General features: G+C 40.0%; 4 protein-coding genes across 5 annotated transcripts; 3 read left to right on the top strand and 1 right to left on the bottom strand.

Annotated features, from left to right (window-relative positions):
- Positions 1–14,990: 14,990 nt before the first annotated feature.
- hmgb1b (high mobility group box 1b) lies at positions 14,991–17,583 on the bottom strand. Of its 2 annotated transcripts, none has more exons than XM_030744607.1 (5): positions 17,423–17,583; positions 16,172–16,332; positions 15,927–16,072; positions 15,662–15,836; positions 14,991–15,560 (listed from the first exon to the last, which is right to left on the bottom strand). In XM_030744607.1, exons 2-5 carry the CDS (start codon positions 16,316–16,318, stop codon positions 15,429–15,431), a joined length of 600 nt encoding a protein of 199 aa, XP_030600467.1. In that variant the 5' UTR covers positions 16,319–16,332; positions 17,423–17,583; the 3' UTR covers positions 14,991–15,428. The 2 variants fall into 2 exon arrangements, with proteins under 2 accessions (XP_030600467.1, XP_030600468.1); XM_030744608.1 differs by lacking the exon at positions 17,423–17,583 and adding an exon at positions 17,212–17,307.
- A 2,757-nt stretch (positions 17,584–20,340) lies between these two features.
- tex26 (testis expressed 26) lies at positions 20,341–24,509 on the top strand. The gene is made up of 8 exons (XM_030744606.1): positions 20,341–20,528; positions 21,294–21,407; positions 23,061–23,145; positions 23,242–23,404; positions 23,511–23,667; positions 23,830–24,015; positions 24,089–24,250; positions 24,360–24,509. Exons 2-8 carry the CDS (start codon positions 21,332–21,334, stop codon positions 24,491–24,493), a joined length of 963 nt encoding a protein of 320 aa, XP_030600466.1. The 5' UTR covers positions 20,341–20,528; positions 21,294–21,331; the 3' UTR covers positions 24,494–24,509.
- Positions 24,510–24,936: 427 nt separating this feature from the next.
- On the top strand, positions 24,937–40,488 carry wdr95 (WD40 repeat domain 95). Its single transcript, XM_030744571.1, has 29 exons — positions 24,937–25,185; positions 25,560–25,812; positions 27,048–27,101; positions 27,182–27,265; positions 27,421–27,486; positions 27,837–28,067; positions 28,410–28,495; positions 28,576–28,668; positions 28,750–28,795; positions 28,873–28,919; positions 29,829–29,946; positions 30,099–30,168; positions 30,657–30,897; positions 30,975–31,080; positions 32,136–32,287; positions 32,481–32,583; positions 32,706–32,812; positions 32,921–33,000; positions 33,089–33,143; positions 33,230–33,275; positions 33,633–33,692; positions 36,848–36,992; positions 37,071–37,148; positions 37,249–37,307; positions 38,036–38,168; positions 38,270–38,309; positions 38,994–39,082; positions 39,766–39,950; positions 40,158–40,488. Exons 1-29 carry the CDS (start codon positions 25,118–25,120, stop codon positions 40,164–40,166), a joined length of 2,904 nt encoding a protein of 967 aa, XP_030600431.1. The 5' UTR covers positions 24,937–25,117; the 3' UTR covers positions 40,167–40,488.
- A 7,477-nt stretch (positions 40,489–47,965) lies between these two features.
- b3glcta (beta 3-glucosyltransferase a) lies at positions 47,966–124,193 on the top strand. Its single transcript, XM_030744592.1, has 15 exons — positions 47,966–48,219; positions 58,768–58,811; positions 78,225–78,264; positions 89,357–89,466; positions 98,131–98,207; positions 98,845–98,956; positions 103,070–103,206; positions 103,327–103,390; positions 104,296–104,427; positions 106,967–107,036; positions 110,129–110,242; positions 119,701–119,800; positions 120,231–120,350; positions 121,206–121,350; positions 123,685–124,193. The coding sequence occupies exons 1-15, from the start codon at positions 48,156–48,158 to the stop codon at positions 123,844–123,846; spliced, it is 1,491 nt and encodes a 496-aa protein (XP_030600452.1). The 5' UTR covers positions 47,966–48,155; the 3' UTR covers positions 123,847–124,193.
- The last annotated feature ends 4,228 nt before the right edge of the window (positions 124,194–128,421 follow it).

Raw genomic sequence — 128,421 nt, 5'->3', positions numbered from 1 at the left:
TTCGCATGGGCTCACCAAAATTGGACAATAGATGGTTTGATTAGTCTTGATTTCTACTACAACACTTGGATGGTAGGGCCATAGGTTAGCACAAACAACATGAAAGCATTGGATCCATTTGCCTCATATCAAGTGTCCGGCTGCTGCTGGTGGTGGGGAAACTGTGTGGGGGGGATATTTTCTTGACACATTTTGTATCCATTAGCACCAACTGAGCATTGTTTGAAATGCCACAGCCCTCCTGGGTATTGCTGCTGACCTTGTCCTTTCCTTTATGACTAAAGTGTACCTATCATTTGATGGCTGCTTCCAACAGGAAAACACACCTTATAAAAGCTCAGATGAGCTAAAACTGGTTTCTTGAACATGATATTGAGTTCACTGTACTCAAATGGCCTCCACAGTCACCACATCTCAGTTCAAAAGAACACCTTTTGGAGTTGGTGGAATTGAAGATTTACATCATGCCGACTGCAGAGCAACTGTGTGATGTCAGTGTCGGCATGGACCAAAATCAAAATGTTTCCAGCACTTTGTTAAATCTTTGCCATAAAGAATTAAAGCAGTTCTAAAGACTAAAGGGGGTCCAACACAATGTACCTAATAAAGTGGGCAAACAAGGGAAGTATTTGTTTTGTTTAAACTTTAGGTTTAATTCAGGAAGAAATTATCAAGCTTTATGCAATTTTATGCAATGAGGTAATGTCCGTATACTAAATGCAAAAGGCTGTTTATTTTTGGTGATGAGTTAACTTTTCTCAGTAGGTAACCCTGTAACATAACAGATAACTTTTTATTGGCAGTAATCCTGTAATGTAATATAAAGTTATTTTCTTTAAAAGTAAATTTACAGAACAAAGACAATTAACCTCTAATACTGACATATTTAAAACTCACATTGCCAATCCTCCTGGCAGTGACACTGTGGAAATATCCATCTGCAACTTGCTTATATGTCTGCAACTTCACAGGTCCTGAGCCCAGGTCATAAGACAGTTGCATTGCTCCATCCAGTATCTCCAGTGCAAAGAACTCTCTGCTGTTTGAGCCTCCTGGATTGTAGAGGAGGAGGGAGTTCCTCTGCACTGTGGCAAACTCCAAAGAGATTAAATTAGTCCTACGATCCAATGGGGGAAACTCCATGAAGGACAGCTCCTCAAAGCCATAACTGTGATCCTCACAGCGGACTCCACTGACTCCTAACATAAAGATGAGTTCAAACATTTTTTTTTCCATATATTACTTAAAAAAAAAAAACTCACAAAAACCAAGGAAATGGCTTTTCCATCCTTAAAACTGCATTTGCATTTTTTTTTTGTAATGGTCAGCAGAGGTCAACTCTTTTGGTCACCAACATAAACTACATATAAACATGTACCACACATAGCCACTGTGAGATCACCCATTGATTAACAAAGTCTGGTGTGAAGCCTTAAGCTGGGCATTTTTGTTGTTGCCATGTTGCTGTTCTGAAACTGTACGTGACAAGCAAAGGGGGAATCTTGATGATAATCCGAGGGATTCTTTACACACTAATAGGATCATAATTTACAAAATGAAAATGACATGAAACTGGCAGCTGAGCCTCGTCAGGAAAGTTTTTATAGGCACTTCAGCACTGGTTTAATTTTTCAAACCTGGAAACTATGTCCATCTTTTATATACAGTTATTTATATACATGCAAATGGCAACCTGTGTGACAGGTGTGCTGACAAAGGCAGTTGTAGACCTGTGCTCTCTCCAGTCAAGCTGATACAAGCCATAAAGCTAAAGGGGAGACCCTCTGGAGCCAGCAGGTGATGCCATGGTTCCTAGTCTAGGTACTTTCAGCTGTTCCTTTATTTTGCAAGGAGTTGCACAGTGGATGAATCCACACATATTTGACTGGGCACAGTTTTTACACTGAAGTGACCCGCCCATTCATGGGCGTATGTTTGCTTGTGACCCTCTGGGTTTGTGTCATCTAACCTTAATCCAGTCTTGAACCAGGTATCTTTTGTGTACAAGATACACGTTTTTTTTTAATATAGAACAAAAACGGTTGCAAAAAAGGTTGGATATGTTGTATGACAGGAAACATTTTTGTGTGATTTTATGGCCTCACTTGCTAGTTTCAAGTCCTGAGTACACCCTAATATTTATTTTGTAAACTGGGGTCCTCGTTAGAGTTGAGAAGGAGAATAAAGCAGGGCATGCCTTAGGGTGGGTCTACCTTGTGACTGACAAGTTACTCCTCTAGCTGGATTAAAAATGGCAAGATAGCAATGGTCAAAATGGCCAGCTTAAAGCTTCACGGTGGAACTTAGTGACATCACTTTTGTTATGCCCATCTTTTGTATACAGTCTGTTGTTACAAGCACTTTTTCATCTAAGTATGTGCAAGAACATGTGTCTTTTCTAAGATGTTACACTTTTGCTAGAAAGATACATTTTGTGCATTGCTCTCACCGAAGGGGCAATTACAGGTGAATCCTGACTGTAAACTGGCGCAAGTACCAAGAACACAGGGTGCTGATTTACAGTGGTCTATGAACTCCTCACATATTTCTCCTGAAAAGGTTAATTAAAACAGAAGTTTTATTTAAAGAGACATCTAACCCTTTGTTCACACATATTAATCTTTTCTTCTTTCTATACATGACAAAACGTACCTTCAAATCCAGGCGTACAGTGACACTGGAATCCATCTGCAGAGGGAACACAAGTCCCGCCATTTTGGCACTTCACCTTCAGGCATCCATCAACACCAGCAGCGCAGTCAGAATCAGAGAAGCTGACCTGACAGTGACAGTAGAAACTTCCCGCTGTATTCACACATGTGCCTTTATTCTCACAGGGACTCAGCTCACATTCATCAACGTCTTCTTCGCACAGTGAACCAGTAAATCCGGCTGGACAGGCACAGTTAAAAATCTCTGTCTTTGGTGACACAAAGATGACCCCAACACTTTCAAGGACAGCAACATCCTGGTTGATGTAAATGTTTTTCTGGCATGATGCTCTATTTTGACAAGGGCTGGTAAGACATGGATCACTGATGATGTGAGTAATTGTCACATTGCTCTGAGCCTCCAGTAATTTCTTGTGTCCTGCTGAGATACCGCTCGCCACCTCTCTGCTAAGATACTGACCATTGTAATTTTTGACTGCAGCCAGCAGAAGGATTTCACTGCCAATATGTTTGATTCCAAATACATGAGTCTTAGAGGCTTGCAGGTTAAACAGACTGTCCAGAGCTTTTACAAACCTCAAATAGTTATTAGACAAGAACTGCTCCATTGAGGACGATGAGACGTAGAATAATATACAACTGTCTATAGAAGCATTTGTAAAACCTTTGTAGTTTACGTAGATGCTGTTGTTTACTGGAAAGTGCAGCTGGTCTGTAGCTTCGACGGAGATGTTAAATGTAGCTTCGCCTTGAAAGGGAGAAGACCATAGCTCACATGTGCCATTAGGGATTGTGAACATGTTAACTGGCCCACTTTTGATGGCGCAGTTGAATGTATCAGACACATCCCGATCCTCAGGATGGACGTTACCAATCATGCCTCCTCGGAAAGAACTTCCAAAGTATTTCACCTCAATAAAGATGTTTCTCGGCAGCGAAGGGTTATCGTTTTCATCCATGACCCTGATGTGGAACGTTGATGTTGATGATAGTGCCAAAGGAATTCCTGCATCCCTGATGGCCACAAGGATTCGATATGAAGAGATTTGTTCCCGATCGATTGGGCGTGTGGTGAGCAAAACTCCATCAGGGGTGAGTGAAAAAGCACTACCCACTGAGGAGTCTAATAACCAGAACGTAAAAGGACCTTGGTTTGGTGGTAAATCAGAATCATATGCAGTTAATCTGGTGACTATGGTGCCTTCAGGCTGATTTTCCTTCACCTGAGCCTCGGTTGATGTGAGTTTGGGGGCATTGTCATTAATATCGCCAACAGTAACAATGACATGAGTTGTCCCAGTGGCTGGTGGAAAGCCATTATCAGTGGCTGTAACAGTGAGATTATAAACTGGCCAGACTTCCCTGTCCAGTGGAGAGTTTACAGAAATGACCCCACTAGATGGATCAATGGAGAAAGAGAAGTTTGTATTTCCATGCTCAAAGCTGAAGAAGAAATGATTCCAGTCAGCGATGGAGTCCTGATCCACGGCGCTCACCGTTACCACGGATGTCCCAGCTGGGCTGTCCTCTGTAACGTTTGCCGCATACCATGCAGAGGCGAACATGGGGGCTTCATTTGTGTCAATCACACTAATGTGGACAAAAGTCTCATCTATGTCCATTCCAGTGATAACACCAGAGTTTTTAACCAGCACTTTTAAAACTACATGGCTGTTGCCACGTTTCCTCAAACTGCTGGTTGTAAATACGTCTCCAGAACGTTCATGAATTTCAAAGCCCAGATTTTTTTTCTGGCCAAACAGAAGGTAAAACATCTCACCTTCAGAGCCTCGGTCACCATCTGTAGCCGTCACTTTTCCAATCACAGTTCCAACACGCACATTTTTAAGTGCCAAGAAGTTAAATTCCTTTTTAGTGAATGTAGGTGTGAACTCGTTGACATCTGAGATTTGGATGACAACATGTGCGATACTAAATAAAGCATGTCCTCCAGTATTTGAAGCTTTGATTGTTAACTCAAACATCTGCTCTTGCTCATAATCAAAGATAGCCAAAGTGGTGATGGAGCCATTTCCTGAATCAACTGCAAATTTATCTACATGGCCACCAACAAGAGAGTAGAATATTTGGGCATTTGCAGCTGAGTCCATATCAGTAGCCATCACTTCAAGAACATTTGTTCCAACAGCTGAGTTTTCGGGAACTGATGTTACATACTCCGAGGATGAAAAAACTGGAGGATTGTCATCCCCATCCATGACTATCACAGTAACATTTAATGTTCCGGTTTTAGGGACCCAGGCTCCATCTTTAGCTTTGATTTGGAAATGATAAATACTCTGTTCTTCAAAGTCAAGCTCTCTGATCAATGTTAGCAGTCCAGAGAATTCTCCTACAGATAAATATGGATTTTCTGGGGTAATGCTGTATGTGATCGCACCATTGGGACCATAATCCCCATCTTCTGCTTGAATTTTCCCAATTGCAGATCCCACAGGCAGGTCCTCAGGGACAGAGAGAGTAACATCAGATTTGCTGAAGCTCGGAGAAAAATGATTCCTCCCAGTAATGTGAAAAGTGATTTCAGTCTGTGATGTTAAAGGGGGGGTGCCCTGATCTGTGGCCATAACTAATAAAGTAATCGACTGATTTTCATTCTCTGCTAAATTCTGATTTAAGATTAGTTTTCCAGTATCAGCTTGAATCCAGAATAAATCAGATGCATTTCCTCCATTCAAAGCATACTCAATGCTACCACTGCCATTGACATCCCGATCTATTGCTGTAAACTGGACCACCTCACTTCCCACAGTCAGCTGATGAGGAATAGCCATCACTGACTGTAAAGTCAGAAACATGGGTGGGTGGTGGTTGTACTGGTCTAATCTCACTCTGATAGTGGCATTACTGTACAGGGGGGTGCTGCCGCTGTCAGAAGCAATAACTGTAAACTGATAGATTTCAAAATTAGAATCATGTAACATCATGGGTTGCTTTGTATAGATTTCACCAGTGGTAGCGTTTACCCAGAAGTCCTCATGTGGAGGTTCAATAACATAGAAAATCGCGCTGTTTTTCCCGATGTCTGCATCCGTAGCAAGAATCTGCACAACAAACACCTCTTTATCTTTTGTTTCAGGGAGGATAATGCTGTACAGATGCTCAGAAAATACTGGCCTATTGTCGTTGACATCTAAAATGACTATAGTCACCTCAGTGCCTATGCTCCATGCTGAATCATTGGCACTCACTTTCAAGATATAACAATCCTGCACCTCCCTGTCCAAAACTCCTTCAACAGTGATATAGCCAGTGTTGAAATCAATATTAAAAAGCATATCATCACTTTGGTCAACTATGGAGTAATTAATAACTGTATTGGCATCAGTATCATCATCTGTTGCGGTGATTTGTATAATTGTCTGTCCAACAGGAGCATCTTCAGGCACCTCTGTGAGAAAAATCCGAGAGAAACGAGGTGCGTTGTCATTTCTGTCTAAAACGGTGATGCGAACAGTTGCTCTGTCTTTACGAAGAGGGTTTTCTAGCTCTTCTGCTTCAACTGTTAAATTAAATTCAGGAAAATGTTCTCTATCTAAACTTACAGTAGAGCTCAATGAACCGTTTTCAGGGTCGATTGTGAAAAAGCTGCCGTGGTTTCCGTCTGTTATGTTGTACCGCACTGCGCCGTAATTACCAGAATCTGCATCAATTGCAAGAACATCACAAACCACACCTGGTGGGGAGTTCTCAAAAACCTCACACTTGTATTCAGCTTGAGTGAACTGTGGAAAATTGTCATTGACATCAGTGATGTTAATGTGAATTTCAGAAAAAGAGGAGAAAGGAGGTGAGCCCGAGTCTCTGGCTTCTATCAACAGAGAAAACTCCCTTTTGCTTTCAAAATCCAACGGTTTCTCTACTATCAGGGCTCCGCTTAAGTGTTCGAGATGCAACATGTCCTCAAAGTTTCCAGCAGCGAGATAAAAAGAGACAGGTTCAGCTCTGATGCTGACTGCAGACACCACCACCACTAGTGTTTCCAGTTGCTCATCCTCTGAGAGGGAAGCACTCAGAACATCCACATTCATCTTTGGGAAATCAGAGATGCTCTGAAACCTGACACTGATGGTGGTGGTGTCAGATTTGGGATATTCGCCAGCATCTTCCACAAGCACGCTGACGGTAATATCATCCATTGACTGGAGATCTCTTGAAGTGAATACAGTCCCACTGTAAGGATCAATGGAAAACATGTCAGAACTTTCTCCATGTAATGAATAATGTAGTTCTGCATTCATGTCAGTGTCTCCATCTGACGCTGTCACTGCACAAACAACAGACCCTGCAAAAAAAAAACACTTGGTTTTAGCAATATTGCCCAGAATGGAACAGCTGTCAAGTAGAAAGGTACCGTATTTTCCGGACTATAGAGCGCACCATACTATAAGCCGCACCTACAAATTTTTTGGAAAAAACTGGAAACGTACATATATAAGCCGCACCGGGCTATAAGCCGCTGGTATCTCCGCCGCTCTCGGTTTTCCACAATTACTCGGCACTCAGCAGAGGGGGACAGACAACCCCAAATTTGAGTTATAACAAGTCAATTCACCATTGATTCGTTCACGCCGAGCTTACGTGCAGCGGCTCTATTTCCCTCCTGTAGTGCCAGGTCGATAGCCCTCAACTTAAAAGCGGCATCATAGGAAGTTCTTTTTGTGGTTTCCATTATGAGGGAGTTTGAAAAAAATCTCTTTTGTGCCTGCTGCTAGCACTTGTTGGCGCTTTCTTCTTTGATTTCCAACTTTGACGTCCCATGATTCATATCCTGCTAAAGAGCCCCCTGGTGGTTAAAGAAAAATCCACAGAAACGCCGCACCGGGCTATAAGCCGCATGGTTCAAAACGTGGGAAAAAAGTAGCGGCTTATAGTCCGAAAAATACGGTAATCTCTCACCTGGAGCTAACTCGGTGGGCACGTAGGCCACATAAGGGGCGTTCATAAACTGGGGCCAGTGGTCATTAATATCTCCAATGTGTACAGTAACAAGCACAGAGCTGGACAGAGGCTGATTTGGATGCTTATCACTCGCAGTCACTTCCAATATGTAAATGGACACTGCCTCCCTGTCCAGGACGTTTGTTGTAAATAGTTCTCCAGATGTTTCATCAATGGCAAAAGGTACATCGAGGTTTTCCATTGAATAGCTAAATAAAACAAATAACCCTCCATCAGTGCAACAAAATAGAAAGAAGCCTGAAAGTTACTCTGATGTAACAAGTCAGTAAATTCAGGAGAAAGACTATAAATCTATAAAAGTGACTCTCAAAGTTTAAAGTGCCATTTTATTAGGACATTTACCTTATTTTCCCACTGACGCCTTCATCAACATCAGAAGCAATTATCACAGCAAACACGGTGCCAACAGGACTGTCCTCAGGCACTATGGTGTTGTAGACTTCCTCAGTGAACTCTGGCTGGTTGTCATTGACATCGTCGACTATGATGTGCACAGTCAGAGTGCCTGTTAGAGGTGGCAGTCCTTCAGATGACACAGAGGCACTCGTTATCAAACAGTCTGATGAAGCAGATTCTTATTTCCATATTGAATGATGAGTCTTGCACTTTTATTTGGATAAAAATTACCTGAATCAGCAGCAGTGATGGTGACCATATACAGTGATTCCTTCTCTTTGTCTAGGCTATGCAAAATGTGAAATGTGCCACTGGGAGTGACAGAGAACAAACCATCTCCATTTCCTTTCTCTATAAAATAAGTAAGCTGACTGTTGACTCCTAAATCTTCATCCAAAGCCGAGACCTTGCAAAATAATTAAAAAAAAAAAAAGGAGAAGAAAATAAATTAATTAAAAGACAAGCATCAAAACAACATATTTTTTAATCAATCTTTACTGCACCTGGTGTGTCAGCTGAGTCAGGTCCTCCTCATTCTCCTTTACATGTATGATCAGAGTTTCTGGGAAAAACTGGGGTGCAAAGTCATTGACATCCACCACTGTGATATGGACAGCAGCAGTAGCAGATCTGGGAGTGTTTCCTCGATCTACAGCGGTCATGATTAACGCGTAGTTCGAGTCCTTCTCTCGGTCTAATTCATCCATGACTGTGACGACTCCTCGAACCGCATCCACCACAAATGGACCGGCCTGGGCCAACGAATACCGCACGTGCCCGTTTGGCCCAATATCACGATCATGAGCCTGAACCCACAACAGGCTCGTTCCCCTGGCGATATCCTCTGCGACCGTCAGGCTGTAGCTACTTTGTGAAAACTCTGGGTCGTTATCATTCACATCCTCAACGTGCACTGTGAGATTCATAGTGGTTGCCATGAGGGGTGAGCCTTCATCAGTAGCTATTATAGTAACAATCAGGGTATCCACTTCTTCTCTGTCCAATAGCTCCTCCAGGTATACCTTTCCACTTCTGTTATCAATGCTGAATATCCCACCAGAAGTATTTAAGTAATACAAAACCTTCCCGTTGGATCCAGCGTCTTCATCCTGAGCATGAGCAGTCATTACAACAGAATGCAGCGCAGTGTCCTCTGGTATACTAACACTTTTGGCTGACACAAACACTGGAGCATTGTCATTGACATCTTCAATAATCACAATAATACACGCTGTGCTGGTGAACTGCAAGGACGCAGGCTGGGCGCAGTCGCTGGCTGTCACAGTCAAATTGTAGGAGGACCGTCTCTCCCTATCCAAGGGTTTGTTAAGGCATAAACTACCAGTTGAGTCTGTGACAAACACTTCCTCTTCATCACCACCGACCACTCTCATCTTCACTTCTCCATTGTCACCTTGCAGAGATGTGTATTAAAAAGGAGGAAATGGCTTTAGAAGACTTGGTGTAAGGTAAGACCTCAATTAGAGACATAGACATCAATTATGGCCTCTCTCGGAAGCTTAATGCGCTATACTATACCTTCTGAAATCATGTTTGTAACGTAAAACATTTTTTCACAGGCTTTAGCCTGAATAAATTAAGGAGCGATGTGGGGCTTGAATATGACTAATCCCCAGACAATGAAAATCTATTTTCTTAACTTTTTACCCCCCCCCAAGACAAAAGAAATACAAAGATCGACTGTTATGTTACGGCTGTGTGCAGGCAGACTTTAGATCCAAAGGCAGGCCTACGGAGGCAAAAAATTAGCAGAATACGGCTTTAATATGGATTATTCACAGGAAAAACAAAACTCTAAACTAAACTAAACTAGGAAACTGAGTAAAAGGCACACATGCAGGACAGGGAGACACACAGCAATGTGGGATCTGAGGAGAACTGAGGGTTTAAATACACACATGGGATAATTAGGGAAAGAGGACAACTTGGAAGAACAGGTGATCCAAATCCAACTAACAAGAAAAGGGAAATAAAAACAGGAAATGCAGTAACTAACCGTTTTTTATGCTTGCTACATGAAGCAGTGTCTTGCAACAATATATATAGTTTAACCAACACTGCTGAGATGTTTTGTGTAGAGCAGCAGAGAAACTTTCACACTGGGTGCAAGAAGGCCATGACTGTTATTCAGCTACAGCCACTGGACGAAGCAGTTCACACAAAATAGAAATGCACCACTGATATTGTCACCTAATAACAGGAAACCGAGGCTATAATTCTCATGGGACCACCAAAATTGAACAATAGAAAATCAGAAACACTTTTTCTGGTCCGATGAGTCTCAGTTTCTGCTGCAACACTCAGAATCCATTCAGAATTTGGCATAAACAATATGAAAGCACGGATCCATCCTGATCCATATCAACAGTTCAAGCGGCTGGTGGTGTAATGAAGGTGGGGATATTTTCTTTGCACACTTTTGACCTCTTCATGCCAACTGAGCATTGTTTAAACACCACAGCCTGTGTTAGTATTACTGCTGACCATGTCCATACCTTTATGACCACAATGCACTTTTATTCAGGATAACAAACCATCTCACAAAGTTCAGATTATCTCAAACTGAATTCTTGAACTCAAATGTCCTTCATAGTCACCAGATCTCAATCTGAAAGACCACCTTTGGGATTAGGAGGAACATCGTGAACGTGTGGCCGACAAATCTGCAGCGACTGTGTGAGGAATGCTCCCAGCACCTTGTTGAATCTGTGATACAGGGAAGGCAGTTCCAAAGACAAAAGGGGGTCCAACCCAATACTAGCAAGATGTACCCAACCTAATGTGTCCAGTGTGTGTGTGTGGGTGTGTGTGTGTATACTTTCTTGTAGTTTAGTCTTCTTTCAGTTCCAACTTCATTCAGTATGTTTCTACATTAATTTAAACTTTATTTCTGATTTACATGCAGTGATCTTTTTAACCCCAAAATGTTCCCTTCCTTTAAATGCTGCAGGTAAAATCTGCTGAATGTGCGGCAGAGGTGATGCTTCATTTTCACTTTGCAAACTTACCTTCATCTTTATCGGACACATTCAGTGACAGGAAACAGTTTCCGATGTTCGTGTCCTCCAGCAACACTGCAGAAAAGGTATCCCGACTGAAAACAGGGGGGTTGTCGTTCACATCTAACAAATTAAAATACACCCTGACACCGGACACCTGCAGACCCCCCTGCTGCACCTCCACTGTGAGAACATAGAATCTTTGTGTTTCAAAATCCAGGCTGCGGGTTAACAGAAACTCCCCTGAGACAGGGCTGAGGAGGAACAGGTTGTCGCCATCATCCTCCTGAACTGAGTATGTGATAGGTGTGAGACTCTCAAAGTGTGTTTCCACTTTTCCCACAACTGTTCCTGTCAACACAGTGAAAAATAATCTAAAAACAGTGAGGTGAAAAGAAAACTTGTGGTAAAAATTACTGTAAAAATGGAGTAATCTGAAGTATACCAGGTATTGAAATGGGAATCCAAAGTTACATGTTAGTATTTCAGGAAATGATCTCTCAGCTAACATGCACGTGTGCTTACACGAGGAAAGATGACTAACCTGGTACTGTGTCTTCTTTCACTTGAAAGGAGTAAACAGTTTTGGAGAAAGCCATCTGCGTTCGCCATCTGTTGTGAGGGTGTAAGCTTGCTTCGCCATGCTTCAGCACAGCATCAACAGATGTATGATACCAGGAGGGGAGCGTATGCCGCCCTAATACGATATCTGCCAGCTCCCTCACACTACTTACATTTATGGGCTTATGAGATGATGTAGCATTAAACAGCTGAGGAAGGAAAGGAGTCACTGTTTCTTTGAAGTGAAGTACACATAAATTTCCAGCTTTTGAAGCAATGAAATGATTGGAAATATGCAAAAATGCACTGTAGCCTCGTTAATTAGATAAAAGAATCAAACACAATCAGATCCATAAATTACATTTTTGGCTAGTTATCAAAACTTATCAACTAACAGGCCAACTTACCATAAACTGAAACAGTATAATTATATATTTCCTTCTCTGTCCGATAGACTCCATTATAAAGTTTACTTCTTAAGTGCCTCTTTCTTGATCATAATTACAAAATCAAGTAAGCGAATGGTAACAAGCAACAGACACGGCATTAAAAAGTGAAGTCCTGGAAACTGCACAGCAAACTGCAAAGCAAGCCCAACAAATGGGAAACTATTAAAGCTGTATCCATAGTGATTACTCAATCTGTTCAGCTTGTAATCCTGACTGACACGCCTCTTTGACATCACTCTATGCAAATCCTGCATCTGGGGAGGGGAAAAAAGTTCTCTTGAGACTCCAAAATGAAGCAGATTTAGTTTGTTATTGAATTTCAAAAGAAAAACATCCCATTATCTTCATGAAGTAAACAGAAGGTTAGGATTTTTTTTTTATTAAAATAATGCACTTTTTGCCAAGTAACACTAGCACAATATCCTGCTATGGTGTACTGAATCAGTATGTTTTATATTCTCTCCCTTGATTCTGCGATTGAGGTTATTCAATGTAGACATGAAATGGACTCTCTGAACAGCTACCTGCAGGAAGGTGGCCTGGAGGGAGACTTTGTTGTTGCGTATCAAATGGAGGAGTTTCATTCAAAGACCGCATGAAATTCATTCAGCGGGTAAAGAGAGAGGAAAAAAAACTATTCTGAATCACAGATTTAAAAAGAGACTTGACATGATGCTGTAACACAATGTAAAACAGAAACTGAATGCCAACTAAAAGGCAGCATTCTTTTGGAGCAAATGTAATGAATTAATTAGTTTAGTTTTTATGAATGATTTTTGTTTTTCTTTGATATTCCAAATTACTGCTGCTGCGTTTACTGAATTCTTCTTTTCTCTGGCACATAAAGTAACTGCTACAAAAGGAAACAGGGCTGCTACCATCTCTGTGCTTGCCTCCTATAAAAAAAAAAAAAAAAAAAAAAACACTGCTGTGACCCTAATGTTAACTACATGCAGGAACACTGAGCTTGTTTGTGTGTCAGACCCAGTGAAAGGAGAGCACACTGGTTTCATTCATATTTGCTAACACTGCTAAGAAGAGAACAGTTACCGCAGCAGACAACGCTGCTGAGAACAGCCCAGTGAATGGACATGTGAACCCCCTCTAAGTGACTGTGAGGCCACCGTGTCTGTGAGATTGCCTCCAGTTACAGGGAACTGCAACTCAATAACCACCAGGGGATAACAAAAGGTCCGTGCCTTGGGAAAGAGAGCGCTCACAAAAAGTGCTTTTCTTCTGTCCATTTGATGCTTTGCTAGGGCTGAGATAAATCCATAATATATTTTAGGATCTATCAGTGTGTCGGGACATCATGCAGTGGAGCCCCTTCACTGCCTCCAGGCCCCGGGAATGTTCCTGGTGGAAAACAGCACCATTCCTCCAAAAAATACTCCCTAATTGTGGTGTTTTGTTTTTCAGTGAGTCCTAAGAGCTGTAGGTATTTAACTTGTTTCACTATGAAGGGAATAGCATATAATTTACATCTCTGCCACACACACAGTTCAGTGATCCCTCATACCCAACAGATGGTGGTATCACCATCCGTGGAAAAGAAACAAGCAGTGCAGAACCCATATAGGGTGGCTGCTTGTATGCATATACATAGTGGTTTTACTATATCATGGCGCCACCTTCTGGATTTAGGCTGTTCAAACTACTGTAGCATGATCAAGATTATTCTTACTATTCAAAGCAGTTTATAATAAAATACTGCTGAGGGTGTGGATCCATTAGCACGTACCAAATCAAAGCCATTGGCCAAGATCTTTTTGAAACTGTCAGGAGGTACAACTGCTAGAACAATTTAGATAACTTCATTCTTCAACAAAAGTGACTTTTCCAATAAGACAATCTGATATCCCTCATTGTCTTCATATTGTTGCCGTCTCTAGTGTTTGTCAGTAATCGTTACTCAGTTGTGCCATTAGCTATATGATCAGCCAAACTCTAGTGTCTGAACTATTTATAGATGCACTATTATATAGTATGTCTGTGTAGATTCTCAGTCATCCAGGTCATAATAGTCTCTGGAGCTTGAAAAAAGGCAACTGGACTGGACTGGACAGTCGCCTTTTTTCAAGCTCCAGAGACTATTATATAGTAGTGCATCTAAAACAAATATTGTGAATTTAATTTAAAAAATGTAAGCTTTCATAAATTATAAATATTTCAGGCTTTTTTGACTAAAGACTTCATAGTTGTCCAGATAAAGATGGACACCGTCCACAAGGGTAAGCTTGTAACAGTTGACTGGAAGGAAAAAGTGCAGTAAGAAAAGGTGCATAAGGGACCGGTCTTGAGAGGACTGTCAAGTGGTGGCACCAAAGGATTAAGAACCACCACACAGGTGTCTTCAGGAAAGGAGGTACAACTGCCAGAACAATTTAGTTAACTTCATTCTTTCATCTGCTGACAGGTTCTACTCACAGAACCAGGGTTATATACATAACCTTAAGTTTTATGGAGATCCTCATGTCCTTCTGCAGCAGGATTGGGTACCACCCCTCAACTAGCAAATATTTTGCTGACCACGATTGGCCAGCTAATTCAACTGGCCTGAACCCTGAACCTAAGAGGAAAATTTGAAACACCAAATGGAAGTGAAGATCACTATCAAAGCACCCTGGACACCTCAGAAGTGCCACACTGCACTTCACATATTTATGAACATACTTTTCAGATGCTGGACATTTTTATAGTGTACATTATAATAATGTGAGACACTGGATTTCTAACCTTTATGAGTTGTAAGCCATAATCACTGAAATGAAAACAAAGATCGAAATATTTAACTTTACATGTAACAAATATAGAACAAATGCAAATTTGCTAGTTTTAAAGATCTGTTGAGATCACTGATATTAGAGGGAAGAAAAAAAAACCCTGCTAAAAAAACAAACAAAAAAAACAAAAAAAAAAAAAACCCTTTATTGAAGACATTCTTGAATGTCGACAGCTGCATTTGATATTAGAGTGGTATTCAAAGAACAATAAAAAGACGTTGGGACAGCACATAAAAAAATATTTTTCAAAATAAAGAAAAATACACTAGCAACTCAGAAATCTCATTTTTGAGTTGTAACACCTAAAGACTAGTTACTTTCATACTTATTTGTAGTCCTCCTAGACTGTTACATAATATGGCAGGGATAAAGTACTACCACTAGAAAATTCCAAACTTAAGATATGTAGTGTTAACTTTACAAAAAAGGAGAATAACACTGTACATCTTAAAAACATTAAATATACACATGATCTTGGTCAATCTGACTTCTGTTTCAAGATGGTGAATTGAGATATTAGGATATATGGCATAAACAAAACTGCAGGTCCCGTCCCCAAGTGAGCTACTCATCATCCTCATCCTCATCCTCTTCTTCCTCTTCCTCCTCTCCCTCCTCCTCTTCTTCTTCGTCATCTTCAGCTGCAGCAGCTGATCCTGAATCCACTTTTCCCTTTGTGCGGTATGCGACAATATCCTACAACAGAGAGAGACGTGCTCTTTTCCATGCTTCATAAAAAAATAAACTTCCTCTATCAAATTGACCAGTCTAGCTTCTGTGTCATTATGGATTATTACCTTGTCGTATTTCTCCTTCAACTTGGCAGCCTTCTTCTCATATGGCTGCTTTTCTTCTGCAGACGAGCTGTTCCACAGCTCTCCCAACTTCTTTGCCGTGTCCCCAATGGAAAGTCCAGGATTTTCACTTTTTATTTTGGGGCGAAAATCTGCACAGAAGAGGAAGAATGCAGACCTGTGGGGGGGGGGGGAATGTTTAATCCGCTGAAGTACACTTACTGTCTGACAGAAAAACAAAGGGGAAAATGCAGATTATGGCACATACGGTGGTCTCTTGGGGGCATTGGGGTCCTTGAATCGCTTCTTCTTCTGGCCCTTGGGAGGAATATAATTCTTCATTTCCCGCTCATAACGCAACTTGTCTTGCTTGGCCATGTCTTCGAACTTGCCTTTCTCTTTTGGCGACATTGTCTTTGGAGAAACACAGCCAGTTTTAAACAATCTAAAAGATAAAATACTTAATTTAGAAAACGTAAAATAAAATCAGATACTGAGAAGAATTCATTTTACCTTCCATCGCTCAGAGCATTTCTTGGAGAACTCTGAAAAGTTGACAGTGGCATCAGGGTGTTTCTTCTTATGCTCCTCTCTGCACGTCTGCACAAAGTAGGCATATGAGGACATTTTGCCCCTCGGCTTCTTTGGATCCTTCACCATTTTGGCTTACTAAACTGTAAGGAGCAAAAAAAAAATAAATAAAAAAATTTTTTTTTTAATTCAAATTATTCCAACACTTTCATTCAATATAAGTGACAACATCTGAATGCCCCTGGCTAATTGTCTGCCTCCTACTCCATCAGTTTCCCAGATCTATTGTTTAAATTGGGTGGTGGGAGGAGGGTGCCTGGGGTGACTGATGATCCATTGTATGAAGAGGCCAGCAGCTATTAAAACTACAATCAGCTACACGTTTCTGTACTGCCACTCTGGATCTACCATTTATACACACGAGCTAGTGAAAACTGTGCAGCGCTCAATAACGTTAGCCTCCCGATGATATAACGTGAAGTTAGCCGGCTTGAGGTTCTCCGTGAATATATTAGCTTCCACCTCATCTGATTGTTCATTAGCTTTTAGCCATCTTGCTTTGTGTCCTTTTGCTATCAGCGTTAGCCTTCGAGCTAGGCTAGCCTGTCACGGTGCTCATCTCAGGAGACGATTATGAAAATGGCTGATTAGACTGCTAACAAAGGCTAGCTGCCCGTTTTCAAACAGCCCCATGTCCTTCAAGACAAATGTAGCTGCTGCATGCGTAACCTCTCTGGACACTACAGATTAGTCGACTTAAAGTTCAGTGAAAGTGGCAGTATTGCCGGAGAATGATGCACCGCCTGCATCACCGCGCTCCGGCTGCCTCAGCACCAGTCAGCGGCGGTATTAACCTACATTCAACCAGCTAGCGTTAGCCTTTAGTGGTAGCATCCAGCCGCCGTTAGCACGCACCGCATTAGCGGACGTTACGTTAACTTGAGTGCGGCAAGATAGTTAACTGGGTCATCGGTGATGTTATACTTTAACCCGCGGTGCACTTTATTTCGGTTATTACTCACGGTGGCTGTTAGATAACTACTTAGCCAAGTTAGCAAGATAACGTTAAACACCAGGAGCTTGACACTGCGTTAGCATCCCATTCAGCTCAGCCATGCAGCCAACTACGTACAACGGTAACGCATACTGTGCAAAACATAACCCAGAGTATTGTTTCATTCATAAGAGCCGCGCACTGTTCGCTTTGTTTAAGATTACGTTCACGGTGCTTACCCCTACAGCGCTATACGAGGCCAGCCACACGTCGGTACGTCTCAAACAATGGGACGAAAAGCACCGTCAGTGCGCGGTCTTTTGGCTGCGAGGATTCGTCTGTGTTTATCCTGTGTGTTGGGCACCGGCTGTCGGACATTGGCTACCGCCAACTCCTTGGAGTATCTTATTGGACACGCGCTGTCAGCACTGCTTGTTGTACGGTTGGTTGTTGAAAACACGGCGGAGCGATGGCGCTCGGCTTGAATGACGGTGAATTTAACTGAAAGGAAAGAAATTCACAGCTCAGTAGTGAAAACTATATACTAAGAGCCTCCATTATTGTGAAGTTACTCCTTCAGTAGTTAAACACACCGTGTCGGTTACAGTATTGTTGTTAGAGAATAGGCCTGTTATACAGTGCTGTTAAAAAGTATTTGTCCCCTTCCTGATTTCTTTCTTTTTTTGGCATATTTATCTAAAACACTTACATGTTTTAGATCATCAAACAAATTTTAAATAGAACCTGTTTAAAGTAGGCTAAAAAATAAAGCAACACATCATGCCACAATCTAAAGAAACTCCAAAAGAGCTGAGAAACAAAGTCTGGAAAGGGTCACAAAACCATTGGGATTCCAGCAACCCACAGTGAGCGCCATCATCCACAAATGGAGAAAACCTGGAACAGTTGTGAACCTTCCCATGAGTGGCCGGCCTTCCAAAATTAATCCAAGAGCACATCGACGACTCATCCAGGAGGTCACAAAAGAGCCCAGAACAACATCTAAAGAACTGCAGGCCTCACTTGCCTCAGTTAAATAAGAACAATAACATAGAGACTGGGTAAAAATGGCATCCATGGGTGAGTTCCAAGGAGAAAACCACTGCTGACCAAAAAGAACACACATTTGCCAATAAACATCCTGATGATCCCCAAGAATTTTGGGAAAATATTCTGTGGACTGATAAAACTAAATCTGAACTTTTTGGAAGGTTTGAGTCCAGTTACATCTGGCATAAAAACAACAGCATTTCATAAAAAGAACATAACAGCAGTCAAACATGGTGGTGGTAGCGTGATGGTCTGGGGCTGCTTTGCTGCATCGGGGCCTAGGTAAGTGATAGAACCATGAATTCTGCTCTCTAAAAGAAAAAGCTGAAGGAGAATGTCTGGTCACCAGTTCGTACCCTGAAGCTCAAGAGCACTGGGGTTATGCAGCAGGACGATTTTTTGAAACACACCAGCCACCTCTGAATGGCTCAAAAAAATAAATAAAAGAGAGAAAAAACAGGAATTTGGAGCGGGCTTGTTAAAGTCCAGTCTCATTGGCGTGACCTTAAACAGGTAGGTTTGGATAGCTTTTTTCCTTTAATAAATTAAATCATCATTTAAAAACCGCCTTTTGTATTTACTCAGGATATCTTTGTCTAAAATTAAAATTTGTTTGATGATCTGAAAGATGTCATTGTGACAAATATGAAAAAAACAAAAAGAAACCATGAAGGGGGCAAATACTTTTTCACATTACTGCATTACTGAATTACTGTTTGTGTATTAATAAAGAACATTTTAATACTGTAATCCTTTAGCTTGAAGCTAAGCCTCAGATGAACAATGGTTACAGAATAACAATGACAGAAGTAAATAAATAGGTTAAATATAAAAGTTTAGGGAAATGTAAAGATATTATATACTTTTAGCAGCAACAAATACATAATAGCACAGTTTTTAATTGACTTCTCATAGTAAAAACCTCTGAAGTTCAATTTATTGTGTGGATGGAGATGAATAAAGCCCAAATGTTTAAATATTTGCCTTTTAGCAGCTATAAAAATGCACAATCAAATATTTTATGGCATGGTTTTGTGGCGGTGGGGTGTGGTTTGTGGCTCATCTGCAGGGGAGGGGTGGTACAGTGGATTCAGGGCAGTGCCAGGGGAGGCTGGCTGGCACAGCTGTCAGCCATCATCCAATTATGCCTCTCCTATTTTACACAGTAGTGTAGTATAGAAGAGGCGTGTGTGTGTGTGTGTGTGTGTGTGTGTGTGTGTGTGTGTGTGTGTGTGTGTGTGTGTGTGTGTGTGTGTGTGTGTGTGAGTGTGAGAGAGAGAGAGAGAGATGAAAGAAGTGCCGGCTGACAGCTGAGACGCTGCAGTGTACTGGTGGTTGCAACAGCCAGAGCAACATTGGCATGAGCCAAAAAAGCAAAGAGTGTGAAGTGTGTGTGTGAACTGCAACAAGCTGTGTCAGACTGTGTGTGTTGGGCATCCTCAGTAGCTGTCGTGGTACAGTGAAAGGCATGATATTATGAAGTGGCCTGTTTCTTTTTCTGAATTATTAAAATCAAAGTCAACTTTATTGTCATCTCAGCCGTATGCAAGTATACAGAGACGTATTGTGAAGCACATTGCAGACCACAGTGTATACATATACATAATGCAAATAAGACGTGCCTTGGCATAGAGAACAGTGGAAATACAGAATACAAGCAAGTAGGCAAATATGAGTTAAACTATATGGTTTATATTTGTAGAGAATATGGGAAAATGCTTGAATTGACCAAACACGTCCAGAGTGTATGGACAGTATTGTGCAGGATATGCACTGGTATATACAATCATATCAGTTCTTTCATCCTCCAGGAACTGCCTGCGTACTCTCGTCACATGAGTCTGGACATTGTCCTGAACCAGGAGGAACCCTGAACCCTCTGCACCAGTGTAGGTCAGTGGATCCAAGGATTTCATCCCAAAACCTAATGGCAGTCAGGGTGCTGTTGCCTAGTCTGAGTGTCCCTCCGTGGATATGCCTCCTGAGACCATCAGTGATGCACCATCAAACCAGTCATTCCAGACATTCACACCAGTGGCTGCTGGAGTTCATTATGTAACTCTGCCAGTGCTCATCCTGTTCCTCCTTGCACAAAGGAGCAGATACCAGTCCTGCTGATAGGTTCAGGACCTTCTACGGCCCTGTCCAGCTCTACCAGAGTAACTCTGTCTCCTGGAATCTCCTCCATGCTGTTGAGACTGTGCTGGGAGACACAGTAAACTTTCAGGCAATCACACGTATTGATGCGCCATCCTGGAAGAGTTGGACGACCTGTGCAACCTCCGTGGGGTCCAGGTATCGCCTCATGTTACCAGTAGTGACACTGACTGCAAAAACAGTCACAAAACATGAGGAGGTGTCATGGCTCAGCAAGCGAGTGGACTCGCAACGCAGACTCGTACTGAAAGTTCAAATGTTTATTTACAAGTTTCAACAGTCCAGGATCAATAGTTCCGTCTCCATTGAATGATAAGTCCACAAAGAGCTGCTCTCTCTCACAGACAGGCAGGGGTCCGAATCACACAGACAGGCCAGACAGATCTCTATCCCAGAAGTTTAATTAACTTGATGCTATACTCTAATTAACCTTTTTGTTAAAAGTGTAAATTACATGTTATCCAGTTGAAAGATGTGCAATAGAGAAGAATCACATATTTCCAAGTGAATAGGGTGCAATAATTTGAGATTATTTCTATTCTAATTTATTTTATTTATAAAAGGTTTAGGAACTATTAACTGCAGTGGAGTAAAAAAGTTGGCTGTACATTATTTCTCTTTGAATTGGTGTTGAGTTGAATATTAATTAGTACAAAATAAACCCAGATGTACTTAGTTACTACCCACTATCAGTAGTAACAGACACATAAGACATCTCTAGCAATGCTAAATTTTTAATGCAACATCTCCCCTGCTGTGCTGCCATTTAAATGTTGTAGGTCTCCATAACTGCAGTGCATAGACACGTCCTGCTCGGACCAGCTTTGCCTCTGTATAGAAGAAGCTGAAAGTATAATTTTGGAATTTTAATACTCACAGGCATTGTCTGTATATGCGTTTCAGCAAGATACCAACGAAGTGAATATTCATCTGGATATTAAATGGATTTAAGTACACTGAAAGCAGCTATAACAGAGGGTGCCAAAGCAAAGCAGTGGTCACCAATGGCAGCCAAAGGTAACGTTAAACCAAGGATAAGTAAACATGTCTCTTTGTATTTGTATCAGACTTTGTTTTTATTTATTTGTAGATTTGTTTTGTTTTCCGGTTCAGTTTATTTTCCACTTAGTTATCTGTTTGTTTGTTTATTTTGTTGTTGTGATGTGGATTTTTGCCAAATTATGAGACTTAAGAAGTTCAGAACTGTACATTTATTGCTCATAATAATACAAGCAGGTCACAAGGAACTACTGCAGCAAAGTTTCTTTGGGGATTCATTTTTGAGCGCATTATTATGTGTGGCATGCTGCTATAGTAGTATTGACACTACTCAAATGTTTTCTCATATTTGTGATTTTATTTACCCAGAGACTGTGAGTGCCAATACATAAAATTAATTAATATTGTAAGAAAAATCAGTATAATATTACTATAAAAATATTAACAAGCAACTGAATAGGCGATACAATGAGAAACAAACATTGTTAAAGCACCAGACACGAGCAATAATATTAGAAGCAAGTAAATAAAGTTTGTTTATGTAGTAATTTTCTAGAACAAAAGTCACAAATCCCTTTGCAGTATAAACTAAGATTCAGCAACTAAAACTGTATAAATAAATAAAACTAAATAAAAGCAAGCATGCAGGGGGGGGGGGGGGGGGGTGTCTTAAGCTTCTTTTTAAAGGTATCAAGTGTGTCCACAGATCTTAAGAACAATGGAAGCAAGATTCACAACCTGGGAGCCACAACCTCAAAACCAGCATCAACTTACCCCAAAGACCTTGCAGTTATATGTGGATGTAGTAGTTCACTGTTATTGTGAGGTAGTTTGTGGTCTTACTTGCAATTGTGAGTGACTGTAAACTGCCACATCCCACTGCCCCTTTACTGTTTTAGGTCCAGTATTTTAGAATTTACAGTCATGTTTACAATTCAATAATAATGCCATATGTTGTGTATGTTACTAGTTTGACATCAACATAAATAAATTGTGATACACGGCACTATACTTTTGTTAGGCAATTGTCATGATTATCATTTCAATGTTCGTTAAAATTAAATAACTTAACTTACATTTAATTAAATATTAATTAACCACTTATTAACAATAGTTATTATTATACAGTGTTGCCAAAGTATTACAGTGAGCTACAGTTTTTTTTTTAGTCCAGTGCTAGAGTAGCAGCACAAATGTCCAAAGGACGTTTATCTTAAGCACGGTTACATTAAACACATTGAGGCATCTGATTACGATGCCTCCTGGCCGCCTCTTGGGTGAGGTGTTCCAGGCATGTCGCACCAGGAGGAGGCCCAGTGGTAGACCCAGGACATGCTGGGGAGATTATATCTCTCGGCTGGCCTGGGAATGCCTTGGAGTCCCTCTGGATGAGCTGGAGGAGCTGGCTGGGGAGAGAGAAGCCTAGGCTCCTGCCCCAGCGACCCGGCCCCGGATAAGCGGAAGAGGATGGATGGATGGATGGATGGATGAATGGATGAATGGATGGATGGTTACATTAAAGCATAGCATTTCTAGTCTTTTTTTCTTTTTACTATCTCTACAATATAGATCAGAAAGTCTCATTTGAACCCTGATTTAGATGTTTACTTTTTGTCATGCCTGCACTGATTAAATAAGATTATTTTTATAGTATAATAGCATTTTTTCTAGGGGGCAAACAGTGGTGGGATCCATATGAAACATCTCACAAAAGGCTGTTCGTCCACCAGCCGAGTTCAGCTGCAGATATTTTCCTGTAAGTACATTTATAGGACTATGAGGCTTTAAATAAGCAAACACATTATGTGTGGTTGTGTGTGTAATTGTGTATTTGGTGCTGGTATTTATGTAGGAAGCCACCATCAACATCATTGATAGACTCCTATTCACAGTCTGGACCTTTTGGTTCAAGTGTATACAGTAAGGACTTCAGCTGGAAGCCTGCCTGTAAACCTGAATGCATTCGCACAGGAACAGCCTCGGGGCAGAGGAGGAATAACCCACATCCCAGCAAGGTTGGTACTGAGGCTGTGTTAGCCTCAGTTTTACATTTATAGTGAAATGCCATGCTTGACCTTTCACAGTGTATTGTAACCTTCAAATCAAGCTATTTCCCCCAAGTCTTTCATGATGTGGAGGCTGCCAAGGGATGCTGCAAGAAGCTCGGAGTACATTTCATTCCCTTTGAAACGTCTCCCTTCTGAGGGGGAGATCCGCGAGGCTCTAACTGCACAGTACCGCTCCACCTACCAATGTGACTTCATGGGTGCACCTCCAGGTACCTCATTTTGGCTGAGTCAGTCTAATGTTTATGAGAGCTTGTCAGAATAGCTGAAGACACCCGTGTATTCAGGCGTATCCAGGCGTCATAAAATTTGTTACATCTCATTTTCCTTTTGCCACTCATTTTCTTTTTGTCACGGTATTTTCTTTTTGACAGAGTACAATGACACTGAAAAAGCAGCAGGGCGGCTTGCACCTCTGCACGACGGGCATCGCGTATCACTGTCTACTGACACTGAGATGAGAGCCAGCTACCGCCGGCCAAACCAAAAACCTGAACTGCTGGCAAATCCTTCTCACTATAGCTGCAAAACAGGTCCAAATGTGGCCTGCCGTGGTATAGGTACTGCCTACTCAAAAACCACTGAAGCTCCAGTGATTTGCAGTGCATCAGATGATCATCCTCTTTGTTACAGTTCCAGCTGTTGTATCAAGAAACTTGCACGTTCAGCAGAAAGGAGCTAATGTGACAACCTATGACCAGTTTTTTGGAAAGCGAGTCAATAATATGACATCTGTGATAAAGTCTCTGATGCCCCAGGAGCTGCAGCAGTTACACAGAATTTTACCTAAAAAGGGTTAGCATTAGTTTGTGTCTTTGGAGGTTTTTTGGCATTGTAACAGGCTGCACTGTGATTTTGGCTTAACATACATGCTCATGTTGGTTTTTGTCTTCTGGCTTTACAGAACAGGAGGCTTTAAAAGCAGTTGTGAGGGAAGATGTCTGTCCAAACAATGAGGAGAAAGTCGATAAACTTCCAGAAACTGTGCGTGATTCAGGCTTGCCAGAATGGAGCTCAAGCTGGCCGGGACCTCGATGAACTTTATCACTTTATATTTGCTGCTTGTGTTTTTTATGGAATCTCATTTCACTCTACGAAATGAGCAGAATAGTATTATACATTATATGTGAAATAATTAATTTGCTGTTTCATTTGTTTGTGTGGGATAATTGTGATAAACCTCTACGCCCAATAATTAAATGTTCTCCTGCTCCTCTTAATTTTATATCCCATATATTTTATGCATTTATTCTTTATGCAACTTGGTAACAATAAAAAAAAAAATGCACATTTTGGCAACAGCAGTTTTGGAATCTAAATGTCACACATTAACAGTAATTTAATGAAACAAAAGGAAAAATGCGGCACAGTAGTTTAAAGTACAGTCCTATATATTTTAATTAGTTTGAAACAATGTTTGCATGGTCGCAGCCCCATCTGGTTTTGAACTGTGTAGTCTCAGTTGTCATTCTTGGTGTCTTAGTTACCATGGGGCCACCTGCTCTGCTCAGGTGTAATGCACGAGTGAGTATCAGGTGAGCTGGCGTGTGATATCTGACTGATTAACGTCTGTTTGGAGGTCTATTTGAAGAATTGTCCAACAACTAAAATGTGCTTTTTTTTTCCATCAAGCTAAAGTTTAAGATACAGGAATGAAAAAGAATGCCTTCGGGGAAAAAGGTTCGCTCTTCTTCAGCTTCGGGAAGATTAGAAACTCAACATGTGCGCAGGTAATCTGCTCTTTTGTTGTTTACCCGGACACCACTGGAAATCATGTTGCATTTAAATGTCAGCTCCGAGAGAGTTTAAATGTCTAGACAAGTGATAAAAGTGGAAGCCTTGCTTTGTTCTCTGTCTTGGTTGTAAAATGTTTGCTGTAGTCATGGGGCTTGCGTTGCCATCTGTGGCAGCTCTGAGTAGTTATCCTGTAATGCAGGAAGTCTGGTCACCTGGGAATCATAATCACATTCCTAGGATTAAGTAGATCGTGTGCAACATCCGCTGATGCTTCTTTCTCAAACATGTAAGAGTCCTGATTTCTCTAATAAGTCCCTTCTTGTCTAACTGAAGGCCAAACATTTTTTACCCACATCAAATCTTCCAGCATCCTCGCTGAACTGAGTGGTTTAGGGGAGAGGACAAGAAGCACCTCTGGGCCGGGAAGGCTGGCGGAGAAAGGAGATGATTTTTCAGTATCCAGACGACTGAGTGACAGCGAGGACAGAAAAGAACAGCCTCAATGGTTGGTGCAAGAGCTCCTCAAAAAGAAGAGAAGAAGACACTCAGTCACACTTGGAGATAAGGAGCAAATCATAAGACAGCAACATCACCGAATCAATTCAACTTGCAGCCTCAAGGTAAAAATCTAAATATCTATCCAAATCTGAAATCTGATGAGTGAATCAATTTTAACCTCTCCATCTCTCCATTTAAAAAGTCCAGGTGATTTAACATCATTATGGATGTTCATCGAGGATGAGTTACTACTTTCAGCCTGAAGATGTCACTAGAGTGCTGCCCTGCTAAAAGTTGACTTTACAGACCCTGTTACAGATCCCAAAGAGCTTAAATTTAACTACAGCTGAAGCACATCCTACCAGCAGCAGCACGAATGCGAGCTAATGCCAGAGATGCCATTTTAAATCAAGTTGATGATCAATTTACTTGCACCCTGACAGCACATCGGGCAGGACAATCCATCCCAGAGCCCGCGATGGCTGTGTTTCAGGCCAAAGTAAAACAAACACTGTGGTTGAGCCAACTACTTAAGAGGTCCCCAGTAGATTCAAATTCAAGCTTTCAAGCTGACAGAAATGATAGAATTATGTGGGAGGCTGGTGCAAATGCAGCAGCTCAACTTTGTGGGTTTCAGTTGCAGATGTCAGTCACACTCCCAGCTAATGTAATGAGCAGTGTGCCTTAACAGATTAGGCGGAAAAGGCTCAGGAGTTCAAAGTTATGCATCTCTAATAAAGGGATCTGGAAAGCAGTCGAGGTTATGCGAACACTTTTAGCGCTTCCATCACTCTGACTGATTAAACAATTATCTCCCCAGTTCAGGAGACACCTCGGGAAACCTCGACCCCAGTTTCATCCTCGAGGAATTAGGCTGTTTATCCCTGTTATTTATTAATGATAGATCAAAGAGCTTCATGGATCAACGACCAGTTGCTAGGAAACGGTGGAAAATTTGAAGATAGGCCATTAACACAGAGAGCATGGCCTGTCATCCAGCCTTGTGGAAGCATCTTAGAGACATGACATAGCTGGTGATGCCTGTGGTGACCATTAACAGAGAGTCATTATACTCTGAGGTTGAGCACTAATTATATGTGTTGATAATGATTCAGAGTTCTGCTTTAAACAAACACACTGTTAATATCTTCTCTCTAATCTTAATTTGTATTTTTAGCACTCAGTCTTTAAGAACTGTCTGGTGAGTGGATTTAAATGGACGAAGCATGAATGGAAGAAGCATATTTGCCAATTAAACTTAATTACTTTATTTTATTTTTCACTGTGCTGATTTATAGTAATATTCCAAACTGCCTTGCAGAATAGTAACTGTCACAATTCCCTCCTTCCCATTAAGATTGATGAGAAGATATCACTCGAGAGCCTCCAGAAACTGAAACTAGCATTTGAGGTATCGTGTTTTCTCTTCTTTTAAAAACACGCTGTCTGGTTATTCATTTCTCAGATTTATTTATTTTTTTCTCTGGAAAGGAATTTGAATCGGTTGGCTCGAGATTCATTGATGGGAGGAAATTTGGATGTATCGTGAGGAAGTGTCTGGGTTTGCCTAACACAGTAAGAGTGCGTGACGCTTCTTTGAGATTCAGAGAATCTCAGATTCTCTAAATTCGGTCTCCTCTGTATTTCACAATTTTTTTGCAGTTAAGGCAATCGCCTGATTAATTTATCAAAAAGTGTCTAATAATTCTTCTACTCTCTAAATTTCACAGACCTACGCAGAGATTCAAGGATTATTTAAGAAGATTGATTATTCAGGCAAAGGAGCAATTTCATGGGTGAGATATGTTTTTTATGGAGCCTTTCAAAACACTTTCCCATGCATGCAAACCGGGATTTTGCAATTTTAAAAAGCTGGACTGCTATGAATGACTTTTACTAGTAGGGATTTGTGAAGCAAGTATAACTGTAACCAATCTAAAGACTAATTTTGGTACTTTTGGTCCTCCTATTCGACTTGTGCAGACTCAAAGGTGCAGTAATAGTATCATTCTTGGACATTGGATTATGATTTGTAATTTAATTGCAGCATTTTAGAAAAATACAAATGATGTGATTATAAACTAATGGCAGGAGAGTACACAGCATGAACATTGGCATTTCTAACACATAAAATGATGTGATACAGGGTGAGTTCTGCTCACACGTGCTGCAGCAGTATAAAGAGAAGGAGGAAACTGCAAGACGCAACAAGCAGGTGGCTTTCACTCTGCCAGCCACCATTAATGCCTTGGGTCACGGGATTCCTATTGTCAACATTCATTCCACCCATGATGGCACCATAGTAACAGTGCGAGAAGACGGGCGTGCCTGCTGCTGGAGCCCTGAACTTAAATCCCAGAAGACCAAACACCTGTTTGTATGTTCCAGCTGCAGTGGTTACTTTGTGACTAGTGTTCAAAGTCTGCAGCACATTCTTTTGAAATAGTTTTCTGATATATATTCTTAAAAAGAGACCAGTGATATCCTGAAAGACGCAGGTATTGTGATGCCGTCCATCCAGCACATTCAGCAGGAGTGCATTTCATATCTATGACATGTAGACAAAGTGCATCCTTAGAAAGTTAAATCAGCAAACTCAGGACAGAAATTATGACATGATGCTTTGAGTATCTATTGTAGTTCAACTGGACCCTGAAATTTAACCTTTAAACCTTGACTTTTGCATGCATATAAGTTTTTCATGTGTATGTTCTCACAGAATGAAGGTCCTACTAATATAAAGTCCAAATGGGCGAGTGATTTCGCTCTGATGACAGAGTACAACAAGCTGATCATCGGGACGGGGTAATGAGAAATGGTGAAATAGAATTGACTCCCATTAACTTGTTAAGTTTGTTTATGTGGATATCTTTGCTGCGGTGCAGAGACAGAGAGCTCAAGCTTTATGAGCTTTCCTCTCTGGAGCCTTATTGTCAGATCAGTGCACTGGAAACAATACCTCTGACATTAGATTACAGGTGAGCAACAAATCTTCTTGTTAGTATCATCTTATAAAAGCCAGATCCATTCTTTACATGCTGATATTTGTTTTTCCGCAGCTACACTGGCCCAGATAAATGCTGCGTTCTGTATGGAGACTCTGAAGTAGGTGCTGTTGTTAAAATCTGATTGAATGATCAAACAAAAAAATCTGGCAGTGATTTAACTGCTTTGTCTCATAGGGATGTGTGACTGTCATTTTAATATCCTCTGCTGAAGATACCTTCAGGTAATGTTTATTTTTCAAAGACCTACTCTCACTTATATTTTACTTGTTCAATGAATTTTTTTTTCACATTTGTGCAAGGTATTAAGCATGCATTTTAAAACTATTACCATTATATTCATGTTAGATCACTTTGAGCAGCATTTACAACAACGTTAAATATTGCCAGGTGATCAAAGAAAAGCCTGAGAGACACATGAACCATTTATAGCAAATCAGATTTCAGCACTTTTTGTTTCTCTCCCAGGTTAGTTAAAAAAAAGGAGTATGTTTCAGAAGATAAGATATATTTGCAGTGTGTTTGGTGGGTCTTGAGCGGAACATACAGCAATTAAAAGTTCTGGATGCTCTACAGAGTAGTAACACCAGCTTTACGACAACTATCACATCACTTTAGTTGCATAGTAACTGCAATACTGAGGCTATTACAAGATGGTAACACCCCCACCCCCCCAGTTTATCCTTCACTGAGAACCCTCAGTGGAGGATCGTACACTGATAATATGTTTTAATGAAACACTGAGCCATAACAGTCATATATTTATAAAATTCCAAGTGAGGGAATTTCATTGTCAGTCACATTTGGTGCCACCTGGTTTTCAGCTCACTTTTGGGAGTCTGTTTGTACCATACAGTATTTTTGACACTTTCCGATGAGGATGAAAACATCTGTGTCTGAGTATGACTCATGGTTTGTGTTTGAGTTGCAGATCATGCAGTTACATTCAGGTTTTAAAGGAACAGTAGAAACTGAAAAAAAAAAAAAAAAAGAGTGCATGAGTCACATCAGCCACTTCATGCAGTTATGGTGTATGAAGTTATACCTTTGTTTCCAGATGTCCCCTAAATTATAGGTGGCCTAGATACGTGAAGCTGCATCTCTGAATTTTTTTGATTATTTTCTTTTTATAGGTTGTGGAGTAAACTACCAAAGACCGAAACTATAGCTAACATAGCAGTTGACAATGCAGCGCTTTCTCCAAATGTGGCATTTGTTAGATGGAAGGTTCATCATGACTGGGTGACACAGGTGACCTTTTACCTTTCCATGGTTTTATACACTTTCCATGCAAAGACAAATATTTAGGTTCAGTCAAGTGATAAGTTATACTTGTATTATTATTCCATGATGTGGCATTTTACCTTTATTATCAAATGATAACCTTTTCTCCCCTAATTTAGGTTAAATATTTTCACAGTCTTCAAGCTGTTGTCTCCTCATCGAATGAAGAATCTTCTTCTCTTGTTGTAGGTAATTTCTGTTCAGCTATGTCTCTGTGTCTTTATGGTATAGTATTATCAATACAATACCAGAAAATCATCCCTTTATTGTTGTTACCTGGACTTAAAATACATATTTACTCATCTGCGTTACAGACACACACATGGTCTCTATAATGAAAGAGCTGAGCCAAAAATGACGCATCCTTAAGACGGTGGTTCTTATCCCACAGTGTTCAGTAATTAAACTCGGTGTTGAACGTTAGGTAGCCTGGATGGATAGCTGTGAGAAATGGCTCATGATGACTCATCTATCACAAATTCACCAATCAATTGCAGCCTGTGTGTGTGCGTGATCGCCTTGTAAGTGGGCATGTCCACTTGCAGACTCGGTCATTTATTCTGATAATGACTTACCCTTGCTTCAAAAGGCATGTTTTGATTGATGCTTGTACACACAGACTTTTACTAAAATGTGTATTGTTTATGTTTTTTATTTTTTTGTCCTTCCTTTTGGAGGCTGCATGTTGCCTTTAACAGATGCTCAGCTACAGCTGAACGAGATTAAAGAGTTCTGCTACGAAGGTAAAAGCAAAAAGACCCAACTGAGCTGGACACCGCAGGTCCGTGCGTCATGTGATCAGACCGTCTTCACAATCTACAAAGGTGTCAAGACCTTTGACCTCTGTCAGAAGCACAGTTTGCTGGTTACTGGAGGTTTGGACAAACTCATACGCCTGTGGAACCCACGTTATTCCAGGTGAGGAACCTGAAGTCAGTGGGATTTCTTTGTGTTTACAAAGCTGCAATGTTTTTTTCTCCTGATTTTCATTTTAGGAAACCAACTGGCATTTTGAAGGGCCACTCTGCTCCCATCGTCTCCATCTGCATCTCCTCAGAAGACAGTCAGATCTTCTCTGTCTCCACAGACTGCACTGTGAAAGTGAATGATGACTTATTTTTATGTTTTCCATGTGATTTTGTGTTTTCCAAATTATCCAAATGAATTATGATTGAGATTATTATACAGTCATCAAGCCCTGTGGGCATTTCTCCAGCAGTGTTAGAAAACCAGACAAAACATTAACTTTGCATTTACAGCTCAAATCTGTCCTAGTTTGCTGCCCACTTTTCTGTTTAGTGCCACCATATTCCAGATATTTGTATTTTTCTTTTTAGTCCACTACATTTTAAATTACTCCACAGATGATTAAAAATGAATCATAATGATAATGATCCAGTGGTAAAATATGACAGGAGCCAGGGGACTGTATGTACAGACAAAGTACACCCTTAGTGTGTTAAAGTCATGACAGTACAATGAGAAAAAGACTGATCTTTCGGTCAGTAGCTTGTTTGTCCAAAGTGGAGATGTTTGGTCATAATGCATATAAGTACTTCATAAGGCCTCATAAAACTGTCAAGCACAGTGGTGGAGGGGTGATGATTTGGGCCACAGGACCTTGGCACCTTGCCGTGAGTCGACCATGAGCTCCTCTGCACACCAAATTATTCTAGAGTCAAACGTGAGGCCATCTGTCTGGCAGCTAAAGCTTGAGTCATGCAACAGGCCAATGAGCCCAAGCACAGCAGCAAATCTTCATCAGAATGGCTGAAAAAGAAAAGAATCTGGCTGTTCCAATGGTGCAAAGTCCAGACCTCAACCTGAAACATCGTGGGGGGGGGCCTCAACGAACTGCAGCAATGCTGTAAAGAAGAGTGGGCCAAAATTCATCCACAATGGTGTGAGAGGCTGATAAAGTCACACAGAAAACAATTACTTCAAGTCTATGAGCCACTGAACTCGTGGTCTTCAGGTTTTTTACAGGACTGCAGAGAGACCTGTTAAAATTTTTTATTTTACTTTATTTTTCACTTTATAATTCTAGTATAGTCTAGTTTATTCTCATACTTGGCATAATTTATAGTGTGGCATTGCTACTCTTCATCAGGTAAACAGTGTGAGGTCTTTCATTGCTTTTCGCCTGTTTACTTCAGATTTGGCATCTTCAGGATCAGTGCTGCCTGTTTACAGCAGACCCCAAAGCAAGCGGGATTCATGGTGATATATCTGCATGCGCGTACTCCCCTTCAATGAAGTGTCTGTATATTGCAGCGGACTGCATGACTATGCTTCCTCTGAAGTTAAGGTAGGATGTCATGCCTTTGAGCTCAGTTAGTGAGGGGATCTAATATGCTCTGAAGTTAAATACAGCTGTTGAGTTTAAACTAAGACCCTGCTTTCATTCTGAACACGGGGATTTATTTTTGCAGAGATGACTGCAGCTCCTTAATGCTAATCTCCCTCTTATTATTCATTTTCTTATCTTTTTCCTCTGTCAGGCAAAGGCTTCACCGTCGTTTCACTGTTTCTCATAATGAGCCTGTTTTGTGCTGCGGCTACAGTGAGGAGTTTCGTCAGGTAGTCACCTGCACTGAGGGATCTGTGAGTAAATTACTGCTTTGCAACACAATAACCAGCTTAAGAGTTCTGCTGAAAACGTATACATCATATTAGATATTCTGAAAATCAAACATGTCATGAACCTGAGCTGTTCCTGGTTTTAGGTGGTGAGAGTCTGGGATTTAGACACCGGGCGTCAGGTTTTTGAGTTTGGTGGCACACATGAACTGTCCTCCATCACATGCATGGCATTGGATCCCAAAGGGAGGAGGTATGATACAATAAGTAGTTTTATATACTATACAGAGCCACTACTTTATCACACTTATGTTACATTATCATAAGGTGCCATCCTCACAGTATGTTCTCGAGTCTGCAGACTTGTCACCGCTGGAAGAGATGGGTGTTTAAAGATCTGGAACTTCAGCAGTGGTCTGTGCCTGAAGACATTAAAGAAGGGTAAGCCTTTCTCTTTCTTTCATTTTTACTCTCTCAGAATAAAAGGTTTGAAACGATCTGGTAATTGAAGTTACTCTTCCTCCTGTAGATGGTGAATGTCACGAGGTGTGTGACTGCATCTTTCTCCAAGTCCACGGGAATTTGTGAGTAATGATGTGATATTTGGCAAGTGTTCTCGGCTTAGAATAAATTTGAATCCACGCTGAGCTTGTGCAATTTATGTTTGAAGCTATGTGATGTCAGTCGGAAGGGACCGGAAGATTGACATTTACCCGGTGAGTACAAAAGAAATGAGAGAATTCAAGGTATTATTTGTCAGTTGTATTTCAGAAATCCCGTTCCAATTATTTCTTCGCTCCCCCATCCTTCCATCAAGTTGCATCCTATTTGCATTTGTTTACGCCATCATTACCAGCTAAGCTCCACTTCGGAATAGAAAAAACAGAGAGTTCACACCCTTTTTAAAACTGTATTATAAAACCAGACAAGGTGCAAATTTTCAATTCCGTGGCTGATGACACTTCTTGTCCTAAAAGAAGGTTTCATTTCAAAGATTAAAAAACAAAAATGTATATCTATGGGGATATAAAAACGCATCCCTGTTTGCTGATTCAAAGTCTGTATTTTTCCAGGACACACCCGAGGACCTTCATCATGTCCAGAGGCCACAGCCGTTGTGGCAGGATGATCTGGTAATTACAAACACTCCCACACAAACAAGTGTATCATCAGAAGCTCAGAAAGGCTTAAAAAAAAAGGTGGTTTAGTGTCTTCTGACAGGATTTGTGTTCTTCTTATTTTAGGTGAAGTTGATGACAGAAACACTAGAACACAATCCAAAGCAATAGTTGTAGTCTCTAGCTGGATTACTACTTTATTTCTCTATTTATAATGTGATTTAAAGTGTAATCAATGTGTTTTTTTAATATGCACTGCAGGTTATCTAACAGTGCCCGTGATCATAGCGTGAAAGACAATCTTATAATAACTGTTGCAGCCTGATTTATACAAAATATTTAATCAAATTTCCCTTTAATAATTGTAATCCAGTCTTATAAGGTCCCACTCTGCAGACTGAGTGCTGCTGGAACCTTTTGCTGGTCATACTTTTGTGTGAAATTTAAAATGTGCAAAAATTCCCATGAGACAGTGTAGTGTTGCTACTTTTAAGTAAAGAAAATAGCTACTCCCACCTCTTGTAGTTTTAAACAAGCTGAAGCCTGCATCTGATTTTTCAGTATCTGCATAGGTCTGCCATGTAATCACAATGCCACATACAGCACCATGGTGCATTTTATCCTCGCTGTCACAGAACAAATCATCTTTGTGCATTATTTAGTAGAGCTGCCGGGCCAGTCCTGACCATGCTTTGCCTCGGTCACTGTTGCACCTACAAGCACTGAAGATAAAGCTTCCCTGCTGGTGCTGTATTCACATTACGCAGACACATAAAGGACGCTGTAGTCTCAAGAAAGTCCAAAGAATCATTTCTGCTGACTGGTTGGAAAGCTCAGAGGGAGAGATGAGTAACAAAGCCTCCCCTGATCTCTGCCCTACTGCGCAGCATTGCCTGCAGATACATTTTAAACTCAAGCAGTGAAATATCCCCTCTCGCTGCACTCGCTTCTCCTAACCTCAGTTTTACCCCTTTTCTCCTTTCATAAAATTTCCCTCCAATAAATGTCCTTCAGTACTCAATTATGCTGACATTTTGTAGATTTTATTCCATACACATCAGTGTCCTCACATCACTTCTTTGTGTCTTTGTTCCGGTGCAGCCGAGCTTTAACCTGCCGCCTGTACTGTAGTTCATGACGGGCTCAGCTCCGCAGAATGGGAGCGTCTGCTGAAATGAGGATGGTTTTATCACTGATTTAGTCCAGAACACTCAGATTACAGTGTCTTATAAAGTAGCTCATTAGCCACATATTCTTGCTGTTTTGTGTGCACAGAAAATTAGGAGTAGTTTCTAAAGAAAAAGAAAAAGATTTAGACACATTTTGGTGGATATCTTATTAAGAATGAACATTTTGATTAAATCTTATTGCAAGAACTTTAAAGTACAATATTTTATTGTTTTAACACCCTCCAGTGTGTTCATAAACAAGACTCAGGTTATGTTGCTTGGAGCTGAATATTACTGGCGTATGTGTAATTTTTAGATTCACAAGGATGATTTGTTCTATTTTAAAGTAATGGACAAATTAACATTTTGACGTGATGGTGGAAAAACTCAGCATAATCACCTTTGTCTGACCATCGTATCTGGATAACAGATATTTTCTTGAGGCATTTCTGCCAAAACAGCTCCGAGTAGTAACAAATTATTCTGCTTCAGACGCTAAACATTTAATCGCCCTCGCAGATCAAGCGAATCCTCACTTCATTAGCAGGCAAAATTGCCAAGTGCTCTGATTTCTGTTTCTTTGAAGGTGACTAGTGCTCTCAAAGCTGTGTAATCACCCCCCAACCCCCCCACCCCCCCCAAATATCAGCTCATAAATTACAGTTTTTGTTTCATCTGATCCTACCTGAGTTACCTCTGATAGGGGGACACAGTTCTGCATACACGAGCTGCAGGAGGAAAACTGATTCTCATTAACGCCACATGATTCATCGGATGAGGCGACTTCCGTGCCCTTCCATCTCCTCCATTATGCCTGGTGGTTCCTATCACCCTCAAAGATGCCCATTAACAGAACAGAAGGGCTACTTTACAGTGGCCAAGAAGAAAAGTGACCCCTTTGATTATCTACAGCGGGCTCTCTTGAAATAGTTTTTCATTAATGGCCTGCAGGAGGAAGATCAATGGGTTGTTTTATATGTACTGCTCTCCTCCCCATTAGCCACGGAGCCTCCAGTTCAGTGTGAATTTTTCAGTTCCTCCAGATGGTCAGTGTTGTGTTGCATCTCATTAAACTTTAAAAACATGACCCAGTTCCGCTAAATATTTCACTTTGGCACAGAATATAATCTAAGTTCAAAATGCCATCTGCTTCCCCCGGGTTCACGGTGTGTGCAGTTTCACGTCGGCAGCATCACTCCGAGCAGGATCCTCCTGTTGAGTGCGGTGAAAAATAAGCGCACGAAGAACGAGATGAATCACTTTGTATCAGTGTGAAGTACAGCAGCAGGAGTAATGTTTGGCTTGTCTGCTTGCTCAGGGGTTTGACATCAAATGAGCTGCTAATCCATGTGTGACACATTTGGCTCGAATATTTTAAGCAAAATCAAGACTTCGGTGAAAACTCTTTGACATTCATGTGAGGCTTGAAATGACTCTAAATATTTTTCATCCTGAGTCCTCTCAGCTGTTTAATGAGTGTGCTTAGCGCCTTTGATTTTTCATTTCCTGGAGATTATTCGTTAACAGACGTTGACCTTTCGGGCATTTACTTAGTCCGTGAGGTGCGCGGACTTCTTGATCATTTCTAAAATGATGAGATTGAGGAATTATTGTAACAATATTTAACAATATATTCACATTCTTGCCAAGTTACAGAGAAGACTGATGTGCTGTTAAAATTGTGCTGGTTCTTTTTAATGGGTGAAAGAACAGAGAAAATCCTGATACAGATCTTGCATGATTCCTGATGTGTATCAGGAATTTTTCTACTTTTTAGATGACATGATCTGTCCTTTCAAGCGTCAGAGATAAATCTGAAGCTTTACCACATTTCCATGATTAGATAAAACAAACTTAGTTGATACAGAAAGATATGCACTTTATCTCATGTGAACATGGATAGAAATGACTCACAATAACTCACACTCGACTGCAGTTTGTGATTAAGAATTTCCTAATTTCGCAGTCACACTGAGAGTCTGACAGTTTGTCTGTCCTCAGAAAAATGGCCATAAGGATGACATACTCTGCGTGGCGCAGTGTCCCCCGTCTCTTGTGGCCACTGGCGGCTACGATGGCGAGATTATAGTGTGGAACGTGGTTTCTGGACGAGTGCAGTGTCGATTTGTCAGTCCCCTTGTTAAAGGTGATTTTGGAGCTTCTAAGTGAAATTTAATGCGATCAAATCACCGCGTTTGTCTCACACTTTTTCTTCCTCGATTAGGTCTGGACACCAGTGTTCCAAGCATAATTTTCCTCAACGACTCCTCGACTACAGCTCTCCTGTCATCTGGAGCCGAAGGTCAGTGCTGCGAACAGGTCTAATAAGCAAGACTGCACTTTTGCAACCTTACACGGTGTCTTCCATTGCAGTGTTAATTATGTATTTTCTCTTCTTAAAGGCTGTGTAAATCTCTGGAATGTGCTCGGCGGAGGAAAGTTTGTGAGCAGCTTCAAAGCTGTAAGATCTTTTTCTCTGCAATGTTTCCCCCTTTTGGCAATCAATGAATACTTATTTTCTTTCTCTTATCCTTAAAACAGCTGAATAAAAAGCAAGATAATATATCCACTCGGCAGGTTCTTTGCTTAGCTCTAGATTTTAAGAAACCACCAGGTACATTCCTTGCAGCTAAGTAATGTAAAGTAGGGCCTCTTGCTTTGGGAGATGGGTGAACATGAGGGCATCCAAAAAGTTTCCGTAACCCACCCCCTCAAAGCTGAAATAAAACATACTGTATGCCTAAGAAATTCTGCTTAAGTTAGCACAAATAACACAAAAAGCAGCACAAAAAAGTTAGCACAAATGACCCGCAAAAACTCTTTGATATCAAAATAATTGCTGCCTCCCTTTCATAGTTCATCTGTGCTTATTTACCAACCATCAATGGCTCACAGACTTGCATTTTTTCATTAATAGTTGACACAGTTGTTATTATATTATGTACATATTGGATTATTTGAAGAAGAATGTTCTTCATTGAAACATAGGCTATTAAGCCTCTCGGCAGGGTAGGTAACATTTGGTCTCCACAGGGGAGAAAACTGTTACTGTTTGATTTTGTTCCTTTGATTTTGTTCATTTCAGCCATAGGGAGCCATTACCGAATAATGAATCTGAATAATCAGCGATATGTCTGTACAGAAGTATTCATGTGAGTTCTCATTCTTATCTGCATCTGCACACTTCAGTCTAAATTTCAACAAAAGATAACGAAACTGGCCAAAACAGAGGAGGATGTGCTGCTGTACACGGCTGACAGAACTGGTTACATCTATGTTTACAGCACGGAGAAGCTCGACCCTGAGAGGAGATCACTGAGAGGTTTGCTTAATCTTTTTTCCTTGCTTTTTAATTCGATTAGACAAACAGCAAAATTATGATGTTCTCTTGATCAGAACATCTTTTTCTTATTTATTCTTTAGCTGAAACCTTTTGGCGTGCCCACACCAACACAGTTACTGGGTATGTAAAACACAGAAATAAAGCAGAGCATTAGTTCAGGCAGGTCACAAAGTCAAACTCAGTCTCAATCCAAGCAGCTGATCTCAGTGCCAGGCACATCAGAACCCTTCTAGGCATCTAATTCACAAATTTCATGTAGGGCATGGGATTTAAGCTGCTTTGTTGTGCATTTGCAAACTGCTTTGCAACCCACCTCCAGCCTAGCTTAATCAGTGTCATATATGTTATCACTGATACCTGCTGTTTTCTGCCCAGGAGCCTTGCTGCTGCTCTACCCACTACTGGCTTTTCATGCATGCACTTGAAAGAGTGCATGCATTTTTGACAGTAGTGGACCCGACTGAATTAGACTCTTTGTGTGCTTAACTTTTAGTTAGTTCCGTGCTTAAAATTCCTCATGGGTACATCCTTAGTGAATCCACTCATTCTCAGTCTGAGGTGTCAGCAGCAGCTGCAGCAGCAGCAACAGAAACAGCTTACCGGTAACTTCCTCCTGGTGCAGAACACAAACAAAGTATAGAAGAGACTATGTGTGTGGGAAGGCCTTAAACAGACGATCAGTATAGGTGAGAAGCTGCCCGGGGTGCCTCTGCCATCTGATGCACCAACAGGGTAGATGATTTAGTGTGTTCTGCCAGAAATGCCGTCTCCCATTTCATCTCATGTCTCTTTATTCTGGTCCAGCCTGCACCTTGTTGACAATGATCAAGTGGTGCTTACCTCATCCACTGACCACACGGTGCGTCTTTGGAGTGCACAAGGAGAATTCATAGGTAGGTGACATTTTGCACATGTCAACCCCCCCCCCCCCCCCCCCCCCTTCCTGTTGTAGACTTAATAATTAAACAAAACAACATTAATGTTAACAAATTCATTGTGTGAGACATGGCTCTACTCATCCACTGGTGGTTGAAGGTTAGGTGGGCCCTTCTGGTCCCACCTTACCCATCTGGTTCAATTTAAACTAACAATTATCTGACAAATTAATTAATAACTCCTACACTACCTGCCGTTTGGTTTGCTCCTGGTTTGTGTGGCAGTGAAAGTGGGAAAGTGAAGTGGGATCTTCCTGAAGCCGGAGTCCTAAAAAAACCATCAAATTTCCATCACAAAGACACATAAAGCTCCTGTAAAAACTCAGTTTGAGCCTCCACTGTTTAATAAGCATGCAATAACAAGAGTATAATAATTGAAAGCAGATGTAAAAGTGAACGTAAAATTCACACTTATCATAAAGCAAAACAGATGTTTGTTTTTTTTTATTTACTGGGCAGCAAACCTCTAAAGAGGCTCTGCTGCCCAGTTGGATACTGCTGCAGAAAAAAAATATTTTAAATGGATTCAGACATTGTGACATTTCAAGAAGCCAAAGTTTTGGCCATGTCACATTTGGTCAGTGCCATGCTGTGCAAACTGGTAAAACATGAAAACTGATAACTTTGTTCCCTCCCCACAGGGACCTTTGGGCAGCCCGAGAGCTGGAGCGTTCACATCCCTTCGTCCTGGATCCATCCTGGTGTCCCCTTTGAGGTTCTCATTGATCCCCTGAGTATGCCACATCATGAAATTCTGAATGCAAAAACAGGTCTATCTGAAGCAATCAATCCCGGCACGACTGAGGAGGAAAGAGGGGAACTAAAGGTGAACTGCATTTTTTCACAAATCTGAACTGTGCAGGATACAGTCTCTTCCCCTGCAACAAAAAAATAAAAATAATTGAGTGAGGCAGGGTTATAACAGTTTTTACAGCAAAGACTGCTGTACATATGCAATGCAAGTCTTGCAGCAGTCTCAGCTGAAAAAGTGGCAGATTTAAATTTAGAGCGTGTGTCTTCTTTTGCATTTCAGACTTTGTGATGAAATCGTCAGGCATACTAACAAGCTATCGAGCTGCTCCGCTCTGAAATGCTTTGATGCTGTGGCGCCACCAACCACCGGCAAACCACCTGACCCCTCCCTCACCTCTATTGATCCTATCATAAGCAGCGCTGAGGAACTGAGTCAACTGGGAAAAAAAAAAAAAGATGAAACTGTATTGATCATTATTGGGAAACTGGGTCATCGCAGCATCCAATACTTTTAAAGATAAAGCATGGAAAAATGCCAGAGAATGAAATAACAGCTAGAATTTAAGCTGTATGTAATCACACACAGTCGGCTTTCTCATCAGGGAAATAAAATTCATTAAACCAACAAAGACTCCCCCCCAAAAAAAAGGTTCATATAATTCATGAAAGATGTAAAACTGTTCATGTTCAGGAGGACACCGGGTCACCTGCTGCTCCAAAAATTAGTTCTGCTCTCGTTTTCTATTTTGAAACACTTTTGATCTCACGCCGGTCTGAACTTCAGACTGTTCAGATGAGGTTTACTTCAGTGTCACCGAGTAAACAAACACACCTTAGTGTGGAAAGAAACAGAAGAAAAACAAAAAAAAGGAAAATCCTAAATGATATTTTTATACCCAGTATTTAATTCAGAAGATGATTATTTTTGAACCCGTCTTCTATAAGTGGCTGTAATCAATATTTTAGTCCATAAAAACACGCCTGCATTTATCTGAGAAGTCACTTATTTCATGGTGACAGTGAATAATCACCTGGCACTGCTCTTTATCACTATTATTACTGTTATATCATGAATCAGCTATTCAGAGTCACCAAAATAAAACTGGCTTATGGAAGTTTTCTGCTTTGAACACTTTACTAGACTTTTAACTTCATATATGTATATGTAGATTTATATGTGCATTATTCACGACATTGTTATGGTGCACTGACATGCAGCGCTGTGCAAAAGTCTTGAGCCAGCACTCATTTCTTTCTACATTTGCTTCTAAGGAGCCAGACTTTTCCATCATTTATTAAAGTGGTCTTGAGCAGAAGTTCTCCAGGGTTTCTGAAGGTCTTTCACAGTTTCTCTCTGGACAGTTAAGCCACTTAACACTGACATATGAACCATTCAACCATAAAGAGGCATCTAATTGAAGGGAAGAACCAGTGTTGTGTCCACACATAACAGACAACTTAGGAAAGATCCAGTTTTACATTTTATCTTTAGGTGCTTTGTTACCAGCAGCTTGTTGCAAAAACACATCATTTGTTCCCATTTCTTTAGTTGACGCTACCAAAAGAAATGTCAACGATAACACAGTTTGACAGGCGTAAAATAGTATTTTTTGTACCAACGTGGTGAGTCCCAAAGACCTATTAGCTGAAAAACTTAGCTGTGTCCTTAAAAAATTGAGGAAACTGGACAAGTGGAAGACAAATAAGTGACAAGCTTGATAGGCTATCCATATAAGATGATCAGTATCTGAAAGTCATGTCCTAAAGAAATAGGAAAATATCTAGACCTGATACAGGACCTGAGAGATGCACCTGGCCCTTCATCTGCTGTTCACTGAAGCCTCGTCGGACACAGAAGCCATTCTTAAGGAAAAGAAAGAGGGAGAAAAGGTTTTATTGAGTGATGAATCCAAATTTGAACTTTTTGGTTCAAATCATCTTCAGTATGTGCGGAGGAGGTCAGGAGAGACCTGTGCGCTGGCACTACCATCAGCTGATTTCACTTTGTGTGCACGGGGAGGAAAATGGTGGCGCGTTGTACAGCTTTTAACATTTATTTATCACACAAAACAACAAGAACGCGATGGTGAAATGCAAACTGCATCCAGAACAGCTGCATTACACTCCTAACACAACTTTGACTCTTTGCACAGACGGCATGCTAATGCAGAGCTAGCTAAGAAGCCAGAATGATGTTAAATGATGCCGACCCCAGCCCCAGCAGTCAGACCCTGAATTTCAAAAGGTAACAAAGTCAGCGATAAGCAGTCAGGCTTGTATCACTGTATCAATCACTCTGACGTCTCTCTGGGCCGGAGTTCAACTTTGCTTTGTGTGGTCGGTTTTGTCCTTGTTAGGGTAGGGATTTGTGTTGGTGTGTGGAACTATAGCCTAAGGCTTATGTTGTTCACTGTAATCATGTGACAATCTGTTTCAGGTCATTTAGTAACGCAAAAGTAATGTAATGAGTGGTGCGGTAAATTACTTTCGCTGGTAAGTAATTAAGTAACGTACTGCATTAGTTTTAAGAAAAATAAGCCATGTACAATACATTGCTTTTATTGACTAATGACCCAACACTGTACAATAGTGAGAGTCTGCATTCAGCTTTCACAGTTTGGGGATATATTTCAGCATGTGGTGTTGGGGATCTTGTCAATATTGACAGAATTAAGAACAAAGGAAAGTAAAATCAGATTTTGAGCCACTGTGCAATACTATCTGGAAAACATCTGATTGGCAGTGGCTTCATTTTTCTGCATGATAATTTTCACAAACACAATGCAGTAAAAAACATACCTGGATAGAAGAACACACAATGGAACACTGTCAGTCGTAGACTGGACCTCAGCATTACTGAAGCAGGGTGGGATCATCCTGACAGAGAGGGGAACAAAAGGCAGCAACACCCAAAGAAGAGCTTTGAATGTCCTTCAGTTAGCCTGGAGAACTGTTCCTGAAGACTACTTAACAAAATTAGAAGAAAGCTGCCTAAGAGAGTTCAGGCTGTGTTGAATGTCTGCATGTTCCAATAAACTGCTGCTCCAATTTCCTGTTTTTGTAGCAAAATGTAAAGAAATTAGGGTGGCTCAAGACTTTTGCACAGTACTGTAGAAGCCTTCGTGCTTTCACATTTGTCAAGCTTATCATTTCTAAATAAAACATTACAGTTTGTTTCTCTGATTTGAGGACATGAATTAAAAAGCTGATGCTTGAGTCTGCACAGCAGACTTCTTAAAGTACAGCAGAGACGTTCATCAACGTAAAGACGACCACAAATCAAGGGAAAAAAATAGAAATTGTTTACGTTTTAGTGAAGAGCCACGTCTAACACAGTCGAAACCTGCTCTGTGATTCATATCATTTTCATACTTATTAAACCATTTAGTGACCCCCTATAGATTGGAGCCTTGTCATCCTGGAAGAGACCACTGATCGGGATAGAAATGCTTCATCACAGGATAAAAGGCTAATCTCTCACAACAATTTTGTATTGATTTCCCTCTGAGAGGAAAAGTGGATCCAGATTATGTCAGTAAAATGGCTCCAAGAGCTGCCAGATGGCTTCACTGTAGGGGTCAATGTTTTAATATGTCACCTGTCTGCATATACTAAGGAGTATCTGCAGACAGCAATATTTTAGATAGATTTTATATATATGTATTTCAGGCATAAGTAAGGTGAACGTGGTGCATATCAGTACAGATGCAGACATGTTTATGAAAGCAAAATGAAATGTGACATAAAATGAAAAATGAGGGAATGAGATAGTGTGCATAGTGTGCAGTTCATCAAGTAAATTGTCACCATAGTATTTTTTTCCCTGCTGGACCTCAGTAGAAACAATATCCATGGAGAACTTTAAAACCTGCAATCCATCATCCTTTGTCCTAAACACACACACACACACACACACACACACACACACACACACACACACACACACACACACACACACACACACACACACACCTGAACAATCCCCAGGCCTTTTGTTACTGGGAAAGTACGAGGGTTTGCAATATAATGTTAACAAACAATAATTACTAGAGTAACCCAGGGGAGGTTATATGCATCACATTTGTTTTTTGATTACAGTAACTATTAACACTTGGCCCTAGCCTAAAACCTAATTACCGACATGCATTCAAAGCAGTCGGAGCTCTAAATTATTCAGAAATGTTTGGTGAATACAAGCGTCTACAGAGGGAAGGAAAACAGGGTGATGTAGAAATTAGAAGGCATAAATATTCAGGTATATTATAATTACAAGTTAAAGCTATCCACAAATCTTCTGTTTTAGCTTCACACGGATGTTTTTAAAATTGTCTGATTAGGATACAAAAACATGTTGATGTTATTATCAGTGTGTTTAATAGAGACACAAAGTAACCGCTTCAGTGACAGTGAACTGGGGATGAGTTGCTTCCCGTGGCAGTGCTTAGAAACCAGTCAGGCTGACTTTGTCTCTGTAAAATTAGCCGTCACTGTTCACAAATTTGTGCTTTCATTTACTGTCACTGGAGAAAAAATCCGGTATGACACCGTCTTGATTTTCTTGTTTCTAGTTGTGTTCATAGTCACGAATCTGGACAGATCTGTCAAAGTGCATCTGAATGAATGCTGCCTTCATGGCATACTGGAAAAAGTGTTTCTGGTGTCATGTGTGAAAGAAGAATAACAGAAAGCAGTGACTCTGATCCATCCCGGTTCACAAAATGCAGCATTTATGGAGCTCAGAGCACAAGTTCAAAGTCAGTTAGGCCTATTTTCTGTATATTTCCATTATTTATTTAAACTTTTAACAGCTAAACATCATATTGATTTCTCTCCGTTAAATTACAGTAAAGAAACCTTGAAAAATAAGCAAAACTGAGCTACTGTTGATTTTATATTTGAGGCTCGTATCTACTGGATCATTAAACTCTAAGCTACATTACAGCCCTCAGAAAAACATTCCTCTCCCAATGATGGATTTCATGACTAAAAAATATGAAAAGCAAATACAAGAAGCCCCGAAATCCCTAAATGCAATACAGTTAACATGTTAATGCGCAGTTAAGCTTCTGTTTCAGATGTAAAAACGCCCACTCTATTCCTAGATGCGCTCCCATCACATCGCATGGCCACAGAAAGACGTTGATTTGAATGTTCATAGCATAACAGAAGAAGCTCAATATTACCATATTCTGAAGGGAACAGAGTAGTACAGTTATGCAACTGGTAACGGTTCTGTTACGATTTAACACAGTTTCAGATCCAGCACATAGGGGTTTTAAGTTATTGTGCTAATTAAGCCCCTGCTCACATTTTGCTGGGGAATTAATGACGTAACTAATCCACGGTCTACTAATTATAATGATAAAGGTGTAAGCTGTCCCACTCTCACATGTTCAAATTAACTCCAGATACCAAGGAACCAGAGTCTGTTCAGAAGAAGTCTAAACAGGCGAAATAAGTGCACAATAACTTTGCAGGGGTTTCACTAAGTATACATTTCTTATCACAGCAGGAAACAGTACGCCAGATGCACCTGGACTCTGAAATAGCTAAAGAAGGCAATTTTTTTTTTTTTTCTGCTGTGATATGCCGTATTTTTTATGAATTTACGAACACTCACTGGCTACTTCACTGGGAAACCAAAGCTGCTCTATTGGATTGAGATCATGGATGGAGGCCATTTGAGTGCAGTTTGAGATCATTTGAGCTTTATGACATGACACATTATTCCGTTAGAAGCAGACATCGTGATCCATGTTTTCATGTTGTTCACGCCACATTCCGACCCTTCTATCTGAGTGATGTAACAGAAATCAGCCTCGTCAGAGCAGGCAACGTTTTTCCAGTCTCCTACACAATATTGCTAAAAGTATTCACTCATCTGCCTTCAAATGCAGTAACATCCCATTCTTGATCCGTACAGTTTAATATGATGTCAACCAACCTTTGCAGCTATAACAGTTTCAATTCTTCTGGGAAAGATTCACGAGTGTTTATGGGAATTTCTGACCATTCTGCCAGAAACACATCTCTGAGGTCAGACACTGATGTTGGAGAGAAGGCCTGGCTCACAGTCTCCGCTCTAAACCATCCCAAAGGTGTTCTAGCAGGCTGAGGTCAGGACTCTGTGCAGGCCAGTCAAGTTCTTCCACACCAAACTGGCTCATCCATGTCTTTATGGAACTGCTTTGTGCACTGGTGTTCAGTCATGTTGGAACAGGAAGGGGCCATCCCCAAACTGTTCCCACAAAGTTGGGAGCATCAAATTGTCCCAAATGTCTTGGTATGCTGAAGGATTAAGAGTTCTTTTCAGTGGAACTAAGGGGCCGAGCCCAACCCCTGAAAAACACCCCCCCCTCCACCAAACTTTACACGTGGCACAGTGCAGTCAGACAGGCACCGTTCTCCTGGTAACCGCCAAACCCACTAACACTAACTGTGGAATATTTAGTAGCGAGGAAATTTAGTAGCGACTGGGCTTGTTGCACAGGTGGTATCCTATCACGGTACCACACTGGAATTCATTGAGCTCCAGAGAGCGAGCCGTTCTTTCACAAATGTTTGTAAGAGCAGTTTGCATGCCTAGGTTCTTGGTTTATGGTCATGGAAGTGATTGGAACACCTGAATTCAATGATTTGGATGGATGAGTGAATACTTTTGACAATATAGTGTATTTGTCCAATTTTGGTGAGGCTGCGCAAACTGTATCCTCAGTTTCCTGTTCTTAGCTGGCAGGAGTGGTGCTCAGTGTGGTCTTCCGCTGCTATAACCCATCTCCTTTAAGGTTCTGTGATGCTCTTCTGCATACCTTGGTTATAAAGAGTGGTTATTTGAATTAGTATTGCCTTCCTATCAGCTCAAAGCATTCTTGCCACTCTCCTCTGACCGCTGGCATCAACATGGCATTATCACCCAGACACCCAAAGAAACACCACTCACTGGAAATTTTCTCTTTTTTAGATGATTCTCTGTAAACCCTAGAGATGGCTGTGTGGGAAATTCCCAGCATTTACTGAAATACTCAGCCCAGCCTGCCTGGTACCAACAACCAGACACTCAGAGTCACTTAAAACCTTCTGATGCTCAGGTTGAACTTCAGCAGCTTAGTTCAACCATGGCTACATGTCTAAATGACTGATAAGATATTTGTGTTAATGAACAGGAGAACATGTGCACTAAAACAATAATAGCGTGTATAAATATACAATGTAAAAAAAAAACATGGAGGCTTTGGAAAATATGAATCAGAAACATGGAGCCAGCTACTTTATGGGGGTCTATAAAAATCTACAAAGAAGTGTTGGGTGGGTGGGGAGAGGGGAGAGTTTTTGCTACGCCTCTCCGTATGTGCAAAACCAACAGCCTGCAGTGCTGTATATAGCAGATCTGCACATCATTATTCAAGGGCATAAGCTGTGACCTCTGATTGACTTTTTCCACAAATGCATTATAACACAGAGGAAGGAAACCAACTGTCGACATTTTAACAATGGCTGCATCTTATTTAGGCGTCTCAGTTCCAGGATCCTCCAATTATCTAAGCTGACCTAGTGGTACGGTTTATGAGAAGGCATAAATGGAACCAATTAGTTTGTGTCATTATTCTGGTATGACACGACAAATGTTTACTGTGTGTGTGTGTGTGTGGGGGGGGGGGGGGGGGGGGGGGGGGGGTGACAAAACTGTACAGAAAATTAAACAGTTATATGTGAAACTCTTCACAAATCTCCAGAACAACTACACATCCGATTAGTTACTCAGTTAAACAGAAAATGTCTATTAGGCTAAATAACATTTCTCGGGTCCAGCTTCTTAACTGTGTGGATTTGGTGCTCCGCTCCAGCAATTAAATATTTGTGTTGACTTTTACCTTTTTAAATAATAATGAATTATTAGCCAAACCTTTACACTGTTAGGAAGCTGACTTTCACGGGAGCACTTGAAGGCAGCATCTGTAAGTCTCCTGTACGAACCACCCCCCCCCCCCCCCCCCCCCCCCACACACACACACACATACACACACACACACACACACACACACACACCGTCTGCTCGGGCAGCCTGTCAGCTGAGCTCAGTGAATTCATCCCGCCAGCAGAGCGCGTCCCTGCGCCTTCTACAGACAGCGGGGATGCCTCCTACCGGAGCACACATCTACTCCCCGTTTTCAGTGAAACTGTGAAAAGGAAAAGCCCTGTTTGTTTTTGAACAGTCAGAAAGCCCGTGCACCGCGAGCTTTCTCCGCCACCCACACCGCTCAAACGGGACTCTCCCAGGATGCTGTCGAACAGCCCACACATCGGACACAAAGTGGCAGGCTGTTTGCTTTTCGTCTCCTTCTGTAAGTACTCACTTTACTTTCTAATCTTCCAGTCAGGGGACGGGGGCTCGGACCAGGAAGCGAAGCTGATTTTGTTTTGGGTTGTTTTGGGAAGAAGGGACAGTGTTGCGCTTTAAACAGCTTCGCCAGAGGCGCGAAGAGACGAGCTGTGAGTGGATTTTCTTAAGTGTAAAGTGCGGAACCACGATCCGCCTCAACTTCCTGAGGAGTTCAAAGGCGATTTGCACTTACCGGCTGCCATGTGGCTTTATGTAGAGCCGTGAGTTTATATTAGAGTTAATGGCAGCTGAGACGGTTTAGAAGCTGTCTCAAGGCATTTCTGTTGAAGTCTATCCCCCCCTTCGCGACAAGCGGGGCTGCTTTTTCCTGACATATCGACGTTGCACCGGCAGGAGTCAAGCCCGAGGATCAATGCACCTCAGGCTAGAGCTCCCAAAAGCTCCAAGTTAGGGGTTTCTTTGTTGCTCTGGATGCACGCTTGGAATTTAGAAGCAAACGCAGAAGATTAAAAACCCACGATTAATACCATAGTTTAGTCCTAAGACGGAAATTATATCCACAGACTGACAAATGAAATGATATCTTTGCACTTTGAGTAATTTTTAGTCCAGTTTGTTGCAGAAATGTTGGCTACATTATGTGACGCTTCCCTCCATGAAGTTGATTGGATGAATGTTTAATTGATTTAATGTTAAATCTTTTAGGTGAATTGATTTAACACGAATGAATGTGTGTTTTAAGCACTCTCCACTGATACTTGCATTTGCATATTTGTGCCTGTTCTCCTGTGTGTGCCTATTTCATGCACATACAGTCATATAGTCAGTGATGTGACGGGTCTATTGCAGCACACAATTTGTGGCTGCAGCTGGGAAGAGGATTGCACTGAGTGACCAATATTATATTTGCCCAGTGTACCATGGTGAAGGTCCACCTGAACAAGATGAGATAAATGCTGAGCTGCCTGCCTTGCTGGGTCTGAAAATTGTCACGGTGACAAAAGTTAAATAGCTAAATACACAAGGATCTGCAAATGCGTTCCATTACCACAGGTCATCCCCAGTACTACAGATTTATTATTAATTGGATTCGACCTGAGATAATTAAGATTTTAACCTACACTTAGCTACTAGTTTACATTCCCCTCTTTGCTTCCTCCACACCTGAATGTGCTCACGACATATAAAAGCATTCATTTTGTAGACTTCATTTGTGTTTGATCGGAATTCAAGAAAAAAAAAATCATGTTATTAATGATCATCTTCCTTCCTCGGGTTCTAATTGCTAGTCAAAATAAATAAATAAAAATCAAGCCTTGTCTCGGTTTAATTCATTCTTAATAACAAGAAGAGGATTAAATATTGCTTTAAAGCTTACCTGAGGATGTTGCACATTAAATAAAAACCGATTGGTTTGAACAACTTTACAAGTCTGTGCATGTGTGATGTGAAAAATGCAGTACATTCCAGGCAGTACGAGCAGCCATGGTGTCTGCTGCAATCGACTCTGTGCCCGGGTGAAAGCTCTGTTTGTGTATTTGGCCCTGAGTCAAGCACATTTAGCTGGGCATCACACTCAGACAAGGCTGCTTGTCTGCTCCCCCCCCTGTATGTAATATTCATGGACCTAACATTGAAGTACAGCCGAGGTCTGGAGAATGGCCAGTGTGGTGACATTAGGGTGCCACCTCTGCTGTTTTTCAATGATGTTGTCCATGAAGCCTCAACCAACTGTCATTTCAGATGTGCACTCGAGTGGTTTGAGGCTGAGTGCGGTGCAGTCGAGACCGCCAGTTTGAGACCACAGCACATTTTCTGGATCCACATGGGGCGCATTTCAATTGTGGAACATGTGGCAGCTCCACAGAGTGTTGCTTGTTGACATACTGATAGTGTAGTGATGTACAATATTTGGGGTTAGGGTGCTATATACAAACTGTGGATTCAGCTTTTCGTGCTATTGGTGAACCGGACACATTTATCACTCGTGGCTGGAGAAGTTCTTTGAACTGTGCTGTTAATTTAGAGCAATTCAATCTGAAACTCCAGTTATTTATTCAGAACAAAACATGAACAGTTGGTTTGCTGGTTGCTGACATATTCATTGCAAACAGGTTATTGTCTTTTTTTTTTTTTTTCGTTACCATATGTCTAAGTGACAGATTGCCAATTTATCTTCAGAAAGCTTTCCCCAATTCCTCTATCCTAGGATGACTCAGTTCAGTGACAGTAAAAAGGATTGTGAGATTGAAGTGGGTGATGATGGAGAGAAGGGAGAGCTGAGCCAGCCCTTAAACAATAGTCTTTGTCCTGACCTTCAGCTGTGGTCACTTTTGGGTTTTTAGAAGTGACTGAAGGAATACGGCCGACATGGTGAGGTGCTTTGAGATTCAAGATTACTTTGGGGGTCTGACTGCTGGTCTTGGAGCAGAAAGATGACTATATTGACTACTCTGAATGAGCAGCTTTTGGCTGCTCAGAAGTTCGTTAACTGTTTAGAGTGTTGATTTTAAAAACATCAATTTAGCTTCATGAAAAGGCAGAGGGCTGGTTTTAAGAACAATCTGCACCACTGCGAAATTCTCTCGGCATTTACTGCAAGTCTGTGACAGAAAGGCGAGGACGCTGTTATGTTTGCAGCTGGGTGTTAGTGCATACGGATTTGTAGGTGTTTCCCTGGTATGGTGCGCAGCTTAGGTTCAGTGAATTATAAAATCTACTAGGGCCGCAGCCAGCAGTTTACTACAAACTGCTGAAAGAACACAATAAAAGCATCTTTTTTTTGTTTTTTTGCTGTTGTTGTGAGAGTGATCATGTGAAGCATTAATTTATTTGGCGTAACGGTGAGAGATGTTATCAGAGCAAAGGCATAAATGGGGCTCAGTGCCAAGGCTTTGGCTCTGTCTTGCAGCTCTTCATCGTGTCCTCGCCCTGAATGCTTGGAGCTGGTACATTTCTGGTCCTTAATGCTGGTACTGCTGGTATTTTAGTGTCACAGAGCAGAATTGAATGCAGAGTGTCAGAGAGAGGAGGGAGAATAGTTAGCAAATACAAGCATAGGTGCCATGGCTCTAGTGCAGGCAGCAGAGCTCCTTTTTGCAGCGTTTCATATACAGACATCGGTGCACAATGAAAACTGCTGCAGAGCACACTGTCTTCATTCACGAGTGCACACACAGTTCTGCAACTCACAAATTGCTTTCTTGAGTTTAATATTTATTTGTCTTTACTCCTCTCTAGTATGAAATCTCACTGTAAAAATACAGCCATTAATGTTTCTTTTTTGCCCACAGGTGGCTGTGAATCTGATTAATTCCTTTGACTTTAATAAGTAGCTGCAGCCTCTCACGGCAGTCGGAACAAACAGCGATGCGCGCGTTTATGCACATGGCATGGCAGCCTTATTAACTTGCAGATTGGCCAGGATCTGAAGTTAAGTAATGCTTGGTGTTTTTCTTCTGCATATCCTGCTGCTGGTCACCTGTTATATGCAGATCTAAGACCTGCACATAACAGCAATCCATTCGAGCTGTGAGATTTGAACCACTTCTCAAAACCTCCAAGAGCTAACACGGTCTCCATCAGTTTTCTCATATAAGATTATTATAACATATCGATTGCCATGCTGTTGAAACACAGCTTAAACGATCCTACCACACCAATGTTTTTGTTGTTCTGTTGGCCGATTACTTGCTCCCTCATCAGGTCTGCTTGTTTTGACCACACAGTTTGCTCTCATCTTGGCAGACAGCATTGATCATTACTGAAATGAACTGGCTATGTATGTGCCTGTAAATTTGCATATTGTTAGAAGATTACCTCCACACCTTCCCGCTCCCGCTGGCAACATTTTTGATGTTTACCATATTGTTTTTTTTGTTTTTTGAAGTCGATTAAGTTGTGGAACTGTCTAACATGGTACCTTCATATGGTAATGTCATATCAGTCCAAAATTATCCATACTTTAAAGTATACTCTGCTTTAGTTACTATTTATTTACCATTTACTATGGGACCATAATTTAGAATATGAGCATTAAGTTGTATAAAATAAGACTTTAAAGTAGCAATTGAAAGCATCCATTAATTTGGAAAGTGTAGACTGAGGTTATAGATCATTTTCTCATAAAAATCACATTGGCTTCACTGTTAAGACTGGGAGGCTGCAGCCATCTTTATATACAGTTTATGCTGGCATCATTACAAAACATGCTCCTGGATGCACCCAGTTTCTGTAGAAGAAACTGTGGCAAAGAAAGTTTCTTGTACTTTGGTTATGTCTCTCTGTCCGAGAGTCTGCAGCCGACCTAACAGATCTGTTTCTGAGAACAAAATGAGGTCACGTTAAAGAATGGATGCGGTCCGACTTGTGTGTACTGAGAGTAGCATTGTCCTTGTCCTTTACTTTTTAATATATTTCTAACATGCTGCATCCTCATCTGCTGTATGAGCCCTCTGCAGCTGCCAGGTTGTTGTTTTCACCTTGTGTGTGTGTGTGTGTGTGTGTGTGTGTGCGTGTGTGTGTGTGTGTGTGTGTGTGTGTGTGTGTGTGTGTGTGTGTGTGTGTGTGTGTGTGTGTGTGTGTGAGCGAGTGTGTTTGTGTGTCATTCTGGCAAAATCTAATCCTGGAGACACCCACTGTAGCAGAAACACCCACAATGGCAGCTTTGAGTACTTTGGCATCTTTGTATGTTTTTCTGTTTGTGGAGTAGAGATGAAACAGTATGAAAAATTAATTTCATGATTACAGTGACCAAAATTATCTTAAAACTATGATAACATTTATTTATTTAATGTAATTAGCATTTAAATAATAATAATTTAAAAAAGCCGTGAGAGTAAGCTCCCTAGCTCTAACTGGATTAGGTGTTGCTAGTATGAATCCTAGATGGCTGCTGGGAATGTTTGAGCTGGAAGAGAAAGTTTAAATTTAATATGACACAATCCCAGACGAAGCCTCTGCATCTTGCATGCCTAACAGTTTGCAGAGCAGTTGTCAAAAAATATAAACCCAATGAATTATTACAACTGTGTGTGAAACTGTGTGCCATCTGTGCCAACCCTTTGAGGAGCTTTATTTATAATAGCTTTTACTGTCTTTGTTGCTGCGATGTGGGTGCGATTTTTTTTTTCAGTGGAAGAATTGCTGGCATCCTGAAATCATCTTCACACACTTAAGTTATGGTAGGTTTTCTTCAGCCTGGAGTTATTGTTTATCATCACAGACCAAAGCTCATCATGACATGATACACAGCGTTGATATACAGCTGCATTCAGTCAAGACTGAACAGTGACAGAGTTTTATTCATATGTAAGACCCCAGTCGAACAGGCCTAGAGACTCATTGGTAACCATCAGTCGCTAGAGATCAAAGCTGGTGAAATCAGTCGCGAAGAGGGTGCTGCATCAAAAACCTCACTGTGATTGGTTTGGTTGCTAGCAGATTGACTTGTGCCTAAACCCTTGTCAACAACTTGCTATGTGGTGGTGAAACCTGTGATGCAAACCAGAAACAGAGTGTACACCATCACAATAAATTCTGCACTGTTTGAAACGTGTTGGTTGCAGAGGTACGACTTTAAAAGTGAATGTTTTCCTTTACCGGTTTGTGCCACACTTTTCAGGTTTCACTCTGCGAGTAATTGGAAAGCGTTTGCAGACAAGTTGGCGTCTTCTATGCAAAATACGGCAATTTGCCAGTGACTGAAGGGACGCAAAGAGGTTCTCGATGCAGCAGCATATACCTCTGTGTGACTGATTTCACCTGACAGCTGCCAGCAACCACTCGCCAACTGGGCAGAGAATACACATTTCTCCCCACCGACAGGTGGTTGCCAGATGGTTGCCAACTGCTCTCTAGGCGTGTGGCTTAGGTATCGTTGCAGCGGGTTGAGAAGTTCACAGGTTCGCTATCTGAACTGATTGCTACAATCACTACAATTAGCAAGCAGTTGTCCGATACCCAGGGGAGACCCATCTGATCGCGGGGCTGTGAATTTTTTTTCTGGCTAGAACCCTGGGGTTCTCCTGATGTACTTTTCTTTTTTTTTTAACATTAATAATGCAAACATAATTAAGTGCAACCCAACCCCAACCATTTAACTAGATAAGAATGCAGATAGATCAGCCATCCTAGCACACACTCCACTTACCGACACAGTCACATTGGTGCATCTGGATGTTGGTTGTGGACATAAATGATGGGATATGGATGTAGATTCCAGGTACTGAGCTGCAGTCACACAGCTGTTGGCAGTGGTGGTGGGACCTGCTATGATGTGTGATTTGGAGATGTTTCACTGTCAAAAGGACAGGAGGCAGAGCTGGAGGTGGCAGAGTTGAAGATGCTGACATCTTCATTGGCAGTGACCAGGATGGACAGGATTAGAAATGAGTATATCAGAGGGACAGCTCAGGTTGAGCATTTTGGAGACAAAGTTAGAGAGGCAAGGTTGAGACAGTTTGGACAAAAGGAAAAGGAGGGACCATGGGTTAAGCAAAGGATGCTGAATCCTAGCTGCCAGGCAGGAGGAAAAGATGAAAACCACAGAGGAGGTTAATGTAATGAGGAAGGACATGCAGAAGGCTGGTCTGACAGAGGAAGATGCAAGTGATAGGGTGAAAAGGAAGCAGATGATCCAATGTTGCGAGCGAGGCAGCGGCTGAAAGGTGAAGAAGATGAAGAACCTACAGCCTACAGAATGTTATTTTAAAAAAACATTTAATATTAATAAAGCAGGACGAAAATTCACTTTGCGTTCAACTTGAAGATACTTTAATGATTGAAACAGAGCAACGTGAGAATCCAAAGCAGTACCTCTTTCACCTCTTGTGTAATTCAAGTCAAATATTCGCTCAGCTTTTCTCTCGTTTCATGTTTGGTTCTTTTACCAGCCACTTTACACCATATTGTACCAGAAAGTGTTGTTGTGTAAACAGGAGGGCTATGGATGCCCTTTTAGAAGAGGTTGGTAAGAGCTGAATCCATGTTTAATGGCCCTCAGCTTGGCAATGTTTGTGCGCTGGTCACAGAAGTGGTTTCTGGATGGCAGCCCTGCCACATATATCAGCACTGTGAAGCTAACACAATTTTAGATTTTATTGTTTTTGCCAAATTAAATAACTTCTGTTTTTTGAACCACTGCAGCTGCAGCTCAGGGCCTTCACTATTCAGTCTATCTGGAAGCTCTTAACTGTCTCATGTTGCTTTGAATACCCCACATGGACACGGTGATTATCAGAGCTCTTTTAAAGCAGACACTGATTGCTAATTTGCATTCAAGTTAATATAATACACCTGAATAACTGCCTTTGTTAATGCGATTTAGTTACTTCAAAGCACTTTTCATGTGGTGTGTCTGTGTTTCCCAGCTCCCTCTGTGCCCATTAAATGCTGGAAGTAATTAAACATTAAGTCAGACACTGACCAATTGTCAAACAAGCAAACCATTGTTTAATTACTATGAATCCATTTTTCATTAGCAGGAAATGGCTCTCGGTAGAACCCTTCAACTTGCTTGAATTTCATAAAGTATCTAGCCACTCTGCATATTTTCACTGTCAGACTCTTTGAGTTCTCCTAAGATGTGACCTGAGTACGCCGTTTCTCAGCTAATTGCTCCGGACATCTGCTGTTATTACGACAGCAGTGTAAATTGAGCAGCTTGTTTAAAAGCCAAACCATTCCGAGCTTTCCTCGTGTAAAGGGATTTCGAGGCTTTCTGAAATCGAAGCCACTCCACCTCAGTGTGGCTCGACTGAAAACATGGTTGGAGACAACAGACTTGATTATGTGTGCTGAGGAGGCATCGAGACGGAGGCGCTCCCGTCACACCTCCCGATGTTATGTATGGAGTTATTCCCCCTCTCGCTTTCTGTGCGTCTCTGCCTCTCCTCTCCAGGGTAAGCCATGAAAAGACGGGAATGTTGAGCAGATGTAGGAGAATGCATTGTGAACTTGTATGTATTCCTGTAGGAAGCCCAGTTCCATGCCAAATGTTGCATTTTTAATACTGACAGACACCAGAATACCGTATGATGATGTAGTCTGCTTGCTCTACATACTTTAAGCTTTGCTGGTTCTCTCTTTATGTTTGTGAACACCACATGGCCATTAGGATATACAGGTATTAGAAAATAATGTGTTTTTTGGACAAAATTGAGTTTTGCCGGTTTCATGTGTCTAATGGACAAAAAAAGGAGGCAGTGTAATCCATGTTGTGATTCCTGCAATGCACAATTTGTCATCTTTAGCTTCTCATTTTATGAGTAAGCTCAGGATTATTTTTTGTTCTTTCTTTTCCATTCTCTCGGCACCAAATGCTCTGTAAGATGCAGACTTGTTTGTGGGAAATGTCTGAAGCGAGTTACCTTTAAAATGTAATGGCCTAAAAAAAAAAAAATCAAAGAATTTGCCAGTGGTGCCGGTCGATGCATTGTGTTCTTTGAGCAGGGACAATATCACAAAACTGCCAGAAACACGCTGAAAATTCATCTTATTTACACACAGTATGGTTTCACACTCCAAAGGGAAATATTTGACCCTGTTCAGAAAACATGTCTGAAATAACTGCATTTCTTTATTCAGAGGGAAGTTACTATCCAGGATTTGGGATTGATGTTAGCAGTGTAACTAATGACAGAGGAACAACATAACTACAGTATATAGCTAATGTGCGATGCCTCTATACTTGTTCTTCTACCGCTTGTATCAAAAAACAATGTTTTTTTTAAAGTTCCATTTATATTCCTGTGATCTGACGTTTTCATCCAGAAATGAAGCACTTGATGCTCAGTTGCCATCGTTGTGCCAGCTTTTTGCTAAATTTGCTAATCCGCCATCATTTTCACTAGAAATCTTCTGAAACTTGGCACAAATACTCTGTTAAGGCTCTACAACATAGGAGAGACGGATTTTCCATTTTTCTCTTTATTTTTCAAAGTTTTCCCGCAATACTTTACATTAGTGTTTACCCTTAATCCCTATGCCTCCCTTATTCCTAGGCCGACTCTTTTGGTACGAGGATTCAATGTGCAAAGCTCTACAAAATTCTTCAGACAAATTTTTCATTTTCACTTTTTTTTTTTTTTACCCATTTTTTTATTTTTAAATGTTTCACTTAATTAACTACTTCTTCGTTATTCATTGGCTGAATTTTTTAAAACTTAGTACAAGGATTCATTGGGCAAATCTATACAAAATGCTGCAGATGAATTTCAGATTTTTCACTTCATTATTTGTTTTTTTTACAACATATTATTATTATTATTATTATTATTATTATTATTATTATTATTATTATTTAGGTGGCTTCCATATTGGCTTAAATGTTGAGCCTGGCAGCTCTTTTGATAGTATTATATAATAATATTAATGCTATTTTTAATTAGCAAAGTCACTGCAGAGTCATTCTTTTAAGATACTGCGTGCTGTGGAAAGATTGTTTTGTTCTTCTGTTAATTATCTGAATGCGATTCGTATTTGGCTGATTTAACGGCTCATCGGCATCGTTTGTGTTTTCTTCCCATTTGTCTCATTTTGTCCGCATCACCAAAAAAGCACTCAAAACTAACTGCAAACCTCTGTGAATAGTAGCAACAAACAGGATGGGTTTTTTTTAATGCGAGAAAACCTTAAAAATGTTAGTGAAGAGCAGAAAATCAGCTTCTTATGTCTTCTTTTTTGAAATAAGAAAAATTCCTTCAGTTCCGTTAAACTGAAAACTATCAGCATCCACTGTTAATTTTCGGTGCTTTAATTACTAGAATAATAAGGGTAATTTATTCCAGGCTTTGCACACAGAAGTGTTTAAATTCACTCTTTGAGCTCTCGTAATAATTTTAGTAAGTGTTCCCTTACAATGGATTGACTCGATATGTGACCAAATTTGTGCAGACTGGTCACAAAGATTTTATCAGTCTTATGAAATATATGAAATATAGGTGAAGATCCTTTACTTTGGATATTAGAACCTCACAAACGTATCTGCTGCCTTTAGATTTTAATCTGAACTCTCTGCTGACCTCTTTGATGGCCGCAGTGCAGTGAGCCAGGAGAGGAAATTTAACTATTTTTATGTTATATCATCTAATTAAAGTCAGATTTAAAGCTGAGTGCTGCGGGAGTGAAGGCAGTGTAATTTAATATAAATTGCTTTATTAATTCATTCTCAGCAACTCTGCTGTTTTTGATGTATTGATTTGAAATCCTGGGAATCTTTCGGAGAAGATTTTCTTGTCTCAGAATCGATGGCAACGTAATTGGATAGAAGCTCTCCGGGCTCTAATTACAATCTCGGATGGATGAATGGTGCTGTACGCTTTCAGAAATCCAACAGCAACTCAGAATGGAAGAAGGCCCTGAAATACCTTTTTAAAACATATTTTTTTCCTACAAATAATAGCATAAACAAGTTGTTTTTTACTTTGCATGTTTACAACTGCTTTTAGACGATGAAGACTGAACTCCAGAGGAGACTGTTTCACTTTGGAATATTTTGTTGCTTTTTTGAAGGATTATTTTAAATAACAATCTCTTTCCATTGTTTCAGTTTATATCGACCTCGCTGCTGGCAGCTCAGAAAAAGACACACAGGTAAGAGAAACAGTTGATCCCGTTATTCTGTATTTGCTATGTGAAAATGATAACTGATACCCTGCACTGTTCTGGTGTCACTCCTTTCTTTCTTGCTTTCAGCTGGTCAGCAGGCGTCCACTTTCTGACCAACTGCAATAATTAGCCACATTGTTTTTTTTGTTGTTCTTTAATTGATTGGTTATTGGCCTCTAGATCAGAAGTTTGATTTGCTCAGCGAAAAGTCGATTCCCTCTTTCTGTGAGTTCAGCCTCGTTTTCTCGCTCTTGCATTTTCTGTAGTCTGCTGTTGCTGCTTGATAAATAATTAACATGTTCAGTTGCTCCACTTCTCATTGGTGTGAGAAGATGTTGACAGTAAGCCTCCTGGCAGAGGTGCTTAGCATCACAAAAATGGGAAATTACTGTCTTACTTTTTTACTGATGTCAACTAATTCTTTTCCTGCTCAGGAAGTTTTGCCCTTTCGCTTTGACACTTTTTCACCCCCCCCCCCCCCCCCCCCTCCATGTTCTTATAAATGATGCAGAATTTGTTTTTAACTAAACCTGCAGTATGATCCAGCAGAATATAAATATCCTAAAACATTTGGTTCTTTGTTAGATTGTATTCATGAGAACTGCAGAAGCTATTGGGATCTAATATAAACCAACAAGTAAGTCAGTTTCCTAATAAAATAACCAAATCTATCAGAAAGAAAGGATACTCATTCAAATCACGACACTACCCCCCCCCCCCCCCCCCCCTTTTTTTTTTTTTTAACTAAGGGACCATTTGACACAACTGCCTATCAAACAATACAGCAAAGATTTATATGACATCCACTCAGGAGAAGAAACCCATTAGGGGAACTGAAAAGAGCTGAGTTTTTACAACAATGGGAAGATAATCAGGAATAAAATTGCTAATGTGCTGAAAAAAAAGACATGATAAAAGCAGAGAAACCAGTTTCTGCAGTTCCTTTATATCTAAACTGCTGCAATGCATCTATTCATACACTTAAATGTCTGCAAAAAGCACCAGAAAACAGCTCTACATTTTATTTCTGTCTTTTCCTACATTTACCCTTACATGAGGTTGCTAATGGTTTTGAGAGCTCATGTTCTCTATATACTGCCATCATACTATGAGTTTCCTAATGCACTTACTGCCCACTGCATAAGCTGTGGCTGAAGGGACAGTGTAGGTCACCCAGTGCACAGAAGGTTGGTGGTTCAATAACTCCTACTCCAGTCTGCACGTTCAGAGTGTCCTTGGGCCATGTTTACAATGAAGAGTGCTGCACTCATGAGTGTGTGTGCATAGATGAATGTGTGTTTTAATAGAAAGCACTTTGAGTGGACAATGACTGGAAAAACACTATATAAAGTCAATTTATCATTGAGTAAATATTAGCAGGTTTCTCAGGAATAAAGACACTTTGCTTTCTGTATGTGTGACATTTTTTATATTTAGAGTCATTTGTGTGTTTTGCGCAACTCAGGTGAACTGCAAAGTGTGAGCCGGGTTATTCATTGTGTTTTTAGATCTTCTGAGCTGAGAAACAACATTAACAAATTAGAACGGAATACGAATATTTAGGTCATGGAAGCGCTCCAGTTTAGTTCTGGAAAGTCATGGAATATACATCAGGGCCACGGCAGGAGGCTCGAAGGTCATATATGCTTATAAATTAGTTAAACATTAGTTTGTTTGAAATTCTAAGCGTTTCATGAATAAAGCAATTACTAAATGCTTATTCCGCAGATAATTATTGACATTTTACAAAATTGTTTTTGAAAGACGTTCTGCTTCCTGCCTCTCCTGCCCAAACTCATAAAGACATTATTCATTTCAATTTTGTTGAGATTTCTCTTTTTATTGACCAATGAATGTCAGTGATCTTTAACAGGGCCTCATCAGTAGGAAAAAGCGGAAGCAAATTGAATGTGTGTATGTAAACACCATTGCATGGATATTTAGTAGATCAATCCACCAACTTAAGCCTTTAGTCTAAATTGCTGCTTCTTCAGAGCTTATTTCTCATGATTTTCAGACCGAACGGTCAGCACGGAAGATCTGGTGCTACATGAAAGATGATTCCCCGTCTGACATCAAACAGCTGCGCTCATCAGATCCAAATAAATCCGCTCATGCAGTGTGTGATATGGGACATGCTGATATCAGAATGCAAAGAAGCAACAACCAGTTTGCTTACTGTTTGCTCCCTTCCAATGGAAGAAGTAGTTTTGCTTCATACTCCGCTTTAATTGGCTTTTTGATTATAGCGTTGCAACAAGAGGCTCATCATATGTAATTCAGGAAACACAGTTGCAGCTGTAAATATCGGTGTAATCAGTCGTCATCTTTCAACACAGTCGGTGGCTTGCATATGGACCCCCACCTCCCCACCTCCTTCTCCTTTGAAGATGGCCTGAAGCCTCTGATGACTGGCAGCAGTTTGAACTGAAAATGAATTGGAGAAATTGGCAAAGGCAAGCACAGGTGCTGTGATTATCTGCCGCTTCAGGGCTTCATAAACAACAAGAATACTACAGATTTGCTTATGTAAGCATAAGTACCTTGATCTTGTGTGCTTAGAGGACTCGCGAGGAAGGATGCAAGAGAGCTACATAATGTGAGAACAAACCGCCTGCCGATGGTCCTGCAAAGCCAGTGAAAAACATTTCTCTGACGCTTGACCGTGAGGCTTTGGAAGTTATGAATACACTTTTAAAATGAAATACATGACCCAGCCTGAAAGCTGTCTACTCTGAAAGGGTCAGCTTCACCTTCTGGTGGTGTTAATGTATGTGGGGGGGCAGACCAGTCATCCACCATATACACGAGGACAAGCAGAGGAGATGTAACTGAAAGTGTCATGAGGACGAGGTGGGTGGACTCAACAACGCAGACTCCGGAGGAAGGTAAAAGGTGGTTTATTTGGCAACGATAGTAACACCGGAATAATGCAAGGAATCTGGGGCTAGGGGCGGCGGGGCTTCCAGTGGGGGTCCGAATGTCTTCCTCGGGTCTGATCTCCTTGACATGGGTCTCTCCCTCTGCTCACAGTTTCTGAGGCACAAGACAAGAAAAAACAGGTTAGCGCATAGCCAGTACGTGAGACGTTTTGCAGGCGAGAATCTGAGACAGCCAAACTAACGCTTGTTCAGTCAACGATCCAGCGAAGACTAGATGCCATCCACCAGCTTAAGAAGGGGTCCTGATGGCCACATCAGGAACAGGTGTGCGACAGCCTCCTGCAGCAGCTGGTTTGGTGGGAGGAGACTCAGGCTGGCCGAGCCCAGTCAGCAACGAGAGAGAGCGAGAGAGGGACAGAGAGACAAAGAGAGGCAGAGAGAAAGATCCCCCACAGAACCACCCCAGGACTACCAGGGACCATGACAGAAAGTGCAGCTTTGTGAGTCAATGAGTTATTTTGTGTGAGATTAAGTGGTGTAGTTCCACAAAGTTATATAATATAAATATTTTCTTGAGTTTACCTGCAGCCTGTGCAGGAGGGGACCCGCTGTTCTCTGAAGCCTGGGACAGCCGTTCCAGTTACTCCAAAATTATATAGTTTGTTATCTAGACGGCAAATATAACAACCGACTTTTTTCTACTGTGACTGGCTACCTAAAAGTAGAGAAGAGTACCTTTTGTCTTTTATCCTAAGTTTTAAGCACATTTCAGTGTTTGACATAATGATTAGTCTTGAAATTACCAAAAAAAAAGTGATTCCTTAAAAACACCATGTCTGATTGAACAATAACACCTTCCCTGTAATTTGCAGGTTGTCGTTTTTCTGCCGAATGTCATCTGTAGAGCCTAAACGGCTGTCACTAGGAGCAAAGAGAGCTTTTCTTATTACTACCCATCTCTTCACCTCCGGCAGTTGCTTTGCAAAAATCAAACTCAAGAAGAGACGTCTGATGTCTGAATCATTGCTACAACCCGTCTGCAGTGACCTCAGCTCAGGAAAAAAGATGATTTTTTTCTGAGATAGGAAAACTCCGTGAATGCTGTCAATATTCATCCAAAGATCCGAGTACCAGCAGTTCCCAGGCGTTACACGCTAATCTGCATTGATTAAACTCCAACGTTATCTATTATATCTGGAAACATATTGTTTGGAGAAAACCTGTGTACACATAAGCAATGCTAGATTAGCCAAAAGCATTTCATCTTTACTCTTAGTAACCTAGTTTGTCTTTGTCTAAATTACATCAAGTCATGCCTTTTCACAGTCAAAAATAATGTCACTTTTAAATTGTTATTATTAAGAGTTTTTATTAAAACAGAGAAAAAAGGACATGTACTTAATTCCATAAATCAAATGGCATCATTACTGGATCAAACTTAGTGGGGAAAAAAAATATCACTTTCAGTCTATCACAAGTCTGAACTGCGAGTGACGGCAGATTAGCACAGAGATTACAACATGACAATTTCTGCTGTCTGTGCAGTAAAAGAAAAATAATTTGATGAATTATCTAATCTCATGCAGAACAGCAATATCCTCTCTGTCACAATCGAGGTAATGTCTGAACGAAACCGTGAGGAACGTTAACCTAAAAAAGTGACCTGTGCTTGAAAGAGAAAAGCATCACTTCAGCGGACTGATGGACCCGGCCGTGCTGTGGATCACGTGGATGAACAAGGCTTAGCCTAGCTTGAGGGGTTTGTCACTGTCTATGTTTAACTGACAGCAGCTACCAGGCCGGTAGGAAAAGAGACTAAATAAACAAACCACCCCTGTCTCCTTAAAATGACTTTCCTACACAGATAAAGTGCATTCACGATTACAGTCGTGTAAAAAAAAAAAAAGGTTTCAAAGGACTCTGTGTGGTCCCATAAAAAAACCAAAGTACCACAAATTCAATAGCTCTAGCTTGGCAGCAATAACATGAAGTTTTCTGTATGACTTTATCAGTCTCTCACATCATTGTGGAGGGAATTTGTTCCTGTCTTCTTTATAACGTTGCTTCAGTTAATTGAAGTTTGCATACATTTATTTATGCACAGCTCTCTTAAGATCAAACCACAGCATTTCAATCAGGTTTGGATTTTAACACCTTGATTTTTTTTCTTCTTCTTCTAGCCATTCTGTTGTAGATTTGGATCATTTTCCTGTTGCATGACCCAGTTTCAGCCAAGCTTTAGCTGTCGAACAGATGGCCTCACATTTGACACAAGAGTGCTTTAGTTTACAGAGGAGCTCACGGTCGACTCGATGACAGCAAGGTGCCCAGGTCCTGTGGCTGCAAAACAAGGCCATCACCCCTCCACCACTGTGCTTGATGGTTGGTATGAGCCGTTTGTGCTGATGTTTTTGCCAAACGTGGCGTTGTGCATTATGTCGTGATCCTGGATCTGTTGACCCAGCATTTTAGGTTGGACTTAGATTTGAGTTTTGTTGTTCTTTTAAGTGGTTCCTTTGTTACATTTTCTGGTCATGTTCTTAGTTTAGTTCATTTGTAGCTTAAGCCCTTCTTAGTTTAGCTACCATAGTCTTGCGTACGGTTTAGTTATGTGTTGAGTCCCTCAGTATGCTTGCCTCCTCATGTGTCAAGTCTGCGTTTCTGTCTTGTTTATGTCACTTCCTGTTTTGTTTGGTTTCCTGTGCATTATGTTCAGTTTTGCTTCCCTTGTCCACCTGTTCTCCCCAGTTGTGTCCACCTGGTGTGTATTTAAGGCCTCAGTTTTCCTTAGTTCATTGTCGCGTTGTCCCTCACTGTAGTGACTTTCTCTGCTGTGTCTCCACTGTCTGAGTAAACATGTTCTTTAAGCTTAGTTCATTCCCTGTTTCCTGCCAGCAATAAAAGCTGTGTTTTGAGCTTACGTCTGTCTCTGAGTTCTGCATTTTGGGTCCACATCCTGCCTGCCTCACTACCGTATTATGACACATTATAGTCAAGCATCTTCACTTTGGTCTGGTCTGTCCAAAGGATATTGTTCCACTGCCCTCATAGTTTGTTCAGATGCAGCTTTGTAAAGCTGTGCTGCCATATTCTTCTTAGAGCGTGGAGGCCTTCTCATTTTTCTGATTGTACTTGCCTGAGCATTTAGCATGCAAACGGAGGCCTGCAGAGTCTTGAGCTGTAGCTCTTGTATTTTTTGCAATTCTTCGAGCCTTGTGCAGTCTGACCTTGAGTGCAATTTGCTGGGATGTCCACTCCTAGGAAGACTGCGTTAACATACACTCGAATGCTCCAGAATTCTAAAACTTCTGCTTTTACAAAGGCGGTCACACTTGCTGATGATCAGTTGATCAAGTGCATCTGATTAGCAGCACTTGGCTGTTATTTACCCTCTTAACCTTTATGGAAATAGCAAGGGTGTATTTAGTCCTGTGAGTATTTTTTTTTTTCCCATTTGACTGGAAGTATTTTCTCCCAGAATGTTTGTTGGGGGGATCCACTTAGTGGGGGAAAAAAATGATAGTCCCATCCAGGATTTAAAAAAAACAAACTAAGGTACCTGCTGTGGCGACCACTCGTGAGTAAGAGAGTAGCTGAAAATAGCTTTAATGCTCCATCATTCAGGAAAGCCATGTCAGTTTATCTAAAAAATAATTAATCAGTAAAATACAATACTTCTGCTGTTAAATGGGAGCTCACCTATCTTCATCAAGTTAGTCTTCAGATCAAGTGGAAAGTGTTGTCAGATGGTCCCCTGGGGAAGGGGGGGGGGGTGTCTTTCTTTTTTCAAACAGCATGCATGCTTTTACACGAGAGGTACGCGCTGGGGCTAAGATAAGTAGTATTCTTGTTTGTAAGTAAGATAAGAAGGCGAGTTTAGTGTGAAAGTTAATGTGGGTTGTTGTCTGAAGTCTGTGCCTCTCGTGTAGCCGGCTGCTGTCTGGTTGTTACTGTGACCATCTGCCTTTGATCAAACGGTGTCGTTATTGCTTTATCCAAACATGTCTTAAAATGAAGTGTTTTAATTAGGTGCGCAGAAACAAGGTCTCCATCAAAGTCACCAGAGAACTAATGATATTCTGATGAATTTATGCAAAGATTTAGGGCCATCGTTAGGTCTGCAGTGGTTCCAAAACCAAGTCTTAATCAGCGACACAAACATCCAGAGTCTCATACAAAGCTGTGCCGCCCACTACCTTTCTCACCCAGCCTGACCAGCTGTCACCACTCTCACTGCTGGTAATGAATGGATGTTAAAGAGAGAAATGTTGCAGAAGTGTATCAGCTCATTGAATGAATGTAAACACAGACGCAGGGGGAGGATAATGTGTGGCAGCTATGGCGGAAAACAGAAATATGTGATGAAATATACACTTTAACGGGATGTCTGTTTAACCATTTTTCTTCTTGGAGGACAGTTAACCTTGGTGTAAATGGCATGTGTGTAATATATCTTTATGTAGGCCTGCTGGTGCACTAATTAGACATGTAGGGCCTGAGTAAAAATTCAGATTTTTATTTTTAAGGCACTAAATTAATCATTTATAAAGGCTGGTGGAAACAACTAATTGAGCTAAATTTATTTCTGTGAGGGTTTGCTAGTTTGATTCTTGACAGTTATACTTATCATAAGTTAGTTTCCTTTTATAGTCCTTTCTCCTCCCTTAGAGCCACATTTAGAGTAACATGCAGTATCTTGATGAACAATTCTGGTAAATACAGACATATGATCCAGAAAGCTGCGGCGCTGGAGCGTGAATATTGTGTTCCTGTGTGACTAATCTCTTTTTCTCAATATTGATGGGTAAAATTTGGGCAAAAACTTCTATCATCCATCTCATGAAGAGGCCACGGAGCATACTGTGACCCTAAATAACTTGCACGGCGGGGCTCGACAGTAACGGCTGCCCGTTGCCCCAGGCAACCAGATTTGGACCGCTGTCAACAATTTTGTGCTGTCTGGTCGCCTGCGTTGGCAACAGTTCTCCAGTGCTTAGAAAAGCAAAGCTCAATCCCTCGGAGTACAGTCTTCTAACTAAGCGAGAGTGCCCCCGTTGAACTATTTCACTGCGTGAGAAATGGAAGGAAAACTGAATGAGAACACAATAGAGTGGAATTCATCCCAAATAAAAACAAGCCAGATCTCCTGCAAAGTTTGGAAGATAAATACTGTGAAAAATGTACCTGAAACTCTGCAACACGAAACGCAATTTTACTCATACCTGTAAACTCAACGATAGGTGCCAGAGGGCGACTAACCAACACTGTACTTTCAAATATGAGCTCAGCAAATCAGGACCCCTTTCCAGGCTCGTCTGGTGTCTCTGGCTCAGAAAACTGATGTGACTGAATCCTGAAGCTGTGAATTAAACCGGGCTCGCAGGAGTTAAACATTTATCCCTTTGTAATTTCACATCCTAAACTCATTACCTTGCAAATGTGAAATTTAAATGCAGTGGCATCATTCTTACTTTTCCTTTGGATTATTGATAAAGCTGAGCCTATTGTTCTTAATCAAATCCAAGATGCTTGTTGTTATGGATACAGCTATAACTTTATGCCAAGTTAATTACATTTTAGAGTTACTTGATTGGATGCATATAATTACCTACTGTCATTTGTTTTGGTTAGCTGAATTGTAAAAAATGATTAAGATTACCTGCAGTGAGATAGCCCAAGTATTAGCTAACAATAGCCTGCTTTAAATCTTCCTGTGCTCTTTACTTCTGCCTTCTTAAGTACCGGGCCTTTCAGAACAAATATACATCAAGTGAATCTGTCACGGTGGGCCTGATGGTCTGACTGCTTCTATCTGATGCAGAAGCAGAGTGCTGCTGCTTAGAGCTTACCGTCATCATATTATTATGAATATCATCATATTTGAAGGATGGGCTGGTCCACACGACAGATGACCGTCATAATGGTCCTACACTGCACTGTGAGAGAGGTTCCAAATTTGCTGTTATAACAGGGTTTCTACCAAATATCACCTCAGGAAAAATTCTTATGATTTTAGGAATTTAGGATGACCATCTAGACCAGGGTTCTCAAATCTGGGGGTGGGGCTATAAGTAATTCTTTACATTCTCCGATTATAAATTAGGTGCATGTATTTGGTTATGGATTCCAAATCCAAGGAACACAACATCACTGCAGAAAAAGGAGAGTTTAGCATAGCATGGACAGATTTGTGTGTTTTCACCACCACTGCTGCTCACTGGTGTGCTTGATCTGTGCCTTTAGCCAAAATTAAAGTGAAACTCTTTAACTCTTCTTATTTTAAAACTTTTTTTTTGTTTGTTTGTTTTTGTTTTTAAAGTAGGCTATTTAATTTGCATAAACACAGGTAGAACTAGGGCACTCAGTGGAGTGCATACCCCCCCCAAATTTTCTATGTGCCAAGACTATGCTGCAATAGATACCACCCAATGTTGTCATACTCCATTATTCTGGTTCATCCTCCTTCAGTCATGAACAAACCTCACTATATGACAGAACTTAGGGTCATGTTGCATCTTAATTCTTTTTAGAGGATTCTGAAATGTCTTCATAAGGTTTCACTGAAATCCATTAATAATTCATTACTGTGAGTATTTTAATGGTGGTGGTGGTGGTTAGCACTGCTGCCTCACAGCAAGAAGGTCCTAGGTGCGATTCCACCTTGGCCCGCGCCTCTCTGTGTGGAGTTCGCATGTTCTTCCCGCGTTTGCGTAGGTTTTCTCCTCCCACAGTCCAAAGACATGCAGTTAGTGGGGTTAGGTTAATTGGGGACTCTAAATTGCTCATAGGTGTGAATGTGAGTGTGAACGGTTGTCTGTCTCCCTGCGACGGGCTGGCGACCTGTCCAGGGTGTACCCTGCCTCTCATCCTATGACAGCTGGGATAGGCTCCCACCCCCTCACCCCACCCGCGTGGCCTTGAACAGGATAAGCGGAAGAGAATGGATGGAAGGATGGATGAAAGATTTTTGAAAAAATTTGATGACTTTGACCTTTGACCTTGAAAATGAAATCAGACAAACATAAAAACATACAGGAACTTACCTCCATCTATCGCTGGTAATAATGCTGAAATGTTCTCCAGCTGACAGATTGTGTCCAAAGTCGGCTTATACATGCTAACACATCATTTTTTCCCCCAGTTTAATACAGTCCCCCCTTTTATAATAATAAAAATAATTCACAAAGTTCAAAAGCAATATTTTTAGCCCTATAATTTCACAAATGCAGCAAAAATACACAATTATTGTGATAAAAATGCAGGTAAAGTACCAAATAATCATAAATAGCACACTGCACGGTAGTCACAAGTAGGGATACGCCAATCCGATATTCAGTATCGGTATCGGTCCGATACTGGCCTAAATTACTGGATTGGATATCGGAAAGAAATAAAAAAATGTAATCCGATACATTAAATAACATTTCGCTCACATTAGGTGCATTACAGGGCTCGGTCGTCTTCTTCTTCTTGTGGGTTTGCGGTTGACCAAACCAGCTTAGAGCTGCATTACCACCACCTACTGGAATGGAGTGGGGGATCAGGAGTTAGAAAACAACCCCCTCAGATCCTCCGTCGCTGCGACGGATTCCCTTGGACACTGAGCGATCATCGCTGACATGTTTTTCCGCCTCCACCGCTCTCTGCCTTGTTTGTGTGTTGTGCTCGCTGTGCTGAGAATTAGCTGTTATTTTTTTTCTCTACTTCAGCTCCCGGACATACTGCTAGCGAGCGCAGCTATTAGCACTAGTGACCGTCCGGTACCGGAAGAACCCCTTCCCCGTCAAAATATTTTTGATACTTTAATCCCTGATTTGTGACTAAATATAGACCTGCAGTAGAAACGTATTTAGGAGAATGCTTGTAAATATAAAGCATTACAAGATTGCGCTCACGCAGCCCTTAGTTTTTCACGTGAACACTGATGACGCAACAGCAGCAGTCAGCTGATTTACGTGCAGGCTGTCTGCACAAGCGGAAAGAGGCAGAGCCGGCGCGCTCAGATGGAGCAGAAGGAAATGTTTTTCTAGTGTCCAAAAGAAGCCTTTTCGTCCCTGTAACCTCCATTAAACCTTTACTGGGAAACAGCTGGAGATCCTTCATCAACCACCTGATCAGTAAGTGAAGAAAAGAGAACTTTGTAGCTGCTCCATCCACCCTGTTTGTTTCACACAGGGAAAAACTGCAGTACAGAAGTTAAAATATGCAGATGAACTGTTAATATGAAAAAAAGTATTTCTTATCCAGTTACTTGAGTAATCAATATAAATAGAATACACAATTGCTAAAATAATCGATAATTGCAGCCCTAATGAAATTTGCAACATGCCATAAGCATCACCTTCTCACACAGAAGCAACAGGATTCAGGTGATAGTTATTGTTGTAAGTAAGTAAAGTTTATTTATATAGCATTTTTCACAGACAGAAAAGCACTGTACAATAATTAAAACCCAATATCACCCCCCCACCCCCAGAAAACACTATGTTAAAAACATAACATTACCATATTAAAAGTTTTCAACTATTTTTTAAATGACACCACAGAGTCAGCTAAATGGAGATGGAGTGGTAAACAGTTTCAGAGCTTTGGTGCCACTGCCTAAAAAGCTCTGCCCGCCCTGGTCCTTAGTCTTGTATGTGGGACAACTAAAAGACTTTGATTTTGTTGTGTGAGAGACTGTTGACTTCTTTTTTTTTTTTTTTTTTTTATGTTTTTAAATGCCTGGATCAATTTTAAATATCGGATTTATATCGGTATCGGCCGATAGCCAAATGTAAAATATCGGTATCGGTATCGGACATAAAAAAGTGGTATCGTGCCATCCCTAGTCACAAGTAACAAGATTCATTATAATGCTCTATTTTGATAATAAAGATTGCCAGCTTTTGGTCTACACACTGTGACAGTTGCTGCAACTTATGTTTTGCAACACAGCAGTACGAATGGAGCATGAAAGGAAGCACTTATCAACCTGACAATGGTGCCATTGTGGGAGGAAAGAAGAAACGCAGCAGAAGGCCTATTTTTGAGCTATATCCTCCAACTATTATTGAGTTTATTACTTTCATTTTACACAGTGTTGTTTGCAATAAATGTAGAACTGCTGAAATCTTACGGTCTGCCTTTGGTGTCTCAGTACTTGGACTACTTCTCTGCTCCGAACCCAGTGATTCTCACTAAGCACAAACACAGTAAACATTAAAACAAGTCACGAGTAATTAAACTATCATTTTTCATGAAGGCTGAGTAATTTCATCAAACAGCTGGGCACTTGTTGCAAATGTTGCTCAGATGGGAATATGAAACGCTCGTGTTTGTGTTGAGGTCTGTTTTCATTTGCATTTGGTGCGCTATTTAGAATGTATAGCAGAAGGATGCTGCACGTGGGACCAACTCAAAATAAACCAGCGTGTTTATCGTAAGCACAGAACATGTCAGCCCGTGCAAGCGGATCACTGGTGACTCACTGACATGTTTAATATTTTTTGGACGATGACAGAGCTGTGGCTCAGAGGAGAAAGCTTTATTTTGCTTTGGCTGCACAGGCAATATTTGTTGCATAAATTTATTGTTGTGTTTAGACTTTCTTGAGCTCAAACAATTTGTTGATTAGCCGCCTCGGCCATTATAAAAGAAAAACAGAGAATAAATAAATATCAAGCGTCATCTGAAATGTGAAAATTTGTTGCTTTTATGCTTTTATGTTAGTGTAAACTGAATACTGAATTGGTTGATTAGTGCCAGACATATTAAAGAAGTCACCTTGCTGTCTGTTGAAACGTGATGGGTTTTATTCATTTATTAATCAACATTGTTTCCATGGGATTTGTTGATCATTACATTTTTCTTTCCTGCTTTTTTCAAAACGCCTGTATCGCACATCACCAACATGCATGTGCTTGGCAATTTTTGGCATCAGTAACAGCAAATTAATGTCTATAAGCAGATATCAACAAGTCAACAAAATGCTGAAAAGGGCCACAAAGAAATCCTGACAAGAATCACTTGCTGGTGTTCAGATAGTCACTGCACATTAGCAGTTTTGCTTATGTGAAAAATTGGCAAGGAATAAAATTTTAATCTGTCAGTTTTCTGGACACCCTGAAATCAAGGAGGGACATAAAAGGCGTTTTGATTCTTAAAGCACTCAATAATCTAAAAGCATCCACAAAATGAAGCTGACAATTTGGAATCGTCTTAATTTATAGTTAAAGCTGCATTTTTAAAATAGACAGCCGCTCTCCTCCTGGAGCTCCATCTACCCTCCTCACTGACCTAAACCACTCCAACCACACAACCACAGCCATATGCACACTAAGATTTTGCATACAGATTTTTGGCTTGCACGGAATTTGAACCCCACTTTCCTAAGTGTCACTATGTCTATGTCAGACCACTTTACTAATAATTTACTGAAACGTTTTTACAGATTTTATGTAAAAGTGCACAAAAACATGCTGCCTGCTCCAGCTTTAACTCTAATGCAGACCAAAAGAGTCCTTCTAGAGACCAGCTTCTCTGAACATCACACATTTTCATCATGTCAGAATTCAGAAAATCCTGCAACCTTGAAACATGCTTGACATCAAATCTAATGTGACCTGACGGGTCACTCGTGTCAGTGAAGCATCTGTGCCCTCGGGGGGGCAGGAGCTCTTCTTTGCATGTATGTGGAGAGCATCCAAATCAAAGGCAGGGATCAAAAGGTTGCCATTGCGGTGTCCTTGATTGCATAACAATGGCATTAGGTAGGCTGAGCATAGTTCTCCAGTTTACACATGTGCACCTCTGAGAGTATCTTCACTGCGGTGCTGCCTTTGTTCTAAGGTTACACTACACGAGGCGCAATCTTTCTGTCTGCATCAGTGTTGTGGTGCCTCAGATCAAAAGCGCTCAAGGGATGGTGAAACTAACCCCTTCAGATGGACAGTGTAGATTCTCAGCAATTTCTTTTTAACACCAATGGGTGTCTGATTCCCGCTGCAAATGGCTGACAGCCTGCTGTCAGATGGGATTAAGGAGAGCCTTACCTGCACGCAGAACTATAGAAGGCCAAGAAGAGCTGGATTCTGTGAGCTGAGACTAATTAATCTCTCAGTAATAGTAAAAATGATATGAGACCTGATGTGAGTTCACTCTGGCATGGAATATGAGATCGTTTACCAAAGAAAGATTTGTAGCCCTTGTGTCATCCAATTGCAGGGATTTTATGAAGCGAAACCAAAGAGATGGGTTTAAAAGGAATTTTAGGCAAAATCCAATGACTCATTTACTGGCCAAATCAATTTAGTGTTCAAGCAGATTTTATTTCAATGTTGTTTACATGCAAGTAATAGATCATGCTTGTAAAGAGGTCAGAATATGCTCTTTTCTAGGTTCATAAATATATTCTGGAATTTGTTTATATGGTTTCCTGTTTTGTTTTGTTTATATATATATATATATATATATATATATATATATATATATATTAGGGGTGGGACTTTAACGCGTTAATTTCGATTAATTAATTACGGGGAAATTAACAAATTAAAAATTTATACGCATTTAATCGCACTTTGCACTGTGGAACGTTTCTCGAGTGCACGAGTTCCCAGCACACAGATTATATCGACGCACAATGTCCAAATTCAGGGGCCGCATCCTGTGAAGGACCCGGCTCACGTAGACTGGGTCCTTCGCAGCCCACGAAGCCCACAAAGATTGGAAGTGAGCAGCTAGCCTTCATATCAGCGTGCCTGCCCTCACCTCTGCGTAGCTCATGTCGCCTAGCAAACGTGAGTGCGAAGCACAGCTGTGGAAAAGCAGCTGGTTAAACGAAGAACGAACTTTTGCTCCTTTTTGTGGTTTAATTTTAAGTCTTTATTCAAAATAATCTGTTAAAACAAGCACAACAACATCGAGGAATACAGCTGAGCGAATGATTAATTTCCAATTATATTAAGTGAGACATTAATGTTGACTAAAACTATCCAGTTATGAAGCTTAACTTTAATTTCAGGAGTTTGCTTATCACAGGAGCACTTCCGCCCTTCGTTGGTCTGTGTAGTAGACTGGTGGGAAAATAAAATTTTGAAGTTTAAGCTTATGTATATTGATTCATTCATCAACCAAACTTAAATTAATATTTCTCATGTTAAATATTAAAATGTGATTAAAATGCGATTAATTTCGATTAATTGATTACAAAGCTTGTAATTAATTCGATTAATTTTTTTAACCGAGTCCCACCCCTAATATATATATATATATATATATTCTTCCTCTCTAAGGCCCCCAAATGAAACCTGTCTGTTCTGATTGGTCAGCCAGCTAACCATTATGTAGGCCCTTCGTTGCTGGAAGGAACTGCTGCAAAAATCCAGCATCGAACTGTAAAAATGCAGATGGTGAGAATTAATTTTAACCGCTGATTCTTCACTTCCCATAAATCAGGAATTTCTGTTGGAGAAAACTGGGCTTGTCCTTCCCGGCCTCTGTTCTGACTGGCTTTATTAAAGGCCATGACCGAGTAGTTCATTTGACAATGAATCAGGAGTTTAGCAACCAAACTTGGTACACAGGTATGTCTCAGGTCCCTGAAGGTTCTCATCTATATCAGATGTCAGAATGTTGCCTAGCAACCACCCAGCAACAGGCTAAAATGATCTATTTTTTGCATTTATGCACCTATAATATCTTTAAACTAGAAGCTCTCAGAGAGCGCAAACCTCCGCCAAGGCCATAGGGTCACTGATGCTCAAATACATGTATCTAAATACTGTGAAATCTTTCATCTTTCCCAGACAACAATAACCCTCTATCCCGCAATAGTGAAGAATCCTTAAAAAAATTCCTGGATCCAGATCGTGATCCGGATCACCGCCAAAATGTAATCACTTCTTCCTCTTGTCATTTCCAACCACTCCACAAAATTTCATCGAAATTCGTTCATAACTTTTGGAGTAATCCTGCTGACAAACAAACAAAGACAAACAAACCAACACGACCGAAAACATAACCTCCTTGGCGGAGGTAAAAAGCATCATATCATTTTAATTTCATGACAATAACATCTGATTTATAGCCACAAAACTTGAATTATGCACGATATGTTATAATGACATCATCATGTTGCCTGGTAACCACCTGCCAAAATTTTCCGTTTTGACCATTTATGGACCTGTAACACTTTATAAAACCATTGTATCATTTTAATATCATGACTATAACGTCTAATTTATAAGCACCAACTTGAATATTATGATATATAATATATTATTAAACTATCACATTGCCTGGCACCCACCTAACAATGGACAAAGATTGCATTTATGTAGCAGAGCAGGACCTGAGTGTTACAGGAGACTCACAAAAATGGGCTGATTACTGGACTTCATCACGTTTTCTTAATATGATTAAGCATATCACTTTGTGAGCAGCATGAATACACCAATACTGTCGCATGGACATGTGCTAGTTATGCAAACAGAGGACAAAGAAGAACTGATGAGACATTTCAAGATGTTCAGGAGTGAAATTTTCTATGGATGAAAGAAGTCCTCTGTGTCATGGACTTCTATGAAGGCACAAAAAATATATAAAACACATTAATTAAAGAATAATATGACTTCTTTGAAAGAAAGAGTCCAGTTGAACATCAGCATGACCTAGGATTTCATCCATCTGAACAAACTTGAAAGAGATATTGAAACTCTGCACATTTCATCCGTGTGGTGCCATTAGACCTTCATAGTAGAAGTAATTAAAAGAGGGACAGTCAGACCTCATATACAAAACATTATGGAAATGTGGCATTTTATGTTTTTCATATTTTTTACATTCCCCTTCCCTGTCCTTCACAGATTTGATGTTTTTATCTGCACAGATTTATCTGCCTCTATTTATTGTTTTGTTTTGTTCTGTTTTTCCAGTGGAGCTGAAGCTTCGTTGAGGTTTTCGTTCTCATTTCATTTTCACTTATTTATTTTTTAATGCATCAAATGATAAGAGAAAAACCAGGGGAATGGCAATGCACCTATAAACATGAAAGGGGGGAAAAAATGGAAAAGGGTTCTGGATTTTAACGCCTGATGTTGTTTTCTCATTCTCCTCAGTGTTTTGGGGGTTTTTACTTCTAAGCTAAATGTCAATAATATGACATAATTTCAGGGTGTTTTTCTTTTTCTTTTTTAAATTCACAGCGCGCTGGAGGTTAATAGATACTCTTTGTAAAACATACCATGTTAAAGCAAAGCCACGCTGAAGTAGGAGAATAAGGCGAGAATAAGCACATCAGGTAGCTTAAGCAGGTGTTCAGAGCTGAAAATAGCATTGCATGAATAAGCACAAAGAGTTTACAGCAGCACAGGTGAGAAGATGAAATGCGATCCAAAAAGTCCAGGTTGAGTAATGGAACCGAGTTTGAAGGCTAAACAGAGGGTAAAACACAGCTGTTTCATAGCACATGATTCTGGGAAGCAACAATTTGATCCTGTCACTGAAAGAGCTCAGTAACTGAAAAAAGGAACATGCCAAGAATGTGCTCTTGCATGTGATTGAACAGTGAAAGCAGTCCCTTGCTGATGATGGTGTTAGAAATGTTCAGCTTGTGTTGCCAGATGACCCAGTGAATTTTTTTTTCTTTCTTTCTTTTATTTTATTTGGCCAGAGGCGGCTGTGTCACGAGTCCCACTGTGCCAAAATAGTGGTCTAGATGAAATGAATGAGGAGGCCCCTTATTTCTTTTGACTCAACACAGACTGTATTACAAGTGTTTGTAACAAAATAACAGACATTAAAAAATGATTTATAAGAGTATAGAAAATTTGAAATTTCTCATTAAAATGTGTCACAAAGCATTAGGCCTTGCTAGGAGTTGTGTACAATCTTTTCATGTGCACTTTAGGGACACACAAACAGCATACACACAATCAATGTAATTGGTAATATTTGACAGAGCAGGTAATTTGTCATAATAGATGTCTTGATTTATTTTTCCTGGTAGTCACAGTGCAGTGATTTACTGTCTCCTCTCTGCCCCACAGTGCAGTTGTGCTGGAAGAGACAGAATGAAAAACATGTGGCACTCATCTGTCACAACTACCACATATATATATATAGCAACTTCTACACCCTTTGATTCATTTTATGATGCCTCCACTTTTTGAGCAGTTCCTCTTCTATAATAACCTGCTATATTTTCAAGTTGAAGAGATTTTTATAAGACTAATTATCTGATAACAAGTCAGATTCTCCTGGCTTATGAGATGTTTCTTTTTTTTGTTCCTTAGGTGCCTTCTCTCTTCAGCTAATGAAATGATTTCAAACGAGTAATGTCTGATAAGATGAGACAGAAGCCTTGTGGGCATGACTAATGCTACTGAGTCCAATTAAGCTGATGTACCCACTGAATCAAATCACCCTGATATGATCTTGTCTTCCTGTGCATATATTGCCTCCAACTCTGATCACCTGAAAAAGCAGGAAAGACAGAGAGCATCACACGTGCACAAATCACTGCCATGTTAATGGCTTTATGGATGCCAGGAGTTTTAGTTTACTGCACCTCATGTCAAATGAGATTTAAAAGAGGGGAAGTGCGGGAAACACGCACGCCACAAAAATAAATGATGTGCGCTCACGACAGCTATAGGAAGGTGTTCGGGAGGAAATTGGGTAAATTAATCGGCTGCTCTCTAATCTAAAAATTGGTAGTTTGTAAATGTGCTGAGATAGCATAGTTTTTTATATATATATATATATATATATATATATATATATATATATATATATATATATATATATATATATATATATATATATAGGCTGCTTCTTCCAAATGCCACCAAAACTACTGTGATTCTCTGTAACTGCTGCACCACACCCACTAAGAGCGAATTTATGACTTAGTTAAGCTATCTGAAAGCTGCAACAGCTTGCCAGTGAAATGATTGTTAGTCTAGAGGAAGTCATAAATCAAAACAGGGTTTGGTTTGTCATTATCTATTAATACTCTGCAGCTCTCGGTCTAGAGTTCTGGAAACAGGCAGAACTCACACATCCTTGCCATCTTCCCCAAGACTGAAAAATTTCCTCTGAAAGATGGAGGTGAAAGACAGCTCTTCAAAGTTTCCCTGGCTTATGATTGATTTACTCATCCTTCCATGGTCTGCAGCCAGTGCTGACAGCTCTGAAGGTGGAACAGTGCAGAATGCCTTAATTGAGCCTCGTGCTCAGAGCTTTAATGCTGCAGGCACAAAAACCCACACAATTAGGAAGGGCTAATGACGTGGGGTGTCGCCCATTATTTTTCCAAATATCCCAAAGGGGATTCCATATTTAGCATCACTAAGTCTTAATTAGTGATTAGGGAGAGGAAATGGAGTATTTTGCAAAAAAAGAAAATTTGCATCTTCACACAATCCATATTTTGACAGTTTTTACATAATGTTAAAACAAAGAAGTGAATGTATGTAGGTCATTATTTGAAGACTGCTATTTGAATTATTAAAAATGCTCTCTGTCTTTTCAGAGCCAGGATGATTTGCACGTCATCCACAAGAATCAGCTGGGTAAGTCTTTTCTTTTTGTCTAATTAGTAGTCAAAATAGAAGGCAATAATGTATGTTTGTGGAGGGTGTATAATTTTCAGTATTCCGTGCATGTGGGTTGCTAATAAAATACTTACAAGCAGAAGCAAACAGGGCAATAACAAATTACTGTTTAGGAGGGAAACTGAAGACCTGAATCACATTATCCTCTTGTACTTGCAGTGCTCAGACAACAGACCACAGGCTTTAAACTTTATGTTCCTATCTGTAGCAGCTACAGCTAAGGGCACAAAGAAAAGGAGTCAACATATACTGTGTGTACCACTTTAAAGAAATTACAGAAGTTTATATATCACTTTTGCTCCTTCAGTATCCACCATACTGCATGCTGTCCATAAAGCCATTACCGGGTCGTCCAGATTCTTGATGCTAGATCAGACTGGAACTTGTTTTGGATGCTAAAACTCATGTTACAAGTTGTAAACTGTCAAAGATATTCTCAATTTTATAGCCACAACTGCAGAATTATATCTTTATTGACTTCCTTAGCCTGATGGGGTTTTTTTCTTTATTCATCCATTTTTTCTCTTAACCACTTATCCAAGGCCTGGGTCCTGGTTGTAGAGGCTATGCAGGGTATTCCAGACGTCCTTCTTTGCAGGAACATTGGGATGAGATGAGATATATAAAATCCTTCCGGTAAAGTCTGGGTATAGCAACAGATTTACTCTGAGCTCTATCTGCATGTGCAAGCTCCTCACACGATCTCTAAGCCTTAGCCCAGCTAGCACTAATTTTGTCTGCGTGATCTCATTGTATCAGAAACTACCTCGAGCTCATGACTACAGGTTAGGATTGGAACATACACTCAGTGGGCACTTTGTTAGATACAACTGTTCAACTGCTCGTTAACACAAATATCTAATCAGCCAATCCCTCGGTGGGGACTCAGTGTATTTAGGCATGCAGACATGATCAAAAAGACCTGCTGAAGTTCAAACCGAGCATAAACTGAACACCACAGCCTACCCGAGTATTGTTACTGACCATGTTAATCTCTCTGTGACCACAGTGTGTCCATCTGCTGATGGCTTCTTCCAGCAGGATAATGCACCCTGTCACAAAACTCAGATAATTTCAAACTGTTTTCTTGAATATGGCAGTGAGTTCACTGTACTCAAATGGCCTCCAGTCACCAGATCTCAATCCAGTAGCATCTTTGGGAAGTGGTGAAACAGGAGGCTCATATCATGGTTGTGCAGCCAAGAAATCTGCAGCAGCTGTTTGATGCTATCAGGTCAATATGAACCAAAATCTCTGAGGAGTGTTTCCAGCACCTTGTTGGATGTATGCCATGAAAAATTAAGGCAGTTCTCAAGGCAAAAGATGCGGTACTAGCACGGTGTATGTGGCCAGTGAGTGAAAAACCAAAAGCTTTCTTGCTAACCTCTACAATGCCTGCATTGCTGCTGACTACACAGCAGGGTTATAATAGTTTTGGATTTTACATTATAGTTTAGTTTTAGTTAGTTTTTACTTTTTTTTCTCTAATTCAGTTAGTTTTAATTAGTTTTCAGAGTGGTTTTGCTCGTTTTTATTAGTTTTTATTTTTGGTTTCATGCTTAGTTTTAGTTAGTTTCAGTTAGTTTCAGTATTAGTTTTAGTATTTTCATACCTAATCAGGTGCAAGATTCAAGGCGCAAAAGTGACTATTGTGTAATGAAAACTTGACAAAAGATACAGTTTAAAGAAATATAGTCAACAACCAACTGTTCACAAGACATGCTAAATTTGTGTAATATTAAGGACACACATGAACATCAACAGGGAGAAACAAAGAAAAACATGAACTCCCAAACTCAATAAATTCTACAATAAACTCCACAATAAACTTCAGCATCAGTGCAGCAGATTAATAACGCCTACACGTGGTGTTAAACAAAAACAAACTCTTTGAAGGAGTCAAAGCTCAAATCCATCTGCATCCTGATGTTCTCACCACCTGATGCTGCTTCTGTTTTGGAGCTAGCTTGGTTAGATGCTCGCTAATTAAACCTGCAGGGTCTTTGCGGCCTCTGTACACAACCTACAGAAGTTGCCGACCTCATGTCCGCATTTATGCTTGTGTAGCTGGATTGTGTGTGTTAATTACCTTGTGGTCGTGTGCAGGTGTTTGTACTCAAAGAACCTCCATACGGGACTCGGCAGACCGCAGCCATTACTTTGCGGACCAGCGCGGTGAGCGCACGCACATGCGCACTCACACAGTTGTCCTGTGGCGCTCCCAGCTTAAACTCGGAGAGCGGAAACAATGATTTCATATCAATCCACAAGGCTTAAAAAACCCCCCAAAAAAACAAGTAAATGAAAGTAAGTTTATCGATTATTTCAGTTAGTTTTAGTTAGTTTTGTAAACTCACAATTCAGTTTTAATTAGTTATCGTTTTTTCCTTTTAATTATAGTTTTTATTTATTTCAGTTAACGACAATGTTTTTTCAATTTCAGTTTTCGTTATTTCGTTCGTTTTCGTTAACTATAATAACCCTGCTACACAGCAATATCCCTGTCCAGCTCACGCTCCGAGAACAAGATGTACTAAAGCTTCTTCAATCCAAAGGCAGCAATCAGCTGTTTGGAGGTGTTGACTCTCATTGTTGCCTCTTCAAAACTGTCTCAAAACAGTCCCAGTGTACACCAAAGGTCTCACTCTGATGAACATTCTCTGCAATAATGTACCTCATATTCATAATGACAAAAAAAGTCCTTACAGTGTGCTTTAAGCACTACAATAGAATCCATATATATTATTTTATATAAATATATATTTACATAAAGTATTTTGAACTGGCTGCATTTGATATTTCAGATCAGACTAACTCAGTGGAACTCATAATCCTAGATGACATCCAAAAGGGATGAACTACTGCTTAATATGTTTCCATTTTTAAGAGAGCGTGTCGTGAAAGAATTGAATTGACATTATTGCTTGATATATTCATAAATAATATATCCTGAATGGAATAATATTGGACAGTGTGAAATTTAAATGACAAATACTACAAAATCAAAATAGTAAAATGGGTTTTGCTGACACCTACCTTGAAAATTTAATCTTGAGACTTTCTCAGACTTCATAAATATAGTCCCATCTCTTCAAAGATTTGACAGCAACCAGGAATTTCATAAGTAGAGCAAATAAAAAGATCTCATGCATGCTTTTCATGCTTCGGGGCACTTGCACAATCACCATCTGAGAGTGATTTTCGGGAGACTGCAGAGGAGTTTGGAGCCCGTTTTCTGGACCTCTGCCTGTTCATTCAACTGGGTCACCACAGACGCAAAAGCACACAAAAGCAACTTCATAATGCTGTCATTTGGCACCTCAGCACAGAAAGGAAATACAAACAGACAGTGATCTGAAAAATGGAGCTACACTATCTGGCACTGCCATAGTAATTCCCTTTGTCACACCAGAAAGCTGTGCTTGCCTGCAGAGAATGTTGTTTGTGGGCAGGAATGTAAAAGATGAATCAAGGAGAGGCATACTCCCTTTTCTTCTAACAATGCAGCAAACTTCAGAAGGTCCGACTGGCATGTTTATTTTAAAAGACCCAGTGACCTTTGATGGGGATTAGAAGCAATTAATCAAGCAATCTTTCTTCAGAAGGAGTAGAGGGTGCCCAATCTAAATGCAGACATGTCTTATGTAAGTAAAATGAGGCATTGTATGCAGTATGTACACTATAATACCAAAAATATTCACTCATCTTAATATGATGTCGGCCCACCCTTTGCAACTATAACAGCTTCAGCTCTTCTGGGAAGGCTTTCCAAAAGGTTTAGGAGTGTTTATGGGAATTTTTGACCATTCTTCCAGAAGAGCATTTGTGAGATCAGACACTGATGTTGGATGAGAAGGCCTGGCTCACAGCCTCCTCTCTAATTCATCCCATCACACTTTTCCACTGCTCTTGAGTCCAGTGATGGTGTGCTTTACACACCATCACTGCATTGCATTGTGCTTGGTGATGTAGGGCTTGGATGCAGCTGCTCGACCATGGAAACCCATTCCATGAAGCTTTCTACAAACTGTTCTTGAACTAATCTGAAGGCCACGTGAAGTTTGGAGGTCGGTAGCAACTGACTCTGCAGAAAGTTGGTGACCTCTGCGTGCTAGGTGCCTCGGCATCCACTGATCCCGCTCTGTGATTTTATGTGGCCTACCACTTTGTGCTGTCGTTCCCAATCGCTTCCGCTTTGCTATAATACCAATAACAGCTTATTCAGCAGTGAGGAAAGTTCAAGACTGAACTTGGTGCACAGGTGGCATCCTATCATGCTACCACTCTTTCACAAATGTTTGTAGAAGCAGGCTGCATGCCTAGGTGCTTGGTTTATACACCTGTGGCCATGAGTTCAATGATTTGGTGGACCAGTGAATACTTTTGGCAATGTAGTGTATCTATATGAATATATTCATAGAGTAAACAGTGGCCATATTATGCAGTAAGTAGTGCTGTTAAAAATGCAGCACGCAACATCTTAACAACACAGATCTTGGGAACATGAGCTAACTAAATGCCTTTGGTAAAGAACTATTCAAATACAGATACATGCTTAGATGTACATGTTCCCCATCAGTTTCCAAGGCTGCAGGTCTCTATCCCACTGCACTGTCAAGCAGTGGAATCTGATTCTATTCATTTTACTCAGTTAAATCTGTTCTGCACATTCATTTCCAGGGTTTTGTTTGGGCTTTCACTGAAGCTCCAAAGCACCAACATAAATTGAAGCTGACGGGTTCATGTTCCTTCAATTTGTCAAAAAGTTCTGTGAGCAAATTTCCAAACGATACAATTGTATTACATTACACTAACACTGCGTTTCTCATCTTATCCATCTTCTCTGAATCAGTTTGTAATAAAGACACAGAAATAATATTGTTCAGCAAGACGAAAAAAAAGCTAAACATCAAATTAATCCAAAACTTGTAAGGCCTTTATCTGTCTAGCTCAATCAATTCAGTCATTTCAGTTCATTATCAGAGTGCTGGTCCAAAGAAGAAAAAGATCAAATAGATAAAAGTGTGTTTTATATGCACAGAGGCACAGTAGAGAAGTCACAGTAATGAATAACAAAAAGTATCCTATTAAAACAACTTGAATAGAAGATCATGTACACTGTTCTGACTTACCGTGTGGCCTTTGTTTAGAAATCATGTGTCCAAAGTCAGGAGGTAAAACATTTGACCAAGAATAAATCTGATGATTCAGTCTTTTCTGCCAAGCCCAGTAATTTTTATTAGGTAGATCCAAGGCATTATTCATAGCTTACATACATGGCTAAATGTGGCAGTTTTGATTGAAATTCAAGCAGCTGTTTGCTTGAAGCTTAATTAGAAGTATCACAGCTGGCTCCGTCTATAGGATTTCAACATTTATTATTATAACTTGTTACTAAAGGATACTAAGAGTAAGAAAAGTAAGAAAAGCACATCTGACTGCATAAAAAAAGTCATAAGAGTTTAACTGCTCCTACCTAAAAAGATTATGTAGGCAGAAGATAATTTTTTTCAACCAAAATTCCTGTATCGTGTCTGAAGGGATTATTTTGGTCTTCATAAGTATCTTTTTAAAAATTATTATTATTATTTCAAACACATTCATTAAAATATTTGACTTGAGAGAAATAATACATACCAGATTTTTCAAGTTGATGGAATAAATAAATAACCTTTACATTAATCTTGCAGGGAATGTACCAGGACTGGGCAGAAATCTGGATTTAAATGTATTCTGTTATGAAGTTGAGGATATAAACTAACTGTATTCTACATCTCCTGCTTCAGAACAAAGCCCAAATGCCAGAATTTAAATCAGATTATCACTATAGGAGTAGTTAATCCTAGGGGAGCTGTGCTACTGTCCCGTCTGCAGCTATATTATATTTATTCAGTGGCTCAGAGCCAGGCTCTCCAGGCCAGGAGGACATGCAAGAAGATAGAATGCATATCAGTGTTCACAAGATGTTGACTGAACTCCTCTGGATTTTGTTTTATTTATTTATTTTTGTTTTCCTTGTCTTTTCTCCCTATGAGTGGTGCCTTTCTGCGTGCCTGTGACGATGCTCTATTGTGCTTTTCTTTATTCAAATGGTAAATGGCTGCACTTACCGGCCTTTTCTTCTCAGGAGTACTCAAACTGCATTGCTTCACTGCTTTGTTTCACATTCACTTTTTCACATGCATGCAGTGGAGGTGCAGTTGCCATGCAGGGTGCTTGCCAGCCACCGGGAGCAACCTGTTTAGTAATTTGCCCAAGGACATGCTGGGGATCCAATCCCTAACCGTGCTATTAGTGTAAAACCCGCTCTACCACCTGAACACAGCTGATGGCTTTATTTCATTTCATTTAAAAATCAATCAACCATCCTGAGAAATGCAATCAGTTGCGGTCTAGACCGCCAAATAACATATGAAAGCAAACATCTTCCCAAAAGCTTTTTAGAAATGAGGAAAAAAAAAAACATTTATCTTTAAGTGGCATCAAATCCATTTTCATCTCATCTGATCCTATTATGGGTAAAGAATGGGATTCATAAGCAAAACCTGGAATCTGTTAAGTGTTAATTGCCTGAGCTTCCTGAATTATTGATTCTAAGTGAGGTTTAAGGACTGAGTTCAGCACTCATTAGTCTTCAGCAGAGTTGTCCATGGAGTCGGGAACTCTAGAGAACCTCTAATCAGTGTGATTATCACAGGTTGGAGGCAGCTGCACCGCCCTCCATCCTTTTACATGTTGTATTTGCTGTGCGTTTCTGTGTTACTACTTGAAGAGGATGTTTACAAAAAGATGACTTTTTCCTCTGAAGGCTTTTCCCATCATGTACACCACCCTTCCTCACGCATGGTCTCTTCTTTCATTTTTTTTTCTTCAATTCAAGCGACTCCTTATCTCTCTCTGCTGGTTTGCTTTCTTATTTCACTCCCTTTCTGTCTTTCTCCCCTCTTTGGCATTTACCTCTCTGTGTTTTATTGAGAGATATTTATGATACTGACCTTTTCAGCAGTAAGCTAAAAGTTAAACACACCATGCTCTCTATTGATCTTGTGCAGGGCAATTAAAAATCTGTATTATAGAGGAAGAAGGCTGATAGAAAATCATTTTTACTTACAGCAGGGGTCTTTGCCACACTAGATTATTGCCTTTAGAGAAGGTAAATTATTTTTATTTCTAAAAGTCACCAGAATAAAAAAAAGAGGGCTATATTCATCTTGAACTTCCAGATTAAATATTAAATCTTGGCAATGGTTGATGTGATGGTCGTGGTTAGTTTGGTCAGAAAGCTGCAACACAGTTTGCACCGTTGCATCCTGTCTCTTGCATGCACCATTTTGGACATGAGAAAGGGAAAGATGGAGAGGATTTTTTTAGGAGACAGATGATTCTGGGCCATCTTGTCTTGGGGAGTCCAATGATGTGAGTCACTGGAGTGTAGCAGGTTTTACACCAGCACAATCAGCTACTGGATGGGGAGTTTGGCCTGCTGAGTATGGAAATGAGCTATTGACATCCTCTTTCATTTCTCACTATGTGCTGGCAATGAAGAGCTCTGAATCTGTCATGGCAGTGGTATTGTTCCCACAACAGCCTAATGGCCACCTCCACAGAAGCCCATCCCTCTAGATTTTAGCAGACTTTTGTCATTGAAATCACACTATGGATCTGATTTCCATCCTCTCCCAAACATATACAGGTATTTGTGCATGCTCACTGCCCCTCACCATGAATGTGTGTATATTTAACTGTGGTGGGGACAGAAATACTCGGAGCTGAGATGAAATGTTTCTGTGACAGTTCCAGTGACTACACACACCTGCTCTGTGACACTGATGGAAATGACAGAGCTGCAGGAGTGCCTAGAGGTCAGTGTGCTCTCAGCTCCGCTGCCACTTGGCAACATCTGCAATCCTGCTCTAAGGAAGTGTCACTATTGATTTGTGTCAGCGAGGTGACAACACAGCACGGCCAGGCCACTACAAGAGCACACAATCTATACACAGCTGTGTGTATATATATTTTACTCCCTCCTTTCCGTGTGCACACCTAGAAATACAAACACTTCGGCCTTGATTCTTTAATCAGCCTGATCATGCGCGCGTATATGCAGAGATATGCTGCGGAGTGAGTACACACGAGGCTCAAAGCCTCCCCGGGGAGTTTTCCACAGATCAGCTGGTGATGGCCTTTAAAGAGTGGTTTCATGAATTGAGAAAAGCATCAGATCAGAGAGCGAGAAGGAGGCAGAATTCTCCAGTGTTTCATTTCATCCAATATATTTCAAGGCTGATACAGTCTTTTTTTTTTTTTCTATGGACTGGCCTCTGTGGAATGCTGAACGAGGGGAGATAAACGAACGCTGCTTTCTAGTTCCATCGACCTGGCAAAATAAAATCATCTGCACTGAGGGGACCAGGGCTTTGGCTTCATCTCCTCAGGAACCTTCAATCTCTTTCATTCAAGGCATATTATTTTCAGCCAAGAGGGATCCTTTGATAATTTAATTTAACTGCAGGGAAAAAAGTACCGTTGTGTGTTTCGCACCAGGGTGCAACTTCACATCTTTGGCCTGTTATTAAATGGATTAAGTGATTTCATACCTTCACCTCTGGAAATACTGCCATTAATACATCTACTGCTACTAGCATTAGTAACACTTTCTTTATGACAGCTGTGAAAGCAGAACATTCAAACAGATATTAAATACACCTTATCAAACTCAAACTCCCACAGTCGCTCTAAAACCTACGACCATGACCAAAAATGTGACATCCTATATAAATAAACTAGCAACTGTTGGGGGGAGAAAAAAAACTTGATACTTAATTTACACAGTGCGAAAGGGCATTGCATGTAAAGGAAAGGAAAAAGAGAGAAGCTGGTCTGCTTGGAAGCTTTTGTAACTTTTCAGGGCCCTCTGAAGGAGTAAGCATGGCAAAAGCATGCCAAGATTTTTCTCTTATTTTGCCCTTGAAACAGTCAGAGACTTCTGCTGTAATAGGACCTAAAAATACCTCCCATTTGTCAGATAGCACAACAACTAACAACCATCTACAGCACTTACTCTCCTGCCACAATTGCCCAGCAACAATACAGCAATCAATTAGCAATCTTATATTCTAGCAACCACACCATCCACCTCAGCCTAGCCACAAGGCTCCAAACACTATAAACCACACAGAATGCATTTATAAAACACGTGTCTGTATCTGTACAGGTCAGCCGAGAGGCATCACTGCATAATCTCACCTACACACTGAAAAATGCTGGCATTGAAGTAATTGTTTTAAATCTTGGTCCTATAATTAAGTAAAGGTAGATGTATCGATTCTATCAAGAGAGTATACAAAGGTGATTATTTATTTTTTTTTACCTGAAAGGAGAAGGACGGGAATAGAGGTGAAGGAAGAAGGGTACTATAACAGGATTTTTCTTCTTCCCCTTTTCCCCATTGTTTGATGATTAATCGAAAACCATTAGTGTGGACTCGAGAGCAGTGAATTCAGTTTTAATTAGTTTCTTTTTTTACCCCTCATTCTCCTTTGCTTTGACGTCGGGTCCGTGTTATCTACACGGCGAGGGATTGGCAAACTGCTTATCTGATTTTGCTGTTAGTCTCTTGCAGCCGGTGTTATTGCTGTACTGTGCAGTATCAAGAGGCCGGTGCCTCACCTGGGGCTTTAAAATGTACTGCTTTATGTGAAACCATATGCGCACACACGTACGTGCACATTCATTTAGCAAACTCAGCAGAAGGACATTTGGAGGTGGCGTAGGGGTGTAAGCTCGGCTCAGCGGAGGTTAGATCTGCTGGGAGATGGACATGCTGAGATTTAGCAAGTAATCTCCCCCCCATTACCAGGGCTCCAGGATGAATGGGATCTTTGTCATGAGCTGAGCAAAGGAGCGACACACCCACCAACACTTAATTAAAAAGATTTGACACAGATACTGTACTCTGACATAGTGTCTGCCCCTGACCCCAGTGCTAATATCTGAACTCAGTATGGGAATAGGTTCAAGTAGTGTAATTGAGGTGGAGGCGATCCATCTAATCCAGCCATTGTCAGCACTCCACTTTCCCATTTTTCCTTGCAGAGCTGTTCCAAAGGGAAGACTGTAGACCTGTCAGCAGTGAGTGCTGCTTATTTGTTTTGAGAGAATATGATGGCATAGACCGTGTTGTTTGTTTGAGCTCATAATAAGGAAAAGTGCACACAAAAACCCCCCACAGCCAAAGTTTCTGAACTCTGTTTCTTCCTCTGAGCTTTAAATCCTTGAAGCTTTTCAGTTGTAACGGTCATTCCAGCCAGGTGCTGCAGACTTTATTTGATGTGATGGACAGCTTACAGGATTTAGGAGTTGTCAGATGTAATTGTACAGAGCTGGACAAAATGACAGATTTTTTTTTTTATTCCCTGCCCCTGGTCCTTTGGTCTCATTTTGATTGTAGTGGTCGTGAGAGCCACGGGGCTTTATGTGGACTTGTTTGTGTAGCCAATGTCATTCTTCACTGAGCTGTGTCACTATTACTGCCCTGTAAATAGATTTCACATGAAGAGGAACGGCAGCTAGCTGGGTCAATGACAAAGGTGGAATCTAAACCTGTTGCCAGCATTGAGGCAGCCTCGATTTGCAGATTTTAAACAGACGTCATTGATCTAATCACTCTCTGCTAACCTTGGCCTTAACAGTGCTGGAACAATACTGGGTTCTACTGATATTGCAGTTGTGTAACCCAGCTAGAAGTGAACAGCTGGGCTGTGTCAACCTTTGGGTGTTACTGCACCTCAGAGAAAGACTTCTGACTGCTAATCTTTTATTAACTAAAACAGTCTGGGATGTGACATTTACATACTCTCTCCCCAAGCCAATTAAGCTCTTGATGTTCTAGTTATTATCACCAGGCCAGTAATGGATATTAGCAAAAGTCACCTCTGTAATTCAGACTGTGGCTCTTATCTTGTCTTCCTCGCAGAAGGTCATCAATTGCCATGATCCTTTTTCACAGTATGTGAGCGGTCTCACATCTTTGTCCTTTGTGTTCCTCCAGACCTGCGGGAGATAGTCTTCATCATCCAGAGTCAAAGCAACTCCTTCCACGTGAGGCAGGCGGAAAGACGGAGAGCAGATTTGCTCGAGCAGGCACTCAGTTTCACAGAGGTAAGACTGGAGCCATTTTTCATGCCCATGTGTATTTCCTGTGGATCATGATCTCCACTACCAGCAATACAGTCTCATCTGAATAGGAGTTCTTTCTGTTTATGTTGCCACATGGTGTCAGCACTGGTTTTATGATTAAATTCAAATCACATTTCTGACATATAACTCAGATATTTCCATTCATTTTTTCCCTCCATAAAATAGAATTCATGTCACAGGGAGAAAGAGAGCCCAGGTCAAAATACCTTTTTTTTTAGCTTCAAATCTATTCAGAGCAGATGTAATGTACTGCAATGCATGATATAATCTGATTAGTTAAATAGTCACTGAAGTGTTGCTAATAACAATATTACATTCAATTAGAGGAAGCTACTGCTCACCGTGTTCACTCTATTAAAAGACATTTTTTTAAATTATTCTTGGATTTGTCACTGAGTTGGAAACATTAGGAGCTGCTTTTGTCTCATTCTCCTGCTCAATGCTACATATATTTTATCCATAGTAGGGATGCAACTATTGATTATTTTAGTAATCGAGTATTCCATCGATTATTCCTTTGATTAATCAAGTAATCAGCTAAGAAATACTTTTGTCTTATTAACAGTTCATCTGCATATTTTAACTTCTGTAGCTTAACTGCAGATTTTTTGCTGTGTGAAACAAACAGCGGTGGATGGAGCAGCTACAAAGTTCTCTGTTCTTCATGTTGCTGATCAGGTGGTTGATGAAGGACCTCCAGCTGTTTCCCAGTAAAGGTTTTAATGGTGCTTACAGGAAAAAGCGCTGCTGCTTTGGACGCTAGAAAAACGTTTCCTTTCGGTCTGCCTGAGCTCACCGTCTCGATAGCTGCTTCGCCTCTTTGCACTTGCCGCTCGTTTGCGGACAGACTGCACATAAAACAACTGCTGCTGTTGTGTTATCAGTGTTTTTGTTGAAAAACTGGGGGCAGCATGAGCTTGATGACGGAATGCTTTGTATTCCTAAAAATGTTTCTTTTGCAGGTCTATTGAATTACTCGAAGGAATCTCTGCAGCCTTAATCAACAGTATTGATTAACTGTGCCAAATTCAAGGCAGATCACTTTGTCTATTTCATTTAATCACAATACTAATAATAAACTTAAACTAAATAATAATAATAAACTAACAAACAAGCCAAGATGTATTTAAATAATAAAACATTTGAGAACAAAGTTATATGGCATTGGGAGGGGAAAACTAGAAGCAAAAAAAAAAGGAGAAATTTTAAATTAAAGGAGCAATAAGCAGATAAGTAGAAGAAAATGGATGGATGGGTGCCCCTTCTGCACAAGCTGTAGTTTATGTAGTTTTTGTTGGCTCAGATGTGTGGATAAGGAGTTACTGAACTGAAGTAGTCTTGGTGAGTCTCCTGAGCTCCATAACTAGACAACTGATTGGACATGCCTGTTCAAAGTGAGCTGGTTGTCATAAGTGAAAATACAGTTTTTATAATACCAGGCCAGATTTATGAGCAAAAACAGCAGGTGTTTTGTGGTACATAATTTAGCTGCATCAGGGTCGATAAAGATTACTTTGGTCTTATCCATATTTGGTAACAGGAAGTTCTGTGCCATCCAGCATTTGATCATGGATGTAGTCATTCAGGGTAGTCGTTGAGTTGATGAATGTCGTTGGGGTTAAAAGAGATGTCCCACTGGAGTGGAAATTCACACTATGCTAGCAGATTGCTATCTCTCTGTTCATATTACCCCAGGGTAACATGTACAGAGAGAACAAAAGAGGTCCAAGGACAGACCCCTGAGATACCCCATGGGTCATTTTCATCACGGATGATTGTGAATTTCCAGTGACTGTACTAAAAAACCAAAAAAACTTGTAAATACAAATAAAATCACTTTAATGTGAACCATAAATGCCAGCCCAATGTTAGAGACATTTTAATAAAACTCAGGATTTTCCAGCACCAGGGGCACCACTGCTGTGGTTTTGCTGTGAAATGTTTCAGAGAGTCAATTTCCATTTTAAAAAGCCATCAATTGTTCAGCAACAACCTTTTCAAAAACCTTAAAACAATGGTTTGAATCTAAGTGTGGCATGCTATTTTAATATCTTCCTTTGACAATTACTGGAGTCAGTGTTGTGGGGATTTTTTGTCTCCTCTTTGTATGAGAATAACCCCAAAGGCCTGTACTACACCACATGAATCACAAAGTCCAAAATAAGAATATTATAATAAATTTCTTATTATATTTTTACAGGTCAGATGTTATATTGCAGACTTTAATTGCTGGTACGGTTTGGAAATATGATTCCATGTTTCCTGTAATAAATAGTGGCCTCAAGTTTGTGCACAGCAACAAGATTTGTCATGATGAGATTTAGTTACACTAATCCCCATCACGTTTTATGAGATGAGACAGACTTGCCACATCATGTTCTGTTTGCATTTGTGATCTCCAAGATGTCTGGCATTTTAGCATCTGTTGCATGCAGTTACACAACCTAATTTCAGAGTCAGCAGCTTCTTAAAGAGGTGTCAGTAAAGGCTTAACAGCTTTTCAAAGAGTTCTAAGCTTTGTGGTTAATTTGAATCAAACCTATTGACTGATATTACCAAAAAAAAAAGCCCACAAAGAGTGAATGCTGCGGCTACACAAAGGCTGCATAATCATAAAAATGTTCTTTTTAATGTCAGAAATGTTAACACATTAAGATCTAATCTGGGTCTGCATGGTGTTACCCAAAATTAAAATTAAAAAGTAGAATTTATGCAGCATGAAATGCCAGATCGAAAAACTGCAAATGCAAAAGGGAAGAAGGGATACTGGGAAGATACGGAGTTTAATTTCCCGTTATGTCTATTTTTTTAATTAAAAAAATGTTTTTATTTAATTTTACAATTAAATGAATTTACAATGTTGAGTTTTCCATTTCAAGACTTAATCATTTGTTCTAGCCTTTTACTTTTACTTGTAGTTTTAATTGTAATAAACAAAATAATTGTCATTTAATGAGACAACCACATGGGTGAGCAGAAAAACAACTATCTGTAATGGGATGACTTTTTACTTGGATCCTAGAATTGACAAAACAAAGTTCAGTTCACTGCAACAAATCTCTTATTTTTAATGGAAAACACATTTTCTTATCTGAAAATTAAGATTGTCTAGGTCTGGATAAATCCAGGCACAAAAACATTTTGGTTGTGGAACAATCATTTTTTAAAGTATTTGGCTAATGTGAGAGAGTGGTAGTGGCAATGATGAAGGCAACTACCAATAACTATTGTCAGGAGTAAGGAAAGGAAGGAGCAGTGGTTTGCCCCGTGATAAAACCCGGCAAAGTGTGGAGCCTTCTGTCCACCAGGACCTCACGAAACGAAACTGAAATAACCATTGCTTCTGAAAGGTATTAATTCAGTTTTAAAAATACTGCTCAACAAAGTTAAAGGAATACTTTGAAAACACATTAAATTTTAATTGGAAAAAATGGTGCTTGGTAGTTTGTATGGCCCCCACGTGCTTGTATGCATGCCTGACAACGTCAAGGCTCCTAATGGGACGACAGATGGTGTCCTGGAGAAGGTCAGCGATGCCCTGGTCCACACCAGGGCTTCTTGACAGTCTGAGGTGCAACTTTGCAGTGTTGGATGAACCAAAACATAATGTTCAAGAGGTGCTCTATTGGATCTAGGTCAGGTGAGTGTGGGTGTCAGTCAATAGTATCAATTCTTTTATTGTCCAGGAACTTCAATTTCAATTTTAATTTTTATTTATATACCACCAAATCACAACAAACAGCTGCCTCAAGGCGCTTTGTATTGTGGGTAAAGACCCTACAATAATACAGAGAAAACCCAACAGTCAGACCCTTTCATGTCTGTCACATGTGCTCAGGGTGAACCTGCTCTCATCTGTGAAACGCACAGTCGGGCGCCACGGTGCTGGGCAGTGAGCACAGGGCCCACAAGAAGACGTCGAGACCTCTGGTCACCCTCGTACAGTCTGTTTCTGATTGTTTGGTCAGAGACATTCACACACCTCCAGTGGCCTGCTGGAGGTCACTTTGTTTGGCTTTGGCAGTGCTCATCCTGTTCCTTCTTGAACAAAGGAGAAAATGCCGGTCTTGCTGATGGGTTAAGGACTTTAAGCCCTGTCCAGCTTTCCTAGAGTAACTGCCTATCTCCTGGAATCTCGTGCACACTCTTGAGACTGTGCTGGAAGAAATAGCAAACATTCTGACAACAGTACTTATTGATGCATCATCCTGGAGGATGGGAAGATGAGTTATTATGTTAACGTACTTTCAGTTAGAATACCTTTTAAAGTCATCAGGTGCCAGTTATTGTGAAAACGGCTTCTGTTTTATGCCATTCTGTTTTACTGGTTTACTGTCAGAATAAAAATATGCCAAAACAAAGGCAAAAAAAGGGTTGAAAGTACATAGATGAAATATAAACTCTAATTGATATTACTGTCTATCACCCTAGCATCCAAAGCTGAACATAAGTTATAACCAGCTGTCTGTTTCTGCACTCACACCTCTGAAGCACATCACACAAAATCTTATATTTCTAGCAGCCTTAGAGGGAGTTCTAGAAGTACTGAAGGAAAGCCATCAAAGCCAAACAGAATTGCTAAGATTGTACTTTTGCTGTTTATTGTTCTTGCAGATGTATACAGTACTGTGGAACAAAAAAACTATATGTCATGAAAATATCTCTAAATCTTTTTTGAGATGCAAAAACACAGCGGTGATACTGCAGAAATGAGATAACCTTGGATTGTTTGGGGAAACAATGGAAGAAAATTCAGCTCTTAGCAAAATATTGATTTAAAGCCCCTTAAGTAATTAAAGGCTGACACTGTTTCACTAATTATGTGAAGTTTCGGGGTCAGGTATCTTTTATCCTCATTGGACTCCCGAAGGTTTTGTGACACAGAAACTTGTGCATTCTGTGTCGGTTCACAGCCCATGTTCCTGCAGTCTGACATTCTGCCTTCTGGGAAAATTCACATTACATTTATAGTGTTTTTGTCACTTAGCCAATGCTTATATCTACAGAGACACACTGAGACTACAGCAGAATGAGATTAAACTAAAACCTTTAACAGCAACAGTGCAATATGCATGTTTTTTTAATGCTTTCCTGTTCATCACTGTAATACCAATTCATGTGTTTAAGAAGCCAGAGTGGTGAGAATGTTTTAATATGGAGAAGGTGTCTTTATTCTTTTTTTTTTTTTTGTAACAGCAGCTCGTTGCTAAGATTTTTTTATTTTACAGGTGGCTGCTGCATCCAGTCTCTGTTGGTTACAGCTTCCTGTCACTGTAGTGTAACCAGGTCTCAGTGATACCCATCATCTCCTTTGTCACTGAGCTATCAGTGTCCTGTTCATGTCCTCATGAGGACGGGCTCTTATCTGTTGATTAGCAGTTTGCAGCTTGCACACAACTGCCATAAAACTATCTTCCTGTTCTTCTTGAATGCCTCTTTTATCTGGAGAATGTCGATAGCTCTTTGAAGCAAAGCTGTCTTTTTGAAATTGCATTATTATCTGAAGATGATGCGTCTTTGATTTTATGTTTCCCTTTTATTTATTTATTTTTTTTATGGCGCAGCAATGGTGCAAATGTCAAGTGGAGAACAGTTTAATAAAACATGTCAGATGTCATTGTGTGATTCATTTTAAGAGTAAACTTGTGTAATTTGGTTGGAGATAATAAACCTCGACTGACTAATAAGGATTAATATGTGTGCACAGTGTCGGTCTCATCACCTAAATCAAACATGCTGCTGTTAGACAGAACGACTCAGTGGAGACTGTTCTCCCTGACTTCCTGCATGATGAGTGGACCATGCTGTAATGAACCACGGGGTCTTACGCTCTGCTGCTTTGTTTTCCTCACAGTGTGAAATGAAACATTGGCTCTCTCAGGCAATCCTCACACACTTTCTCAGCTCTGGCCCCTCAAAAGGAAATTTTTATGTGGAAGGGATTGCAGGCGCTGTACACATCCTGAAATATCCGGTTCTCATTCATTTCTTTCTTATAAAAGTATTGTTTTTAGTGTAAGGGCTGGAAGTAGCAGCAGCTCTGGGGTTATTTATTTTTATTTTTAGGTCGTGTTTCTGTCAGGATATGACAAACTTTATAACTCCACAATCAATTAATCTGAAAAAGTAACCATCCCAAAAGACAAAGCCTGGCATTCCCTCCACAATTTTTATTTTAATCTTGAAATAATAATCTTTGAAAGCAGGTCACATATATGTGTACTGTAAATTTTGAGCAGTTGTTAATGATGCATGTAAAGGGGACTCTAACAGTATTCAGTTTATTGATTATTGATTATCCATGTTCAGTGGGGTTGTGATTTCTCACCATTGTTGTTTGGAAACCTTGAAATTTGTTTGCATGCTTCAGCATAATGGTTTTATTTGGAGTATACTAATTAGCATATCCAGGTTTATGAAAGCATGATGAGAGGTTTTGCATGTTCAACACATAACCAAGACACTTGAAATACCCAATTATAAACAGGGTAGGAGTTTATAATTGCTAAATTACGCACACATTAAATTAACAAACACATTCATCAAAGTGACGATATTTTTGTGAAATCATGGATTTGTTTCTTTTTTTTTTTTCATGAAATTAATAGTAAACAGTGGCTGTGTTCAGCAGTACAACAAAACTTTTAAAAATATAAAATACACCAGTCTGATTTGCAAAATTATGAGCTCTAATGTACAATACTGTGCAAAAGTCTTGTGACATCCCTCATTTCTTTTTGCTTCCCAGGAGCCACATTATCTTGTAGCTTTTTAAAGTGATCTTGAGTAATAGTTCTCCAGACTTTCTGAACATTTTTCATCATTTTTCTTTGGACATTGGCTGCTTTTTCACTCATTTACAGTCCAGTCCCTGTACCTTTGACCATTTTCAAATAGCTGGTTTGTTAAGCAGCCTGTAACAAAAACAATATAAAATCTAAAAAATAATACAAAGAAAATTTTTTTTTAATTAGCTGAATGTATGAAAAATACCAAAGATAACACAGTTTGGTAGGCAAAAAATTTGTGATTTTGCACCATCAAGGTGATTATGTAATTTGATGAAGCTGAAAACTTGGCATATCTTAGCATGATGTGCAGGGTGCCTTTAAACAACAACAAAAAAAATACCATTTGTGCAAAAAGAGAAGTGGTAGAGCTTAAAAAACTCTACAGCAGATTAAGTGTATCTGAAAATCATGTTCTTAAGAAAGAGGAAAAAAAATCCAGCAAAGACCTGAAACGGGACCTGAGAGATGTATCCCTTCAGTTGATCCATCTGCTGGTCACTGAAGCCTCATCAGAAATGGTCTCGGTGGAAAGGTGGCTGGTCAAGAAGCCATTCTTACAGAAGGGAAACAGGGCGAAAAGACTGAGGTATGCCAAATGACACAAGAACTGGACTGAAAATCGATGATAACAGGTCAGTGATGAATACAAATTTGAAATTTTTGGTTCATGTAAAGAAGAGGTATGTAAAGAAGAGCTATAACAGTGAGCCATCTTTAAAACATGCTGGAGGCTCTATCATGGTTTGGGTCTGCATTTCAGCCAGTGGTGCCCAAACACACTGCCAGTGCATTAAAAGCAAACCTGGATAGAAAAACACACAATGGAACACTATCAGTCATTGATCGGCCTCCCCAGAAATTATTGAAGCAGTGTGGGATCATCTTTACAGAGAACAGAACAAAAACAGTGTCAACATCCAAAGAAGAGCTTTGAAATGTCCTTTAAGAAGCCTGGAGAACTATTCATGAAGACTATTAAAAGAAATTACAAGAAAGCTGCCTCAGAGAGTTCAGGCTGTGCTGAAGAATAAACGCGCTCATACCAAATATTGACTTTCAAGCTTCTTAGAATTGTATTTCCATGTGTATTTGCACATTTCAATAAATTGGTGCACCTATTTCCCATTTTTCTAAGAAAATATAAAGAAACAAGAAGTGCAAACCTTCACCAAGGCAGCTCACTCTCTGGGCACTAATTATTTTTAAGGGACTAATGTTGTACTTTCTATATATTCATGTTTTCTTTTGAAACATTTCTATAAGTTTGTAGTGCAGTAAAAATCAAACATTATGTAGTAGGTCATGGATAATAGGTACAGATTTGAAAATAACTGGACATGAATAACTTGAGCCTGTTGTATAATATTACACCGCAGTATATTTTTCTTTCTCTTGGCAATCCGTTCTTTAAAGGTAAAACATAGTTTGGTGTCGCATTGAAACAAAGACGGAGGTGAAATGTAAAAGTGAGGTCAGAGGTCAAATGTGATGTAGTGATATTTAGAATCCCCATATACCAGTATCATATCCTAAATGTTGCCAATACAAACAAAGGCAGTGCAATTTTAAGTAGGGTTTTAAAGATAAAAGACATTTTAGGAAAGTTTGAGCTAATGAAAATTTGGCCTTATTGGACCTTGAAGAAGAGGTCAGAGGTTATTTAGAATCCCCACATATCATTTTCCCATATGTTATACATGTTATATGACAAAAAAGTAAGCAAAAAGGCGCCATGAGACGTGTAAGTCTTCTGAACCTCATGTATAAAACATAAAAATTTGCTAATAGAGGGAATAGAAATTCTTATCTGTGTCTTGTGTGCCGTTTCTTTCAGAAACCACCAGTGGTTTTGCTTCTTCACGGTTTATCAGATAATGAGGGCGATTGGAGCATCCTCCCTCTGCTGCCTCAGTAAGTATCCCTGAACTGGTACTGATTGGATGTGATTAACAGACAGTTAACACAACTCAGCTTTATGCTGCGAACAACATATGAAAAACACTGTTCTGATACAGTTAAGATTTTGAAGGTTGTATCGAGGTTTTGAGGACATTTTGTTGCCACATTTGCTTACTAACACAATAACAGTGATTGATTGCTTCATATTATGATAAATGCCTTCTTAATGTGCATGTAGGTGTGACAATGAGCCTATTACTGCAGGTATTCAGTGGTGTGAACAGCATGATAATGGCATTAGCCTTGGTTGTCTACATGTCTGAGCCTTTTTAAAAATCCAAAATATGTTCAGTGATTGTTTTGGGGAGGTGTGTAATAACATCTGAATCTGTCTTCATCATCCATGGCAAAGATATAAAGACTTGCAGCATAAAAATAATCCCAGACCATTACATAGAAAGCCTTTTCTCCCTGAAAGAAGTCGGTGTGCTTGTTGTTTTTTTGTCTTTCTGTCCTCTGGGGGAAAATGTTGTGACTGCTTTGATCTGACTGGGTCAGGAGCCTCAACCTCAGATATCTCCTCAGACTAGACTGAAATGAAAAGTTTTATTATTTAACTCTATATATTTCTGTGTGTGTGTGTCCTCAGCTTATCGCATTCCTTTGGGAAAAACTCTTCGTGGATTGTGTATCTCGAGGAAGAAACAAATGTGAAGTTGACTGCCCTCCTCAAAGTTCTTGCAATATTTGACAAAAATAAAGTAAGCATAAAATATTTTCTCCTAACCTCCGTCTCTCTCTCTCTCTCTCTCTCTCTCTCTCTGTCTCTGTTGCTTTTTGCTGAATTCATCAGCGAGACCAAAGCTTCCTGTTTTGAGTCCAGCTTAGCTGGTCATTACTTCAATTATAAGATACAGTATCAGGTTGGCTACAGCTCCTTTGCAATAGCTGAGCTGCACTGAGCACCACCAGCTCACAGCATAACCTGTCAGACTTGTCACTCCGGTCTCAGCTGTAGACCTAATTTAAGCCCTGTCCCTCCACTCATGAAATTATTTTTCATCAATATGGGTTGCTGAGTCATGCCAAGTATAAATATTGAATGAAGAAGCTCCAGAAAGTTGTGCATTGGAATTGTCATTTCTCTTAGTTGAACTCAGCAAAATAACTTTTCCTTCAGTTGTTGATTTATGAATTATTTAAATAATACAAATTAGTGGAACATTTTTAATATTTGTTGTTGAGATTTAGCAGGGTTTTTGTTGTTGCTAATTGTACCAAGTGTGCTTTGCTATGCCCTTGGATCGTCATAAAAGGCAATTTAGACACTTTGTGGGATTTCAGTTTCAAGGCATCTCCACGACTTCATCCTAAAGAGAAGTCGGCAACAGGTACAACATCCTGATGACTTGATTCATTACAACGTGCCCTAAGGCAAATCTTCTCTCTCAGGTGTTACAGCTTAGTGGGGTTAGCCTCAAGTTGAGTTAAGAAATTAGTTTTCATATCAGAGTGTTTTAAGCAGTGAAGGCTCCTCACAGAAATGAGTTGCCACTTTCCAATTAACTTCAACCAGTTAGGCGCCAGACCATGACAGTAATTAAACACAGTGCAACTTCTGATATACTGTAGCTGCAGTTTGTTGATTTATTGATAAACTGCAACTCTAAAAAAGCGAATAAAGAAGAGAAGATGGTACTTTTGGTTGCTCCCTTATTTCTCAAGGGGTTGCTACAGTGGCTGCATCCGCATTTTGATTTGGCACAGATCTTAAACCAGACGCCTTTCCTGATGAAACCAGGGATTTATCCAGGTTTGTGACCATCACTAGGAGTACACTAGCATGTGGCTAAGTTTGAATAAAGAAAAGCAGGGGTTACATTAAAGAGATTATAAAAATAAAGCCGTCCATTCCTCTAAAATTCACAAGACTTGCTGCTGCTCATAGAGAATTGGTCAGATTTTAGTGAAACCTGCATACAGTGATCACCTAATGGGTTTTCACCCAAACTGTGCTGAAGTTCAACATAATATTTGTTGTTTACAGGCATATTTCCATTTTCACATCATAACCTTCATGAATGCTACTCAATCCTGATGTACTGAACAATATTCAGAACAAACAATTCAGCAAAGTTGTTGTGATAGCTTGAGATATGCCACACATGTTGCATATGACTTTTATTCTGTTAGTTGATGTTATGGTCTTCCAAATTACAACAACCAGGCACCTCAAGGAGCCTTATATTTTAAGGTAAAGACCCTACAATAATAGAGAGAAAGCAGTAAAAATGACCCCCTATGAGCAAGCGCTTGGTGAAAGTGAGAAAGAAAAACTCGTTTTTTAACAGGAAGAAACCTCCAGCAGAACCAGGCTCAGGGAGGGGGGGTCCTCTGCTGTGAGGGGAGAGACACAGGACAAAAGACACACTGTGGATGAGAGCCAGAGATTAATAATTCCCACCACCATTATGCTAACATCAGTAATATGGTCAATGCTATGACATGGTGATGCATATTTTCATGCTTTTTATGGCCATGATTACTCCTGAAGACTTTCATCTGGCAATGAACTACACTCAACAAAAATGTAAACAGCTTCTCTATTTCATCTCATAACTAATCAACAACGTATAAGCACAACAATTTGTGTATACACTCAGTATAATTTCAGGCTTCAATACCAACCAGTGTTTCAGATCTTGATGCAACAGTCCGTGTGTTACCATGTTGTATATTTTTATCACTCCGATATTGGTATTTTACTGTCAGTATTCTATATCATTTATTAGTACCTATACGATTCACACACACTGAATTAATGTTCACATTTTATATTGTTTGGCACCTATATTGTCACTCACACACTGGAACACTGCAAGCTTTAGGGTGAGTGGAAAGGACTGAGGCCTGCCCGGCTCAGGGCCTCGGGTTTTTTCCACTAGTAAAACCACACTCATTCATATCTAGAGTCTCACCTTTATACACAGTGAACTTTTGACACTGTATTACCAACTCAAGGTCAAGTTGCTGGGAGCTGTGTGTCCCGAAGTGGGGGTTGACGTCCCACCTGAGCTACTGTAATAATGTAATGGGAGTAAATTTGTGTACTAAGATAAAAGTGTTTCTAGTAATGTGAAAATATGGACAGAAGGGCGGGGGAGTGCTCCTGTGGGAGGTATTATCACGTGGGAAAATTGTTAGTTTTGACAGCCCCAGAGAACTGTGTCATGAAGCCTCTGCAAAAGGATCGAACTAGTGTGGGTCACAGTGGATTGGGAGCATCCTTCTATGCCCACTGGCCCTGATAACAGCAGGGGCAGGTGTGAGTTTGGGGAATAAAAGGCGGTGGTAAAGTTGGGAGGGAGCGCACTTTTTGCTCTTCCTCTGTCACCTTTGCAGCAGCTCCAAGGCTCTCACTCCCGGGAGGGCTTTTTGCTTTCTTGTACTCCTTTAAACTCTGGACTTCTACTTCTTCTTTCACCCCATTTTACTCACTTTTTCACTCACTACTTTCTTCCACTCTTTTGTACTTTACTTCTCACGTCTTTTAACTTCACTCACTTACGGTCTTTTCCTCTCCTTCTACTCCTCCTGTTCCTGCATCTTTGTCTGTCTGTGTGTGTGTGTGTGTGTGTGTGTGTGTGTGTGTGTGTGTGTGTGTGTGTATTTCTTAGTCTTAACTATGTTACTGTCTGTGTTTTGGCCTTTGCCTGTATTTTGTGTAGCTAAGATGTCTAATAAACAGCCTGCACCGGAACCTGCCCATCCCAGTGATTTATTGGAAACTTTGGATTTAATTGGGTTTGAATTTTCGGCCAAAAGGAACATGGAGACCCTTAAAAATGTTACCAACAACCACAAAGAGAGCTCAGCGATCAGTTCACAGCGATCAGTTCACAGCAATCAGTACTGAATGTGCCCGCCGTTGTCGTTACCCATCTGCAGTACACAGACATCACCAGATTGTTAACAGTGGCCTGTGGGAGGTTGCCCCATTCCTCCTGGAGTGCATGGGCGTGTTAAGGGATAGGTCATTTTAACTTAACCTTTTGTGTTTGTGCCTGGATATGACCGCTGACTCCTTGACTCCTCAGTGAATTTTAATTAACATTAGTTTGCGCAATACAGCCAACCAATGACAAGAGAATGTGTCTCATCACAAATGACAATAACCTGCGATTTGTGATCGATCATGAGCCAGTTGAGCTATTATATCACTGACATTCTGGTTAAGGTTGCATCCCAGTTTGTGCTGCCTTATTGATATTAATATTATATTGATATTATATTAGAAAAAGTTTTACACAAGCCACAGCCTCCATAAAACTCAACACCAAAAATGGAGGAGCTTTTTAACCTTTATGAAGGTTTAGGGCTGCTGGTGCTAAGATAGCTTAACTAGCAGCTAGCTGTACTGTACAGATATAAGAGGATGGTATAGAGCTTCTTAACAATTCTACATCCATCAGACAGTGCATGAAGTGCATGTTTACCGAAATGTTCGACTATTTCTTTTAACTTAATCTACTTCAGCTGCTGGGGGATTTCTAAAACTGTCAGATTATTATGATTATTTTTTTATTTTTATTTATTTTTGCCAGATATGTCAAGAACCATGATTGGAGCCTTTGTAGCTACAATATCTGTCATCTTTGAACTTTGTTCAGTCAAGAAATCTAATTATTTCCCCAGTTACTAACAAACCCATTCAGCAGAAATAATATCAAAGATTTTCTGACAAGTGCAGTGCGAAAACTTCTAAATTAGGCCACAATTTTTTCTTTTTATGAAGTTTCACAGCATGTTAATAGCAAAAAAACCTTTTTTTTCAGTAGTAACAGTGAAATGTGTCTGTTAAACTTATTCATCAGGAGTGGTTTCTGGGGAAGCCCCTCTGTGATGAGGAATCGACCATCATCCATCATTACGCCTTTGCAGAGAACCCTTCCATCTTTAAATATCCAGACTTTGCTGCCTCGTGGGCTTTAAGCATCCCCCTAGTTGTTCGGTGAGTATGCACGGTAAATCTGTAAATCTGAATTATTCATACAGGCTTTAAAACATAAGGTTACATTTACAATTTATGTAGTGCGTGTTTTTCATTTCAAAATCTGATTTGTTATTTTAGACTTGCGAACAAAGTGAAAGAGGAGCCACTTAAATCTGACTTCACTATTGACCTTAAACATGAGGTAAGATAATATGCAAGTCACACAGCTACCTTCTGAGCTGTTTTCTATGGAACAAGATCACGAGCGTCCTGGTTTTCAACCATTTTCAAACAGCTATCTCACTCTCAAGCCAACGCCAGCCATTATAATTTATTTGCGCAAAAAGAGCAAAGCATGAAATTCATCTAACCTTGAAGTGAAATCTCATTACTTTGGAGAATTGTCACGGCGCTGCATTGAGGCTCTTATTTTTTTTTTATCACTGAAATTCAGCCAGAGAGGCGTCCGGGGATTGTGTTGAGTAAACACAACATCAGACTTATCTGGCTCTGTCTGAAAAAGGTAGTGCAGTTAGACCTCTTTCAATTCAGTAGAAATATTGCACCTTCTACCTGCCTTATCTAAAAATATGGAATTTTGATTTGTCTGAAAGCCATCAGAATTTTGATGTTTTAAAAACTGTGTGCTTTAAATACTATCGTACATAATGTTTTGCATGAGCTGCAACAGTTCACTGTTGGTAAGTCAGCAAAGCATCACAGTTTACAGTTTCTATATTTTTCTGGCTATTTTAGACAGTTGCATCAATTCAGACGGCACCAACTGTCCCATCTCATGACACATTCTTACACCATAACTGTCCTGTCTTCTCCATGTAGAATATTTAACTTCAACTCCATATTTTATTCTTCTCTTCTTCTGAAAAAAAATGCAGTAATATTCACCAGCTCTCACGTTCTCCTCTACCCTCTCCTCGTCTTGATTTTTATGTTATTCATCTTACGTTCATCAAAACTGTTGTATTTATGATAAAAGAGTACAGAAAGTGGCACATGTCTTTTCCTTTTTTTAATCAGTCAATGTCTGAAAGATTGCAACCCGTCCTTAACTCGTACACTTGACCATATCGGTCTGGATTATTTCAGGTTGCCCTGTATATCTGGGACAGTGGGAAGGGTCCACATCTCACTGCTGTTCCTGAGCTGTGCACTGTGCCAGAGGACTCTCCTCAGGCCAGCCACTGTGCAACCACTCTCAGCAAAGAGCCTCCACTGTGTGTGAGTATCTGCTCTGTATTTGGATCAGTTTGATTGTCCTCAATTCCCAGGAAATGGCCAGGGAGCCAAATTAAATGACAGCACAAAACAGAGGACGGTTCACTGTGAGATATTGGCAGTCATGTGATGATGTATGATGGCCCTCATGCCCGAGGCTTGATCTAATCCACACCAACATTTCACAGTCAAGTAGTGCATTTATGCAGCACGCTGTGCAACTAAAAAGAGAAGTCTTCCATGTATTTGGCCAAAATTAATTTAGACATCGGCCAAAAAAAATATTACCCTTTGCAAATCAACGTCCTCCCAGTTTGTTTCCGGAGTCAAGTCACATTTTATTCCGCATTTTGTTCTTTTATCTAAATATTTATTTAGATATCTAATAATGATACGTAATAATACCTCACACATTGCTCTCCCTTTGTCTTAACCCTCATACAAACATTACATTTGATTATTTGTTGTATTTTTCATTAAAACATAAATCATCACACACATTTATTGTGTCATCAGTGTGTAACAGCTAACAGATTTATACCTTCTAATTCCTGTCATATTGAACTGCTTGACATCCGTGTGCTGAAATTCTTGGTTTTGTTTGAGTACACAAAGGGAAACGTGCTAAAAACTGAGGCAGATTTGGATTTCTTTAAAACCCTCCCTGAAATATTTTGCAGTATCTTAAGGCCATTAGGCCATACTTTATATTTTGTTGTATCTGAGTGGGAGCCAGTGAGTGGGTGTGACTGTGGGGGAAAAAAATTGATTAGGTCAGAATGTAAGTAGGGTCGGTACAGTTTCTACTGAAGCTTAATCATAATTGCTGGGGTGCAGTTTTTTGCACATCCATTGGTTCTGTTTGCTGCAACTGACTGTGTAGTTGTGCTGATCCACAGGATCTCCAGTGTATATTTATGATATAATGTTTGCTCAAGCAGTAATATTGGTAAGGGGATTGTTTGGAATGGATGTGTATGTGACTCAGGTTTTGTTGATAAGGTGAGGCGAGTTGAATTTGGGATGCCGGAGCTGTAGCTGAGGGTGTCCCATTTCTGAGTTTTTCCATCTTAATTTTTCATGATTTCCCCCCTCCTAGTTTTGACAGAAAAAAAAAATTCAATCTGATCTTTTCATTTGTTATTCAAATCATGTAGAGCATGTGCATTTGCGGTCTTGAGTCTGGTACATGTTTGCTGCAGTGTGAACTGCCAGATTTATATTCATGTGGTTATTACCTCCCTGTCCATGGAACTCGCTATCCTCATAAAACAACATTCATTTAAACAGAAAACAGGACAACAAGCCAAGCAGGCAGCAGAGAAACGTGAAGGTCACGAGTTTAATAAGTATTCAGGGAGAAGTTTCCCTTCCGACAGAACGGGAGGGGACGTATCGTAATCGGACAGTGTACGAAACAAATTAGCGAGTGGCTTCAGAGCAGCACTCGGCTGCATCGTCAACAAAAGAATCAAGAGCCTCAAGAGGCAGATTTAAGGAGGCGAAATGATTACAGCCAAAGTGGCCATGACAGCAAAACCTGTTCTTTTTATTTTAGGCAATAACTAAGCGTATTGTAGAGCGGTTCTTCTCAACACACTAAACATTTCAGAGCAGAAGATTGCTCAAATTCCTACCCTGAAAAAATTAGCAAAACAGGTCAAAGAGAAACAATGAGTCACGAGATGAAAACTGATTGAGAGCAGCGAGAGGCAGAAAAACCTAAATCTTAACATCCTCGGGGTCTGTTTTTCTTTTTTGTGTGTGTGTGTGTGTCTGTATCCTTCATTGTCAAAAATAGGTTATGTTCAAAAACATCTTTGAAGAGGCCACTTTTGGCTCTGCTCAGAGGCTGATGAGCATTTTTCACTAATTTCTGACATTTTATGCATTGCATTAAAAAAAACAACAAAGAACATCTTTTCTCCATTAATATTTAAATGTGCATCCTTTAGTTTGGATGTGTAGTTCAGGCTTTATCATTGCACAAGAGAGCTCTACAGTACATAGCATTTTGTTTTATTAATACTATTGAAAAAGTGATGGTTTGTTCAGCAGCTGATGATGTCGTTAATGTGGCATACGTTTTTAATGCATTCTGTCTGAAGGTGATTTAGAGAACTGTTTTTGAAAAAGAAAAAATAATTTTCCACGAGGCATATGCTCCTTTTTCTTTCACTCCTTTCTGTCTCTCACATCGTGCTCATTTATTTATTTATTTCCAAGACTACAAATGCACCGAATGGAAATCAAATTTAGCAAAAGTCCTGAATGCTTATCAGATATGTTCTGTCTGCAGTTTCAAAGGGAGAATCAAAGGCAACCAGAGGGACAAATGACCTTAAACCATATGGAAAAAAATAAAAAATCCAGTTCTAATTTCTCTTTGAAGATATGAACCCCACTCATCACTTGGACATTTAATATAGCCTGGAAGCTGAATTTCACCCATTTAGCTACATTACATTTGGAGATTCAGGTTTAATTATATGTGATATGTGTGCTTTCTCTCTTTGACTCGTGTCTCCTGCTTTTATCAAAGGGAGAGCCTGTAAATAAAGAAGATATATTTGTTGCTGTGAAAACATGCAAGAAGTTTCACAGTGAAAGAGGTGAGTCATTCCCACTCTTACAGAATCCAGCAATGATGAACATTTTTCCTTTATACAGCACACATTTTTGTCCTCTTGTGTTCTCATAATTGATTTGTTTTGCCTTTGACCTTTGTGACTGAATGAGCAAGCTATTTCTGTAAATCTTTCTGCAGCTGTTATGACTAGACTGATAAAAATACCTTTACTTATTCTTGTTTCTGTGCCTCCCTTATTGCTCCAAATGCTCAGTCATCCAACAATGCCACTTACCGCCACGCTCTCCCTGACATTAAGCTGTCTACAGTAAATCTACTTCTCTTTTAATCTGATAAAAATGTAGCAGGTTAAGTCAATAGATCAAATTTCGAATTAATTTCCGATAGATCAGACAAATTGTACGCTACACGTAAAGGATGTCATTCAAAAGTAATTCCACTAATTACCTTAATTACAGTTCCTCTGCCAAGCAGCCATTTTCAGTTTCAAATGCAGACAAGATGAAAATTCATATTAGATTTACACATCAAAGGTTAGCTTAGCGCCATAAAGCAAGCGACAGGAAAGTGCTTCACATTTAAGATGTCAGTCGGTGTTACGGCATTTTAATCTCCTTTATCTGTTGTGATTACCAAAACAATGATAATAAGATGAAATGCACATTAATCTACTCAAAGTTCAGAATGAAATACAGCAGGGTGAACTCTCATTATCATGCCTCAAAGTTATATTACCATATTTCAAGAAAATCTGCAATATTTCTGACAGTCCAGAAAAAGAAAATACTGAACATTTTATTGATGCTTGTAAATGATGAGCATTTTCCTTCCTTTTCCAACGAGTTCCTGTCATTGATGACCTAAGTGTGAATCTATTGAAACAAGCAGCAGCAGCAGCATTATAGTGCAACAGTAGTGACACAGCGTAAGCACAAAAGTAGCCTCAGTAGTGTTCTCCTAGAAACTTTAGGTAGAAGTAAAACATGACTGCTTAACACTTTAGATTAACAATAACTAACAATAACTAAAGTAACTTAACCTTGTAGCTCGTCAGGAGCGGCACAATATTGTCACGTAATAAGAACAAATATTTTCTACCTGGTCCACTGTTTACCCACATCGGTAATTGCCATCTACTGTTTGCTCTTCCTGTCATATGAAGTGCAGCGACCGAGTCCTCCAGCAATGCTCGGTTGAGACATTTGTTTACATTTGGGTCATGCATCACCAGCTGGTAGCATCTCCTCCTTCACAGCCTGGTTGTACTCGACGGCGTGTTTTTGCCTCAGGTGGTGAAACAAGTTTTTTTCCCAGCTTGAACAGTTTTCTTCCATGTTTTTCAAAGTACTGCGCTTTGTTGGAGGTTGTTCCTTTTTTGCTAAATCATCACTGTAGGCGCTCATTGTTGTGCGCGCTAAGCAATGTAAACACATGGCATTGCTATATAATAATATGATGCTGCAATGGTATTATTGTGGATGATATGATATGGAATACCTCTAAGAGTCATGTTATTGCAGTTTTTGGGGGGGGTGCAAGAAAGTAGAGAGTATGCAGGTATGTTATTAAGTGGACTTTGATTTATTTATATATTTATTTTGTGGCTCTGCACTGATTTGAAACACAATAAATACACTTTTTTTTCTTTGCTTTGTTAGCTTTTATTCTCTCAAAAAAGGCAAAAACTCAACATGACGCTCGGACCTACTAGAGACAAAGATATGCACTCAAATAAATCACTGCAGACCAGCATATTACCCTGCTTAAAAACCATTTGAAATGTGACATGCAGATAGTGTAGTATAACACTAAATTTTTACTGCAATACTGAGTGTGCACACCTTTCTCTTTCCACTTCCTTTTTATGAAATATTTACACCAGTTTTTAAGAACTGCAGACCCTCATGTCACCTGGTAACACAGTGTTTGCTTTAACTGTATTTTAATGAACAGGTTTGCTTCTGTTTTAATGACATTCAGCTAATAAAATACCATTTTACATACTCAAGAGCTACAGCTGTCTTTTTTTTTTCACAGCAGTCTGTGTGTAGGTTGTGTTTGTTGCTTTGCTCAGTGTTCAAACTGTTCTTTCTAATCTAATGATGGTCTGAAGCAATCAATATCTGACCTGAATGATTCCTTTAGAATCTCTTTGTTTGCTCTGGTGGTTTAAAGTGGTGATTTAAGATACCAGTGTATTTAGAGCTTAATTGTACTTGTTGTTCCTCACCAGTTTAGAACATTCTCAGGCACTGAAGACCAAACTTTTTGGTTTTCTGGTTTATCCTTGTAATCCTAAACATGCCAGTTTGATTCATTTTTGATGACTTATAAGAGATGAACACAGCCTTGGGATGGTGATGCTGATGTCAGGGTATCCTGTGTTTCTCTGCAGTAATACTCTGTGACTTCAACAGCCCAGAAACTTAGTGCAAATATCCAGATTTCATGAGTCCTATCCTAGTAAAATTCAGAGGAAAACTTTGAACTATGACACCAAAAATTAGGTCAGCGACTGGGTGCTCACTGTACCTTGCCTTACCTATGATACTAGAAATGCACCGTGTATGAATAGAATAAAAAGTGCATACACATACAATAATCAGCTATCCTACAGTACTTTTCCACTGCCAGAGGCTCCAGGCTTCACTGTGCTACTGGGCATTAAGCACAATGAAGTTAAATTATTTCTGAAGCCTGACAAAAATCCCCAGAGTCAGAGCTCTGAAATGTGAAATCAAAGGGAAGAAAGTCTCTATTTTACAGGTTACTTTTAAAAGTTTTGTGATTTACTTTGATATAACCAATAATATAGTTGATCAAATATTTAATGCCAGTTATCCAAGCAAGACTAAAAAGAGGCTTTTCCCCAAGTAACAAAAGAGCACAGTGTCTGTGCATACTGAACTAACGTAATCGGGGATTAAAAGGAAGACAGTTTATCATTTCACTATCCTTAATGATTCATCGCCTCAGTAGAATATTTACTTCAAAAAATACAGAAACTTCAGGTTTTATTTATTTAGAAAACAAGTCAACATTGCACAGAGCACGAGGTCTGCTTTTTGTGAAACTCTGAACACTGTATTGATTTTTTTTTCCTTCTATCTCTAGTTCCAGTGATAAAGAAGACTTGGGAAAAGGATGCCTTATTTTTGGAGTACTACAGCGATCACGCTGATCCTTCAATACCAACCATTAATTTAGGTGTGCCAAATACTGAAAGGGGTAAGTTATCCTTTCACAACCTAAACTCCTTAAGCATCAGTTGTACCAAGCGATACAGTTACCGGCCTAGTATATTGGTCCAGGCTGAGCTGCATGTACATGAAAAATGAACTCGCAAACTAATGCTGAATGTTGTACAACCTTCCATGACATGAAGGTGATGTAATTCAAATCTGATTTTGGGGGAGAATTGGTACTAGAGTGAGCCGGAGTACTTCTGTCAGTGTGTATTTCAACTTTTCACCATAAAAATGCATTTACTGTACAACAGTACGAATGAGAGTCCTCTCAGTTGGCAAAAGGAGTGTGCAGCAGTTTTTGTAAAACTCTTTTATATTTTTCTCTCAGAAAAATGGTGAAAAATGCTTCAGTGCCTTCTGTTTGAGGTTGGGTTTAGGGAGCTTTTCTTGACCAAGACCTATAATTTGCACATTGACTGACCGTTTTAGCCAGTAATCTCCCACTGACTTCCATCAACTCTCGAACTGTCAGTATTTAATGACTAAAGTCTTTATTCCAAATATTTGCTTTTTAGCTGATGGTATTCTAATGTTGGGTTATTCCACCACTGCAGTAGTTTTAATCTTAAGCCGGCTCAGTCCGTACAAGCATTTAATTCATGACCAAGTACTATTTAAACGATTACAGGCTACACATCCTATAAAATCCAGTGTAGATAGTCTCCTGGACTGTATAATGAGGTATCTGTTTTCCAAAGACCAGCATGCTTAATTTCTTAACATGCTTAATTGAAGTTTTGGATGTCACTGCCCCTTTAATGCCTTCAATAATTAATAGTTCTCTGTCCTCTGGCTGCATCCCAGCCTGTGTGCAACCACTCATCAAAAACTCTGGCCTTCTGACTACAATTACAGACCAATCTCAAAGTAACTTTTTAGAGCAAAACCTTTGCAGAAGACCATCTACAGCTTCTTGAAGCCTTACATCACAACAGTCAGGTTTTAGGCAGCATCACAGTACTGAGTCTGTGCTTACTATAGAGTAACAAATGAACTGGTGAATGCTGTGTTCTTGTGCTGCTTGGCTTAAGTGCAGCATTTGACACAGTAGGCCATAAAATTTTGATCAAGAGGATGCACCGCTGAGTTGGTGCAACTGGGATGGCTCTGCAGTGGTTTAGGTCATATCTGACCAATCAAAAAACTTTTTGTTTCTATGGTGACCGCAGCACTCCTTACTCCTGTACTGTGGAGACCCTCAGGGGTCTGTACTGGCACCTATCCTTTTTTAATTATTTATGCTACCACTTGGCCACATTATACAGAGAAATAACATCTTTCCACTGCTATGCCAATGACACATGGTTCTGTCACCCTAATTAAATCCACTGATTTAAGAAAACCTCTCCAGTCTTACAAACTAACTGATATTGTGAAATTAAAATTAAAGAGAAATTCTTATCATTGATTTAAACAAGCTTCACATAAGTATCAAGTCCTCCCTTTTTTTATTACCAGTTCATGTGAAATCAGCTGTCAGAAACCTGGGTATGCTATTCGATTCCTGTCTCACCTTTGAGAAGCAAAGTCACTCAGTCCTCCTACTACCGCCTAAGGATTATCATGAAGACATGATCAATTCTGCAGTTTAGTGACACTCACATTGTCGTTCATGCTTTTATTTCCTCTCAGTTAGATTACTGTACTGATCTTTTTACCGGTAATAATCAGAAAGCATTACATAGACTTCAGATTGTGGAAAATGCAGCAGCAAGGCTTCTTACAAGAACCTTAATGACTCTACACTTTCTGCCCATTACTTTTGGAATTGATTTTAAGATTTTACTTATAACTTTTAAAGCCTTTCATGGCCTGGCCCCAGACTACATACTCAGACTCCCATACCAACCAGTGTGCAGCCTCAGCTCCTCAGGCAGGAAGTTGTTAACTGTTCCCACTACACGCTTAAAGACAAAAGGCAATTGAGCGTTTGCTGTTAGGGCTCCTCAGTTGTGGGATGACCTGCCTGAGGAACTCTGGCTTGCTTTTAAATCACTGCATTTGTATCAGTAAGGCAAATTTGTAAGGCTATTTTTGTAAATTGTAACGTAGCTTTTATAGATTTGACATTCTTAGCTTCTTCCAACTTATTCTTTGAACTTTTGTTATTTTTTTTATGTTTAATTTACTCTTTACAATGGAATCACATTGCAAAGTGACTTATTTTTGTTTATTCTGTGTTTCTGGGAAGCACTGTGTAATGCCAGTTTTATTAAGTACTATACAAATGAACTTTATTAGAATCCAAATTCTGAGCAACATTTCTGTATGACTTTCAGCTGTCTAGACAATTTCCTGTTTTACCTGTTTCAATCAGATCTCCATTTAGAGCTTGTGTAGGATAAGTTGGTCCACAGGTCATCCAAAGTTGATTTGTAGTAGAACTGATGGCATATAAGGTAAGGTCAAGCACAAAAAAATTAAGCCAGTTTGAATACCATGATGTTTTGTTTCAAAATTCTCCCGTGTTTCCGATACATGCTATTCATACGGTGTGTTTTGAGCACCACGGTGCCACTCGTGTTAATATGAAAGCATCAGAAGTGCTCCCTGACAGATTTTGACCTATTTAACTTTCTGCGAGAAAGCCAAAATGCAAACACACCTTAAAATATTTAAAAACGATGTCTTCATTTCACCAGAACCTCATTCAAACCTCTAGACAAGATTTATATGAGTTTAATAGCATGTAACATGTCACACATGTGCAAACAAGAAGGTGCATAATGTGCACACAATTACAGAATATGGAAAAATATTCACAAAAAAAACTGAAGTGTAAAACTGTAGAAAACAGTCCGGCAGGTGTTCGGTGGTTAACAACAACTGGCTACACTTAGTAACAAAGCTCAAAGGCGGCTCCCACAGGAGGTGCACCAGACTTGATTGACTGGGAGGAGACTCTGGGGCAGACCTGGTTTCTCTGCAAGAAAAATACATCCTCATGTGGACGGAAAGCATTGTGATCCCCCAGGAGAGACTTTAATCCAACAACATCCTCCAGCTTTTCCTAAGGGAAAAACTGGAGGATGTTGTTGAGCTAAATGATGCAGAGCTGGTGTGTACATGGATAGATGGATGTGTATATTGTTGTTCTACCATTACACCTAGCTGAAATGCAATATAGTGTGCATAGAAGTGATAATTATTTTCAGTGTGGCAGTATAGCATAGTCCCCTACTTACTGCATATACTTCCATACTAAAGCTCTTGTCATTTCTGAGTGAACTTGTCTTTTTTTGCAAGATATCTCAGCCAATTTATTTGTAGTCCTTCATTTTTTAAATCAAGAATTTTTCTATTTTCACCTTTTAGAGATACAGCCACAAAAATGTACTTCTTTTTATCACTCTACAGTGCAGTGACTGGAACCAGAACCTGCAGAGAAAACATGTCATGAACCAACTCCTATAGAATTATTGAATGCATCATGCAGTGTATGGTAATCAGAAACATGTGCACCAATATACAGTACATAGACATGAAGAGTGCACAAAGCAATCCAGGGTAGTTTACAAAGACAGCACACATTCTCTGCTTCAGTGCCTTTCTGCTTGCTTGAGGCAAGGTCCATTTGGGCAAAAATTATTCTACAGCCTCATAGCCATCGGCACACAACGACACCGATGACTTCTCGTTCTGCACCTTAATGGGATGTTGCATCGGCTGTTGCCAGTTTAACTCCACTGTAGGTCAAACTTGTTCAAAGAATCCAGCGTAGACGCGGGCCTCCCTTCAGTTACTGGCTCCGGGTGGCTCAGTACTTTTAACAAGGATGTCTTTTGCAACCTCTCGCTCTATGGATGCAAACTGCCACTGGCTACTTACTGGTAAATTTGTACTAGTCTGACGCAGATCTGAGCCTTGCAAAGAATAAAAGCCAACCTTTTCTAGTCAAGTTACTCTCTTATCAGCCCAGTTGGTTGTTTGATATGCAAGCCCCGTACTTGAGAGCCGCCTCATCTCTACCTCCTCGTTGTGGATAGTGGCAGGTCTCACACACTTCTTGCTTTTTAACAAATCCAATACCACACAGCCTTTGCTTTTCTAACACTAAACAAATAGTTCTTCTGGACTGCCAATGCTCTCAGACTTCAGACTGAAATTATTTCGGTTTCTTTAAATAAATTTTATACAGTTAAAAAAAAATGTTATGCAAATCAGATTAAAGGACTTTCTGGATTTCTATCATGCTGATGCCTCTGTTGGTTCTGTGACTTGCATTGGGGTTTAAAATGACTCCACAAGCAGAATATATAATTCTTACCTAAACAAAACTGCATCTTGTTAAATTTACTTATGCTGATGGGGGAAAGAGCAGAACCAAACATCTCACAGTAGTGAAGTCTTAACTGCACAACTTCTTGAGGTGACATAACAGGTGTAAAGTCGGAGGTCGTGTATGTGAAGAGTAACAGAAGGTGACAGTACAGTCCCCTGGGCCACCTCAGTGCACTCAGCAACTTATTATGCATTGCTAATGCACAGCTGTTTGCAGTAGGGCCACATTATAGTGAAAGTAATCTGCGTTCAATTCCCTTGAAACAGTAAAACCACATCGATTTAGAAAAATTAAAATCCAAGAGAAATCATTAAACATGCCACTACCTGACTGTACTGTATGGCGAATGTCTGCTTAGGGGCAACTGTAAGTGTAAAAATGTTCATACTATACTCATAAGTCATGCTGACTTTACTGATAGAGATGTGGTTTAAATGAAGAGGGGGGGGGGCTCTCTGCCTATTTATTTATTTATTAAATCATTTACTTCAGGATTCAGATTTTGGGTTAACCATATTAGAAATACATTGTAATGCTTTTACTATGTATTTATTTAACTTTCTTTGGATTTACTCTGCACCTTCAACAATTAAGAAAAGGCTTACATTTTTCACATTTCTTCCATCAGTAACAAATATTTTACACTTTTAGAATCTATTATATGACACACCTAAATTTCTCAATTTTCCAAATGGTGCACTATAATTTTGCTAGGAGATATTACGACACAATTCCACAAATATAGCCATTAGTAATTAAACAAGAGCAGGCTAAAACCCTTCATGTCATTTTCAGCAATTACTTTATTGGGGGGGGGGGGTTTAGTGATTGGATCAGATTATTTGGGGGGGGGGGGGGGGCATAAACCCCCTATCCCCCCGCATATTATGCGCATGTCTTAATGATGGTGTGTTATGAAATACTGAAAGGTCTTCTGGTTGTCCAGTCAGCCTCATGTCTGAATTCATACAGTCCAATGTGACACGATCAGTGTTAAAAAACTAAATGTGTTGCCTGCACTGTAAACCCGGATAAGTTGAATCTACTTTAAAAAACCAAGGTAACTCGTTGCCTTAAATTTTTTAAGTAATGAAACAGTTGAATAATGCAGGGGACTATGTTCAGTGTACTCGAGACATTTTGGGATGGAATGAAAGATCTAAGTTGAATGTACTAATAACAGAGTTTCAGTAACTGAAGAGACTTAGTTTAAGCAATCACCACCCATTTATTTAACTCAGCCTGCTAAGTAAGCACGACTCCATTTCCAGTTGAACTCAATTGTATGTTCTAATTGACCAAACTTAACTTTTATAGTTCATGAAAAAATAAATGTCTTTTGATCAGTCAATCCCCCTATCCTTTTCATGGTTGGCGGGGGGCTGGAGCCTATCCCAGCTGACAAGGCAGTAAGATGCAGGATACACCCCATACAGGTCACCAGCCTGTTGTAGGGCTGACACAGACAACCATTCACACCTGTGGGCAATTTACAGTGACCAATTAACCTAACCCCAGTAACTGGGCGTCTTCGTATTGTGGGAGGAAACCCATACAGACACAGGGAGAACATACAAACTCCACACAGCAAGAGCCCCGGGCCAAGGTGAAATCAAACCCAGACTATCAGATAGCTATTCTAGCTGTGAGGCAGCAGTGCTAACCACCACGCCACCGTGCTGCCCGGTAACAAAAATATTTTTTACAGTGTCGAACTGTGTCTGTTTAAATTTGGTAAATAAACAAACATGATAAAACTCAGCCCTGCTGAATGCCAGTACATTAACAAATAACATTTGTCCAACAACAATAAAAAACTATATGAGAGAGCGTAGTGAACAAAAACCAAACAAAAGGACCAAATATCTGCTATTTCAAACTCCACACAGCAAGAGGCCTGGGCCAAGGTGGACTTGAACCCAGAGCTTCTAGACAGCATTCTACCTGTGAGGCAGCAGTGCTAACCATCATGTCACCATGCTGCTGCTTGTTAATCCAGTCTGTTGATACTTGATGATATTAAGTTGTTTGAACTCAAACACATGATTACAATAAGATAGACCATCAAAATGTACAGTCTACTCAGAGTTAATAAGTAATGTTCATATTACTTATTAGGCAATTTTAAGTAATATTAAGTCAGTATTTTTAAGTGGAATCAAAATCTGGGTTTACAGTGTACTGTTGTATATAGAACTCATCTAAGCTAGCCTAGAAAATTAATGATGAGTTATCCTTAAATTTTAAGGCCAAAACAACAGATTCACTTCCAATCAAATATGCAAATGTGGGTCTAAAACTACAAACTGTCCTAGGTTTAGTAGGTAGGCAAAAGTAGATGTAAATGGATTAGTAACTGCAGTGTGTGTTGTAAGTGCTGCAGTTACTAATCCATTTGTTTGATGACCCTCCATTTAATTATTACACTAAAGCAGAATTAATATGTCACATTTTTCACAACTGTTTTTCATGACAGTTTCTTTCTATACAATAGAACATTAAGGGCAAGAGACCATTCACAATCTGCATACAGCCAGGCTGACAGGCCTGCAGCTGATTGTGCTCTGACAAAAAAAAAACTCAAATTGAAGTTGTCGGGATTCTCATGGCATCTATTGTTTTGGATAAGTCGACACATTACCTGTATTACCTCAGGTACCAAGAGTTGAGAGGTGTTACTTGCCGCTGAGTTTGACACCTTGTTCAAGTAAAAGCCAGGGCCCTGCTTCTCTCAGCCAGTAACTGATATTAGTATTTTGAGGGCAGTGTTGGCCATGTGTTTCTCCCGGATAATCTAGAAGAAAGTGTCTCCTTCCCTATAATTTTGCCTTCTGCTGCATGCCAGTTTGCTTTTGGGAGGCAACAATCTTGTGATGGCAGCAGTCCACAGTCCATCATCAAGGCAGGAGCAGCTCTGGTTTTGGTAAACAGCCAGATACTTAAGCTACTGTCAGTGAATAATGTCAGTCAAACAGAACTAATAATAGGATTTACATCCTGAAGGATGTACGGGACATTGGATTTGTGCAGTGATTTGAGTGCGATGTAAAAGATCTAGGAAAATATTTTAAATGAGATTGGCCCAGTATTAAATAAAACCATGACAACAGAAAAAAAAAAAAAACATTGATTTACAATGTCTCTATTTAGAAATATGCAACCATGTCAGTCACTTATGGACATGAAGACACTTGCCATTACAGTAATAAGCTAAACATGCAGTGAAGTGATACATAAAAAGCAAATAAAAATGCATTTATCTGACTTAAAGACAGGATGAGATGATCGGGACATAAGAAATGTTTTTCCATTTCTTTTGCTTATTTCTCTCCGCTTCTTTCCCAGGGCTTGAAAGTTTATGCTAATGATTGCTGAGAGCATCCTTGAAGTTCATCATCATCAGACATCAATATGTCAAGAGTCTGTGTTCATCACCACCATTGTTGCCTGTGCCCCCTGAGCTAATCCCAAAACCATATCATGCATTTATATGTGCACAAAGAAAATGAAATGCAGCATAAGCAGTCACATTTATCAAATAAACAGGCACAGACTGCCAGACAGACTCCAGTGTAAAAACAGGCATAAAGGAAATTCATTCACGCTGTCCTTAAAAACAAGAATTCACCCAACTCAGGAGTGTCGAGCTCATCATGCAGCTGTCTGTAGCCGCAAAGAAATACGAAAACCCACATCTTTACAATATACATTTATTTTGAAAATGGAAAAATACACTCAACAGGCTGAGGTTAAAGATTTATATAGTCTGAGCAAGTCAGGCAGAGAATGACGCAAGACCTTGAAATGGAAAAGTGGCATACAAACTTTATCAAGCAAGTCCGCGTACGATTCTCGGCCAAGTGTGAGCAAATAGCTAAAAAAAAAAAAAAAAAAGTCAATTCTGGGCCAAAGAGAAACTTTCTGTAGTATTGTGTTTGTATAAATGTAGCTGTGGTCATTCTCTCCTTTCTTCCAAAGACACATACTGCATGAAACATGAAGAAGAAAACCATCTATCCACGACCCTGATCTTCACTAAACTCCTCCTACAAGATATGAGATTACCAGAGATCACTGTGTTTTTGGATTTTATTCCTGTCAGCAGTTCAAGGTGTCCCTCCTTATTCTATATTCAGATACTAGCAAAAACACCTTGGGTGCCTTATAAATAAAACACTAAGGCCTCAGTATTCTTTGCGCTGCTTGCCACCAGAGATTTCCACGTCTCAGCTCTCAGCCCTGATGGTGCACCGTATTTGGATTCTGATGGGCATATTTCTTTGTATTTGTTGTTTACTTCCACATCACTGTTTTTGTTTTCAGGAGTTGGCAGAAAATTTTGTTCCATCTGGCCGTCATGTCAAACATGCCACAGTAAAAGTTTGATCTTCCTGGCTCATCATTCCAAACATACCTTATTTTTTTCTTTGAGATGTCAGAACGGAGACAAGGGCTCTTTCTTTTTTTTGGCACACAAAGCTTTGTAAGACACATCTTTGCACTGAAAAACTCAGAGAGCGTTTTATTTGTTGCTTTGCGATATAAATCTCGAAAAGGTGAATCGCTTTTAGTGAGAGCTCTTTAAATTTGAGGTCACTTGTTTGACCCGCACACTCGCCGACGTGCGCGTTTACAGCCAAACGCACTTTTGGGCAGAATGCAGAACTGCTGCTTGTTCGCACTAACGATGCACAGCACTGTCGAGTTAATGCTGAAATACAAACAAAAGCTACAATTAAAAAGCATAAATTTGGGTGCTATAGCCGTGCTTATTTTTACTGCCTCCTCAAAGGCTATCAAGAGAATAAAATCCTAATTAGTAACTTGTTACACAATAGTAGCTTGAAAAAAAAGTCTCGTGTGCTTTCCCCAGGTTCAACAATGCTTTTCCTGTAGCTTTCTGCAGTTAACAAATGCGACCACTGGCTTTGCTTCCTTCCTTTCAAATCCAGTCCAAATAATAAATGACTATAATTTTTGCTGCTACTGCCCCGTGCCTGCTTTTTTTGTGCATGAAGGCATCTGTGCATGTAAATAACTGCTTATACCAACTGTGATTTTCTTCCAAACGGGGTCATTCATCTTCGTAAACCAGAGGCTCAATATGTGATTAAGTCATACTGGCCATTCTGTTGATAGCATGTCTGTATTTGCAGGCCACTGTGGGAAAACATTTGCAATCCTTCAAAGGTTTCTAAGCAGCGCTGTCCCGGACACCAAGTGGCTGCTTATTGTGGATGATGATACACTAATCAGGTACGTTCCTGTGATCTGGAAATGCCTTTTTTTCCAACAGAGAGAGTCTTTCATGGCTTAAACTCCACATTTTCATTCATCTCGATGTTTGACTGACGTTTATTCAAATTTTCTACCAGAATCTGTCATAGCCTCGAATGGGTTGAAAGAGAGAGACACATGGAATGAAGTCAGTTTGGAAGAATGAGTTCCAGAGATATTCCCATCCTGTCAAACATCTAAAAAGCTTAGCACCTAACTTGATGTCCAGCTGGCTTTACTTTCTGTCAGGTTTCCTCTTCATTTGGAAGCCTCTGGCTGTGTAAAGTAGCCTGAGGGAGCACAGTTAATTCAGCCTCTAGATAGATAGTTTCTCGGGTGTAGAGGCATAGGCATGTGTGCATGATGATGATGATGAGTGTGTGATTAGTTTGATCTGTTCTTTCTCCAGCATCCCCAGACTGCAAGCCTTGCTGAGCTGTTACGACTCCTCTGAACCAGTGAGTCTGGGGGAGAGGTACGGCTACGGCTTGAGCCAAGGTGGCTACAGTTACATCACAGGAGGTGGTGGGTGAGTTAGAGTCACAGCTCAAATGCTCTGGGAATGACGATGATGATGGAAGATTCAGGGGCAGAAGAGGAACTATAAAGGGTGTAATAAAAAAACTGCAATCTGTAATTTACAGATAAACCCTTTCAATTCGGTTTAAAAGTGCGGTGCTGCCCTGAGGGAAATGAGTTTAGAGGCTGCATTGCTGTAAAGGAACTCAATAAAAATATAAAATAAAACCCAACTGATCATCAGACGAGTGAAGGAAGAACATACAGGATTTAATTAAAAATCTGATTTCAGTGCCATTTCGATTACATCAACTGTAAGCTTGCAAAGTGGGCAAAAAGCAAAAGTGGCAATTCGCTTTTATTTCAACAGCGCAAATCTCACCTTGTATTTGGCCAAATCTGCACTTTAGATACCTCTTGAGCAGCGAGTGAGCTGTGTGAGAAAGTCAATTTAAGGACACTTCAGTTGCTGTGACACTTCACAACACTACAGCTGCCAGTTTCCTGAAAGTAATATCTCCAAAAAAAAACTGTTCTGAGTAGCAATGAGCAATTCTTCTGTCAGCGTAATATTCTTTTTTTTTTCATGTGTAATTGTTTCTCTTTTCATAGAATTGTCATATCATTGTTGCACAGAGCCAATTTACAGGGAAAAAAATTAACTCACTTTCAGCTCATAATTTAGTTTCTCTCTGTTCTGTTGCTCTCCATCTCAATCAAATGAAATGTGCATAATGAACCTTAAAAGGATAGCTGAAAGATATACATATTATTATTTTTTAAATTGCTTGTTTACACTGCAGATAATTGAGTTGTGTTATGCATCTCTCTTACGTGCCTTTGGTATGTTCCCGTGTTGCTGCAGTATGGTGTTCAGCAGGGAAACTGTGGTGCGACTTCTCAGCAGTGGCTGCAAGTGTTACAGCAATGACGCTCCAGACGACATGGTGCTGGGAATGTGCCTCAATGCTCTCGGACTTCCCGTCACACACAGTCCTCTCTTCCACCAGGTTGTAATCATATTCTTACAATACATGCTTTTTGTATCAAGAGTAATAAGAGGTTTTTTAAAAAGTCAATAATCTTTTCTTTCTTGTTCTTTTTTCTTTAATGAAAAACCTCTTCAGGTCTAATATAAAGGAGATTTTACAGTGAGATATGTGATGACTTTTAAGAAACAGACTGTGCAAAGTAAGCCACATTTCATTATAGGTATTTCAGCCTCATCATCCGGAGGCAGACTGAGAACTGGCTGATATCTGATTTTCTGAAGCCCCGTACACCTACGCAGGATCTTTTTTTTTTTTTTAGTTTTTCTGGTTGATTAGACTCTGCATATGCTAAAGTAATGTCCTATCATAGATTCTGTAATTTCAAGCTACTGAGTGGTGAAATCATTCACATTAGTGTTTGTACTTCTGAAACTGTGATGCTGGCCATGCCCTGTATTTACTATAGTTTTCCCTGGTTCATTTAGGTAAGCTGAGCTCTCTTGTAATTATAATATGGGTGCTCATGTGAACTGCACTTACAAATCAGAAACTGGTAATTATAGTATCACCAATATGAATGTTAAAGCCATGCAGAAATGCAGTGTGAAATACTGCAGGCCTATGGGAGGCCTTGTTCACTGCCATCATTTTGACTTGTATGTAGGAAAAGTACATGTGTCAGTAAAAAAAAAAAAAAAAAAAAGGAATCTCAGCAACAATACCAGAGGTGAATGGTAATCAATACATTCCCAAAGAAGGGGGTCCTAGGCAGGCAGGTTAGGTGACAGCAGAGGGGCATATACACAGGAAGAGACTAGCAGAGGTAGATCAGGAGTGGAGGACACTGCTGACTGACATGTCACGGCGTGTCAAATATACAAGACTGAAATGTCCACTAGCAACCGGCTGTCAGCTCCAAAGCTATGAGCAGATTCTCTATATGTGGTCGGGGCTTACTTAGGGGTAGGAGCAGTCCACGGACACTTCAAGGACACGTCCACTTTACTCAGATGTGCAATAATATTCTGCTTCATCCAACTGTTAATACCTCTCACACATATATTCATGCATATATTTATATAATTATGCACATTTCATAATCTGTAAAGTGCATCCTTGTACTGTTCAATTCCACATTTACAGCCATGTAAACATGGTCTGTGAATAACTCATGTTTAGTCCTAATGTGCAGTATTCTTATGTCCAGCCTGGTTGTTTAAATCCTCAAAAACTACATATGTTTATATATAATGTATGCCTATGAAGATAGTAGATTGGTAAATACCAAAATTATTTTTGTTTCTTTAATGATTAATCCACCAGTATGATCTTTATTCAAAATTATATTGTGAATGCTAAAACATGTTATTGTTGTTATCCATAAATTTTCAAATTTACTGTTTAACAAAAAGCCCAAAAATTGGAGAGCGCATTATTTTTTTGATTAAGATGCCAAATTACGGTTATTTAGTTGCATTCCTGAGCAGAATCCTTTTTTTTTTTTAGTGGTTGAATGTCATGCTTCATATATATAATTTAATTTTTTTGCACCATGTGAGAGAGCATAGCTGTCGTTTCGTTATGCTAGCATAATGACACTGAAGAATCTTGCTTTAGTAAAATGAGTGCAGAATACATGTTGGTGATTTCCAACACATCCTCTTATTGTCCAGGTGTGGTTTGATTGCTGCGCTGCTTCTTTGATTACCTCAGCATACGCTATTGCTTCTGCAACTGACAGTCAGATGGGTTTTTTTTTTTTTTTTTTATGTGAGAGGTCGAGTGGGGTGTGGGGTGCAGGTAGGGTGACCAGAGCACTGCAGACTGTATGTGGGGCAAAAAGTATGTCTGTGGGTAAAGTGAGACATCATGCTGAGAGGTATCATGTGTCCATAGATGGGCACATCTCTTTAGAGGCCGCTCATTTCTTGTGACACTCCAGTGTTCTGACTTTTGAATACTAGAACCAATCAAAACAGCGAGCACTGCCCTAGTATGTGGGCCAAGGGATAAAACGCTGTGCAGTTCGACATGAAACGATAGGCCTGCTGATTCGGGAGGGGGATTGCTTCACATCTAAAAGTGCACTTAAACCTGCATTTTCTACTCTGATATTCCAAAATGGCTTTATGTAATTTCTCACATTTACAAAAACGTGAGACAGTAAAATGTCAAATGACTCCACACACCACAAGCGTGGATGACCTATAATTAGACATCATAAGTGTTAGTTTCTCTGTTTTCTAAATAGAAACTCGTGGTTTCGTACCTTTTCTCCCACTCTCAGCTTGCAAAAAAGTCTCCTGAGACAGCTTCCAAATATAAATTACTGTGCTTAATCTTACCTTTCAGGCGCGCCCAGAGGACTATGCCAGAGACTTCTTAGCTCACCAGGTGCCCATCTCTTTCCATAAACACTGGAACATCGACCCCATTGCTGTTTTCAACAAATGGCTTAAGGATGACTTCACGGCAAGTCAAGACGAACTGCAAAGTGCAAAGACAGAATTATAATAAATTTAAGCACACGAACTAGCCTGTATGAATATGTCTGTATGTATGTACAGTGTGTGTGTAGGGTGATGGAAATATTATCAATAATTCAAAGATGTAAATGTTTTTGTATTGTTGATGTTGAACTGTTATAAAGAGCGTGTGTCCATGACTGAATATTTGAGTGTTTTCATGACTGAGTTGCATGTTATGGTTGCTGTTAATTTTGGGAATGAGTGTATATTTATATAATAATCTATTACCTTATCGAGGAGCATATCGTTTCTTCTGGGAGATGGTGTCTTTTAAAAAAATGATCACTAATGCTGTACAATGTGCTCTATTTTGTCATAAAAGTATTAATATTTGAAAATGTTTTGCTTTTCACTTTCATTTGGGACCTATTGCAGGATTTAGTCTAACCAGGTAATGTTTAAATGATGAGGTTGTTAAAGGTTCATTAATGTCATGACTAAGATGGCAAAGTGCTATATGAGCAGTCTCTCTGGTACGGTTATAAAGCAGCATGAATTTTCTCAAAAGCATTATGAAAATTTGTCATTACTCTTAAAATAATGTTTACTTTTTAAACGTTTCCTGCACAGACATATCTCACATTTAAACTCACCTCTTTACTTTTTTATATTTGCCTGAATGATCTGTTTCTCAAGCTTTGCTCTGACCTCTGAAACACAGGAGCAAAAAGAGGGCAAAATATCATGGGCATACTATGATAGAGGGAAGAAAAACTGGAAATCTTGAGGTATGAAGCATAAATGGGTTATATCAACATCAATACCAATTCATTTTCTTTTCTTTTTTTCCCTCTCGGCTAAATAATTGGCGGACTAAGTAATTTGCTGACCATTACTAAAGGTCTTTGAAAGACCTTGAGCCTGAAGTTGAAAAATTAGACTTTTCTTCCACTGGCTGTTTGCCAGGTTGAAAAATTAGTTGCAGCTGTAATGTTTCATTCTCAAAACATGGGGAGTGACTGGTAACAGCCAAAAAAGCTTTAGCAAACCTGTGGGTTATGAAAGGCTCGATATTTATTACGCTCAGCTAATGAAAATTTGAAATGTTAATAAAGGAAAACTCATTACCATCGCTCAAACGCACACTGTAAAACAGAAGATGTTCCTCTCTTTACGCATCTTGCCTGCACTGAGGTGCTAAATTTACACTGTACTAATAGCACAGCAGGCTGGTGCAAGTTCATGAAAAGTCTAATGGCTTCAGGCATTTGAAAGAGTGTAATAACTCAAGTAGACATCCTCTAACACACCTATGAATTGTAACCTATTTGCAGGAAACAAATTAAATTCCTAGTGGGACTCACCCACACATGGAGTGATGAGTGATGGTGAAATGGTGCTGTGCACGGAGGGAAATCCTCTGTGTAATTCAGAATAGCCTGTCAGCGACAATATTCTAGCCAGGTTCAACTTTGTCTGGTGTTGAATTCTTCTTTTTAGCCCTGTCCAAAACATTGAGAGAGATGGATGACGTTCTCCAATGCAACACTGAGCTAAAATTCAGACTTGCATCAAGAACTTTACGAGGTATTACTAAGATTAGAGAGTCAACCATCTCTAAAGAAATTTGACCAAAACACATCGGGCAATTTTGAACTAAACTCCCCTGAAGAAAACTTTTTTTTTATTGTAAAAATCCAATGATTTAGCATCCTCGGTGTAATAGTAATACAGTCCACAGAACTGAGTTAAAACCTCACTTAAAACATCAGCTTTGAAACTAAAAACACTGCAAAAAGATGACCATAATGGAGTCAACACTGGGATAAATCAGTGTCAGGATGTGAGGCGGTAAATGATGATTCATCGAGTTCATAGAGTCCTTTGGGAGTGCTCTCACTGTGGTATCTTATCAGTTTCTGTAATTGATTAATTATAAATCTCTAGATAAAAACTTATTTCATACCGTAATCTTCACGTTTTATCCAAAGCACACTCTCTGCTGAATCACCTGTAAATTATATTCACATTAACTTAGTGTGTCTTTAGGGATTCACTAGCGTAGCTCTTAGCTGACTCACTAGTAGCACGGCTGCTTCTCCTGTCCCTCCCACACTTACCTGCTCAGTGTGTCAAATGTTTAGTTACTCCTCGGCCTCCTTTAGCAGTAAGGAGGAACAGGCGGCCAGTCCATAGCTTCAATGCCTTCATCTTGCAGGAACTGCTGACACACTCCAGCCACATGAGGTCTAGCATTGTCCTGCATTAGGAGGAACCCAGGGCCAACCGCACCAGCATATGGTCTCACAAGGGGTCTGAGGATCTCATCTTAGTACCTAATGGCAGTCATGCTACCTCTGGCGAGCACATGCAGGGCTGTGCGGCCCTCCAAAGAAATGCCACCCCACACCATTACTGACCCACTGCCAAACCGGTCATGCTGAAGGATATTGCAGGCAGCAGATGGCTTTCCACGGCGTCTCCAGACTCTGTCACGTCTGTCACATGTGCTCGGTGTGAACCTGCCTTCATCTGTGAAGAGCACAGGGCACCAGTGGCGAATTTGCCAATCCTGGTGTTCTCTGGCAAATGCCAAGCGTCCTGCACGGTGTTGGGCTGTGAGCACAACCCCCATCTGTGGACGACGGGCCCTCATACCATCCTCATGGAGTCGGTTTCTAACTGTTTGTGCAGACACATGCACATTTGTGGCCTGCTGGAGGTCATTTTGCAGGGCTCTTGCAGTGCTCCTCGTGTTCCTCCTTGCACAAAGGCAGAGGTAGCGGTCCTGCTGCTGGGTTGTTGCCCTCCTACAGCCTCCTCCACGTCTCCTGGTGTAGTGGCCTGTCTCCTGGTAGCACCTCCAGCCTCTGGACACTACGCTGACAGACACAGCAAACCTTCTTGCCACACCTCGCATTGATGTGCCATCCTGGATGAGCTGCACTACCTGAGCCACTTGTGTGGGTTGTAGAGTCCGTCTCATGCTACCACGAGTGTGAAAGCACCACCACCACCATTCAAAAGTGACCAAAATATCAGCCAGAAAGCATAGGTACTGAGAAGTGGTCTGTGGTCCCCACCTGCAGAACCACTCCTTTATTGAGTGTGTCTTGCTAATTGCCAATAATTTCCACCTGTTGTCTATTCCATTTGCACAACAACATGTGAAATTGATTGTCAATCAGTGTTGCTTCCTAAGTGGACAGTTTGATTTCACAGAAGTTTGATTTACTTGGAGTTATATTGTGTTGTTTAAGTGTTCCCTTTATTTTTTTGAGCAGTGTATCTCTCAGCTGGCCCGGGAACGTCTTGGGGTCCCTCCGGATGAGCTGGAGGAGGTGGCTGGGGAGAAGGAAGCCTGGGCTTCTCTGCTTAGGCTCCTGCCCCCGCAACCCAGCCCTGGATAGGCGAAAGAGGATGGATGGATGGATGGATGGATGGATGGATGGATAAATGCAGAACAGCAGCAACATGAAAACAAAGAATGCCAAATGTGCAAAAGAAATCATTTGAATATAGCACAAATACAAATACATATATATATAAATAGTAAAAGAAAAAAAATGCAATGTGCAAATTAGAATATATACATAGAATTAAATATTTTTAAATAGCTATATCAACAAAAACAACCAACCTGAAAAAGGCTAATTGTGCAGATGACAATAGCCTGTGCATAAAATCAGCCACATAACAAACACCAATATATTTAAGTACTTGGAAGTATTGGAATACTTAACTTATTTACTTAAATCACTGACTGGAGTGAAGGCAGGTGTTTGCGGTAAGTTTGCTACTCCACTGTCCGGTCTCACAGCAGCTAGTCAGAGGAGTCATGTGATCCGGATTAATGGAGACTTCGCATTCGTGATTCATGATTCAGTAGAAAGGTTCGACTCGTGATTCAGGAACCGGTCAGCACTACCTTAAACTGCCGGCTGTCTGAGTGGTGACCAAATTTGGCGCTATAGAAATCGAATTGAATTGCTCTAGTTTTACCAAAACCATTTGGTTCAACTCCACTGAAGCAGCAATATAATATTTATTTACTTGGTTAACATTCACATTCAACTAACACACTGACATTGTCGAGTTATTTTCAAAGTTCCTAGTTTCAGTGTCAGCCGTAACTCGAACCGGCTTGGATTCCACAGAGGGCGCTGGCCAACTCACTCAATTATACTTTCTTTATTTGTTCCAAATGTGCATTTCAATGTTTAAAACAAAGTAAAGAGGCAGCTTGAAAACCTATAGAAGAGAAACACAAATTCACATTAAAGTACCTCTTGATAAACAAAAGCAATGTCATCATTTTTTAATACATACTTGTAATTAATATTTATACATTTTTTACCAAAGAATGTTCACGATTTTATCCTTACTGTTTTTAAAGATTTCAAACTTAAATCTATTTATTCAAACGTATAAACTAATGGGTTTCACATCAAAGCAAGCATGTGTGTCAGTTACTTAACTGGCCCAAACAGCTTTCAGCACAGTCAAATCAAGTGGAGCAATTATTCATTCAAAGGAAATTGTATAACTGAAACTAAACATGCCACACTTTAAATCATATTCACCAGAATTCAGCAGTGAAAATCAAACATATCCACACCTA

Source organism: Archocentrus centrarchus, chromosome 13 (assembly GCF_007364275.1).
Source record: "Archocentrus centrarchus isolate MPI-CPG fArcCen1 chromosome 13, fArcCen1, whole genome shotgun sequence".
Lineage (NCBI taxonomy): Eukaryota > Metazoa > Chordata > Actinopteri > Cichliformes > Cichlidae > Archocentrus > Archocentrus centrarchus.
The sequence above is the reverse complement of the archived record's forward strand: the minus strand, read 5'-3'. Positions and strand labels throughout refer to the sequence as shown.

Excerpts from the sequence above, each read along its gene's own strand:
- hmgb1b (XM_030744607.1), bottom strand. The coding sequence starts at position 16,318 with ATGGTGAAGGATCCAAAGAAGCCGAGGGGCAAAATGTCCTCATATGCC. Across the intron at positions 16,073-16,171 it reads AATGCTCTGAGCGATGGAAG|ACAATGTCGCCAAAAGAGAA; the intron begins GTAAAATGAATT and ends GTTTCTCCAAAG. Across the intron at positions 15,561-15,661 it reads TGAAGGAGAAATACGACAAG|GATATTGTCGCATACCGCAC; the intron begins GTAATAATCCAT and ends TCTCTGTTGTAG.
- tex26 (XM_030744606.1), top strand. The coding sequence starts at position 21,332 with ATGGATTTAAGTACACTGAAAGCAGCTATAACAGAGGGTGCCAAAGCA. Across the intron at positions 23,146-23,241 it reads TCAGCTGCAGATATTTTCCT|GAAGCCACCATCAACATCAT; the intron begins GTAAGTACATTT and ends GTATTTATGTAG. Across the intron at positions 24,016-24,088 it reads TGTGGCCTGCCGTGGTATAG|TTCCAGCTGTTGTATCAAGA; the intron begins GTACTGCCTACT and ends TCTTTGTTACAG.
- wdr95 (XM_030744571.1), top strand. The coding sequence starts at position 25,118 with ATGCCTTCGGGGAAAAAGGTTCGCTCTTCTTCAGCTTCGGGAAGATTA. Across the intron at positions 27,487-27,836 it reads GCAAAGGAGCAATTTCATGG|GGTGAGTTCTGCTCACACGT; the intron begins GTGAGATATGTT and ends GATGTGATACAG. Across the intron at positions 28,920-29,828 it reads TCTGCTGAAGATACCTTCAG|GTTGTGGAGTAAACTACCAA; the intron begins GTAATGTTTATT and ends TTCTTTTTATAG.
- b3glcta (XM_030744592.1), top strand. The coding sequence starts at position 48,156 with ATGCTGTCGAACAGCCCACACATCGGACACAAAGTGGCAGGCTGTTTG. Across the intron at positions 103,207-103,326 it reads AGCATCCCCCTAGTTGTTCG|ACTTGCGAACAAAGTGAAAG; the intron begins GTGAGTATGCAC and ends TTGTTATTTTAG. Across the intron at positions 110,243-119,700 it reads TGTGCCAAATACTGAAAGGG|GCCACTGTGGGAAAACATTT; the intron begins GTAAGTTATCCT and ends CTGTATTTGCAG.